General features: G+C 43.7%; 1 pseudogene; it reads right to left on the bottom strand.

Moving 5' to 3' along the window:
- Nucleotides 1-76,370: 76,370 nt before the first annotated feature.
- Nucleotides 76,371-142,886, bottom strand: LOC115311894 (annotated as a pseudogene).
- Nucleotides 142,887-144,179: the final 1,293 nt, after the last annotated feature.

Below are 144,179 nucleotides of genomic sequence, written 5' to 3'. Positions count from 1 at the left end.
AATTTAAATCGCACCGGTTTTGCATGATAATTTATTTAAAACAATTTTCGTGAAAAATAATTAAAAAAAATGTTTTTATATTTGCTGTTCGCGTATAATATCAAGTTTTCTGTGTGCGTTTCTTTTTTTTTTTTCACTGATATAAAAATATTCAAACAAAAAGTACTTATATCAAGCTGCAGATATTCAATGAGCGGTGTTCTCTTGAGCAAATCAGCGTTGAAGTTTCCTTCTACGTTCCTCTTCTCTTGTCAGTTATGTGATATACTGTTGGTAGCAAATGAGAACGGGAAAAAAGAATGAAAGCAAAAAAGGTAACGACACTTCCATGCAAATCACAACGCGAAAGAAAATACAAATAGAGCGTTTTTCTTTAACTTGAAAAAATAAACTTCTTTGTTCTGGTATGGAAGGGTTTGCATCGATAGGTTGTTAATTGAAATGTTATACTTACAGACATTTTTCCGCGTTTTCTGTGATCGAAGAGGTCGACCAATCAGCCTATTTTTAACATGCGTCTCCTAGTAATTAATCACTATTCTCTACCTACCATTATTTAAATCGAATTAATATAATGTAGTTCAAATAAGCTTGATTTAAAATGAGATGAATATGATTTATATACAATCTAGTTGAATTGTCTGTTTTTAATGATTTTTAATTACACTAGATTGAAACCAGGCTCTCGCCGAACCCGGCCGAATGCACTCGTTCTTGATACGAACTAGATCACGCCAAAGAATTGTGAACTCGGATAATTAGCGCAGCAGATGATGCGCGCTTTTGAAAGGGATCTCTGATTGACGCAGTTGTTTATTTATTCGAGTGTTACAAAGCATGTTTTCGATATTATTTTACTGTTGGGTTCTTTTCGCAGGTATTTTTCCTTTTCACCGCTTCCCTTTATGGTGCCCCTGGCCTTGAGAGCGAAGCAAATAAATGCACGAATGAAAATAAATCATCCGATGCACAAGGAGACGAACGTATTTGCTGAGAGGTTGCAGCTTTAGGACCCAGCGTTTGCACCCGTGGGCGGGTAGTATCCGCTGGGAAGAGATACCAGACGCTAACGAAAACCAACGTTGTTCGGAATTAGAAACAACTACAGGTCAAAAATGCATCGAACAAAGTATTCTGGTTGAAGATTGAGTAGACGGGCGAGCTGGTTTATGCTACACATTTTTCAAAAAACCGTGGACGGCGGACCAAAAAGGATGGTTAATCAAGAAAAGACCGCCGCTTCTTTTGAGAACAAGTACGCCGTTCCTTCTCCAGCTGGCGCAGACAAACCTGTTTTTGCTTACTACAATCCAACCAACCGTTTTTGTTTCGGATACATCGACCAAACTATACGATGCATGAATGATAGGCTTTAAAAAAATAGAATAAATATAAGGATGTGGCAGTTTGATTTTTAATTAACAGAGCTCTCCCCTTTGTCGTTCATGCGCGAGATCGTTTCTTACTGTGTTGTCGATTTTGAAAAGACTCGCACGCCACTTGGCGGCAGCCGCCCACGGCAGTGTTTAGAAGTTGGGAGCTACATTAAAACAAAGCGCGTCTGCAGCTTTACGAGAGTTATGTAAAAGGGGGATAAAGTTATTTAATCCCGATCTGCACAACAAAAATAACTAGAAAGTGGACGCCGACGTTATGCCTGCGGTTCCTCGAGCCTCTACGTTTGATCATACCCGTCTAACTAATCATTTCCTTCCTTAATTTTCTCATCTTCACAAACAGACTTTTCTTTCATCTTCCAGCCGCAAGGTATTGCTGTATATAATTTGTTCTTGCGTAATTAACGTTAGTCTTTACGTAACCGAGAGAAATCCTTTTTTTTTTTGTGTCTGCTCTGTTTCTTCTGTGTTTTTATTATTCCGCTTTGAATATTACTCTTTTATTAAACGAGCCAAAGGCGTGTAAATATGAGTAAATTAACAAATTAATGTATACGGAATGGATTAAGTGACCTTAGCCAGGAAAAGAAGCAAAATATTTCAAAAGTGACTTCCTTGTTTTTAATATTGAATCGCGGCTTTGCTCGTGTTTTTTCGTACGAACATTCCTTTATTTTAGAATTGACTGCGACGTTGTAATACTCCTCAGCACCAATATTTCGTCAAAAGTTTATGTTAAGAAAAACAAACCGCATAAAAAATAACAATAACAGGCATCGATGGGCAGTAGGACTGCAATATCGACAACACCGGATAAAGGGTGAACGAAACGTACCCCATAATTGACCACCGTCGTCATTGTCATTTCTATGGCAGCCACGCATTTCCTCGGAGTTTCAAAGAGAGCGGCTCGAAGTAACAAGAATGAAAACAGGGCGGAGCTCTTATAGTGACGCAGCAGACAGAAACGGGCAAAAGGAAAGAAAGGAGCTAGGTGCCTCTAGGCTCTACAGCTGGCAACATAGGACTCGACGGTGATATTAAGTGGCGAATGGCGGAGTCCCCAGTTGTCAGATGTAACGTATGGACGTGACTACGTCTTCTCTGCGCCGTTCTTCTTTTGCCCTTACGTTTCTCTGAACATGCCGGCACGACGGGATGGGTAGTTCGCCGCCGATGCTCCGAACACCCACCTATCTAGTAATAACGTATCGATCGTACCGAGCTCACGCGAACATGTCGGTACAATGGCGACCTCATACGTCTCGCGTTGGAATGGCTCATGCGATACAGGTCTTTAGGAAGGAGAATGAATGTAATGTCATCTTGAATTTTTTTTTAGTTACGCTTGATACATGTATTAAGGACAATATTAAATTGCCCAAGAAACGATTGTTTAACAATCGCTTAAAATTACCGTCAACTTCCCCCCAAAAAATATTTTTGCAGCGAAGATGTACACCTCTACCAGCAAAAATGTTCCCAGGCCGCACTGATGATGTCTCCCGTACAGGAGACGAAACGTCTGATAAATGTTGGTATTGTTATGCAAGTCGGAGGTATTTGTTTTTAACCTCTACCAGCCAAGGTAATTTTCGTGTCCTTGGCGTTCTTAGCCAAAAGCTCCCGGTGAACAATTGAAAGCAAAACAGCATATCTCCTTTGAAATCAGGCACTGTCGCCGTCCACCATTGACTGTTTTCGCATTCGATGACTCCAAGGAATGCAGTCTCTGTACTGGAAACTTGGTTCAGTGCTGCGGAGTTTTGGCATTGGTGGGCGTACAGTACAATTATGCGACATTTGTTACACATCGCCTTTCGTGCCGGACACTATCCTTTCGAATGCTGACACCTGCCACAGCGTGAGCAGTGTCCAGTGGATGCTTGAAACTGAGTAGAGTTGGGTACCGTCTTCTCGCCCACTCTTCCTCCACGATTGGATTTTCTTGAAGGAGCCTTTTTTTATACGTAAAGGCGATCCACGTTGGTGTCACTGGACGTGTGAAGTCTGGTTTGTTGGTCTTCCAAAACCTCACACTGTCGCGGCATGGTTCTTTTTTTTTAAAGCGTCAAGTCTGGATCAAGCTGCAGTCTTTCAAAAAGCTTGGGATCTTTAAGTCCCACCACTATCCTCTCTCGAACCATTTTGTCGTGGAGTGTGCCGAAGTTGCAGAACTTGGCAAGCTTGTGCAGATCTGTTATGAACTCATCGACGTTCTCTCCTTCTCTTTGACATCTCCGATGGAAAGTGGCTCGCTCATAAACAACGTTCCGTCTCACGACAATGTGATTCTCAAAGTCTTGGAGCACGGCGCTGTAGTCTATCATTTGCTCTTCAGGTAAACGGAGAGACAGCAGGATATAATCCGCTTGATCCCCCATGAAGTAGATGAGAACATTTACCCTTTCTGTTCCTGGCTTCGCAGCGAGACCACTGACGACTCGAAATCGTTCGAAGCGGCGTTTTCACGAGGTCCATTCTTCTGGGTTTGCAAGGGTGTACGGTTCGGGGGGCTGACACAAGAAGCAGGACGTGTCCATTGCTTGCGTAGCTCCTCCTCCGGCGATATCGCCTTGGCGCACTTCTGACACCATATGTTGTCAGGGCCTCAGGAACTCAGGACTCAAACCAGCGTCCGTTGAGAATCAGCCATGTAATCATCTGTCTGGAGCGCCCCTCCCTCTTCTTCATCCTCCTCTTTTCCGGTTCACGCCTCGCGATGACTATAGCTCCTAGCATACACGCCTCTACTTTTTCATCTTCAAGCCTGAATTTTACAAGGGAAGACAGCCCAGGTGACCATCTTCATTATCCTGATCTTCGTCTCCATCTTCTTCCGTCCGGCATCTGTTGGGCCTTCCAATAACGATCCCCAAAAAACAGTTCTTTCATTTTGAGTTCCCCTTATAAACTTGTCAAGCATAGAATTGTTTCGTCCCTCCTTTCATCTTCTCGCGCAAAATCTTGGTTTCACTTTGTTCGCTTAAGCAATGTAAAACAACAAGAACGTCATCTCAAAGCTGGATATCCGCAAGAGCGACTGAGTACCGTTCTTGTACAGCTAATTTTAGCTCCGCGAAAGCTCCGTGCTCCAGGTAGTAATGCTTCACCTGCCATATTCATACCATACGTGCAACCCTCTGAACACAAACTGAAGGGAATAGCAGCGTGCTTCAACACTTGAGTTGTCTTTTTGTGCAAGTTCCGCCAAAAACAACTTTGCAGAAGTTTTACCAACAACGAAGCCCCCAAAAGGGGCTTCGTTGTTGGTAAACATACCAATCAGGCTATTTCCTGTGAAGAGTGGGCGGTGTACTCCATCCCTTTTTCATGCGGTGACCGACACATTGGTCAGACAGGGCGTTGCCTGAACACCAACTTAAAAGAGCACATCTTCGAGGTTTCTCGTGCTTCAAGCGAATCTTATCATCCAATTGTGTCGCATAAACGACTATGCACGAACTGTGAAACTCCTTTCAGGACACCAGATAATTGGGAAACACCAGAACAAGCTCGGCCGACAGATTATTGAAGTCTACAGGATAGTTGGTGATGAACAAAACATCGCTGCTTCTTTTCTTGGGTTGTCCAATGTTGAAATGAACTATTTGAAACCACAACTGCATTAGTCAATGGGCTTATCTGTATACGTTTGTCAATGGCTCTTTTCTTCTTCCTTCTTTTTTCCTTTCTGCACTTTTTTCTATACCGTCTAGTGTATCGTTCTTTTATTTTGGGTTTTTTTCTTCTTTTCCGTGTGTTTTTTTATGCATCTTCTTCAGTTTAATAAGCTGGGAGGGAGATTGTACGTATGAAAGGAAACATAAGTAAATGTTCGTTGCTCGTTGAAAGAGCTGTGCTGTCTGTCCTTGTCCCCAAGTGTTTTTGTCTTTCTTTGATCTTTTTATTTCCACCAACCCGCTCTTTGTTCTTTTTATTAAATGCCCCCAACCTCTACCGACTACCGGTAGGTGCTTAACTTGTGTTTCTAGCCAAATCGGTTACCATCTCGGAAAACCCTGCTCAAACGTCACAGGTGGTACGCTCTCGGCAAATGGGCGCTGTTTCAAAAAAAAAAGAACAAAAAAAAAACAGAAGCTGTAAGTGTTTTATTTGCTGTAATAGCGAGCCTCGCTCAGTCTCGGAGCTGATGAAAACCCTTCGGTAGACGACGTGAACCATGCTGCTGATAGCCAGTAGGAGCACATCACGCACGCGAGCGTTACTAGCCAAATGAGGTTCGACCAGAGTCACTCTAAGCTCTTATCCTTGGAGGCAAACCTCGACACCCTCCTGCCTTTACCGTCAAAAGTGGGTCAGTTACTGCTCATAAAACCATTTGCTGAGGAGCTCCGCAGCACGGTCAACAGCCTTCAAGCCACCATTGACTCCTAAAGTGCGAGATATGATTCAGTTCTCACTTTGGCAATTAATAATGAGGAATCTGTCAAACACCCTCAAAAGCAAGTCAACATCTTCTCTACTATGATAGAGGCGCAGTCCCGAGAAATTTTACGCCGAAAACACCAGCTCAATGGCTCACAACAGTACAACCGCCTCTGCAATATGGAACTGCATGGTCTTCCTCTTGCCCACAAAGAACATCTGATTCAGTGGATAAAAGACCTCTTGCAAGCACTGAGCCTCCCTTAATTTAAATCCGTAGATGTCCTTGCAGTCCACGGCTTCCGCGGAAGCGCGACTCAGTTCCGCCGATTCTGATTAATTTGCTTTGGACGTAAGCATAAAGGACGTCTAGATGTCTGCACGCAGCAAGCTACATAAGCTGATCCTGTCTGAGAACTAAACTAGGTTGTTTTTCAATGAAGATCTCACCTAATCAAACAGAGACTTCTTTTGAATAGCCAGATCAAGGAGGAAAGAAAATGGCTATTGCTTCGTGTGGCTTAAGAAGTCCAAAACATAGGCCCCCCACCCCCCCCCCCCCAAAAAAAAAAAGAAAAAAAAAAGTTGCAGGATTTTTGGTGGTGCGCATAAATACGAAAAAAGACACTGAAAAGATATTGTAAAGCATGGCAGGTCGTGTCTCGATTCCAGAGTGAGGTTACTTTAGTCAGGTGTTCGAACCTATCTCCGCTCATTCTTTAACGATCATTCATGTAAATATTAGAAGTTTGAGAAAGCATTGGGGCGAGTTTCAGATTGTTGTTGGCAACTTAGATCATCCAGTAGACATTTTTTTTTCTTACTGAAATTGGTGTCTCAAAGTTAAATTGCAATTCGTTTGTGTTGAATGGTTCCTATGAACTTTTTTACACGCGTTATAATCGTAGGTGTACGTGAAGGTATTCCGGTATATATTAAAAACAAAGCGTCACTGTCAAGTTAAAATATATACTTTTCAGCATGCCAAATCACTCGCCCTCAAAGTATTCCACTCCATGTTCTCGTTATTCCTTCTAGCAGTTTAAAGGCCGCCCTCGGAGAACATTTTACGTTTTCTTACAGGATGGGATGTCGTCCCTAAAGAGTTAAGTTCAAAAGCACAGTTCTGTGCTTTTGAACTTAAGCATGCTGAAGCCTGAAAAATCAACAGTTCGGAACTATTTAGTCCTGCTGTAGGATTATAAAATTGAAAGTATCATTAACCTCCCAACAAGAAAGAAACTTCTATCGAGCAGACCCGTTCTTTCTTGCATTGCCCACGTCAACATTCGAGCCTCAGATGTACTTGTGCGACCCGCAGTAATCACCCAAAAGCTTTTCGATCTCTACTTTGTAAGCTGTCACTCGAAACATCACGATGCTCAAAAGAAAAATTATAGAGGTAACTGCGCATCCGTACCTATTACAGAGACCATTAAATATGACACTTTAGTTGCAGCTTTCAACTGAAAGGACTTCCTGCGCTCCACTGATCCTTGTACAATATACTCTGCCTTCGTTACAACTTTTCCGTTTGTTTATAATGTCATTACTGCCATCTCTGATTGGAGATACTAGGAAAACATATTTATTGCAATGACTTGTTTTGTCGACACCTCTGAGATCTTATCTTGCAGCCAATATGGTTTGGCGGCTGGAAGATACAGTGTGTCTCTTTTCGCGGATTTTTCTGATCTCATACACAGTGCATTCGATAATAATCTATTTGTGCGTGCCCTCTTTTTTACGTAGCAAAAGTGTTCGATACTGTCAGCCATAAGTTGCCTCTCCAAAAACTGTATATACTTTGACTTTCGCGGTTCATTATTTGCATTTCTGAAAAAACCTTCCTTTATAATATTTCGCAAATTGTCTATGTTGGAAATTTAAAAAGTTCACGTATGCTGATAAAAGCTGAAGTTCCTCAAGGTTCTGTTTATCTTTTATCTCTCGCCATCTTAATTATGACAGTGCAGTACAGATGCTAAATCACGATGCGGCACAGGTAATAGTCTGGCTCGATGAAAATCTAATTAAATTAACATGTCCAAAACATAACTAGTCTGCTTCTGAAACCCACTAGCACATTTAATTGCACACTGGTCCATCATTTTAAACATATTAAAATAACCCGACTGTAAACGTTTTCCGCTGGAATGTGTGGATAGGGTGAAATTCTTGGGCCCATATTTCGACTCAGACGTGTCATGGAATACGCATCTGTCACACGTATGTAAAACATTTCGATGCGTTAGTTGTTTACTTTTCAATCAAAAAATGTTTATGCCATTTACCGTTAGAAAGTCGATCAGGCATGCCCTGCGCTACAGTGCAACAAGTTACGGGATTACTTTTTTCGCTAACTTTAGAGAGTTATGGAAAAATATTGATCGTATTCTGAAAAATCTTTTGAAAAGCGTTGAATAACAAATTGATTTTTCAACAGACTTGAATATTTTCAAAACGCGACAACTGCCCGATTTCCATTTACTATATGAGCGAAGTGTCGTGCTTCGTCATTTTTGGTCTGGTGACTACAAAATTTTCTCTGCTTCTCAAAGAACTGTTCATCGTACATCTTGTTATGTAATGCTTCGATGTTTCCCGTATTATGGTAAACGAGTGTGTGCATTTTATGTACATATCTTTTATTTTCAATAAGTTTCCGAAAAATAATCTCATGTCTACAAAAAAAAAAAAACAGTTTAAAAAATTTTCTCTAATCTTATGACTTAATGTAGCCTGGATGTTTTATGCATACATTTTTTTGCGTTCCTATACACTATTTTGGTTGCATTTACTCTTTTCATCCCGTCGCACCTGCTTTATTTTGTGCACATGCGAACAGAGAAACGGACTAAACATACGAATCGACGATTTCTTTCTTTATTTTTATGATAAAGAATTTAGTACGTGTATGGACTTTATTTACCACTGCGCGTGCATACCTGATTTTGACAACCCGTTCGTCTCCGACCAAACTATGACCCAATCTCGAACCCATCCTTTTTTTACTGTGTGTTTACGTGTGTTTATAGTTCTCTTCAAGCTGCCACTACTCTAGCAGCAACTAGTTCAACTTCTCAACGGCACTCTGACGATACATGGTCATCTGCGTGTGTGTGTGTGTGTGTGTGTGTGTTTTTGTGTGTCCGCCCGTGCGTGTTTTGTGGATGCACGAGAGGGTTCACCAAATGTTTCAACATGCCCGTTTCTTTTTTTCGGGGCGGGAGGAGGGGGGGGTGGGGGAGAGGGATCTGGGCGACTAGCTCTTGTGTTCGTGCCGGTTTGCGAACGGCCTCCCCGCGTGGGCGATTTCGGCACTCGGTGGTTTCGGGGACTCGGAGGCCAAGAAATTACCACTCAAAATGAAGAGCAATAAATTGTGTCTACTTCTGTTAACAAAACTGTATTTTTTCTGAATCTTTCTGAAACAAACGGCGCCGAAGTAAACAGGCGTCACCCGACACCTGGGGGGGGGGGGGGGGGGGGGGGGGGGGGCTTTCTTGAACCGATTTGAACCGCGCGTCTGCCCGTCGTAACCGCTGCGGTCGTGGTTGTGGCGGTGGGGGACCCTCGAGGATCATTCGGGGTGTCGTGTTCTTGCGCAAGACGCCGCAAGGCAAGTTCGAGATCCCGTCGCATTTGAACGCCCCGGCTTTCGCTTTGCTTTTTTTTTTTTTATCTGCGTTAGATGACAGGCGACGAAGTTGTACTCCGTCTTCTAACGGTTTCACCTTCCCCTCCTTCTCGGCCAATGTAGCTAGCCCTATTTTTGGTGACGTGTCCGACCCCTGCCTGTTTCTTGCCGTCTTTCGCGTTGATTACTTGAAGAAGGGCGTCCGCCCGAAACGTCGTGTATACCTCCTCGTCCGCGTATTTTTTTCGAGACGCACAACCATATTACCTGCGATTACGTGTTTTAGCTCATTGTGCTTGGCAGCGCGCCCATTCTCTTGGCTACTTACTGTACTACTGTTTGTTCAGCTACATTTGAATGAGTCGTTGCTGGCTTTGACCAGTCCCAAAAATTGAACTTTCTGCATCTACGCTCGCCATTAAAGACTATTATTTTATTTTATTTTGCGTTCTGACATTGCTGCAATAAGACGTTACGTCGCTAGCGAACTAAGTGGAAGGTCGAAATCAAGCTCAACTCTCGCACTTGCTCAAAAGTGCTCTTTGTTTTGCTAGTGTTCAGCCTTATATAGATAGTTCTTTATTGATGATTCTTGTTTATTTTTATTTATTTAGAAATACTCCTGGATCCACTCAAGGAGCCTTAGTAGGAGTGGGTTCACCATACGACAGAAGGGGTACAGTCCGGTATAGTATGCATACAACAGGAAAAGGTATTGATAGAAATCTAATGCAAATAAAAAAGAATCACAGTCCCACAAACGGTAAATACAAATATTTTGGGGATTCTTTTTGCCGGAACTGTTTCATTTAAATCACTACAGTAAAACTAGCTTGATTTAAATCACTATTTGATATTATGATTTATATCGCGATTTAAGTCATATTGATTTTTATTCTTCACCCTGATTCTAAGCCTTCGAACGAGACAAGTAATCTTCTAAAATGCAGAGAACCTATGATGTCAATATCAGAAACCCGAAAGAGCTCATCGCTAGCAGAAAGATGCAATTTGTTGCTCATACGCACACAGTCAACCTGCCGTGAACACTGGACAAGTTGCACTAGCCAAATAATATGACTATTTTTTGTCAATAAAACATTGCTTTTTTTGTGAGTAATTCTCGTCGATTTTACAACAGAAATCTTCTCGACTTTATTGAATATCCTTTGACGCTTTCCTTCATATTTCCGCCCTAATATCTTGAAACCATTTTGGGTTTCCCCATTCCCCGTCCGGTATAGCGACTTGCCCCGTAGTGGAGGGAGGCCCGCGCCTATGCATTTTTTTTTTTCGGACAAAAACGGAACGAGAGAGGCAGAAAACTCGTTTATTATTTGTCGTGGTCACAGGACGGAAGTTTGTGACAAATGCGAATGGCTTAGTCGACAGCCGCGATCCCATTCGCGCGGCTGACATTCTCCCCTTGGCAGTTTTATCTGACGCTGTATACTTTTGCTTGTTTTTGTCTTGCTTCTGCCCTGACCGACGATGGTGTATTGACTGACGATAGGGCTGCGAGCTGTCTCCGTCGATGGCGTGTTTCGAGTGCTTATCGCGTCATCCGTCCCTCTCTCTTTTTTTTTTCCCCACAAGTGACTCACTCGGTAGGGTCGCCTTAAATATAGACGACATCGAGCTTTGCTCTTCGTTGATTGATTACATTTATAACGCGCAAGGGCTACATATTTGACGTGTAGCAGCTCCCAGTGAAGCGCAAAAATGGAAGATGAAAAACCGGCACGAGGCACGCAGCGCGGGTCAATCAAGGTCGGCTTCCAGGATTCCAGCACCCGACATCGCTCCAAACGACTACGGTTTAGTTTGCCCTGTAAATATGCAAATATATAAATAAATTAGTAAAAGGTGGATGCGGCAGCTTCAGACGCGACGTTGGACTGAATATAGTCAGTGAACAGCTTAAGAAAACGCTGGGCCTGGTATATATATGTTCACATTTCTCGCTTTCGCGATTGGTCCTTCGTCAATCTTATCCGCTCACCCCGCTCTCTGATTGGCTTCTGAGCGAGGATAAGAAGCCCGGGACTCGCTATACCCTGCGTTCCTTGAACTCACAGTGAAAACAACACTTAAAAAAAAAAAAGAAGAAAAAAAGAAACAGGAGCAACATTGAAAAGCAGTAAATTGACGCGCATATTGGATGCACATTTTCGACGACTGTCACGTAAATTATTCGGCAGTACGGATCGTCTACTTTTATGACGTTACACGAGCATAAAGCGTACAGTATTACTCCTTAGAGCTAAATGCGTTATAGAACTTTTGAGGTATGTGGGCTGTAGGATTCTGATCGGTGGCTGCTACTCGCCTCGGAGAATGAATGAATAAATTTATTGCATCAGGATGACTCTGGTGGTCGCTATGGGGAGAGGGGAAGGATGGGGGGGGGGGGGGGGGGGGAAGTCTGCAGTTCATGTTCCGCTGACAAGGTGGGCCTCCTTGGCAAAGTTCCACAATACAAGCAGCGTTGCGTTGGCGTAGTCATTGGGATATATCCACTCGTGGAGTGTCTGGACTCCTGGTGGCTTGTGCTTGTCGCTAATGGCTGCTAGAGCCGGGCAGGACCACAGTAGATGAATGACCGTTGGCGGTTCCTGTCGACACTGCTGACAAAGTAGCAGAGCCGAGGGGACCTGCGCGGTTTTGTGTTGATTATAGTATTACCATCTTGTGATGATGAAACGACGCACAGTAGTTTAACAACATGTAGTCATTTACATACACTTATCACCACGCGCCGCGGCTAAAAAAAAGCCCTCGTTCATAAGGCTGGGCCAGCTTTTTCATCAGCGCCGGTGCGCCGCTCGCGTGGCCCATTGCTCTAGGCCACCACGCTGTGGAAAGGTGCACGGACCGTTTAACACGGGGCAACCTGGTTCAACGCAGAGGGTCACCAGGTTGCTCGCAAGGTAAAAAAAATGAAAGACGCTTACATCTCTCTCTAGTGCCGAATTAGAGCGCAGCTCTTGAAGAGGAGGAGGAGGGGAAGGAACGGAGGGGGAGGGTCACGTGTGGCGTCACGTGGGTAAAAGTTTCGCGCTAAATTCCCCCTTAAATTTAGCGGAAAAATTTCCCACCAAATTTAGCCGAAATTTTTTTTATGACGTTAGATGTGGCGTCCCGTGTGACGTCATTATGGGAAACGTCCCATAATGCACCGCGCGGTTACCCCGACGGTGACGGCGACGGCAACTCTGCTCAAACCGGAAGCGGGCGCCTAAGAGCTCCGCTCTAAAACTGAGGGAGATGAGGAGATGAGAAAGCGCTCAGACTCCAGGGCACCGAGCTCTGGTTGGAATGATTAGTGGGCAGGCCTAAAGCCAGCCGCCTCTGCCTCTACTCAGCGTTCGAAAGCGTTCGAACGCGGATGACGAATGCTGGACGCCGGCGATTGGCGCTCCCGTGCAATCCAACAGCGAGTAGAGGCGAGGGAAGCTAGATTTGTGTGCACCCACTAATAATTCCAACCAAAGCTCGCCACTCTGGCGTCTTCTCATTTCCCGCTCTCCCCCAGTTTCGACCCGAATAGACGCAGCTTTCTGACAAGTTTGTTCTTGCCGTTCTGTTATGTATGGCTCTGAGCAAAATGTCTCGGTCAAACCGAGCTAACGTGTCCCGACATCCTACTATCCATCATCGTAATTTCACGACTGTCGATTCTGCGAGTATTTTTTTACAAAATATCGTGAAACATATTTTTATGTCCGGAACACATAAACTACGAGCGAACTATGAATAAGGTGTCGTGTTTTCCAGATATTTTCCCTTAGTATTCGAAAGTGCGACATCGGCAATTCTTCTTTTTTTGTTTTGGGGGGGGGGGGGGGGTCAATTTTCGGTGTTGTACGAAACGTCGACATTTATAGGGGGCTTATTTCATTTCATTTCATTTATTATACTCTCAGGGCCCAAGGGCATTACAGAGAGGAGTGGAATTATACATCGATATAAAGTAAACAATGAAAACAAAATGCAAACAAATAAAAACACAAGGTACAGAATCGCTATGGAACATTATTAAGAGCATCAGTTATGGCGGTTTTAAAACCAGCAGCGTCAGTAAGTGAGACTACGGATGGGGGAAGGCGATTCCAGTCGACGGAGGCCAGGGGTAGGAAGGAGGCATAAAAGGTGGAGGTGATGCAGTAGGGGATTCCTACTTCTAGTGGATGATCGGTGCGCCAAAGGCGCGAGGAAGGCACCAAGCCACGAGCGTGAGTTTTCCCAACCTGTAAGTAACCGCCACGTAACTCGAGTACTTAAAAAACGCCTTGGTAGCGCAAAAAAAAAAAAAAAAAAAAAAAAGAAGAAGCTGTGTTCCGAGTCAGCCCAAAATAACGACGTAAATTGAGATTTTCTTTTTCGACAGTTTCTTTTATCTTATTGCTCAAGAAGAGCTCAAACTCTAAGTTTCTTCGGCTCTCGACATTTTCAATAAAATTCGCGCTGGCGCTTTTTTTTTTTTTTTTTTGGGGGGGGGGGGGGGGGGGAGGAGCTTCTGTCGTTGTATACCAAAAACACGGAGCCCCACTTAAAGATTTTATTTTCAGGCAATATTTCTCTTGAATCGAAACCACAGGAACCTATCCGGAACACAAATAGCACGATGGACGAGGATGCGCAGAAACAAGTAACGGAGTCAGCTTTCTGAACCAATGTTCAGATCAAAGTTTGGCCCGTGATTCATTTTCGGTGGATTTGAAGATGTTGAGTACGCCTTGAGAAACGTGAGAAGGCTTGGATTGGTGCATGGAACTGCTTTAGGATCCTGAAAAATTATAAAAAAAGAATTGTAAGAAAAATAGATGAAGATAAGATATTGTTACAAAAGTAAATATAAAAATGTCCCGAATAAAAAAGAAAATAAAAGAGTCGACATACATTATAAAGGGGATAGAGCTGGAGCGTGTACTGAGGAAGAAGGAACTCAGTGTAACGGCGAGGCGACTGTTGGATAAAAATTTCTAAACAAAACTGGACAGCAGCCCAAGTTTATGGACAGTGCACTCGGGGCAAAAATAGCACTTGCTTCTTTCTTGCTTCTTTCAAGCTTTGGGCCATTAATGCATGGCGTAACATAAGTTGGAGTCATCCTAACTTTTTCTCTCCCGCATGAAACCTAGGTGTGGTCTAATTGACTTTCAGGACAGCATTAAAGTAGGCTATTTACAAAAGCCAGCATGTTTTCCCACAGGGTGTATTGCAGCCGAGCATGCGCACTTGCAACCTTCTTGGTATGACAAAAGAAACCTAAAGTGTTCTGTTAAGCACCACTGTAAATAACGTAAATATTATCCAGGGCATGTTAAAAATATTCCAACAATCATCAGTAAATCTAGGCTGTGGTCCAAAGCTTAAAATGTTTCATCAACGTAGATTTCCACTGGCTCGGTGCCATCAATCTGTCATATAGTTGTGTCAGGACGCCATGCACACTAGAAATGCTTGCACCCTTCATTGTATAACTTACTTGCCTTAGGAAATTCCACTCGTGACAACAACACACTTTCAGTAGCCTATTTTTCAGTGATACGCTCATTTTTATCGTAAATTAGGGTGCCGTTGCCTGGAACACACTTCATATTTTGACTGGAATGGAAAAGCGTACTACAGTAAACTGAGGCGAACACCCTTCAAAAACAGCTGAAGCGGAAGTTGTTTTAGCGATTATGCGGAATACGTTTTGCTTGCATAATTATTTTTAACGTGAAAGGTTCTTTGCCTAGCTTCTCCGGATTTCGTGAAGCCATAGCCTGTGGCGTCCAATAATACAACGGGCGCAGTGTTGCATTATGGGAAGTCACAGACCTACACACCAATTCCGTTTCACCGCTAAATGTAGCTGGGAAGTTGATTTGGTGTGTAGCCCACGTGGCATCAGGTCACGGGACGTCAATTTCCCCGCTAAATTTAACGGGAAAATGGACGTCTCGTGAACTACAGACCAATTTAGTTTCCTCGCTAAATTTAGTGGGGAAATTAACGTCAGATGACCTGATGTCACGTGATGTGATACGTTTCATGAATGCCACACAATCGCCCTGCGATTTGCCATAATTTTTTTTTTATTTCAGGATACATTCTTTTTAGTCAGATAGATATATTAGGGTTTACGTTATATTTTGACAAAAGCAATGCAACGTGCTTGTGACATTCGTAATTGCGAAGATTTCGGAGCACTATTTCCTAGAGCGTGACTTACTGCCTCTATAGGAAGCATTCCGTGACGGCCATTAGCGATATGCGCGACCAAAAGCGTCGCTGTGGTCAGCTTTCCACGATTGGCCAAACCATGGGCATATGAGCATTGACAGATTGTCAACTTTGACGGTTTTAGTTTCGGATCGCGATGGCTCCTACCTTCCTCTGTGATTTTTAAACATACCACCGAACTCGTCGTCACACCTGATGGTAAGTAGCCAGGATAACAACTGGTGACGTCACGGCGAGGCAAATACCAGTCGTGACGTCACGGATGGAAACCATAAGAGGGCGCGACCAAAACATCTCGGCGCTAATAGCTGTGTGCTCGACTGATGAGCGCGTGCTGACGATGAGCTTGCACGGTCCTTTTGCAACGTGCATTTCGCACCGTCAAGACTGCCGTTCTTTGCAGACTGTCAATGTGTGCTCGTCCTCAGCATGCGCTCTAAACATCACCCTCAAATATGGCGTCCACCGAATATTCTCTGTACTGGCCGTTTTGTGCATGTGAGAACTCCGTGTGGTGCTTGTTTCTACTAAACTTGTACGTCAAAAGAAATATCCGTAGAGGCCTTCTAAGATCCGCAGCCTCCTGCTATATTTAAGTTCACCGGCTTTGTAAGGGTGCTCTTGTAAAACTCTTAGAGTATTAACCCTTGGATCAGTTGGTTTACAACCTTAATGGTGTTAATCAGCTCAGACATTTTGTTCCCTTAAGGGTGCAAAAAACTTGAGCGTAAAGGCACCTATTAAGAGGTATTCACACGAGGGAGAAATCCCGGGGATTTCTCCCCGGCACGCGCGCATCACGAGATGAAAACGGGACACTTTTGCACATCGCAAAGCCTCACGTTTTCGTCGCAGGATGCGCGTGCCGAGGAGAAATCCCCAAAATTTCTTCCTCGTGTGAATACCTCTTTAGAGGCGAGATGTTTCGGTGGCGCCCTCATTTGTTTACCTTTCGTGACGTCATTACCTTGCGAAGAACAAGTTCAGTGGTGTCTGTAATGAGCATGGTGAAAGCCTGGAATCATAGCGCTCTCAAAGTAACACTGTCCACACCGTCAAAATTGAAGTTCTAACATTGCTTTTATTTCCGTCGATGAGACATCCTTTGCTGACCTCATAGTCTGCATTCGGCCAATCGTGGAAGGCCGACCACAGCGACGCTTTCGATCGCCCACGTCGCCAATTGGAACTTACTCGGAGATTACCCTCAGCTATTAAAACATAATTGCAAAGAAAGTTCGGGCTGCTATTAAAAACAAAATGGTCTGGAACACTTTAAGGTGGCCAGGCTCACTTTGTAGAGTTTACACAACCATTGCCGTTCATAAATCACATATGGTCCCAATATTGCACCTCCACGGTTCGAGCACAGAGGCCTATAAAAAGAATTACGACAGACTGCTTGTCGGCGCAGAAGCTTGCGCTGCCAACCAGCACACAATGGGCCACGTGTTCTCTATTTATAACTACCGTCCGAGTCCTCGCTTCCACGAAGGCCAAGTGTCCTTTTTTTAAGCTGGCTTTTTATATAGGTTGTTGCCCACCTTTGGTCGGAAACGCTATAGGTAGTGCAAGGAACCGGCGGTATACATTGTGACCGTTAAACATGTTTCGGTCGAAATATGTTTAACGGTCATAAAGACCAGTGCCCTAAATCCTAGCCCCCGTGGTAAAAATGTGAAATAATAACCTCAAACACAGGCTCTTGCGAAGAGAAGGGCTGCGCGCAAAACAAGAGTTTTGGTTTTTGCATCATTGTTGTCATCGGTGTTGTTTTTGTAGCTTCGTGACTATGCATTTCTGACGTTCTTTGACTACGATATGTGCGAAGGTTTCTAAAACAAAACGTAGTGTCGCAAAAAGCGCAGCCACCCATACTGTGTCATGGCATCAGCGTAAACAAACATGGCGGGGCCCATGGAACGGAGCAGACACTGGTCTGTATATAGTAACGATACACTTGCATTTTATGTTAAAACAAAATAGCATTTGAGACGAGGGAAAGCCCCATATTGGATGGAACATAGAAGAAAAACACATCGAAGACACTTAAGACTGCTTAGGTGTAGGAATGCGAAAGCTTTCTAGTCCCGTGGGTGAAATCTTTTCGAGTAATGTTTCTACATGTTTGAAAGCTGTTTCTGCCAGTACTGTATTAGGTGTGCCGCCGTAGATTTAGAGGCTGCTGCCCATGTCGAGGCCGTAGGTGTACACAACGAGCACAGATCAAGACCGAAGCGCAACTAACACGCCGGAGGCAGCGCGCCACGTCTACCTTTTACATGTACAAGTTACTAAAAAAAAGTAATTAAATTAAGTTATTGAGTATTGACCTCAAAAGTAGTTTGAGTTGAGTAGAAATTACTCAAATAGAAAGTAATTGAGTAAATTACCAGTTACCGTAAAAAAGTAGTGAATAACTTTTAAAGTTACTTTCAAGTTACTCTTGAATGTTTTTTTATGGTAAAATGAAAGTACAGAGGTTTTGATTCCTTAGCGAAATCGTGCTAGCCAAATATAAATCGGCTTGTTTTTTTGTTTTTTTTTCACAGAAATGCTTTAATAGCTGGTTCTGCTTCTGCGTGCCGAACTGTTCTGTACTTTCTTGTTTGTTTGGTCATTGATGTACTGCGAATGTGTCATTTCTACATTGAGGTTAAGGATACTGTAATTTTTTTTTTCATATTCGGAAAATGTACATTGAAGTCGGGAGTTTTACTTTCCTCGGAAAATATAAATACATGTTCAGAGAATTTACTTCAAGTAAAGAACAATTTTTCTAAACAGTAGTAATTGAAGTACAATCTACACAGAGTACTTCCCAACACTGCTTGTTTATTATTTTTTATATAAACACGTTGGGCAAATTACCACAGGTTTCTCAACCAATGTTTGAATCTTTGAAGATCTGCATATTTAGAGTTTTGGGAGCAAAGGAAACGCAAAACGGTAATCTTTGCGTTGCCCTTTAGCACGCGATTCTTCGAGTACAGCACACGGGTGCACCAGATGAGTTTAAGAGCAGGTACTGCATTTTGGTGCCTGCTTTGAGTGAGGATGCAATGTGTGCACCTCCTCTAGTGAACGAGAGTTTCTACGTTAAGGAGAAACGGGGACCAGCCCTTTCTTTCAATGGGTCAAGTCTCCTTGAGCTTCGGGTCACAGAGAAACGCCAGTCTTCGGCTCTGCTCCCGCAGTTACTCGGCCTCTCTTCCTCCGTGTCTCTTCGCTCCACGCGCCTCGTAGCAGTGTTGTTGCAGGGGGCAGTGCCCAGATAAAGCCCCTTGATAAAGGCGTTTTTTGCAATTAATGCCAACGAATATTGTGGAAACGCGCAAGACACGTTCCACGGGTGGATGCTCCGCCGCCATTCGCTTCCAAGGGCCGCTCATTTCAGTGCTGCGCCGCCATTTGCTACCAAGGGCCGCTTGAGACACAGGCCTCGTGCACTGGCGGATTTGACGCTGCTTGCAAGACAAACGCAAACACAGCGAGGGGCTTTATGCCCAGAACTTATTTGGACAAGCGCACTGTTTTAACATAGCGACCAATGTGTTCCCTGTCTTTACTAGAAGAGATGTAGAATGCCAGCCTACCGCATAAACTTCAGGAATTCGCATTCGAGCACTTCCTTCCTCTTTTTGTGCTCACCCTTGGGAGATGTCCATTCCTCGAATGTTGTAGGGCGAAGTTGTGGGTCCAGTTGTAAATTCTGCAGGCTCTGACTGTCGCGGCGCGTTCCCAAAGGAGGTGCTTTTCCGCGGCCTGCTCCTGGGCCTTTCAGCAGGTGCATCCTCGCATTCTCCCGTGCTGATGTATTTCGGGTCGTCTGGGTGTCTTGCTACCGTCGCGCAGTCAAATTTGCACTGCAGAGCCGGCTTGTACGTTTTTACAAACACAAAGTTAAGCATGCAGGTCGGTGCCGTTCAGATAAAGTCTTGCGATTAAGGGAGTGAGGATTCCACGTGTATTATTTTTTCTGGTACGATTCTACCTACTTCATGCGAACAACTAGAAAACGAATATTACAGAGTTGTAAGTCAGCGACCTTTCTAGTTTCTTGTGTGTCTTCCCATTACTGGTCCTTTTGCGCTGTTTCTTCCTAGGGTTCCGTTCGCTGGATAGGCCTCGGAATGCCATGGATTCCAAGCGTCAAATCGAAACTCTGCTCTTACCCCATTAGTCCGGCTGGCTTCGAACGGGACTTAGAATTTTTGGCTGCTGCTGGTTCTTCCACAAACAACGACAGACTGAAGGATGACTATGTGTCGTCGCTGTTGCCACGCAGCCTCTTGATCGCAGGGCGCAGCTGATCTAAAACTTTTATTCCACTTTCAGATAGCACATATCTTTCAATTTGACTGTCCTGTAGCAAGAAAACAAGTAGAGCGCAGCTGCCACGCGTTTGAACGCTTTCTAGTGCGGAACGGCGTCCTTGCGGATGGGAGCGGCTGCTTGCTGTACGAAACGCGTGGTCGTGCAGCACTTCGCAGTGCGGCACACGAGAGTAGAACCTGATAGAATTTCCCTCAACTTTCAGAAGCGTCTTGTTGCGGTGGTCAATCAGAATCCTAAGAAGAAAAAAAATGAAGGGTACCGTATTCTTCCTCACCTCTCAACGTCAGCGACGCGCATCCGACTCCCTGTTTCGAGAGAGGATATTGCCTCTGCTTGTTAGGGAGCGGCGGGGACTTTGGACGAGCAGGTTTTTCTATAGTTTCGACGGTTCAAGCTGGACAGAAGTCGAGGAAGCCAGCGGGATCGTTCCGAATATCGGGCGACTCTACGCTGTATCGCCGGGTGCCGCCATGTTGCCGTGGATTTAGCTTACTACTGGTGAGCCGCAAGCGACGATGGCGTACGTACTTATTGGCTCTTGACAGCGGTCGACTGCCAACGCAACTACGTCTGCAAGCTTGGCTCAAACGCTCTTCGCAATGCTCTTTTTCCGCCTGCCGGAACTGAACGCAGCACACTCAAATACAAATGTGCATTCTAAAAAAAAAAAAAGCTGGTCGTCTCGTCAAAGAACTCTTAGCCGTCCTTCGGCTTGTCCATATTTTGCAATTTAAAAAGGCGTTTTAAGCGCCCCCTAAAAGGGTTCCTTATAAAACACCTATAAGATGTTCCTTTAAACTCCTTTTTTGATGCGAAAAAGTTCTTCACCGCCGAATTGTCGTGCGCCAGGGGGCGATGGTACTCGAGGCGCAACCGTTCTTCACGAACTAAAAAAAGTTCTTGGGGCGTCAAAGGTCCATTCAATTACGGATTTTTTTTAGAGTGTGTGCATGTCTCTTTCTCGCTGTATACACTGCGCCAATAATGAACTCTTGATTTTAATTCAGCGTGGTCGTTCTTGCTCTCCGGTCGTAAACTTTATAAATGTGCATTAATGTTTATTACACACTCTAAGAAATGCCTGCGCGTCTACTTACCCGCAAAACACTCGAAGAGCCAATCTCTGCGATCTACGAAATCAGCTCAGCGAGTGATGGGGCGGAATATCCGTTTAGACCTTAAAATGAAGTCTGCGCTGTGGCCTTACGCAATGCAAAGCGTCATGTTTGCATTGCGTAATGCCACAGCGCAGACTTTATTTTTACATCTAAGGAGATGTCCCGCCTCATCATTCGGTGAGCTGATTTCGTAGATCGCAGAGACTGGCTCTTCGAGTGTTTTGCGGGTAAGTAGACACGGAGGAATTTTTTATAGTGCAGGTACTATAGATATTTACATAAGACAAGCCAGTAAATTAGAAAAACCTTTGCTGAAATCCCACCTGAGCCCGTAGTTTCGACTTCGCCGTAAGCTCCCAAGCGAAACTATGAAATCATATACCAACAGAGCTATACACAATACAAAAAAAAAATTATGCCTTAGAACTTAGAGAGGTTAACTTACTACAAAGCTGGCATATGATCGCAAAATAAAACCAAAACCAAATGGAGCGGTGTTACCCTTTACGTGTATTTGTCGCGCGAGCGGGGACACGGCTAGAACTACAGGGTTAAATCGAGGAGATGAAACCCAGTTTTTCGGCCCCCATAAATAAACTGCACATGGCAGTTTATTAACACTCCATGAGAATTTGACGCTGGCGGTGGTGATAAAATGCGAAAGTTTGAGCAGATGACGTTACGTGGATTCAAAGATACGAAAGAAAAACAACTTTTCTTTACGAGCCAACATCCAACTGAACCCAACATTCATCAAACAAATCAAAACATTGCATTGTGGGCTCCTGCAGTATTTACCTCAAGAAAAAAAAGTAGGCTGAAAAGACGATATTGAGTTCTTTCTTGCCGACAAGTTCTTTTTGCTGAAATAAATGCAGCAGGCACCCGCAATATCAAGTTGCAGAAAGCAAAACACAAACATTGTTTGGAGGATATTGGGCCTAGGTGAATTTTGGCTTACGAAGAAATTCTGTGTTACTTTTGTACCTTTGATCCTTAGTAACGCCATATGCTCAAACTTGCGCATTCTGTCACCACCGCTAGCGTCACGTGAAAGCGACGTTTCAGCTTTCTGCGATGCGTATTTCACTCATGCGGGCCGGAAGACACCGGGTTTCATTTTTTTCGATGTAACCCTGTGCACCGACACTGCCCAAGACGGTGGGCGGTATCAAAGTACCCGGATGTTTTCAGGATGTGCGGTTCGGGATTCACGCCTGGACGCGCCTTTCTGGGGCCCGTCACGAGGTGTCGTTGTTGCAGATTGCGCCTCGTCGCTGTTTGTCTTGGCGGGACTATCGGCCTTCTTTCTCCGTCCTTGCGTTTTGCCACTCTTTCCGCGGCGGGGGAAATTGGACACGGAGTTCAACGAAGCCGTCTGGGACAGTCGCTCTTGTTTTTACACCATCTTCCTTCTCCCGCCCTTGGCTGTTACCACCCACGCCCATGCGTGACGTTGTTTCCGGGAAACCGAGGTCGCGAGCGAAGCGACGGTTCCAATTTCCGCTTGAGGTTTCGCGCTGTTCTAATATTTTGACCCGTGATCAATTTGCTTTGTTTATTCGGAAAGAAGTGAGTGGTTGGGGTGGAGTCTCGTACACGCGACCCAGGAAAAAAGAGCAATCAACGACAATCCAAAATCTGTCCAATAAAATGAATTCAACTTTCATCGTGAAAGCGAAACTTAGGTACGTTTTTCTGAGTTGTGTGAAATTCATTTTATTGTGGAGGAAGCATACCAAGGCTATATAAAAATTTTCCTTTGTTTCAATTAAGCGTTGAGATTAAATTTTTCATTTTCCGGTGAAGCTATGATCATGCAGCAGCACAGACTCAGGTTTCAGAAGCATTATTTCTAAAAGTTACTTATCAAGTGGCCATCAAAACCATACTCTTTTTGGTTTCGAATTAACCACGAATTTTTCAAAACTTAACCGGAAGACGTGATTCTTACGACGTCATTTTTTTTTGCCTTCTAGGTTGCTGTAGGAGATCTGCTTTAATTTGTTTAGTCTAGATCTACTTTTCTTTATATACAATGTGCTTAATTTTAATTCGCGCTCATAAAAAAATGCGTGAGAGTAAGACGAATGCCACCTTCACCGTGTATTTATCATGCTCGTGGGGCATTAGTTGATGGGATAAACAACGTGTTAAGTTGGCTAATAGACTGAAATCTGTTGAGTAACTTTCGAATTCCTAACTTTAAGGTTTATGTTGCAGTGACAGTATTGACGGCACCTACTACTAAAGGCCGGACCAATTAAAATAATTTACGAAAGTTGAATACATTTTCAGATATTAACTGATTAATTTTCTACTTCTTTAGTCAGATTAATAAATAGCACGTAAAAATAGCGACGCAAGCCCTGCCCGAAGTGACGCTTGGAAGAATGACGTCATCGTTTCAGTCAGTTCGTCACGTGTCGTCGGCGCACTCACTTTAATGACGCGCTGCTGCCGAAATAGTGACGACATTATTGAAACGACTACTTCACTCTTTCGAGCGTCATTATTGGAAGGACTTGAGGCACTCTTTTTGCGCTAAATTTGTAAACCGGTTTTCAGAAGCGGGAAAATTAATCAATTCATATCTAAAGATCTATTAGGTTTCCGAAAATTCTCGTAATTAGTCTAATAGAAATTGCCGTCAATACTGCAATTGCCAGATAACCCTTAACAAAATATTATAAAGTGAATGAAGGAATTTGAGTTAATTTGCCAGCTTACCATGACGATTATCACCTTATGTAATGTTCGACGAAACCTGATAAATACATCGGGAACACGGCGGTCGTATAACTCTCGCACCTTTTTTTAAAGTATTTTCGAGTTAAAATCAAACACCTCTATATCATGAAATGAATTGTTTCCGAGTAAATAGTCTCAGTTTTGCCGTAGACGCCCGAAACCAAATTTTGAGGTGCGATATTTATAAAAATACACAATATGTCGAAAAAAAAATAGACCATGTAATTCAGGAACACTGGCTGAGCTAAAAACGATCGTAATCCCAAATTTGAAAAACAAAAATATAAATATTTAAATATCGACCTGAATTGTCCTTCAAGGTGTCGGTGAAAAAAGTAATACACACGCGATAGCTTGGTGTTCATCGAGTTGAGGGGCTGAAGTTTAAAATGAATGACTTTTATGATAGCTAACTATGGCTACCAAGTGCGGATATGAAGTAGCATCAGACTGAATATAGTTTCAAGATTTTTTCAATTTCTGTTTATACAGTCGTTCTTTGCAAGGACAAACTGGCTTTTCTTGTACTGAGCTCCGTCACTACACACACTAGTGATATTATGTAACACACAGAACAAAAGATGATGCGCATTATCGCATCTTTCGAAATAGCTTAGGCGTCATCATTTTGCAGTGTATCTTATAGGATTCTATAGACTCTTTATAACGTTCGACTACAGCATAAATTATTATAATTACCGGCTTCAAATAACTGTTTTCACACATTCACTTTTTACGCAGACTTTTAGCATAACCTACGTATATTGAAACTGTGTATGCGGAGCGTGAGTTCGTCTGCTTCTTGCAGAGGGGTTGCGATGATGTTAGAACGCCGAGCTCTTATTGGCTGAATAAAAAAAAAAATAGTGGGTAGACCTCAAGGCATCTAGCATTGAGGTCAACCACTATCCTTCTTATCCAAGCCAATCAGAGCTCGGCGTCCTTCTGACGTCACCACAAGTCCTGCGCATGAAGCAGACGACTTGCTCTCAGCGTAGCTCAAAAACAAAAAACAAAAAATACTATTTTGCTAACCGTGTCAGTTTATTGCATATTTATTTCTTTAAATTGCCCACACTGAAGCTTAGAGGAGTAGCTTAGTCGTTTCAATCACCTCGTCACTGTTGTTTATGCAATGTAGGCTTCTGTATTATGCATCTAGTTTCCCTCATTAATAATTTGGTACACTGTCCTTAGATCGTTATACGCTCTCTCTAAAGAAAAGGGCATCAGTAAATTTTATTGTTTTTGCATTAATATAAAGGTTCAGTAGGATTTACTCAGTACATATAAATGAGTGGGATCCATCAGCAGCGCGATCCCCACTTATCTTGATGATAAAAATGTTGAAATATATCTAAGTTTAAACAATTCTCTTTTAAAGTGCTCATACGCAGTGAGATGACAGAAACAAGTTAAAATTGACAGTTCAGGATTCACGGCGAAATGAAGTGCATAGGCTCAGTTGCAAAAAAAGAAAAAAGGTTGAAACCATTAAAAACTCAGAAGATTAAAAAGCAGGGCGCGAGAATCCTAAGTTGCGCGACACTGCTAACACAAACGCGACATCGACGGTTTTTTTTTTTTTCTTTTTTTTAGAGCACATCGGCGGGAGTTAAATATATACTTTACTGTTACAATTTAGTATTCCTCACAACACTGGTAGCCTTGATAGCAGTTTGTTTATTCTAGGAGAAAACAAAATTGCCCCTTTCGCAGACTGTCGTGGCAAAGGCAGTGGTAACCCACAATGTGATGCGGCACCTAACTGGACGCTCAGCGCTTCATCGCATTCTTATACGCAGCAAAACAGCAGTTGAAAGTCTGTCCCTGGTTTTTCCGGGCTTTGTTCTGCAAAAAAAAACATCGTTGTCGAGTGTTGAACGAAAGAAAAACTCGTCGCGGCAAAGGGAACACGCGTAACCTAGCACGTTGCCTTTTCTCTTCTTTTATGACGATTTCTTTCGCGTTTTTTCTCGCGGGAAGCCCAGAGCAGCTCGCTTTTGTTTAGACTCTGCTAGGACTATGACCTGTTGGTCTTTGTTTACACCCTCGTTGTGACCATCGGGGAGGGAGTTACTCGGAAGTACTCAAGCAAGACGTTCACCTGAAACTCCCGGCCCATCAGAGAGGAGACGAGAGCTGCGGCAGCTTTCGGCTGATCGTCGTTTTTTTTGGTTTGTGACGTACAAACCGGAAACGCTGAGAGGTCAGCCAAACTACACAAGAAGTGTGACCGACGATCGCTTGTTCGCTCTGTGTACAAGCCTGAGGTGGAATACGAGAGGGGAGTTAAAATAAGGACATAAAGGGGGCCTAAATTCCACTTGGGCTTCGTGCATTTCCAGGCAGGGGGCGCTGTCGGGTTGGGGCTCCCCGTGCAGGCGCAGTCGCGCGCATCGCGGCCTTGAAAACGTGTGCGCGAACATGGACGGTTCCTCGAGCTCCTCTCTTTCTGCGCCATCTCACGGTGTTTCTCGGCAATGGGAGCGAACCTTCGACACACTTGCTCCGTGGCGAAGCGGCGGCACTCAGACATTCCCTCTCTTCCTCTTCTTCCAACGTGGGAAGGACGGAAACCGAGGGAACAAAAGCGAGTGGTAAGATATTTCTGACCGTTTCGGGAATCACCGCGCCAAATGAGTCTTTCGTCGAGTGCCGGCAAATGGGCGTTCCGCATTATCCCAAAACTTCCCAGATGGGGGATAAGACATTGATTAGGGAGAAAGAAATGTGTGTTCTACAGGGAACGAGGACGGAAAACGAAAGCAGATTTCTACTAATACTCGGAAAGAAAAAAGCAAAACAAAAACAAAATAAGCGAAATAACCGAAGAAAAAATAAATCACAAGAGAGAATTGTGGAGATAATGCGGAATTAGAAAGTCGAAAACGGGGTACGAAAAAAAAATAATCTAAGCTATAAAAAGCATAGTAAAGGGAAAAAAGGCGCTTTGATAAGAGGAATCGTAAGTGGGAAAACTGAGAAAAAGTCTGCAAAAACAAAAAGGTACACCAGCTGGATAGCGCGAGAAAAACAAAATATATATCCATTGAAATGAATGCTGAATAATTTATAAAATGTGTAGAATTAGAAAACGAGGGATTTGTACCCGCCATATTGGAAGTCAGCGAAAACAAACCGGTATATATTAAAAAAAAAAATCGCCTACAATCGTGTCTTTGGAAGAAGGCTGGGGTAAAATGAAAATCGATGAAAATTAACGCAAATCTCGGCTGGTGATTCGAAGCCATTAGAAACAGAAATATAAACACAAAGAAGCGAAAACGCAAAAGGTTCAAGTTCAACATAAAAAGCAGAATAATCCATTAGAACAAATTATGCGCAGAGGAAGCGTAAAATAATATAAACGTATAAAGAAAACAATATATTTTTTTAAAGTATCTGACGAATTAAAACAATGAAATACATGTGCAGTATGTATAGCTATAATGAGACAGTAAATGGAAAAGGCGCGGAACAAACTGCCCGAGAACGAACTGCGAATAAAGAAGCAAGCATAAATTAAGAAAAGAAAAAGAAAAATAGAAACGCAGGGGCAAACAATGTCATTGAATGAGGTGCTTTGGAAAAAAAAAAGGAAAAGAGGGTATTTGACACGAAAACGTTGAGATAAGAATTGCAGAAAAGAGGTGAACAAACAAAATTAAACAGAACAAAGGTCACGGGAACGCATGCATAAGCAATATTTAAGTCCCAAAGGGCTAAATTCAAACGCAGTTAAAGTAAACCATGAAACGCCAATGACAGGCAGAAAACAAAAACACAGCTCCGCATAGATTCGACAAAGAACGGGACGAGGAAGGATAAAAAAAAAATTAACGAATGAGCGAGCGCAAAAATAAAAAAAAAAAACGAAAAACGAGGCGAAAGAAGAAAAAAAAAGGAAAGACAAGTAGACACATGATCAGACTAAGAAAGCGAAGAGAAAAGAGATGGGTACCATCCGTCAGATTGAGAGCTCTAGCTAGCTGTTGCATTCTGATGCTGACTTTTCTAGATGTCTCGTTTTTATGTTCGTTTGTCTCTCGGGCTTTTTTTTAGGTTAAAAGTGGCCATGTAGGAATGGTCACGTCATGGAGCGTTTTGTTGTTGTTTGTTTGTGGATCGCCTCTCTAATGGAACGGCGTGGATGGAGGTCCGGACAAGTCAGCCTTTGTCCTCCGGTCTTTGGTGGCAAAGGAAAAAGAAAAGGGCGTCGGGTGAAAGAGACGCATTACAGCTTAATCGGGGGTATCTTGGGTCGCTTTCACGAAAAGACTTTTGCCGCTGTCGTCGCTTTCACCAGAACGAGAGGACGTCTGAAGTTGGCAAGAAAAATTGGAGACCACGGGGCAATGGATTCAAGATAGAATGCAGAAGAAAAAAAATGCGGCGTGTCTTTGCGCGATTTTCGAGCCGTCCTTTTCTCTCGTTTATAAGTGTACCGTTGGGAGTGTTTGTGCTTCAATTAAACTAACTGACGTGCTTGTGCAACTATACTATGGGAAGCTAGATTACACGCAACTCGTCTTTATTAAGAAAGGAATCCGACCACCAAAGTCTTTAAAATGCATAATTTGCGAAATAAGGGTTAGCTTGCGCTTAGATGCGTTTTAGTTTTATTTTTTTATACCGTTAGTCCTTTCGGCGTTGTTGGAGAAGTTCAAATACACACATGAAATGAGAAGCAAAGAACGAGGCACTTTTCGACGCATCGCATAATCAGCCAAAAAACAAACAAACAACTGCACCCTACTGAAAAAAACCATTTGGCGCCCATATGAAAATAAACGGGTCCATACCGGTAACCGTTTAACCATACTGGTCACCAGTTTGTCAAAGGGGTCGCCCGTATGGCTCAAAGGGGTCCCCCGTATGAGCCATAACGGTCACCTATTTGGCAAACGGGTCGCTCGTCTGGGCAAATGGGCGACTCGTTTGGGCAAACCGGCGACCATGTTGCAAACTGCACCGGTTTAATCAAACGGCTCTCCGGAGCCCGTTTGATATTGAACGTACAGATCGGCGGCGTGGGCACGCCTAGCGTTTCAGCCGTGGCAGCCAATGTTTTCCGGAAGGCTGGGAGCGCCGGTTCATCGATTTCAGATCGTCCGCGTAATGCAAGTAATTATATTTATATTTCAATTGCGCTGATTTTCGATTATACTGCAACTAAAACTAACACCTTTTTTTTTTTTTTTTTTTTTTTTTTTTACGTAAACGCGCGACGTTGGTGAGCCGACATTTTTGACAGACCTTTAATACTTTGTCCATCTTTGTTGCCTCAATTTACTTATTCAGCTCGAATCTCTCTCGCAGAAGACGCGACCGCGTGAAAGAATGTACGTCTAGACTCCGTTTCACTTTAATTCAAGACGCAGCGAAGGTAGCACGCGTACACGCGGCTGCAAGAACATCGAGCATTGCGAGAGCACGCCCGCCGTTGCAGCACTCAAACTACGAGCTTGCGCTGAGTTCTTTCTTCGCTCGGGCGCAAGCCGAGCTTCTGGCAGCCCCGCCGCCATTTCCAAAGTTCGAGCGCGCGCGCGCGCGCGCGTTTGTTCTTCGGGACTACAAAAACGCATCTCCCTGGAATGCCTGGGAAGAGGGAGAGGGGCTGTCCTGGTGGTCCCAGCGCCTTGACCTCGCCCCCTCCCTCCTCTCTTGTCACCCCTGTCACGTGACCCACAGCAGCGCGCGAGCTACACACTGATAAGCATCGAGATCCGGAAGGGCGCGCCTTGCAGCCGCTTTTTTCTTTGTCTGCTTGTTGTCAGTTGCTGCTCGAAGTTCGCTCGGCCTACCTGCTTCAATCTGTCGCCTAACCTTGCGGTCTTATTGGGATGTCTCTCTACAACGTATTGGATGTGCACCAAAGCTATCAGTGTTCGAAAAGACCCACGTGTATGTCGGCAACGAGCGATTCTTCAAAGAAGTCGCATATTCTCGCGGTTTGGTTGGGTTCGGCAAATGACAGCTTGTGCGCCGCATCGTGTTGAAACTTCCAAGGAGCCGTTCCCTCTCGTTTGTGTTTGTGTGGTTGTCCTGCTTTGACCATGTCGACAAATATCACGGATTACCTCTTTCAAGTCCGCTATTGTTATGGTAAGTGCACTGCAACCTACGTGTTGGCAACGATTGACCGTTATTCTACGCGTACTCTTCTAAATTATCTAAAGAATTACGCAGCGCCTATTCGCGCGGCAGCCAGGAGAATAATTTCCCCGAAAGTCTACCTGTATAGTGTTCACAGATCGCTTGCACGTTTGTACTTGTCTACAGAAGAGGTAATAAACTTCGAGGAGAATTGAAAACAATCTTTTGTGTCGGTTTTCCTGTCCACTTACAAGCACCTACGCGAGTGCATTTGTTCTACGTGTTTTCTCCATGTTATAAATACGTTTATGAGTTTCGGGACGTCTTAAATATGTTTAAGATAACCAACCTCCCAGACGATACCCATTTAGGGCTAGCGTATAATTTGCCATTTCGAAGGGCACGTTCAAACGTGTGGTCACGTGCCATGTCGAACGGGTACTCGTACCATACGGCACCCGTATCAAACGGGCACCTGTATCAAACGGGTACCGTTTCGAACGGGTACCGTTTCCAAACGGGTACCCGTATCCCATAATCACGTTTGATCCAAACGGATCGACAGGTTTGATTCAAACGGGCGACCAGTTTGCCACCCGTTTGAATTTCAAATGGTTTTTTTCAGTAGGGCAGTCACCTTTAACTGTCTGCAAAAGTGTAAATCCCCTGGCCATGAGTACCGTCCAGAACAACAAGTTAGCAGTCCTTGTACAAAATGCAACGCGGTCGGATGTAGAACTTCCTAAATAAAGTTCTAAATGAAGTTAAGATAAAAAAATGACCGACGTTTACAACTCCCTGTAATGCCGAATTAGAGCGCAGCTCTTGAGGAGGAGGAGGGAAGGGTATGCCCTTCTCTTCCTCTTTACCCTCTCCTGTCATGTCCAAATGTAAATGTGAATGTTTGAAAACAAGTATTTGACTATTTCGCCACGGGTCGCGGTGCCGTCGATGCCGAGAAGCGCTCCGATTGCAAACTGAAACTTAAATACCAGTCGAAGTTGTGCTGTTCTTTAGAAAGCTGTAAAATGCAGCACGTGCCTTCTATGCCACCCAAATTCTCTTATTTGGTGTTTTTCAATGATGCCCAGAAATTTCCCAAAACAACCGTGCTTTTAAAATCAATCTTTAAAAATGAAAGAAGCGAAAATACTCAAGAACTTAATTATTCCGAACTTTAATAATTTTCCGAAATAGCCCCCTGGCCTAAACCCAAACGACACAAGCTTTTTTTTTTTTTTGTTGGATGAGTAGTTTTGGAAATATCGGATTTGTCCAATTTTCCTGAAACATCCTATAAACACACACACACGCACACACACACGCACACACACACACACACACACACACACATATATATATATATATATATATATATATATCCCGCTTACTGAATTCCTGCCCAAAGCAGCTCATCAAACAAAGTTTGGTGAGGTGCTTTAGGCACGAATTTTGTAAGCGGGAAGTTTGTTGGAACCTCGGTGGCTTTATGTATATATATGTATAGAACTTCCATAGAAGCCTTTGAGGGGGGAATTATGCAGGTCTGACAAAGAATAGCAAAAATGCGTCTACCAAAATAGTAAGGATTGAAGAAAGAATAAACCTATAAGACAAGGAAAACACAACCACATCATTCCTTGCCTTACATTTTAGTGTTTTTCATTCCTTACCCGCGCCAACACGCTCTTCGTCCATCATTAAATAGGAAAAAGTAAAAATACGCATGTTTAACGTTTTTGATAACTCATAAAAATAAAAAAGAGCTTTGTTGCGAGGCACCTATAAGCTCCATCCTTCGTGAAGTGGAATATTTAAAGCCTGCCTCTTTTCCCCCGAAATATTCTACTACAGGATTTGTGTCCTTAAGCTCGCACCGAAGACAGAGTGCTCATTTTTCCGAGACTCTTGGACATGACAGAAGCTGTTATCTTATGCTATTTTTCTTCTTTCTGAACGAAACATGTCTTGAAAAGGGCTCTTCGAGAACAAACGAGCGATCTTCTTCTATTCGATGAATCTATTCCGATGTGAATTCGGCCGTTGCTTCGTTCCGACAGGAACGTGTGCATGAATGCCTTTAAGGTTCTTTTCGTTTTTGTGTTTTTAATCGTCTATTTTTTTTTTTTGCGGGCCGTGAACAAGGATTTTAGAAGTTGCATCGGGGTCGACGTGAAAGTTGCATTTGTGTAGGATGTTCGCTTTTGTCCTTAGCATATGTTCCATAGTGAATCCTCCCAACAGCTTAACATTGGAATCTGACGCTAAAAACTAGGGATGCCTCGAACTTTTTTCGCACCGAAAGTTTGATGAACGAATCAAGCGTTTCGAAAGGTTTGAAAGATTTCGAAATTTCGAACTTTCCATATCAAGAAATTCGACGGAAGTCGAATTTTCGAACTTTCCATATCAAGAAATTCTACGGAAGTCGAATTTTCGAACTTATTAAACTTTCGACGCTTTTCGAAATTTCTAACTTATTACGCTGCAAAATTCAATGCTTGTCGAACTTTCGACCTTGATAGACTAAAAAATTCGATGATTTTCGAACTTCCGAATTTGTTGCACTAAAAAGGTCTAAGCTTTTCGAACTTTCAAACTTCCTACGCTAAGAAAAATCGATAATTTTCGAACTTTCGAACTTATTAATCTAAAGAATTCGATAATTGTCGAACATTCGATTCCTGAAAAGTCAAAAATTCGACGAACTTCGAACCTTTAGGGTAAAAGGTCGAAGTTCGTCGAGCTTCGAAAGACCGGCGGGCGGTTTCATTTCGATTCAAGCAGTGAAGTACATTGTAATTTTTTTTTCGCAATTTTACATGCGGTGGCGCATTCCTTGCGAAAGACAATGCCGTTTATTTCAATCATCTGGCATGCTTGGTTTTAAAGAAATAGATTCCCGAAGGAGCGAGGAAAGACGACGGGTTTTTGACAATTGTCGTTTGTGCCATATTTGAAGCGCGCTATAGCCGAAGCTATTTATGGTAGAGATGTTAATTTTTTTATGAATGATCTATGCATAGCCTAGGTAAGTGTCGTCTTAAGATGTGATTATTGTTGTTCAAGACAAGTTTCGAAGAAATATCCAAACATGTATCTACGAGCAATTATGCCCTGAACTTGATAACTTTTTTCGTCTAAATTGTTTGAGGTATCGCATTTAGATTAACACCAAGGACAGTACATATCATTACCATCTGCAGAATGCAAAATGATGTATTTATTATTTTTCCACGTTGAGGAATAAATTAACTCATGGGGGAAGAATTCTAAAACTCTTCAAGTGCAGCACGTCGTAAAAAAAACAACAAAAAAATTTCTAATTTTTTTTTCTGCGTGCATAAATAATTTCAGATTAAAATAAGCTCGACCATGCCCTCTTTCCCCGTATTGTTTTCTTTAACAGTCCGAAATATCGGGGGGGGGGGGGGGGGGAAGAGAGACGGGAGCCCCCCCCCCCCCCCCCCCCCCCCCCCCCCCTTCGTTTTTCCTCTTCCGACGCCACTGGTATGGTAGAACGCACCTCGACCTCAAGTTGTGTCAGCTTCGGTGCTTTTTGCTCGGCGTTTCTTCCTTCCCGGAAAATAAACCTCCAAAGCAATTACAAACTAAAAAATTGTCAAGGTGCAGGCGAGCTGGTGTATGTTAAGCACGATGCAAAATCCCGAGACTGGGAATGAAATTCGCAAGAAATAGTGTAAGAAGAAAGAAAAAAGGGGACAGGACAACGTCTCAAACTCAGCTGAGTTGAGTTTGAGACGTTGTACTGAGCTGAGTTTTCAGCTGAGTTGAGTTTGAGACGTTGTTTTGAGCTGAGTTCGAGACGTTGTCCTGTCCCCTTTTTTCTGTCTTCTTACACTTTTTCTTTCGAATTTTATTCCCAGAGCCGAGTTTGAGGCGTTGTGCTGTCTCCTTATTTCTGTCTTCTTACACTTCTTTCAAATTTCATTCTCAGTCTCAGGTTTTTGCATCATGTACAAATTAAACTTACTATATGCAAGCGTCACTCGGGCGGCGTTCGATCGGATTACTACCAGGGTGCAAGGGGGTAGGGAGGCAGTTTGCCAGATCGCTTTAAGGTTTTTCTGAGCCTCAACCACCTGCCTGCCCCTGGCCGTTTCGAACTGGATGAGTATCGTTAAATAGTGCGTTTTTGTGATCACTACTTCGTGATGCGCGTTAATGGCACCCCCGGGCTGGCGGTCACAATTAGTGATCTATGGTCACGCATCCCTCTGCACTGGCAAATATTCCAGCACATCCGGGACACTCGTCGTCTCATTTAATTACCTGGCCAACTTCACGCAGTCTAAAATCACACCCAAACTTTTCTACACCTGATTTCGTGAAAACCAGTGAGGCGTGAAAATGTTATTTGAAACTGAAACTGGGGGTGGCGGAACATGAAAACCGAACTTAGAACTTTGCGAACTTGGACTTGAAAGAAATTCGAAACCTTAGAAGTTATTCTTTTTTAGTTTAGCCCTAAAAGAGAATCGAAACCTTCGAACTTTTCGACCCTTCTGTAGAAATAAATTCGAAATCTTCGAATTTTTCGAACTTAATGTGTATAAGAATTCGAAACGTTCCATTTTTCGAATTTCAGATCCAAAGGAATTCGAGACATTTCAATCTATCGTATTTCAAGTTAAGAATGTTTGAAATCTTCGAATTTCTCAAGCCTCAAGTACAAAAATATTCGAAATAATCGAACGCGAACTTTTAGAAACCGTGAAAGCTTCAAACTTTTCGAATTCGAAACTCCACAATTTTTGAAAGTTGCCAATTTTTCAAATTCGAACCTCCGTACGGTTGAAAATATCTAAACCTTTCGAATTTGAACATCAGTTCGGTTTGAAAGTATCGTAACCTTTCGAATTCGAACCTAGGGTGGTTCGCGGCATCCCTACTAAAAACGAAGACAATATATTCGAAAAAAAAAAGGCTTAGTTTGAGCCGTATTCTTTCATTTGTTTAGATTAAGCGCTCGATAACGGGTTTTCGGTGTCAATTCGGCCCACTTTATTTATTGTACGATAGCTGTATCACTATAAAAAGACTTACTCAAATATGGCTGCAAGAGAAGGAGAGAGGGGGATAGGGCACTGAGATACTATCAAGCAGGAAAACAAAACCGCATTCAAGAAAGTGTTCCATTTTTAAACTAATTTGAGGTGTAATCTTGGCGGCTCTGAATTCGCTTAGTTTTGTTTGAGCTGAATGGGGAACAATCAGAGCTGCAGCCATCAACCTAATATTGAAAACTGTAAACATAGACCAGTTCTATTGTGTAAGAACGTATGGATGTTGCATTAGCAGTAAATTTTGATGAGAGACGATAATGCCTCCTGAACGCTCAATGAGGCAGCGTTGATTAAGTGCCATTTATTTTTCATAAGGCTACCAGTAAAACTGCATTCTTCAGTAGATTACATCCGAGAAAGCTCTCGAAGGAGTATTATCTAAATCGGCCTAACGTGCTTACACAGAGGAACTCCAACAAACAAAGTTTGATAAGCTGCTTTGGGCACGAATTCTGTAACAGGGATTAGTGCGGCTCAGCAGTTAATCATACATAGGAAATCAAGTGAGATGGGCTGCTCCATCTAGATAGATTGATAAGCCGGGAAAAGCGTAGAGTAAATAGAGCTATTCTGTATTGATTGTTCGTCAGTGAAGCTTTCAGTTTCCTTTTCTTTTTAGTTACAAGACACTGCAACGTAACTCCAACTGTTTTTAAACTTGCATTGATTGCGTGGAAACTGTTTCATGAGGACTCGCTAGTCTATTAAGAACAGCAACATTAAAACTTTAATTACAAGTCTCTTACATCTTTGGTGGACATACATTTGACTTTGGTCAGCAGCAAATCGGAACAGTTCGCTTTAAATCTAAAAACAGGCAATGCTTTTGCTGTTATGGGAGGGCGTGGCCATCAACGTGGTTCGAGAACTCGAAAAACTCTCAGATTTACAACTGATTCGAAGCAAAACAAAAACCACAAAAAACCTGCAGTTTCTTCATTTTGGTGAAGAAGGAAGAGTAGCGGAGCTGTACTATGGTGGGAATAAAGTAATAGCTGGCCGCAAGTCAGCAAGCCAGAGTGGAAAGGCTGAAAAATATTGCCGCCATCTTTGAGCGATAGCGATAGCGTCGTTCATAGATGGCGGTAGCTGTCCAGAGTGTTGTGCCGACATTTGTTTGCTGGCACACACGATCCTGGGGAGACGAGCCCTTAACAGCTCCGCTGTAAAATAGGAGCTAGGGAAAAGCTCCCTAATTAATTAAACGCGACATTGACACTAAAGTTTCAGCCATCTAAGATATGCCATGCCCCAGCATAGTTAACGCTTCTCACTTTCTAGTGCCCAGCGATGATAGAGCTTCATCCTAGTCTCTGTAACGCTTCAGATGAGACACCTTAGTCTTAGCTTCCTACATTTTCTGGGTTCCCCTTAAATACGACCTTTAAATTGCATAATTTTAGCGGTTTCTAAGAAATACGTTTAAGGTTCCTCCCTAAATTCAATAGTCATCGAAGCGGATGACGAGATACCTAGCGAAGCGGTCTAAGTTGGTTTCAAAATGTTTACATTTATTTTACACACTACTTATATTACATCAGTGCTGCTCTCCGTCTCTCACTCCCTACTGTCCACCCTATTATTTCTTCCCCACGCGTAAGCCTCGCCCTTACCACGATGCCCACGTCCTATCATTCCTACATAAATCTAATATTTATAAAACTATGCACGGCAAAATCTAGGCGAAATAGACGTCAGTTTATTTGATGTACTCTTTAAACCGAATCTCAGGTAGCCCATGTAAACATGAAACTGATGTTCATTATTCCAGCAGTACTCATTTAATCCTCCTTCACCTGGTTCCCATTTTCCCGTCCAGCTTCCCAGTTTTCGCTCCGCAGTGAGACAGCCGTTAGCTCCCAGTTTTTATCATCCACTATTTTTCTGCTTGGTGGAGTAGCCTTCTCTGTAGTTGCGGATAAACACAAAGCACATGCGACTCCAAGTGTTGCCGACTAGGAATGTCTCCGTTGAACGTACCGGTCTCAATAAGCCCTCGGGTTTATTATGGTCGACTACAGCATCTCCCAGGACCGTGCCTTGATTGGATGCTGATTTGGTTTCCGCCGCGTCGGCAATGCTGCCGTAAACACCACCCTAAAGCCGAGGAACCAATTGACGTCGGGGGCAGCCGGCGGGATGAATGCTAAACTCATCGTCGCAGGCTCGCAGATTGATGAACATAGATTCGGTGGTTGGGACGATGTTGCCCGTAATTGTTTTTTCGCCCTTTTAGTTGGGCCAATGAAATCGTTTTAAACCTAGACCGAAAGCGTAAAATGCCTTCATTAAAGGACGGCTGAGGAGGTTCCGAAGTTAAAAAAAAAAGTATCGTGTGAAAGTTTTAATGTCGCACCTTAAAAATTGTTTTAATTTTGTTTTATCTTATTAGTGGGAGGGTCATAATCGCCAATAAAAACTTCGACGTAGCCCTGCCCCTTTGCGGCGCACTGGGCACCAGAAATTGCGAAAGCACAGAGAAAACCTAGAAAAAGTGACGGCATCGACGGGGTCAGGTGACCCTCGCTCACCACTAAGCTGGCGTGGGGATGCCGATGATGACCTAACAAAGCTTTGGACAGATAACGGGTGGCGGCTAGCCACATGCCATCGGCAATTTCTGCACACACACACACACACCTTTATGTATATATATATATATATATATATATATATATATATATATATATATATATGTATATAGGGTGTTTCAGAGAACTCAGGTCGAATCGCTCCTGCGAAAACTACTTATCACAACGAAAAAATGCTTTTGTCGTTATGATCCTGGGCCAGGGGCCCATTTACGAAGATTATTAAAGTCAGGGATAATTAACATGTTAATTATTTTTGCGTAGTTAACGTTTTTAATGTTATGGTTAAGGGCATAATTTCAATTAGAAAATTGCTCAGCAGTATGAAAAAACATTAAATCACCAAATTGCAGAACGATAGAAGGCACGCGGAGCATTTTACGGCTTTCTGAAAAATCGCACAAATTCGCCGGGTTTTTAAGTTTCGGTTTGCTATCGGAGCGCATATCGGCCCCGGCGGCACCGCGTCCCGTGGAGAGATAGTGCAACTTGCCTATGCTACGCTGTCATCGCGCGACGCAGCAGAGGCTGGTTGCACTATCTCTCCACGGGGCGCGGTGCCGCCCGGGCCGAGATGCGCTCCGATAGTAAACCGAAACTTAAAAACCCGGTGAATTTGTACGGTTTTTCAGAAAGTCCTAAAATGATGCGAGAGCTTTCTATCGTTCTACAATTAGTTGATTTACTGTTTTTCGACGATGCTGAGCAATTTTCTAATTGAAACCGTGCCCTTAAAGACAATATTAATAAATTAATTACGCAAAAGAAATTAACAACTTCATTATCCCGGACTTTCATAATTTTTCTCTATGTGCCTCTGGCCCGGGACCAAAACGACACAAGCCTTTTTTTGTTGCGATGAGTGGTTTTCGCAGGAGCGATTTGGCCTGAGTTCTCTGAAACACCCTGTATATATATTTTTTTTAAATAAATGCGGTTCGTGTTAACATTTGCCAAAGTAAAGTACGAAAACTGAATCAACGAGACAAAGAAATGCCGTAGAAGTCCGCTCCTACTTGAGATTGTTTGAAAAGTACTTCAGCTTCCCTTTAGAGACGTGAGAGCCATGCTGAGCTAAGATGCAAGTATGTCCGACGCTGCGCACGTCAAAACTGGAGTGAGGGATGTATTTACACTTCAAAGCGGAGGCGTCCACGTCGTAGACGCCACAACGACACTGAACGGAGAGGCGACATCCACTTGAGAACTGGGAAGTTCTGCGGCAGCTGCCGTGTTCGGAACGTTTTATCGAGCGCTTTTTCGAAGGCTTCTTCCGATGCCGTAATCACCTTACGGCATCGAAAGAAGCCTTCGAAAAAGCGCTCGATAAAACGTTCCGAACACGGCAGCTGCCGCAGAACTTCCCAGTTCTGCGACTGTACCAAAAAAACATTTAATGCTTAAAAAACAAAAAATTTTTTTCCGCATTTGTTAAATTAACAGAAAAAAGCTCAATATAAAGCTGCGCAAAAATAACAAACCACAGCGGTACATTAAGAGTCTATCCATTTGCAAATGGCATTAGAATACTTAAAGACGCGCGGAGTTCGATTTACACGTACTGAGACCTACGTACGCAATAAAACGAGGTGCGCACCATGGAATCAACCTTTCATTGAGGCCATATTTATGATGTATTTCGTGATGAATAGGTCAGCATTTACAATTTTAGCAAATGAGGACTCATCGCATGTTCTTTACTCAATATATATATTTCCCCCCCCCCCAAAAAAAAAAACAAAAAAAAACAACGTAGGTGGTGTGTGTTCACAATTCACTTATACCGTCCCTGTCGCTACGCAGTACTGCCGGGGCGGACGTCTCGTTCAACACGGCACATTAGGGAAGGTAACATGTACAACACGCGCGCGTATGAGGCGGGGACGCCCGAAAATGTGTTCGCCGTCTTTCGACATTGTTCGCTTCATTCGTTAAAAGAGGTACACGTATCGTCGCGCACTCTCGCGCGCTACGATGAGGCGCGCGTTCTTCTCCAGCGGGGCTTGCACGACGTCGTGACCCGCGCTTTCTCTCTACGTGAAATGGGGGACGGAGGGTGCATTTCCCGCGAAAAACTCAGCGACATCGGGAGGCCAAAAGACGGTCACCACGGCTTCCAAGTTTTTCTCGCAGAGGACGCAAATAAGAAAAACAAGGCGCCTTCCATTTTTTTTTTTTTTTTTTGACACTCGTGAAAGTTTTGTCAGCATTACGCACATGCTGGAAACAGACTTGGGGGATCGAGTATGCTGTGCTTGGGGCCGGGGAGTGACATCCGAAGAGAGCTCTAATCAGGATTAAGGCTGACTGTCGCACGCTGACAGATACACGACCGAACCGTTTTACTGCCACGGAACCAGTCTTGCTTTCTCGTATAAGTATGTTTCTCCACAAAGTGTATTAGGCAATCCTGTATAACGTGCACTCTAGACTGCGTTTCACTTTAAGACCCGACCGAAGCTAACGCTGCAATTTGATGCTGCCAAGCACATTTGGGGCAACTTGATGGGCTCCATGGTATTGTGGCGTCAGGCTGTGGTAGAACTCAAAGCGAAATGAAGTATAGTATGCAGCTGTGGCTCGCGACGTCTTCTTTTAATCCATTTTTAAATGGAGCGCAATGTGAACGGCTCTGCAGCCACCTGAACTCCGCTATGCAGAGTCTATTGTCGTAAAATAAGTGTCGATAGGTCCAAATTGACTTAGAACACCTATTTAGTACACAATTGTATATGGGGAGCGCGGTCAACGTCATACGTGGTCTCTAAAGGAGAACTATTCGAAAATATGAGGATGAATGAACCATACCCGATTGAACGAAACAAATTTCTACGATGCCGCTGAAAAACAGAATCCAAGCTCCGCCAAACATTTTGTCTTTCGGCGACTTCGCAGAATGTTTCTCGCTCAATCGAGTACGTTTCATTCGTTTCCGTATTTTCAATATGTACACAATTGCAGATGCCCATCTGAATCGCTGGTCTTTCTTTTCATCCATATGCTTCAGTGTCGTTATCATAAGGATTTCCCAAAGTACAAGTATGGTGCGAGGAACGCGCCTTAGACTGTTGTGTCTGGAGTTCTATCCCATCCATTCAACAATAGTGACCCAAAAGTGACGACAAATAGCGTCACTGGAGCCGACGTGTCATGCTATCAGATGTCGCGACCGTAGAGGTTGGTGCTTGAAGTACGGGAAAGCAAAACAAAAACGAAAGAATTCAAGCATTGGTTTCCCAAATGGTTGATGCAGAACATTCGTGAAATCTGGAGCTTGGAACGAGCCAGGTTGCAGCGGCAGAAGAGTCCTTTTTTTCGCCTCCGCTGCTGCGATGTCGCCAGGATGACGGCAGGCAACAACAGCATGACCCTTTCGGTGGAAAATTGAAAAATTCAGGGACTGCATTTAAGGACGCGGTAAGTCAGTACCACAGAGAAGGCAAGGACTGCGCATGACGTCCTCAGTAGTGGATTCCCAACTCGTCCTAAAAGGAAAACACGCTGAAGAAGCTCGACCAAAGGCACCGCAAATGGGCTGACACGTCCGGCTTTGAATTTTGGACGGGATGAAAGTTCGCGGTGGATCTACCTCTATGAAAAATACCAAGTTGTTGAAACTCTTTTTCTTATTAAACGCGCAATATTTAAACTGCAATCACAAAAAGATAGAAGAGAAGTTTTCTTCCTGGCGCGTTTTGTAGGCCGATGGTAGGAGCGAGGCAGCTGGCCAATGGAGGGTGGGTGAGGTTCAAAACCTTGTCTATGAACACAAAGCTCGCGCGTTACTTCATCGTTAGTTGATCCTAGACCCGCCCCAAGTGCGCGGGTCTAGGGTCCACTAACCATGAAGTAACGCGCAAGCCTTGCCTTTATGTGGTATTGTTTCAAGCGAGCAAACTTAACAACCAGCGAACGATTGGTAAGCGTCTTCATAGGCACGGTTATGAACCTCACCCACATTCGATTGGCCGGGCGCTTCGCTTCCACCATCGGCCTACAAAACGCGCCAGTATGAAAACTTTTCTTTTTGTTGTTCTTGCGATTGCAGTTTCAATATGCCTCCTAAAATAATGCGCGTTTTTAAGAAAAAGAGTTTCTGCAACTTGGTACTTTTATAGTGTCTTACAATATCAAAGCGTATGCCAACAAGTTTATTGTGGACACAGCCTTTAGCACGGATTGCAGATTGGACCGTTTGACCCTTCTGCGTCGACTATTTCAGGTTGTGCGAAAGAAAACACAAAGAAAAATACGTGGATTGTGTGTCCGGTGTCATTTATAAGATACACTTTTTGTGTGGCCTTCGTTATATCGGACAAACTAAGCGTTGTATCAATAAACGGTTGACGGAATATAAGCGCTGTTTAAAGAAAAAGGACCCGTACTCTGAAGTTTCGAAACATCAGGTCGAATGTAGGAACTGTATAGCGTTGTGGAATTTGACATCAGTGGAAGAAAGGGAAAGAAATGACCACTAACTTTTGAAACGAGAAGCACTCTCAATACTAAGTCACGGAAACTCTCTTAAGAAGTCTTCGTTTGGTTTAGACTACGAACTTCGGCGATTTCTAGGGCTTTGACAAATGCTTTCCTTGAAGTGTCTACAACTTTCCGAGAAGCAAAGTTGTCTTGTTTGGTTTGGGTTGGGGTGACAGGGTTCAAAGATGAGAGCGGAGGAGGATGTCGCGTAGACCGTCATTGTCTCCCTAACTGTTGAAGTCCACATTTGTGGAAAGAGGTGTTCTTGGGGATTTCCCTTTTCTGTTTTCGTTCTTCTTTTTTTTTTCTATTTAGCCAGGTTTTGGAAAATACAATTTCAGCTGTGTTTGAGGCTTCTGAGTGTGTGTGTGTGTCGTTATTTGCAGTATCGGGGTTTTCGAATCATGGCAAATAGGCTTAAGCTCGATGAAAGTCTCGGCGAAAGGCGGTAGACGCGTTCGTCTTGGCGTCGCCGTGAGCTAACGTCGCGCTCGTCGGTACGCGTTGCAAGACGCGCTGTCAACAATGCCCACTCAAGCTAGGTGCCGCTGCGTGGATCAACTAGAGAAACAAAATCGGTAGGACAGGTGGCAAGGCTTTCCCTATAAGGTGGTATTGTGTAAAAACACCAGTCATAGACGTTGTTCTGGCACAATAGTTCGATCTGCTGTAATTGTATCAGTATTTAAAAAAAAATTAAACCCACCAATTAGAATGGCACCTTTTTTTGTCTGACGATTTACCTTGCGGTGACGTCAGAACGGCGCCGAGCTTTGATTGGCTTCATGCTTTAATTTCTACCCACTATTTGTTTTTTCAATCAGCCAATCAGAGCTCGGCATTCTGACGTCATCGCAACACATGTGCAAGAAGCAGACGAACTTCCGCTCCGCATTCCTTTAGGGGTACCGTTTTAGAGAATCCCGGAGGAAAGCTCACTTGGAAAAAAGCTCACCGCAAAATTAGCGGATCCGGAAAAAAGCTCACCGGTCATTGAGCGTATGAGGAAAAAAACCTCACCGATTTGTTTTTCTTTTTTTTTATATGGAGGCTGTTGGATCATGCGTAACATATATCAATTTATTATTATTAAAATTCGTCAGCTTTGTAAAAAGGAAGGTGTTATTTTTGTAATATTTATTAAGCTTATTGGGTATATTTCTCCCAAATTAATAATTGCGGAGAGTTTTCTTTTTTTTTTTTGTGACAGGACATAGTTGTTCTTGCAACTAAATACTTATTAGTGAAAAACGCTAATATAAAAACAGTTCACACACCGCCATTCATATTAGCTCGCAAAAACAAACCACTTTATTTGACAGAGCTACTGACGGCGCACTGTCAAACTGTAATTTTTTTATTTTTTTTTACGGGTGTTCGATGTTTTGATTTTATACTTCCGGCGTCGTAAATATACAGAATGTGTAATTACCAATTCCTCAGGAATTAGTAACTATGCCCAAATAACTTCAAGAATATTACAATAAAAGTTAATTATTTTAACGAGTGACGAATTCTAATTGCGTTAAATTGCACAAACGCACAATTCGCTAAGCCAAGAACAAAAATTTAAAAAAAATCGGTGAGCTTTTTTCGCATTCGCTCAAAGGCTGGTGAGCTTTTCTCCGCATCTGCCGGTTTTTCGGTGAGTTTTCTCCGGTGAACTTTCCTCCGCCGCCCGTCTTAGAACACAACGCTTTCTCATTTGTAATTCGCCAATACCACAGTTCATTCATGTGCTGCCTTCAGTGTGCACAAAGGCATATGTCATTCATTGACTACACTTGCCACAGCTGAATGAGCGCTTGTGACCCACGACTTAGTCTATGATGATTGTTAAGAAAACCACTCAAGCGTTAAAATCGTAGCATTTCAAGATTGAAATTTCAAGCGAAGAACATGGTTATATAGGAAAATCTACTCGCCGAGTACACTCGTCCTAGGCGTTAGAACACAGAACGTTGGCGTCAGGCGTTCGGCTCTCGCCTCCGAACGCGTTCGACAAGTGCAGTTGAGACGAAGGCAGCTAGCTTAAGGTCTACCCCCTAATCCTTCCAACCAGAACTCGTCGTTCTGATGTCCGCTCACGCTCCCGTCTCCTCCTCTTCCTCACTTCCTCGGCTCATAGACCCGAAAGACATATTCGGTCAAAAATATTCTTATAAGTAAGTATACATCAAAAAAAAAAAATCTACTAAAGGCAGTCTATACATTCCGTGATACCGTGTAACGTCACACGTGCAGAGCTCGCTTTCAATGGGCAGTATGCAAAATAGCTGTGCCCCTAGCGGGTCAGGTGCACTCTGGGAGAAGGAGGCTGTCATCGGGTAGTTTCGGTTTCAGTTTCGCCAGGTCGTGCACCTGTCATCTGTTATCACGCCCTTGTGCACGTCGTCGTGGATCGTTTCATACTTATGGGCAATCAGTAAGTACCTTTTTTTTTTGTGTCTCGTTGCGACCTATCAAACTCAGCAAATAACGAAACAATTAAGATTTTGCTGGCACAGGGGGTGAACGAAAACGACGGAACGGCGAAGTTTAGTGACTGCAGATCGACGTACACCGAACGCCGCGCAAGCTCACTGCGCGCATTTGCTTGCAACCTTGAGAACATCCATTGAAACTAGTTCTCCAGTTTTATAACACCCTTGCTTCGCCAATCGCTATTTTCAATCAGGCTAACGCGATACATGACGAACCTCGCTGTACCAGAATACGTTCCAGCTCAAACTTGTACCTCTTACTACGTCGTTGTGAGGAAATTGGCAAAGGAAACGAGGCTGTTATAAAACTGGAGTACTAGTCTCAGTGGCTGTTCTCGAGGTTGCAAACAAGTGCACGCAGTGAGCTGGCACGGCTGTTGGGCGTACGTCGATCTGCGTTCATTTGACTTCGACGCTGCGTTTTTGCTCGCTCCCCGTGCCAGCGAAAACGTAATTGTTTTATTATTCCCTGTGTCTGTTATGTAGCGATGAGAAGAAAACGGCACTTACTAAATCGCGCGTAAGTGTGGAGCAAATTGCAGCCCACGACGACGTGAGCAATGGCGGTGCGGAGTCGATAGCAGACGACAGATGCACAACCCGGCGAAACCGAAACCGAAACTACCTGGTGGCAGTCTCCTGCTCCCAGAGTGCACCTGAGTCGCTAGGGGCGCCGCAATTTTGCATCTTGTCTATATAATGTCTTGGCATATCTTTCAGACAATTGATATCGGAATGTCTGGATTTCTGAAGGTCTGAAATCTGCCTTTGCTCGACAGCTCTCACCCTCCTGAGCCAAGACCCGTGCATCTTATTATCGCTGCGCCACCAATCAGATTGTGCCATCAGTTGATAAGAACGCCGAAGAGCCAATCGCGAAAAGAGAAGTACTGACAAGAACCGCTGGGCCACGGGTTGTATTTTGGTCACGGCGAAAGGGGGAGCGTTCTCGGGTGCTGATTGGACGTGGCGCAGTATATAGCTTGCGCGTAATCAGCCAATGATACATTCTTGACCAGTTCGCGAGGTCACAATCAGGCAAGTTTGGTTAAAATATGTCGGCAACACACAAAATGGCGAGAGAGATGTCTCCTGGCCGTCGATGTATTTGTCCTTAGCATTCCTTCATCCACCTGTCGATGTTACCTTGTGTACGGCAGCAGAACAACTTGAAATTTGCAAACGAAGCGCGGGTTGTGAATGTCTGCCGACGTGAAGTAGCAGACGAACCCAATTTCAGCCCTTGTCTGATCTCACTTCGTCGCGGCGCTCGGCTCGCAGCAGACGAAAAACTTTTGTTCGCGGTTTTGTTAGCAGACGACGCATGGTGTTTTCCATCGTCTTATTTTTGACTGCGAACGACGCTTCGTTGGAGACGAACTGCGTTGTTCGCTCACGTTGGCTGACGACCCGCCTGCGAGCACTATCTTCGATCACTCCTCGAGAGGCAGATTAGACCCCTGTCCTCGCGTGTTGCTCAGTAATTCCTTCATCGACGATGTCGTTAACTCATTCATTGGCTGCGAAGTGTTAATAAGATTCTCCCGACTTGCCACGCCCTTCGTTCCTTAAGCTGCCACGTCCATACTAATGTCCGCATTGTTCTTCACTAATTTATTTCTAATTGAATGTGACCATCACTCTCACGGGTTCCGCTGGGCCTGACATTCTATCTCTTCATCGTTTTCACATTGCAACCCAGCACGCGCGCATTAAACGGCGGCTTAGTCGCCAAAGGTGGACCGAAAAACTCCCGAGAGCCGAAGACAAAGAGCAAGTAACACGACGAGCGAAAGCATAAAAACACCACGCCCGTACTCGACCGGCATTCTTCATCGCATTAATGCCGTCCCGATGCACCGACCGCCGCCAGCGCGGAATAATGCAACAGAGGTCCGCCGTCGCACGCCCCGTACCCGCTGCGACGTCCAGAATGCATCAGCCGGAATTGGAAAAAAAAAAAAAAAAAAGCTAATCTTAAATTTACGAGCCAGTGAATTGTTACATATATATACACACAGAAAAGATAAAACAGGAAGTAGTAATTAGACGACTCGGAACTTCCGGAAGCTCGTTTCGGAGGAAACTCGGTAACTGGAAAAAATTCCTTCGGTTTTGGGGGTGTTCGCAACTTCAAAGAGAGGTTGCGCCACCTAGTGGGAAAGACGTGTATTAAAAACAAAAAAAAAAAAAAACGAGAAACTAGTGTTTATTCATGTGCGGTTAAAATGTTAAACGGGAGAAAGGGGATTTAAAGCACGGATGACTTGAGGGGCTAGCCAAGCAAGGTAACGTTATATTCCTTCGATATGCCTTCCAAGAACGAACAACCTAGGTTTCATTTTTTATTTTAATTTTTTCTTTTGCCGTTTATTACAAGGACGCAATAATTTACACGATGATATAATTAAAATTTCTTCCGAGCTTGGTGGAAATTAAGGCTCATCTGTCTAAATTACGTTAGCTGTTTTAATTTTTTTGCGCAATAACATATTTGTTTACGAACAACCGATGCTCGCTTTGGAGTTTCTACACTCTTGCTAAGTTGAAAAACCAACCTTCATATAATATATATTTTCTTTTACTTTGATTTTGTAAAAGGTTACTCTACATTTAATAATTATTTCGAGCTATAACTTCGAATTATTAACCTTACATTTTAATGTTGTGTTTCTTGGTTGCCTTTGTGTAAATTACACACGCAGTCTTTCCTCGTCTTTTTTTTTTGTATTTTTTTGCCTTAATTCGGTTAGTTTTATGTTCATGATTTTGTCCCGTTCTCCAGTTCCTGTGATAGCGTATTCTAGCTGTGTGTCTTTTTATCATCCCTTCGTCGACAGGGGTTCTGCTATACATCCTGGTATCGGATATGCCTGTGCTACGTCCAACACTTGCCTTAATTTCCCGGGAGTAGGATTCGATCGGTCTCACTTTGAGACTTTTTTGCAATCACTTTTAAGGGAGGAGAGGGGGGCAGTGACTTTTTGCTGCATATTTTATTTCAATTTACGCGGAGTTAGCTGTACAAGGTGTAGGATTACTTGCGTCAAGAATAAGATAGTGAGGTGTAAAATAAAAACAAAAACAAGAAAACAAGGCACATAAAACGGCAAGTGAAATGGCAACTAAACACGAACGAGCCAGTGATACAGAGGATAAGCTTGTAAAGGTTCCAGGAAACAAAACGTACCGTTCATAGCAGAAAAGCAACGGAAAAATTTGATAGACCATGTTTATTTTTATTCTTTGCTGTAGGACACGTGAAAAAAACGGCTCTCATTTGGTGCTTGCTCTCGCTTTTGACCGTTGCATGGCCTCCGTATTTACCAGAAATTGCTATTGCCTTATATTTTTGGCACGGAGTAGAAGCTGTCGGTATCGAATGTTACGAAGAGTTGCACCACAATAAAAAGAACTTCTAAGCCGCGTTCTTATTGCTAAAACATGATTTCTCCCAAAAGCAGTACTTGTTTTTTTTTTTTCTTTTTTAGCTCAAAAATAAGTTTAGCACCACCAAACGCTGATTCTCACACCCAAAATGTGGGACCAGCGGTTCGAACTACATCTCAAACTTTCAGGATTAACCGTTATCTAAATTTAAAAGAAAAAACTTGCTCTGGGTATTGATTAGATTGTTTAACCCGATTCATCACTACCCTTTATTCGATTAATTTATCGATCAATCCGTTTCCTGCATTCCCACGCGTAATATTTAAGAAATTGTAAATATGAAATGTTTTGCCGTTGCCGAATATGTGATGTGATAATGTACACTTTCGGATTTAGAATCTGTGTATAGTTAAGAAGAACCAAAAGACACCCACACTCAGAAATTATTACACCAGCTGCAGAGGCGAAGAGGCTCGTTGATATTTTCCGGCAACAGCGAACTCCTTTGACTGTTTACAATAGTATCTGCTGCAATAAACGGACAAGTCACTTCATTGAAAGGGGCTGCGAAACGTGCAACTTTCTCCACATGCTTGGAGTTGCAAATCTCACACCTACAAATATACTTTGGGTCAGAATTTCACTTAAAGTTTGCCCTCATACAGGTGTACTCGTCCGTATCTCTGTGGGGAAAGCGTTCAAGTTTTATTTGTTCTTCGCTTTCGAAACTTTAACGAATTACAGGTTAACAAAGGTAATCGCGATTGAAACAATAATAGATTAATCGCCAGGTTGAGCGGTCATGTGCCCAGCACTAGTTATAAGTGGCTTTCTAAAAATTTCAATCGGAATACGAAGCCCGTTTTCGGCAACTTGCGTTATTTTAGCCTCATGTGTTTGAGAGCTCTGTCGGCCACCATTTTACCATAAAAATTTCAGAAAATCTCTTTTAATTTTTGAATAAGATGACGCTCAGTTCTGAAACTTTGACATCTCGTTCGGACCGCTAGGGCTGCTACATTTAGGCGGAAAATGAGTTCGGCGACGCGTAGTTTATGTTTGGTGCAAAACAAGCCAGGGAAGTTTCTGGGGAAACCCTGCATATCATCCAAAAGACAGTCTGTCGGCAATGTCTGTGGTGATAGGAGATACGTTGATGACATTTAAATATATCATCAACGTATGCGTTGATGACATATCTATCGCTATAGATGATTAAAGAAGTCATAGTGCAGGCGGTGCCGGCGTTGACCTTTAGCAGTCAGGAGTCTGATGAAGGTGTGCTGGAGTACTTGGATCTAATGTTAAACACGCAAAACGGGTTGTGCTGGGAATACGGTAAGCTCGTGGCAAAACCCTCGTTGTCATACAGAAGTCGTCGTTTGAAATTGGTCAAACGAGGTGTAGTGATGCCTTTGCTTGACAACGCTCTAAAAACGTCTTGCCGGTGCAAACTACAGGAAGCTGTTAGGAGGCAATTGGTGAGCGTAAAGAAGTCGGGGTATAAGAGTAACATCGCGGAGGGTGTCGCAAGTAAGTGTGTGGAGAGATTCGGAGGACTATTGAGGAAAGAAAGGGAGACAGCAGACAAGGTCGTGAGCATTTTATTTTTACATATATTTTCACACAACTTGGTGGCGGTGGCCGGGCGGTTCCGGGTTCGGGTGGTTTTCTCTTCCGGCTTTAAATTGAACAGGCTTACGCCGTTCGTGGGTTGTCCAAAACGGCACAGAGAAGCCGCCGTTAATTGCCAGGTTGGAGAAGTGTATGATGTCCCAATGGTCCGGGGCTGTTTGTACGGTAACCGGACAAAAGCTAACCGGACAAAAGCACACCGGACAGAAAGAAGCTCACCGGACAAAATCTCACCGGACAAAAGCTCACCCCTTTTTTCACAGACCCGGACAAAAGCTCACTCCTTTTTTTTCTACCCCGGGCGGAACACGGGCTGGGATAAAATGCGGACATGATGGGCATTGCAGCATTTTTAGTACAACTGGCATCCCATCCCATGCATAGGTGTCGGCAGATACGCCATAACAAGAATAGAAGCAACGATTTGGGACCAAAATTTAGGTCACTGAAACTGAGTGGAGCTGATAAGATGCTTGCTTGACTCAAGGTGTGCCGGAGCACCCTTGTGCCACACCCAACAAACTTCGTGAGCCGAACTTTTTGAACCCGAAGAGTGACCGAAAAAGCGAAGACACCGTTTAATGACACCCCTTTTTCATTCTGCTTATATCCCGCTAAACACGCACATAAAGGTTAGGCACAACGTCTCTTCATTACATGTGCATAGGTTTTCTTAGGGTTCAGGTTAATATTTGAAGTAAATGTCTAGGAAAATGATATTCATTCCGTTATTGAGCGTCGTTAATGCATTTAAAATCAAGGATTATCGCAGGAATATGTGAAAAGGAAATTGAAGCAAAACTGTAATACACAAGCCATTCAGTTGCGAAGTTTTAAAAATATTTTCGAGGAACGGGAGTGTGGCCTTTTGGACAGAATACATATTCAGAAAGCTATGCGGGATTTTGGATAGGCTCGCGTTCCTTCCACCATGGCTTGTGCCCAAAGGACTAACCTACATCAGGGAGAAGTCTACCGGTGACATCGGCGACTTGCTGGACTACTTTGATTGCACGTGTGTCAACGGCCCCTTCCGTTATGCTTCTGCTCCTTCTGCGGCGGCACCCAGAGCGAATTCTTCCCTTTGACTGACTGTGTGCCGACGGCGACCGGAGTTTCCCCCGAAACGGTGGAATATGAACGACGCCACTCTTCAAGATAAAAAGACCGGACATACATCTGTGAAGGATGGAGTACCGGGTTCCAGAAGTTTGTCGGCCACGCCCATCCAAGCGTCTGGATGCTGATTGAATGCCCACAGGAAAATCAGGCGTTCGTTGCCACGGCATTGAAGCGAGCCCGCAGAGGTAACCCCCGAGAAGCGGCTGCGAAAACCCACTCTGCGCCTGCAGAATCGTGCGAAAATTATTTTCGAGGGATTACAGATACACCCAGATCTACCGAGATTGCTGGAGCTAGTGGGTGACTGCGTTTGCTTCTAACCAATCGATAAATAAACCTTTTTTTACTAATCAACTAATCTAATCAACAAACCATGTGCCTGTCAGATTTAATTTATAGTTGCATTTTAGCGTCGCACGTATGCACCTAAGTTGTCCGCACACGTGTTAAGACCAACATAAAATTGTCTCCTGGTGAGCTTTCGTCCGGGTCTGTAAAAAAATGGGTGAGCTTTTGTTCGGTGAGCTTCTGTCCTGGGGACTTTTGTCCAGGATTCGTTTGTACGCGGGTATAGACGAAAAGGTGCCTAAATGACAGACTTATTGATAACATGAGGATGGTCAAGAACAGATCTCCGAATTCTGAGATCTCTAGACAGGCGAAGCAATAAAACAATTATTTGTCTGATTGGGAGAAAACGTTGAAGCTATGCAAAGAAAAAGATTGCACAAAAAGAGTTTAAAGGAGACAATCAGAATTGCCTCCGTAGGAAATTGTATCAGTGAACTGTCGATAACACTGAATGAAGCGACACAAAAGATTTTTGTTGTTGTAATATTGTTTTTTAGCTTTTAGTGATTGGTAGTTGATTGCCTTAACAGGGGGCAGTGGGGGACCTGTGAACGGATGCATGAGGGTGCGCTTTGAGCCGGTTCCCTTGTTTCGAAGTGTAGCCTCTACCATTGTTTTGTACGAGAGAAGGTCTCTACCGCGTTTCAAAGTCGCAAAGACGCGTGCAAATTCCTGGATACGTCTGTGTGTGAGAGAGATATAAACGGCTGTTTAGCAGCTGCGTTTGAGGTGTCTTTCTTTGTCCATCGTCTGCGGCTTTTGGAAATGTCTGGGGCGTGTTCCTCGTATGACGATCGGCTAACATTCGTCATAAAAAAAAATACCATCTACCGGCATGTTCGAGATTCGTATGAAGCTGCTTTGAACATGCATGAGACGATTCCGCTGATAATTTTGTGATCGTGTCTCTTGTATGATGTATAACCCGCGACATAACTTCTCAACATTTACCTAATGATGACTCCCATAAATTTTACATGTTCATAGATAGAAAAAGTAAGGTTGGAACTTGATATATAAACGTAAATACTCCCACTCGCTCCCAAGCCTCGCAAGCGTCTCTGGCTCGCAACCGAAGGGTCGTGGGTTCGAATCCCGCCTAAAATTGTTCAATCTTTTTTTCTTTAAGTGAACTAATTACTTTATAAAGTGAAATTGTTTTAGACTTGCGACGATTTTTTTATTCGCGATCCACGTCACGTTTTCATACCTTCCATTCCACGCGTGACGTCACGTTTCACGTGAGCGTTATGGGTTATTTGAAATTCCCGCGCGAGGTCGTGTGGCTATGACGTCATGACCTTATCGACCAATTCGGTGTTTCCCGTCACGACTCCACCGATGCCGAAACCGGCTTTTTTTCGACGCAAGCTCATTAATGCTATTGCGTAAAAAAAAAAAAAAAATCGGGTTTCCATTTAGCGTTGTCAGTGCATAAAAAAAAACATAGAAGTCAATTTTTGTTTTCTACGTTTCACCAGCGAAAAAATGGGTCACGTGTTTCGTTACGTTACGCGGAAGAGCAGAAAAGTGATGTTGCGATGGTTTATAATATTTCTGTGAAAAAAAAAAAAAAAATGTTGGCTACCTACGTTTGTGTGCCATTTCTTTTTCCTTCTCTTCGTCAATATCACTTTGGTAAATCTTTTAGCCCTTATCATTTCATGGTTCCTTTAGGCACCCAAAAGCTTAGTCTCGCTAAACTCTCCCCTCCCCCTCACAAAAAAAAAACAACAAAAAAACGTAACAAGAGACAGCCGCGATCTTCAGTCAGTGGCACTTGTCGCTGACAGACACTGCACAAAGGCACACAGACAAACAAAAGTTTTTTTTTTTTTTTTGTAATTAGACTGACGTTATCAACAAAATACGAGAATGAAGCAGCCAGGACAAAAGCGGTCGGCATAGGAAAACGCGATGAAAGTTAATAGAAATCGCCGTAAAAATATAACTTTTATTTTTTTACCTTATTGCCATCATTTCGCATGAACATCAATACTTAGTTGATACACGCCCAGGATTTAATTGTGTTATTTCATGTCATGTAGCAATTTAGGTCCGGGTGTACTCAGTATTGAAACATAAGAAAAGACATAAAACGGCTTCTGATAGAATTATTTATTTATTTATTTATTTACAATACCCTCAGGGCCATAAGGCGTTAGAGAGGGGAGTGGGTGTTAAGTACAATGTTTGATAGTGCTTCTCAGAATCTGATGGGATCCTGAATGGTGACGATGTCTTCGGGAAGGTCATTCCAGTCCACAATTGCATCAGGAAGAGGGGCGTGCTGATGTGCTGTGGAAAAACACTTTGGCCGGGCTATTTTATTGCAATGATCGAGTCTGGAGGAAAAATAAGCCGATGGGGAAAAAAGAGACTGATTTAAAAGTGGTGAATAAAAAACTTTATGCAGAAGGCAGAGACGGGATATTTTTTGACGGGTAAAAAGCAATGGGAGAGAGAGATTTGATTTAATGACGGAAACACTAAAAAAACTGGAGTAATCAGACTGAATAAAACGCTCAGCACGGTTTTGAACAGATTCAATGTAGTCTGTTAATGTAGCTTGATGAGGGTGCCAGATTGAAGATGCGTATTCTAATTTAGACCGGACTAGGGCAAGATAGAGGAGCCGTTTTAGTTGAGAAGGGGGGGATCTGAAATTGCGACGAAGGAAACCCAAGCTTTTGTCAGCGGAACTCACAACTGAATTAATATAGTTTTCCCAGGAGAGGTTTGAAGTTAGAAGAACGTTGAGGTATTTATACGTATCCGTGGGTTGAAGAGGAATGCCATTGAGAAAATGAACAGGAGAGTTTTGAAAAGAGGAACGAGAGAAGCGCATGCATTCACATTTGCTGGCGTTAAGCGTCATCTGCCAGTTAGTACACCAGCTCTGAACTAGGTCGAGGTCATTTTGTAGGGTTAAAGAGTCATGAGGAGATGTTATTTTTCGGTAAAGCACACAGTCGTCGGCAAATAGGCACATGGGTGAAAATACCTGGAGAGGAAGATCGTTGATGTAGATGAGGAAAAGTAACGGACCAAGCACCGTTCCCTGAGGCACGCCAGATGTTACGGGGGCTAAAGTAGAAGAACAATTATTAACATGAGCAAACTGATGACGCTTAGAGAGAAAAGCTCTAATCCAGGAGAGAACGTTATTATCGAGGTTTAACGATGAGTTTTAGAAGCAGTCTGTTATGCGGAACTTTGTCAAGAGCTGTAGCGAAGTCGAGAAATACAGCGTCAGTGGGGTAGCCAGAATCAAGGTTTGCGAAAAGGTCGTCTGTTAAGCAGAGAAGTTGGGTTTCGCAGGAGTAGTTTCGACGGAAGCCGTGCTGCGCTTTGTTAAAGAAGGAGATAGAATCAAGGTGAATAGATAGTTGCTTGTGGATTACGTGCTCCAGTATTTTAGAAGGTACAGAAGTTAGAGACATTGGGCTATAGTTTAAAGGAGAAGATTTATCACCGCTTTTGCGAACCGGGATGACCTTGCCGATTCTCCAATTCTCAGGAACCGCCGCCGCATCTAATGATTGTAGAAAAATGTTTGTTAGAAATAGGCTTCAGGAATATTTAGTGCTTTGTAAAACCTTAGAATTTATGCCGTTGACACCACAAAAAGAGGACATTTTCAGTGAGTTAATAATACTAACAATACCTTCGTAATCAATACAAATTGGATCCATAGGTAAAACATTGCTAGTAATAGGTAAAGCCAGTGTTAAGGGACAGTGGGCGGTGAAATGGGAAGAAAATATATGATTAAGAACTGTGGCACACTGATTAATCTCGCTAATGTTCTCAGAATCATCAATAAGCGCTAGTGGGGAGTATGGTGCATGATTTACAACATTCCAAAATTGGCGCGGGTTGTTTAGTAGCATAGATGGAAGGGTCTCCTGGTATAATATGCACTTCTGCTGCTCTAACATAATTTTATATTCAGTGGCGCATTCATGATATTTAGACCAGGATAAAGCAGTGTCTTGTTTTTTGGCTACTCGAAAACGTCGTTTTATCTTATTGTTAAGGGTTTTCAGTCAGCGCGAATACCAAGGATTAGAAGACCGGGAACTGATGTTAATAGTTGGAACATTAGCTTCAATGAGTTGCAGTAATTTGTTTGTAAAAAAAGGCACCAATTTTCATTTATATTCCTATCGTCAAAACCCTCCAGGAAGACTGAGAAATAGCTTGTGAGGTTCTGGTTAAGCTGCTCATATTTCCCCTTATTATATAGCCTTATTTGCTTGGTCAACCTGACTTGTTCTGGTGCTTGAAATCCTAGGTTATAGAACACTGCTTTGTGGTCACTGATGCCTTCAAAACCGGTAAGAGAGGTAATAGATTTCGGGTGGTTAGTCAAAAGCAAGTTTAATATATTTTAACATGTGGTGGTTACACGGGTACACTCCAAAAAATGTCTGTAAGTCTACTTTCACGCCCAACATTCGAAGAGCTAATCACCGCAACTTACGGAGGCAGGTCAGCGAATGACAATGCGGAAGCATATGTTTAAACCAAAAAACGAGGTCGGAGTTGTGACATTAAGCAATGCAAAACATCGCGCTTGCATTGCTTAATGTCACAACTCAGACCGCGTTTTTCGGTCTAAACATATGTTTCGGCATCGTCATTCGCTGAGCTGCCTCCGTAAGTTTCGGTGATTGGCTCTCAGAGTGGTGTGTGTGAAAGTAGACGCACATACTTTTTTTAGAGTGTAGAGAAAGAAATCACCTGGGAAAGGTTAAAATCCAGGCAGAGACTAATAAAATCGCGACACTCACCAGAACTTCCAATACCAACAAGATCTTATAAATTCCAATTTATCTCACGGAAGTTAAAATCGCCTACTAAGAAAACAGAATGACCAGTATATTGTGTGAACAAAATTGACAACTCTTCACGCAAAGCAGTTATAAAACTAGGTGACGCATCTGGTGGTCGATAACAGACGCCAACCAGGATTGACTTAAAACCACATTTCACGGAGACCCAGATTGCCTCAATCGACATGGAAACGAAAAGAAGTGTGCTTATGATACTTTTATCAATGCATATTAAAACGCCACCACCACGACGATCCTTCCGATCGCGTCGATAAAATGTAAAGTTTGAATGATTCGGCTGTATTTCATTGTCGTTTATATAAGGATGAAGCCAGGTCTCAGTGATCACTACTATCTTAGCATCACATGTTGAAGTATGAGAACACAATTCGTCCCGCTTTGGAATTAAACTGCGCGCATTTAAGTGTAAAACACCGATAAGTGAGTTAGAGTTGGTGGAAGCAACGCGTTTGCTCCCACTCCAAGCGTGTGCCTATGCGGATTAAAATTAATTAATTTAAAGCTCGAGCCTCGAGCTTTGGAGAAAAAGAACACGCGTCTATGTTTTCTGGTGCTCTTCTTCTTATTAAACAAACGCTAACTATACATAAAATTCATCTCGTAAATTTTTTTTTTTTTTAAATCGGGAACCTAAAGACGAGTTCTGCGTCCTCGTTTCATTTTTAATTCTCCAGTCTAAGAAAAAAAATACGGCGTAGTTTCGACGAATATTGAGAAGGCTGTGGAGTCATCGTATCGAAAGAAGAAATAGTTCGTTTGTGAAGCCACTAGAGTCATGAACGGTCATACCCCTTGTTTGTTCCATAATAGACGAGTGCTGGCCTAAAATTCTGAGCGTTGCCATATTTATGCTCATGAAAGAATCATGTGCAATTCGGAGGTTTCCAAAGATGCTTTCGCGTGCATGATGCATAGTTTGCATGCTTACGACGTTGCAGTCACGCCGCAGAGCTTGAGAATAATTAACTGGCTGCAATAGCTAAATGCGTTGGGTATGCTAAAGCGTGTTGGCAGCGAGCCTGCACTAAATAAGTAAGGCCCAAGTAGAAATGTTTGCCGTCGAGATAAGCTGATTGGCGAGGTAGTCCGTGGCAGACAAAAGCAGGATGCTATCCGCAAATCTGTACTTTTTTATGTTTGTTCGTTATGTTTGTCGCCGCCTTGAGACACTAACAGTGTTAGACAACACATTGCGATTTCTTTTTTAATTAAGGTAGCCTTGGTTGAGCCTTGTACTGTCTTACTTCGTCTTGGTCCTTGTTGTTTATGGCGCTTTGTACGTTTAAACTATGAACCCACAAGCCCAATGAATCACTTTGCTGCCGTGGGACACATCCATACACACTGTTTATACAAACAACACAAAGCCTAAAAAGTACACTTTGTGGGACCATTTTCCTTAGCTTATGTGTGATGACATTAACAAAACATGTTTTATTTTAATTCGTGCAAAACAAAATCTTTTGTCTGGCGTCAAGAGCAGTATTTCGTAGTAACCTTTGTTGCCGAACATGTTGTCGTGTGGCCAAATGGTGACCACTGCGTGCAAGCAAAGCTCAACAACGAGGTTGCTTTGATGTGTCTGCATGATTGCAAAGTTAGATGTCTGTCGGCGTAGTGAGATTAGAGCAGCGACAAGCAAGAAACACTTCTCGACCCGATATTGACACACCGGGTGAGAGGACCACGTTAACCGCATATTGCCTTCTGTTTACCTCAGAACTTTCAATGGAGACGTGAAAACTACCCCAAAAAATACCTTTTGGTAGCACCGACCTTGTTTGTCTTTGCATCCGCCTGCGCTCTATCACCCCTGTCAGTGATCCATAACGCGGAGATTTAATATTGATGATTTGTGGAGGCATTGCGTGCTCGGCACGCCTGGGCATCTGTCATAATCGAGGAATAAACGAGGTTGTACGTATTTTAAAAATACAAAAAAAAAATACAGGAGCCGTAGGAGAAAACAGAGAGGTTACCCAAGGCGGCTTGCCTCTGTTGGCTCAAGGTTTTTTTTTTTTTTTAATCTTATTTGTTTTAGACGAAAGAAAGATATAGCTGGCTACGCAACTATTTCTTCGGGTCTCTGCGTCCTCAAGGATATACATGTAGCTTTTCTGGGATGGCGACGACGTTTTGTCGTAAAAGTACTTTCTGTTGGGCTAGTTGGTGATGGATGTTTTGAACCACGGCTAAAAGCGCTAAAAAGAGGAGCACAAGAAAGAAGACAAACACGCGCACTTGTTTTTCTGCTCTCTCGTGTTTGAGCGCCCGTGTTTGTATTTTTTCTTACGTTCAACATTTTAGCGCTTTTAACCATGGTTCAAAGCAGGCTTTTTGTCACTTTGCTACTTGGAAGAAACGCTATTTTTTTAAGCAAAAATGAGAACAATAAGAGTGCACCGAAACCGTTTTTTGTTTTTGTTTACCATCAGTTGTGACATCTGTTGCCAAAGAAAAAAATTTTTTTTTTTTTTATGTAGAATTGATTTAAAACGTGTTCACATTCTGCGCTGTAAGGTGAATTCAGCAAAAGTCATTGGCCATTTTGACTAGTTAAGTGCTCTCAAGCAGTCACCGTAATGGCAACAAAAGTTAGTAATAAAAAAGCATCTAAAATTTAAAAGTGAAAAAACGTGCCCCTACATATGAGTATGCCGGCACGTCTACGTGTTTCTGAAAATTAGCTAGATATTAGTGCGTTATTTTCGAAGAAATACTTTCGAGCACTTGCAATTCGCAAAATGTATTTATATTTTGTTTATACACGTTTTAACCATGCGCGCTTAAGGACTTTGAAATATCTATGACCTTTCTCATAATTTGGTCAAAATAACGTATCCGTAGTCATTTTATACTGTACTACGAAAATCATTCAAAATCGCAATTTCGCACAAATCAAGACTGTATGGTAGGATCGCAGCAAGATAATATTGGTGACAAGATTGGGGAGGAGATTGAACAGACACGCCTCTAGCGGTACGCTTCAGCTGTGGGGGCAACAAACCTAATTTTCTTGTTTGTTTTTGATCAGAGAAATCGAAGATGACGATTCAAAAAATGCTCCTCACGGGACCAAAACACTGGTCAGAACGAAGCGCTCCTGCCCAGACCGTGCTAAGCAAGGTCCAAACTCTTTGTTATGCTGTGTTAGTAATCATCGGGATGTACAGCAAGCTCGATAAAGCGCTCCCTATACTTCAATCTCCTCTCCAATAGCATAACAAATGTTAATTTGCCCTTAAGCATAACTTTGATTAAAACGCTCTCTGTGCACACTTAATCAACGGTGCACTTTTTTATTTTTACAATTGCAGACTACTACAACAACGTCCGGAAAGACGTGAGTCGTGGCCACCATCACCGCCAGCACCACCAGCGCAACCGCCATCGCCAATCTGACGTCATTTCCGGCCTCCTGTCTCTTCCGGTGGATGTGTCCATCTCAGGAACTCATGCCTGAATACCACACTTTCGGATGGTGAGCTCGGTAAAACTGTACTCAAACCATTCCACCTTTGTGTGCTGCGATCGCTAAAAGGCTTTCCGCGGAAAAACTACTCTCACTTAGGAGTACCCATAAACCACGTAGCTCTGGTCAAGCAGTTCAAAACACTCTCACAACTAGGCGCACTAATTATACGCTGGCGGGAAACCACTCCTCTACAAGTCGTTTATTTTTTTGCTCGGGGCACTCTTGCACAGAAAAAAAGGAAAATAAACGACTGGGCGCAGGGTTCTCTTTTACTGCGGGACACCGTTAGCGCCAGCAAGACTTCGGGGCTTTTTCCCCATTTCTCTCAAAGTCGTACCGGCTGCCGTCAAAATGTACCGCTAAGTTTACAACTCCAGACGAGCACTTTCCACACCTATGGTAGTTTCGAGGACAGTGCTTCAATACCGAAAGAAGCGGAAAGAAAACGCTTATGTAAACTCCTATATGTAAACTCTGCGTCGCAGAGTTTACATATAGGACCAAAAATTTGTCTGCGTTTTATGCATGACTTGTAGTTAAAAAAAGAAGAAACTTAGAATTACGATTTCTTCAATTATGAAGCTCTGTAGGTATATAATTTGTCTCTTTCAAGGCATATGACCCGATTAATTCGATTAAGATAAATAGCGAGACGCAAAAACTTGGATTCAGATTTGTTAGTGTTTTTCTCGTCTTTATTGTTCATTTTGATAAACAATGGCTAGCATTCAGCCGAAGTCTCAACATGTGTGATATTTCGAACGTATATCTAACAGGTAATTAAATGGGTCAAGTTGACTCGGAAAGAAATGCGTTTTCATGAGCCGGTGCAGTGTTTTCTACAGTGACCATACTCCGGGTTTAATATTGCAGAAGGAGAAGCCTTCCGTAACTTAGTTTTACACCAAAAAATATGTTGTTGAGAAGCAAACGTGATAAAGCGTGAACACTACTTCGGCAGCAACCAGAAAGCATGCGCGGTTGGGGGACCAGTTGATCATCTAGTAATCTACAAAAACGAAAAGCAGACAACGACCGGCTGCGGTTTAGTGGTATGTTAAGCGCAAAAAGTGACAAATTTTTTTGCCTTTTTAGGTAAGGATAAAGAACCTTTGTTTCTTCTAATCAAAGGAATTAATATTCCGCTGGACTGCACAGTGCATTGCATATAATATGCAAACCGAGAAAGAATGTCTATTCTGCCTGAAGGAAATAACACAATGTATCGTGCTTGAATTCAGATGCAGAGTACGGAAATTCGAAGCATGGGTATGTGCTACATGCACAATTCACAAAAAGGAGACAGTCGGTTGATCTGAGTTGGAACACTGGTGACGCAGGTGCTTCAACTAGTACTGCCTGCGGGGGACGTTGTTTTCTTTTTTTATGTGAAACGCTTTTAGTCTTGTTTTTGAGATTAAGGGAAGCCACAAAAAGTCCTTATCACAACTTTTTCCCGCTAAATTTAGCGGGAAAAATGGCGTCGCATGAAGTCATGTTACGTGACATACAGATAAATTTTGTTTTCCCGCTAAACTTAGCGGGAAAATGACGTCCCGTGGCTTGATGTCCGTGACCTACACGCAAGTTCTGTTTTCTCGCCAAATGTAGTGAAAAATTGACACGTGATCGGCCGCGAACTTCCGCCGCCAACTTTAGTGGGGAAAATGACGTCATATGGCTTAATGTTGAGGGACCTGCACTTAAAATCAGTTTTTCCGCAAAATTTAGCGAATAAATTGACACGTTACCGGCCGCAGCCCGTCATTCTCCATATTCTATGTACAAAGGCCGACCGGCCGGGGAGAGTCAATGGGTCATTGAGTTAATAAGGCAATGTGGCGGAGAGGAGTCAATGGAGCGGCGGGAAGTGGGTGGAGTCAATGGGGTGAAACAAATGCGCTTGAGAGAAGTGGAGGGTTTCCGTGGCAACACAATTGCAGGGATATTTGTGATACATATTTTTGTGTTTGGGTGTGTAAGTGCGCCTGAAATTTTCACTTTGACTATGCACTTTTCCGCTCTCCGAAAAGAAATCATCTGCAATTCGTGTCATGAGAATCATTTTAGGACTATAGGCAATGATCACTTAGTTTTAACTTGGCGTATTATTTGAAACATACTCTAAACTGAGTGAAATTATCATTTGTTTTCTATGGCAAGTAATCAGAAAGAAAAAAGTTTTGCCACCAAACGCCATCAACGACAAAAATCAGGGTGGTCTGCCTTACTTTCCGGTCAAGCTCAAATCTTCACGGACGTTATCACGGTTATGGAAGAAGCATCAAGAATTTCAGCACCCTACAGCCTAAAATTTTATGCATATAGAAATTGGACGGCCACCGAATATGTGCTATTTATTATTGTGTAAAATGTATTCCGTAAAAAAAAAAAAAGGTGGAACGTCTGGCAAGGATGCAAAACACGCACACACTTTTCCTTTAGATATGTTAAAATTGTTGGCCTCTTATGCTCACTTTTCTTTCTATAGCCAGCAGATCTTTAAAGTAAAATGGCACAAGCGCTAATAAACAAGGTTTGTGTGGCTCGAGTCTTCTCATTATAAAAATAAGCCCTATTTTCTGCTCATGTGTTATCCCGACTTTGATCTCGACTAACCTGGATATCACGAGATATAGATACGCAGCCGTACGAGCACAGCGTTTCTTCATCTGTATATAGGAATAACTTAATCTAAAAAAGCTAAAAAAAAAAGCTACAACGCCATATTTTACCTTAAAGAGGTAAGCCCCTGAACACAATTCACGCGACAGCGTAAAACACACACCGCCTGCGTAAACGGCTCCTAAATAGGACAAATGGTACAACACCAGATATGGCCAGAGGACTTTTCTTACAAATTGAAATCGCGTTACCGAGTTCTCTATTCAATCATAAGATGTGTAAATTACATTATAAGTTACAGCAAAAATGGCAATTATTCGAGTTAAAATTACAGCAGGGAAAAATGCATCACTTAAGTTTTTTTTTTAAACAAAAAGGTGCGAATAATAATTTCTCTTCATAAATAATTTTGTCGTCATTAAAATAGTTGGTTTATATCAGCCAGTATCTAAAGTCTGATACATTAAATAGTTGTTTATGCATTTGCACTGATGCATAAACTTCGAGAGCCTGATTGTCAAGGAGTGAAGACGAGAGCTTATGTGGTCCTATTTCGTGATGAACTCATTGAAGTAGCATACGCTAACCTACTAGGGTTTTTGTAGCGTGAGCTACACTGGCCGAGGTTGAGCAGTTTCGTGTGGCTCCCAAAGAGCCGTGCGGCGCATGCGCGAGGAGCAGTGACGTCACACGGCGCACAGCTGGTGCGCCGGAGCCGCCGCCGCCGCGCCCTCTTCGCCGGTCTGCGTTTTCCAGAGAAGTGACGTCACAGCCGCGGCAGACGCACTGGCGCCGCCGCGTGCCCAGCTGTGCGCCTCCGTTGCGCAGTAGCCAAGTCTGACGCTGCACCGGAGCCGCATGATAGCGCCTCCCATTTTATGCGCATAAGCTCACGCTACGTATATCCTGGCATAGCCGAGCTAAGCCACCGCATTTTTTTCTGTTTTGTTTGCATGTCAGGAGCGGCGTCTTTAGAACGGCAGGTGTGAAAAAGCGTTGCCTCCGTTCTACTTCCCGAGTAAAACAGGCACGAGAAGCTGCGAAGTCGTGTTCCTACTTGGTGATTTTTTCACCCGGTGCTCAAGATTTAGAGTGTGGGAAGTTAGGGAAGCGCAGTGGGCGTTTATTGGATTCATTCTCCTTAAAACTATTTAGTCAGTGTAGTAAGACCGCTACTTTGGGATTTTTAATGTGAACCACCTATGACACATGCCCGCACGCCGGCCTCTGCCTTCATAATTGTGAAAATGACAATGTGGAGGCTGTTTTCTTGTGTCAGCTTTCTTCTGTAACGCACTAATCCTATTTTCAACGTTGCATTCCGATCAGTGATTATATTTCACAACGTGTTCGTCTTACGTGGGCATCAAACCCACGACAACGATATTCATGCTACAGCGCATCGCGTTAGCACCGCATGGGGTGCCGGTGCCGAGGTCTACCAGAGTCTCTCGGGTTTCGGGGTGTCTTCAAGAAGTCAACGATGTCATCTTGCTTCGGTGTGTCATGATATTTTACCGGAACTGGTCCGCAACTCGTGCGCACAATGGGCAAGCGGGAAGACTTGAGTCCATGACACTTTTTTGAGAATGAAGCCTAGGCAAACCTGTATAAAGCTACGGATCTGGATACAATGACGTTTGCAGTAGGCGGGATACTGTTTTGGATGCTTTGTTGTGAAAAGCTTCCTCGAGAACAGGTATCTAAAATAATAGCGCGCGGGGACCCCTTAAAGGAGCGATGCAACAATTGTTGTACTTTGCGCAAATACGGCTTAAAACGGATCCCTAACGTTAATGACCCATGAAACACGCGTTCGTTTTTCACCCCACGCAATAGAAGTCCCAGAAAAAAATTAAAGAAAAACGAGCAGCGTTCACCCCCTCAACTCGCAGCCAGAACAAGCGGCCACGTGATCTGGAGCCGATTATATGCCGCCAGTGTTGATCATAGCCGCGCGCTGGGGTTGGCAAAGCGCAGGACACGCGCTGAGTTCCAGACATTGTTATGGCTCGGCTGTTGTCGTCGTTGCAGCGATTGGACACGGGTCACAACCCGAATGCTTCTCGAGCTAGCAATTGTCACGAGCCCAAGTCGAGTGCCCACGCAATGCTCGGGTCCAATCTATGAACCTCATTCAAATATCGTCACTTGGGTGCACAGCGATCCCCGAGTTACGTCATCAAATTTTGCAAAGGAGAGACTGAATGAAAATGATCGCTTTTGTCCTTGAAATTACACCGCAACAAAGGAGTTTTTTGGCCAGTGGCGTTGCGTGTGAGTATCCTTGAGTCTCAGGTGTGCCAGTAAGCTCTTGTCAAGTGAAAAACATTCCAATTGAATATCGTTGCACCGCTCCTTTAAAAAAGAAACGTCAGAGATGATTCAGGAACATCGGTTATACTCCTCTGAATCTTCGCCTCCCCGCGAATTTCCTGATTTTGTCTCTGACCTTTTTTTATGGCAATAGCATTGTTTGAATTTGACAAGAAAAAGCGCGAAACACACACGCAAAATGAAGGTACGAACATATAACATAACAGCACTGTCTGTTTATCTTTTGTCTCTCTTTCCCGTTCTTTTTAATAGTGAGCTACTAGCCCAGTCTTCAACACTAGCAAACATTGTGTGTTTGAGTATTTCTTCTAGACTTGGCCCAAAGTGCTTCTTTTAATTTTTTTGTTGATACACTATTATATATGTCAAACCGAAAAACGAATGATGTAATTAGTTATGAAAATATGATTTTTCTTGTAATTAGTTGACTTACTAATTTACCAAAACTGTCAGCCATTTTTCGGCATCTTTACAAACTTTTGTACATAGAGTATGTAATAGCCTCGTTAACGTCTGTAGGATTGTACTTATACCGAAACTCGAAACCTCACGCCACACCGGGTGACGTGACGTGGTAAGGTTACGCTGTAGGCATCATTTACAGTGTGGCTTTCTTGTCTCGGGTTTTCCTTTTTTTTTCTACATATGCTTTTCATAAAGCATCCCACGTTCAAAATAGTTCATTACCATTACTCATTACTGTAAAAAAAGTAACTTACTGATCATTTTAAAACAGTAATTTGATGACAGCGCGCATAAGACACTATACGGGTCGTGTAAGTGCTCAATACCTAGAGGCACATTATTATATAAAATCGAATAGCAGTAAAATGATCCACTTCAATTTTTTGCTCCCTCGTTAGTTATGTTGTTAATTTACTTTTTCAACAGAGATTGATTGCTGCACGTATAAAAGAAACGGCCTGTTTTCATATATCTTTAAGCGAGTTATTTAAGATCCGTGATGCTACGCTACATTTCACCTTAAGTCAACATGTGGCCGATGCTGCGAGCTGACGGGGTCCAACCAGGCAGCGACAACCCAAACCAATCGAGATTAGTGAATGCGTCTTGACCCTGAGCTTTTAGTTTGCACATCCGTGTGTGTTTAAAGTCTCTACGGCGAGCAACCAGTTCGAAAACGTCTATTTAGCCATAGCCTCCTCTATACTCACAAAGCCTGGCAGTTCGACGACGGAGCCATAGAGTGCCCGGTCGCATATCTAGAACGCGAGGATCTGGTAGCACAGAGCATCAAAGAGACATTTCTCGGGGAACAGGACCGTCACCCCACAGCTTTTGCGGCGGCGAGGACCCAAAACACACTTGTTCGCTCGGAAGAAGTGTGTTTCGGCGTCTCGCCGCAGCGGGGCGCCAGTCACGTAGCTCTCCTCTCATCCGTTGTCTACCGCTCCGCCTTTTTCATTTCGGCTGCCGGTTCTCGTGGCGACCTGCCAGGCTTCGTCAGATATAGACAATATCAAGCATGGCGCCACAAGTGGTGCCCCATGCATGCAAGCGCGTGCAACGCGCGGGTGAACGTAGCTTTGGCAAGCTCGTAATTGCACGGGCGTGCCTGCTCGAGCAGAGACATGGCGGCGGCCAGTCGCCCAGCTTGCAATCGTCTATAGGAGGCTGTGATTTGGCGCATCGGAACGCAAGGAGGGGCACGCAAATCGAAGGTCACCGTAGAAGACGCGCGGAGAAACACGCGATGACGAGGCAGCCAAACGCGCCCCGTCATTGGTCGAGGTCGGAGATAAACAAAAGCACGTGGGCGAGGTTGAGGAGATAAACAAACACACGAGGTGCTCTAGGAGCAGACGGACTTGCGTGCAGTATAGTCACAAACAAACTAAAAAGAAAAAAAATCAGGGCTCGAAAATTATGTTTACGAATTTTTTCCTCATAATCCGTTCTTCCGAGTTTATGTAGGTTGATATCGCAACCTCATTTGCTGCGGAGTGATAATGCGATACTTGACCACGCCTTGCGTTCCTTAAAGAAACACTGACACCCCCCAAAAAATGTTGTTTTTAATTTTTTCCAAGCGATTTATTATGGTGTGAGAAGAGTACCCAATCATAACTTTGCTACAGTGTCACGCATATTTTTAACAAAATAAAAAAGCGCAACTGCTCGCAACTAAAACCGAAACTGGACTGGAGAGGAAGAAGAAATATAGAGGAGAAGAAACACACCGGAAGTCACGTTACTGTGCAACTCTTTTTTTTTTTCTTCAGTCAACGTATTTGGAGCTTTTGAAAAGCCCCAAAAAATGTATATCATATTTTTTGTCCTTTTCTAGTATTGAATGTGTGCCTTCGATGACCCACGACCTTGACTATCCTTGGTGGTTGTGTCTAAACAATAGAAAACGGCACGTGACCATGGAAAAGAGAATGAGCGCGACTCAAACTGGCCAGTTCTCGATTGGCGGTTTTTCGAGCGGAAAGAAAACAAATTTTGAGCCGCAAATTGTGTTCTGGGTAGTTGGGCTCTCATGTGCCATGTTCAAATAAAAACTTTGGCGAGCATAAATACCCTTTCAGTGTCCTTTTAAGCTGTCAGTGGTTGTAGCCACCGATAGCTTAAGAAAGGCTTCGTCGTGGCTGCGCTCGATTTACAGTTAAAACAAGCATACGCCAGTTGCTAAATTGCCGTGTCAACAAACCCATTTCCCCTCGCTCCCCGTGACCATTGAGGTAGCACTGTGCGTTGACGTCGTAACCGATAGTGGGAAACGGTGCAGGGGAAGCAGTTAACGAAAATCTTGACACGCCAATGTAGCGCCCAGAATAGCGCCCCCGGGAGTATTATTAACCTCCTGGCAACGAATCAATATCCCTCACTCAGGCTCGACAAAAGCACGCGAAGGAAGTCTTCGTGACACTGTAATCTCGTCGAGGTATCTGAATATGAATGATTAATGATCGGGAAAAGTTTCCCTCGACCTCACGCGAGCTCAAAGGGTGAAATGGTAATGCGCGGAACTTCATTTCCGAGACACGTTTAGCTGTCGCTGTTTTTGATTTGGTTTTCTTTGCAATGTCTTAAAATAGTTCTATTATTTTATTTTGGTGGAAATGGCACGGATCTTTCTTTATCCAATCGAGATTTTCCACTCTGTTGATACGGGCGCAGCGCTCTGAACTGGTTGCGTATTCAGTCGCTGGAAAATAACATGTCAGAAACAACATAAAAGTTGTCTTCACTTTCCTTGCTGACTTCAAACTGGATAAGAAATAATGATACAGCGAAACATTGATTCTTTTTACCGTGAGCCGAGGAAAAAATTGTTTTTATGCAGCTCGACGAAAGTTTCGAGACATATACAGATATATGTATGCAGTCATGTCTCGTTAATATAGACCTTGTTAATGTGAATACCCCGCTATATTGGCAGAATTTTTAAGGACACACTTGAAAAAAAGAAAAACAAATACATTCATTTTTGCCGCAGAGGCTTCAGGTTCGATTCCAGGGAGCGGAATTCCCTTTTATTTATTCTTTCAACTTGGCGTTCTCGTAAGTTCAAACACCTTGTCGTCTGATTGAGTTCCGAATGCTCTACGCGCCGAACGTTATACGCCAGATGTTCCAGACACAAACGTGGGTACAAAGGATGCTCCACGTGGCGGTCCCGAGTCAGTTTCGCTCTCGCGCTCGACCATGCTACTCTGTCGACCTGCGACGCCCGCGACGCTACCCCTTTGTATATTTTTGTTTTGTTTTCGGCGTAATTCGCCAAATGATACGTTTAGCTTCTGGTCATTCTTCGCCTCATCGCCTGTCGTTCGTGACACTATTCAGTTACGAATCAGTGATGGATGTGCCGAGATCGCTGGACACTGATGAGTTCAGAGAAGCTGGATTAACAAGAAACATGACAAGCGCGGCTTCTCATATATTTTATGGCGCGCTTGTCTGAAAACATGCTAGCTCGTTTCTCTAATTTGTGGTTGTTGAGAGCGGGTTCTTGAGACGGGAATGGCGCTGTGCTCAATGTATTCTTTTTGTAGATTTCAAAGGAGTAAAATATCGTCGATCTTATTGACTGATGTTGAAAGAACCTTGATCGGACGCGCGGGTGTTCTGTGAAAACGTTTACTCACTCTTTTACGTACGAACAAGATTGGACGAACAGAAACGACCGTTACGTTCAAACGCCCTTCACATAACATTCTTGAGCAGCAAGTGGACCCATTTAATAAGTACATCGATTACGCAGTTTTTTGTTCTCAACTCGGTCATTTGGTTCGGTAAACACAGCTAATTACTGCATCTGCGGGATGTACCTGTGCCCAGAGCCGTACATGTAGAGAGTTTGGCCATTCGTTGGGAAGTTTAGGAGACAAATGAGGAGGCGCCATTGGCCGAAAGCGGGCTGGGCGTGTTCCAGGGCGTCTTCAGTAATTCGAATGTGACCAACCAGAAGCCGGAAATAATACCTTGGCGGTGGTCGCGAGAAACAAACCTGATAACTGCATTGGAGTAACTCTCGATGGCTGAAAATACGGTACACGTGATGTTTCAACCACGCTCATCCAAAATGATGGTAGAAGTGTGCGACTAGCGGAACAATCGACATAATCCGTACGCCAAACGCCGAGGGCCGGGAATCTGCCGTCCGAGCGGTCACACTCTGTCCGCCCAAAACAGAGTTGAGCGGCGCATTCGTTTCTTACATCTTTCTGCATGATCATGATCAAAACAACACGTGCACCCTATTTTCAACCACGAAGAGTTACTAGACTTCACTCTTACGCACTTATTAAATTTATATACGAACATAGACCTTTGATCAGAACTGTTTCTCGCTACCACCGCTAGGGGATCCTTTTCGGCTTCTGGTTGGTCAAGAGAGCATGCCAAGCCCTCTTTCCAAGTCTGCCGCACGCCCTGGCTCAGCCCGCACCTCCCCATTGACCAAACTCTCTACATATACGGCTCTGCGTGTGACTACAGTTAAGGTTCACTATTCTGTACTCGCGCTACAACTATAAAACGACACGGAAAAAAAAATCAAATTAGAATTTCGAAATAAAATATTATTGCCTGTAATTTTGGTATATCGGAAAGGCGCTCTAAATGAGGGAATTTATAGGCTCTCCGTGACGCCATAGTAACACTTGCCGCCATGGTGTCATGGTACGTCATGTGACCGTCAGGAAAGGACGTGGTCAGATGACGGCATGACTTGACGCTCATCACGTGACACCATGAGGTCACGTCACGTGAGGTCGTGACGTCACATCATACTACGCGTCAAGGTATCACGTGACCAGATGACGTTACGTCAGGTCACGTGACGCCACAATGTGACATGACGTCGCAGTTTTATCTGACGTCATGACGACACGTCACTCAAAGCACGACAGTTATTTTTTTTTCTTGAGAGTCGTCGCCGTTGCTGCAACATGGTGAGACATTAACTGTTGTGAACACCGTGACGCCATCAGCGCGCCGTCATAGCAAGTGCGAACGATAAAAAAAAAAAAAAGCTGAGATCCGGCTTTTTAAATGTCAGGCCTTAATAAGTAAGTAAATTCGCACGGTCATTTTCGCGACTTCGTTCGAGATATTAAGGATGGGGGTTGGCTTCGTATGCGGTCACGGTTGCGAAACGCAGAGCACGCTTTACAGGGGAAGCGGCCGTGAAATCGCCAGTTTTCCATGCGCACATCCCCGGCGAAATCTCTCCCCCGCAATGTTGAAGGAGCGCCGCCATATCTCAAAGGCTGGAGCCGTCGCTGAACAAACATTAATAACTTTTAAAGCGACGGCTTTATGAGCGACACTTTGGAGAGATTTCGTCCTCGTCGCTTGTCGTTGCCGCGTGCGCGAAAAAATGGAAACAAAAACTTTTTTCTCTCCCCTCTTCCCGCGAGGAGCTGGAAGTCGGGACTCCCCGTCCGTCGTTCATGCATTGCACGAAGCGAGCGAAGAGGGAAGCCCTGGTTTCCAGCAAAGAATCGCACAACGAAGGGTGAATCATCGTGTCGTCTGCTTGAAAGACTGTTTTCAAGCATTACTCGCGTTATGCGAAGTCTCACTTTAGCAGTATCTAGTTGCTACGCGAAAGCTTGGATGGTTTTAGAAACTTTCACCGCCCTTAGCCACTCACTTCGAGGATCACTGGTGGCAGTCGTCAGTCTCATTCACGTCACCAACCGCGACGGCTATGAGAATTAACTACGTGGCACCTCCGTCCTCAGGCACCTGACGGCACCCTTTCATCCGCATTCCGCGACCGTGTTACAGATATCGCTTTTGTTTCTTCGTAAGTTGTGGGAGAAAAATACAACTTTTTTCGTTTGCTTTGTTTATTGCGGCATGGACGGAACGGCACGCTAAATGCGCAATGCGCCTGTCAACACCGTCCGCCCATATCCGACTTCTTTTTGTTATCTTGTGGTTTCGTCTTCCCTATTTAACGCGTTTTGCATTGTTTAGTTTATCAAATCTTCAGATTTTCTTTGTAATTACTTTTTTTCTGGGACTATTTGAACGCGGTCAACAATTCACAGTACGATGGAGGGAAGTCACGGGAAGTCCCGAAGTTCTTTACGGTCTTCCACAAAGGAAGAAATAACAGCTAATTAACAAAGACATTTATGTTTTGTGTGTGGTGACTACACTCGGGGACAACTCTTCTTTACACAAAAACCAAGGTGGGCGGAATTTGTAATAATTTAATGTCGCTACAAAATTAAACCATCAACGGCACTTGTTTTTTAATCAAAATTAGGCTTTTGGTGGTCAGAGTAATCTTGACCGGTGCGGCTCACTTCCAAAAAATATAAATTGATTTCTGGTTGCTAGCGATGTATACACTCTTCGGCAATGCTAGAGCGAACGCGATTTCGGTGTTTTGTTTTTACATTTCACTTCAAGGGGCTCTGGCGGGCATCAAAATTTACCCTTCGGTTAGTACCGAAGTGACATCACTTCGGACGGTAGTTTTTATAAAAATGCTTTGATACAATAAATATTATAAAAATACGTCAACAGCTTTTTTGTGTTAAGAGCATCGAGCTGTCCACTTGCTATGTTTCCGAGAAGTAATTTGTTTGATGCTTTTTCTACTGGGACTAATTCACCACGACGAAACTCTTGAATAAAACGGCGCCTTGGCCTTCAGAACGCGTGCTCCAATAAACATAGGCTTATCAAAACCACGTAAAGACTCGAATGTACCACGAAAATGGCTTCAAACAGTTTTTTTGTGTGTTCACAAAAAGGTTTATAAATTAATTTTTTTTTCGTATATCTTCAAAAGCTATTCACCGTTGTCTGTCACCTTTATAGTGACACAAAAAGTAACACTGCGCATAATTTAATCTGATGCGCGTTATGCAGGATTTGCTATCTGCCCACCCGGGTGTTCACGTGACACTCCAGTGACGTCAGCTCTCTACGTCACGCATATCTGCCGGTGAAGGCCCCGCGACCTTCCCTCTCTTCGCGTTTTGTCGCTTGGTTTTATTTGCCATGCGGAGTTTGGCCACGCATTGGCCGATGGCTGGCGATGGTCTTTTGACCAATAGCCAAACAGTGGCCATTCATCTGCCAATGCTTGACCGATGGCTGATGGCCATTGGCCAGAGAAAGGCCAGTCATCGGCCAGTGGCCGGCTACCTTCTGGCCACTAGCCAAAGGACCACTGCCAGCCATTGGCCAATGATTGGCCAAATCTGTGCTGCTTGGGGAGCTGGTTGCTCCGGTTGCGGGTAGGCTCGGCCGCCACTAAGCGGCGTTTACGGGTGGGCCAAGCGGGTTAACATTATTCTAGTGAGCCGCCGCGAAGAGGCGTGAACGCAGCGGGTTTCGGGGGCGGGGGGGGGGGGGGGGGGGGGAGGGTGTTAACACGCACCCCTTGTTATAACCGACAAAACGCAAAAAAAAAAAAGAGGCACGCGAATAAATCAGCCTGCATTGTGATTTATTCGAGATGTTATATTTCTTTCCTGCGATATATAAGAAGCAGATAACAGCGAGATGAGCATTTGAAGGACTGCTCCAGCCCTCGTGCAACGTCCTTTTCAGGGTATCGGCTCGAAGAGTTCCGTCCGTACGCGCTTCCGCCGCCACAGCTTCGCACGTGAAAGCGCGCAGCAGGCTACTGAACGCGTCTCACTGTTGAACGCCAGCTCCACCGCTAGTGGTGCTACGCACGTTTTTTTTTAAAGCACCCCTCATAGTTCCCGCACGGAACGCATCGTTGCCGAAGTCTGATTCGATGCGCTGATGTAGCATCCACCTAAAAGCAACCTAGGAATATCTACGATTTGCGAACCATTCACTGTTGCTCCGTTCTTTCTCTTAAAGTGGCAATCGGGGGAACTATTCACTTCCCTCGAACATAATGACTTATAAGAACTGGAAAAGTCTAAGAATTTCTTCTTTATCGTCATCGAGCCGGTACAGGGAGGCTCAGCGTGCTCGCGACACTCCGAGCACAATTCGAATCGACCCACTTGCTTCCACGCCGCCATGGCGAGTCTCCTCCCACGTCACTTAAACGCTGCGCGGGCAAGCGTGCCTTTTTTATTGCATTTGGAAGTTAACGATTCATCGGACGACGCTCTCGCAACCAGCGTCGCGTCCCGTTGAGATTTCCGCTTGAGCGCTTAGATGACCGGATTAGGGTTGCGACACCAAGACCGAGGCGCTTTCGTGGGAGGCGGCGGCAGAGAGCCTAGATTTACGAGAGGGAGCGACTCGAACCACGGAGATTGTTAGCCATGTAATGGCGGTCGCACCTTGGGTGGATTGGTAGACAGTGCGCGTACGTGGGGTTGTCGCATGGAGACGACGAAAGCGGGCTCAAAGGCTGAGGCTCTCGCAGACGATCAACGCTTTCGTCACCCCCCCCCCCCCCCTTTTCCCCTCGCAGCTCGTATGGCAATCGGGGACCGTAAACCACGTGACCCTGATTGAGAAGTTGGACACACTATGAAATCTAGGCACACTAGGCGGCAGAAGAGAAGGCAGCATCCCCTTCTCCTGGTTTACTCTCATCGGGACTGCGAGAGCGACCAGCGCGTTTATTGGAACAACACGTCTGGCTGTCCGAAAAGACGGCTATAGTTCCAACTTACTCGTATGATTAGCTTACGACACGACCAGCATGGCGAGAAGAAAGCAAGCGAAAAAGAGCGAGCACGAGGGCTTGTGTGAAAAAAGAAATAGAGAACGATACACCGAAACCAACAAAGAGAATCTATGCACGAGCTAATTTGGTTTTATTGGATCTGACGTAGTTGTTAGCAGACGGCCAGACGGTTGGCGATGACGACACGATGTAGACTTGGGCACACGTAGGCTCGTGTTTTTTATGTGTTTTTTTTGTCTCTGTAACTTTTTTTAGTGTTTTCCCGTCGCGCATTTCTGGGCATGATTGAGCATCCTACGTACGCAAGCCGAGCAGGCGAGACGGCTGATTTTATTAGTGCGTTATGCAGGCCACGCTCCAGGAAAGAGGGCTGATTTTCTTGGTGGCTTTCAAAACAAAAACAAAGTTTACAAAAATGGCACAATAACAACACAGAAAGCAAGAAAGAACACACACACACGCACACGAGAAAGTATCTAAAAATATTTGTAATATTGACAGTGCGGAGGATGAGATAAGATGAAGGAGATTACGTTTTTGAGCCGTCAATTTCTGTCTTACTTCAGATGAATGAGTAGTGCTTTTAAAATATGGGAACTACTTTTCAAGTTCAAACTTTTTTAATATAATGAAAGTTACCACAATGAATTCTAGAGTCGCGAAAAACCCAACGCATCTACCGAATTATTCTTCGCAATTGGGATAGAATGTAAGACCCTAACCCGACGTATTCAAAGAAATGTCGGCTATATTTGAAGATAATTAAGTTCTTTTATTGGTGAAAGACGAGTATAGGCTAACCAATAAGAATCTAAATTTACCCATTGCTTCTTCTCAACAAAAACTCAGTTGCTTATTACTATAGCATTATCATAAAATAATACGTTGTACAAAAAAACAAAAACAAAAAACAAGAATGTTTAAAAGCCAAGCGGAAGGTAGACTGCGGCGGCATAATATTTACAAGCGAATGTCAAGAAACGAATAAAGCGATCACCGCATTTATACCACAGCGTAAGTTTCACAACTACACGATATGAGCACTGAGAGCTTAAGAGCGACAAGCCATGGTCAGACCAAATAAAATATTCTCTATGGTGGCTGAGGTGAACAGAGTATTCATCGATAAGGACGCCCGGCCACCAGCAGAAAAGCCACAAACGCCGTTATAAAGACCGATGTTTTATTTTTTTATTTTAAGGTTGAATAGCGTCCGGCTAAATTCTAAGGGTGGTTTATTCTCCGACGTAACGAAGGCGCCAAGCGAGTTTCATGCTGGCTTGGCGTCTCAGCTTTTCAGCTCGGCTGTCGCGATCTTGAATAGCGCATCCTCCCCCAATACGGTCAAAAACATATATATTTTTGTCTCATCACGGCATTGGAAGGTGTTAACGTTTTTGCGGTAGAAAAGACACTGTAATTTTCTTGGGCCAAACCCCCGTTGAAGAAAACGCAGTTGGGCAAAAGAGCACAACAAAATAAACCAAGCCAAATGTAAAAAAAAAACGAGATTTTTTTTTGGTTTAGCGGTTGTAGTGCAAATCATGACATTGTTCGACTAGATTAAAACTAAGTCACTTAGTGATATTAGCCGACGTAATCATTGTTTCGTAAGTTTCTGTCAAAGCTGCGAAGTTAAAAAACAGACGAAGACTAATATTACGCTGATACGTAAACATTCTCTTATGTTTCATTCGAGCGCACGTTTCTTTTTACCACAATTATGTTTTCGTTTTTTTTTTTTTTGCTGTTAGACGCACTTGGGTAGAGGTCAGGGTCCGCTCAAAGACGCGACCATAGAACAGTGCCCCCACCTACTACATCTTGATTGGCTTCTCTGCTCGAGAGAACACGCTCGCAAGCCTAGTGTCAACTTGTCGCGATGTCCGGGGTCCGACCGGTGCGTCTAGTCTGGCATCTCATACCGTCTCCCAGTCGTGCGAGCGCACGCGGGCAGTCTCCGGCATCGTCCGCTATTCCATCATTTCGACGCCGCCTGTTTTACGGCAACAAGAAGGGATCCAAAAATAGTTTATTGGAGGCAAAATCCTTTACAGGCAGCCAAGCGGCATGTTGTGTAACTACGAATACTTGCATGCAAAAGCAGAGTAAAGCTTGCGCATTTTTACGATATAATTTACGGGTGTCATGATGGGTGCTTGAAAAATTGTTTTCATCAAGATACATAAGAAAGCGGAGTGCCGGCGCCGGGGGCTTGGCTCTCACGTTCTATCGCGTTCGACTTGTGTAGGTGCGAAAAAGGCAGCTAGATCTCGTCTTGTTATCGCCTTCACTTTTTAGATGCATAACGGAGAGCTTTATATCCCCACGAGCGAGCTCCGCTGCAGGTTAACGCACACAGTTCCGCCGTGCTCGCCTAAAGCGTCGTCCTCGCGCCACCCGCGTCTTCTGCTAACGGTACAACGAGTGCCCATCACGTGGATGCAAAGCGCGGCGGAACGCTGGCCGGTCATGGGCGGTGTCAATAGCACGCTTGTCGCAGGCGAAAACTATAGGGTAATGTAAACGTATTCCGTGCTAAAGCTCTAATGTCCGTGTAGCGTTGAAAGTGTGCTGAATAAACTGAGTGCTACCGCGGTGGGCAGAATAAATATGGGGCGGCCATTGCCATTCACTTGCTTTATTCCTCTTTGTCCCCGCCGCTATATACAGTGGTCACTCGCAAACTTAAAATCTACATCACTACATCGCTTCCCCCAAGAAGCAAAAAAAAAAAAAAAAAATGAACAGAGCGAAAGGCTTATTAGGCGCAGACGTAGTCCCTGAGTCTTGCAGGAGGGCACCTTGTAGGGACCGGTTGTGCTGTTCCTGATAAATCAGGGCCAGGGGCTTCAACGAATCCTGGCCTCTTTCGTCCTCCTCCACGTCGAGCTGTTGTTCAGCTTCCGGAGCCGATCGTAGTCCTTCACTGGACCTTTGAGCTTCACTGGGTTGTAGTTCTCGTCTCTCCCCCACGTCGACGTGTTGTTCAGTTTCCTGGTTAAGGTGGCTGTGAGGCGTATTCATGGAGTTTTCTTCCTCAGCATCATCCGTATTAATCATTTCATCATCTTCGCTGAGCTTCGTACTCGTAGGGAGAAGTTTGAAAAGCTTGAGTTTCTTGCAATCATTTTCTTATCTATCTGAGCAGTTACCTGTGTTCCTTTGATTTCGACCACTTTGTATGGCTGTGGGTCATAAGTAGAAGTGAGCTCGTTCGACTGAGGTTTGTCTGCAAAGTACCCGGTCTCCGACTTTGAGGTTGCGAGGTCTCACGTGTTTGCGTTCATCTGCGTAAATCTTGTGTTTCTTCCAATTTTCGTAATTCGCGTGTTGCCATGCCTGTGGCACGTTGTTAGTGTCTGCGGAATCGGGAAGGTCTCCCAAAGAGTAGTTTGAAGGGTGTTTTCCCTGTTGTTGAGTGAGGTGTTGCCCTATAGGCCATTAGACATTTGCTCAATTCGAAGTCCACGTAGAGTTTTCCAACATTGTCGTTTGTATAAATCGCTTAAATGTGCGCATGAATCGTTCAACCTCACCATTTATTTACGGCCAGCAAGCCTTGATCCGCTGATGGCAAAATCTTAGCGAGTCAGCTAAATTGTTAAAAACAAGTCTTTGGAATGGAGGCCCGTTATCAGTTTTGACGACCGTTGGAATTCCAAAAGTACTGAAGATCTTCATAAGGTTGGTGATGACAGTTGGGGCCGCCAACGATGATAATACCGCCACAAGGGGATAGCTAGACGTATCATCCATTGAACCATTATGTATTTGCCGCTAGGGAAAGGTCCCGCGAAGTCAAGCGAGAGTGCCTCCTACGGTTGATTTGGCTTCGATGGAATCACGACGGGGTCAGAGTGTCAATGTTGGATGGTTGCCTGATATGCCATACACTTTTTGAGAGTAGTTTGTACCATGCTGTCTAGGTAAGGACACCATACTTTTCGCTTCATGAGCGCTTTCTTTTTGGAGATGTGTGCCCAATGTGAGCGAGAAATATCGCTTGTTGCTGGAGGGCAGCCGGTAGAACGAGGCAATTTCCTTTCAGTAGTAGGCCGCTGTGCGTCAGAGAGAGCTCGTGCTGTACGGATATAAACTCTGAGTGCTGGGTCGTTCCACCTGGCAGGATTTCTGAGGGCAGCAGTCACCTTTTGTATATGGGGGTCATTTATAGTAGCGGCAGCTACTTCTGCACGAGTGATGGCTTTTGGAATGTTGTGGTGGGGAATGAAGCTGACATATGCATTAGTGCTATGAGCCAGGCGGGCGTCAGCAGGAGAGCTCGGCATGTGGTGGCGAGACAGCTAATCCGAACGGTTGTTGTTTGCACACGTGTGCTCCACTCTGAAGTTGTATTGTTGAATTCTCAATACAAGGCGTTCAATTCGTGCAGACATACAGGCCCCTGGGTTGGTGAAGATGGACACAAGGGGTTTGTGGTCTGTGCGAAAAAGAAAACTGTTGCCGTATAGATGCAGATGAAAATACTATGTTCCCCAGACAACTGAAAGCAATTCACGTTCAATCTGTGAATACCGCGCTTCAGTGGGGGTCAAAGCCCGACTAGCGTACGCGACAATGTCGGTGCTGTTGGTTTCCTTCTGTGCTAGGATGGCACCAAGGCCAACAGGCGACGAGTCGACTGTGAGGATGATTTCTTTTGTACCATAAAAAAAAAACAAGGTTGGGGATTTTGGACAGCTTTTCTTTCAGCACATCCAAAGCAGCTTGCTCTTCTGGCCCCCACACCTACTTGGTGTTCTTTTCTGTGAGAAGCCGAAGAGGGTATGTTATGTCAGTAAGGTTAGGTCGGAAGCATCCACAATAATTTACCGTGCCAAGCAGACCTCGGACTTCACGAGCGGTAGCAGGGGCTGGCATTTGTTTTAGTGCTCCAGTCTTCTGGGCATCTCTTCTGATTCAAGAAACAAAAAAGATGTGACCGAAAAAACAAAGTTATTTTTGTGCATAGAGACATCTTTGGGGATTAACTGTGAGGCCATTCTCTGTCAACCTTTCGAGAGTTGCCTGGAGAGCCTGATCATGTTCATCCTTTGTTTTGCCAAACACGAGTATATCATCACTGATGTTGAGGACGTGAGATATGCCGTTGAGTACTTGACGGATTGTTTACTGGAAAACCTCGGCAGCTGCACTTAATTTTAATCATATGTTGTTTGTAGCGATACAGTTTGTTGTGTGTCAAGTGTTGCGATTGATTCATTATCAAGTTCTAGTTGGTGGTAACCATCTTTTAGGTCTAGTTTGGTTAATAGTGTTGATCCGTTCAGCGCTGCGATCACGTCATCGATGGTAGGGCAGACGTGCCTCTCGCGAAGAATGGACCTATTCGCACATTTCATGTCGATGCATAAGTGAATGCCCTCTGGATTATGCGGCTTTAGCACATTTACGACTGTAGATACCCATGAAGTAGGTCCGGTTGCGTCATTGATGATGTCAAGGGCAGAGAGCTGGGTTATTTTTTCTTCTACCTCGCTTCGGAATGCAAATGGGATTCTGCTATGGGGCTGAGCAACCGGGGCAATAGCTTTGTCAATGTGGAGGTGTACTTGGAGGTTTTTTAGTTTGCCTACACCCGCACACAACTCAAGAATAGTAGCGATTGGGGTCTCGGGCAAGCTTGGAGACACTTCTTCATTGGAGTGTACATCTTTTTGTGAGGGTCCTTAAATGGCGTATGTAATTTTGATGATGTCTACTCTAACAAGGTGTTAAACTGGGCGAGTCGGTAAAAGTTAGAGATGGTGGGTGTAACATCTTCCAAAATCGAGGATGATAAAAGGAATAGACACGACAGAACAACAGCTGTACTCGCAACTGAAATGTTTTATTTGAGAAGGAAAAGACAACACACACGTCAGTACCAGATAACACAGTGTGTAATCAAACAATACGCCCTCCTCAAGGCCTGTGAATTTTTTTCAAGGGACTTTCGCTACTGCTAAAGTTCCTCTATCCTGGAAAAAATGGCGCCATTCACTGTTGTGTAAATGCTCGAGACATGTGCCGCTCGCCACTTCTGGGAAGAACATTGCGTCTGAAATCTAGTTCAGTGCTTCGCTGTGACACCATAATCTTCCCAATGGCTGCACGTTGCACGTGTTTTTGCTCCGACGCAACTTACGCTACTTTTAAATAGGGTTGTAAAAGTTACTTCAAAAATGCACCTAAGATACAGTTACAGTTACTCACACGGAAAGGTACCTAGGTACTCGCTTAGAAATTTATCTAGGTGCAAGGACAGTTACTTCAAAGCTACTTTATTTATTTTCCCCAAATCAGCCCGAATATATTGAAAGTAAAGCTTTTTATACTAAGGATACACACAAAAACGAGTCCGATAAATGTGCTGTATTGGTGTCAATGCGAAAAATAAGAAAAACCGCATTCACACGAGCATTCGAAGACACGTTATCTTTTTCACTTAAGTGCTCTATTTGACTTCAAATCAGGACCTCCTCCAAGTGTTTATCTGACAGCTTCGATCGCAGTTTAGTAGCAACTGTTCCTCCTATGCTAAAAACGCGCTTTACCGCCGCTCTGCTTGGAAGCTCTCAGGGCTGTATTTTAAGAACACGCTTTTCATCAGCGGCATGTGCTTGAGACACTCCAGACTTCTTGCCCGAAAAAGTTCGGTGTACTGTACATATTCCTGCTCTCATTAAGCATATGACGACAATGTTTCGAAGTTAAAGAAGTGCTCGCGGTCTTCGTCGTCACAACTTTGTTCGCTTGACGACGCTTTTTAAGTAGCTGATGTTTGCGTAAATTGATATCACCAGAACGGCATCGCTAATCCACCGCTCACTCAAATGAACACCGCCATTCGCTAAAGGGTCGTCGGATAAAACATCATGGACGGGGCTTCGTTCGCTAAAACGTCGTTCGATCAAGTCAGTGCCTCCCAGGTCGTACCCAACTTAATGTTAATCAGGGCACATGGTAGTGTGTTACTACTTCAAGATTTATAGTTTCTACCATTTTGACGAAGTGCATAAAAAAGTATTTCTTAAAAGTAACTTCACTTAGTTACAAGTGACTGAAAAATGTACCTGAGACACGGGTACTTATACCGAGAAATGAAAGCACCTAGGTTTGTACCTCAGATACAACAAAAGTACCTAGATACCGATTTACAGTTACTTGTACCTAGGTACTTTACCGCCCTGCTTTTAAAACATGATGGGGCTTTAGCTACTGCAGCTTGTTGCCGCCACGCTACGGTAGGTTCTTGCAGCTCTGCAAGAGCGACCTCTTTTGATTACTCACAATAGTCTCTGCTGCGCTGGACTGACACTCAAACGTGTTGAAGTGCTTCGGAACTAGAAACAGCGCGAAAAGACGAGGACCAGACAAAGAAGTGACACGGACGTAGCGCTGTGAGGCGTAGGGAGGTGGCCGCGGCACGTGTAACCTTCAGCATTTGTCAGGAGTTATTAATATTTCCCCAAGACTTTACTGTAGGCTAAAATGTGACCCAAAGCTTGTCCTTTATACATTTCTACTTGTCCACGTCTGCGTGGTGAAAGCGTGAGATTTTTACATTATTTCGGTTCGTCACAATTTTACCGATCAACCGGTTAAAATAAATAATCTCGACGAAAGCATTACTCGAATAATCGGAACATTAAACGATCAATTGTCAGCCTTAATTATTCTGTATTCACATTTACATTTTACACTTAATTTACATTTTGCGAGCGAAGTTTCGTACAAGCCTCTTCGGTTTATGGACTGCTCTACGGATACTCGATTACCTTCAATAAACAAACGGTGTCAGGCGTAGTCATCGCTTAAAGAAAATGATTTGTAATCAATGGCGACTTACGGACGAAAGACCGATGCCACGCTGTAAGAAAGTATTCTGACACCAGCGGTGCTGCCCTAGGCCATTCGAGTAGGTAATCACGTTCTGCGCGCTGCTAGCTTTGACACGTCCGGCGTTCTGAGCACTCCGATGGATATCAGAAACATGCGCACGCGCCCACTGCCCAGTTGTTTTGTTCACCAGAGGCTATAAGCACTAGACAGCTGTATCCTCCTTCAGCCCTAAACTGAAAGGCCAGTGAATGCCACGTGGTCATTGGACCAATCAGTCGATTGATCGACCACTACTTGATGCGCTCCACCACCATCACGTGGTTGATAGGTCTGGCAAACCCGTTAGTACCATCGCCCTATCAGCTTAAGGGTGAACGGAGTACAGTTGTGAGTCGATGGCGTTCGTCTATCTGAGATTTCTTTCTGTTGTTGTTCTCCTGGGTGGTGCTAGAATTCTACAAACATTTGCCTTAAAAAGAAAGTTATACGCGTCCATTTTCCCGTTGAGTTCTTTGGGAGTTAATCACTCGGATCTAGCGAGGAAGCTCGACAAATAACAATGGCGAAAATTTGCTTAGACCTAAAAATGTGGTCAGCGATGGCACGTCCAGTAATGAAAAAACAGTTAGGGCGCAGGCGAGCTGGGGTAGGTTTACCATTTTTTAGACCACCTGAGACTGGGTGGAAGAAACACGTCGTCGTGTTTCTTCCACCCAGTCTCAGGTGGTCTAAAAAATGGTAAACGTCCAGTACGTTGTTTCACATAGCTCCTGCGTCTCATCTCGGATCTCAATTTCGGGTCAACGTACTTGCCGCCTCGTTATTCGACGAGATTCTTTCATAAGCCTCGGTGATTGACTGCTCCGCGGTAAACTCGATGGATGGGCTTTGATTTGATTATCATTGATCACGTGATCGGTTGCGTGGCCGGGTGTTGTCGTGAGAAGCCGACAATGTTCACAAAAGGGCTCATTTTGACGCCCGCGACGCTCTATTCATATCTTAAGAAGGCCACGCGGAGGAGAGGGTCGAAATTGCTTTGTATCTAATCACCATAATCTACCGAGTCTCTGAGCATGGTCTGCATTATCCCGAATGGTCTTTATCCATTTTGCCGATATGTGACCGTTTAGTGCCTACGGGGAGACAAGTATGAAAGCGAGGACAAAGAGGCATGGCACCCCGAAAAGATAAAAATTCGTTCTACGACGTGCGACGGAAGGCGAGATGAGGCAAGAGTTACCAAAAAGAAAGTAAAAAAAGAAAAAAAGGCCACGCCTCGTTCGCGATAAGATGGCGGCCCATAAAAGATGAAGGCCGAACGGGGAACGAGAGAGAGAGAGAGGAGAAGCGATGGTAACTAGGCAGAGAGATGCGTCGCCTCGGGCGCCGTGACGATCTATATTTCAGGACGGTGCCTGGCGGGAAAAGCGCTAACGCGACTGCAGGGGCAGCAGGTGCCGCCTGGCCCCGCCTCGTCAAAGGCACGAGCGATCGGCGGAGCGTTTCCGATGCATTCATTCCGGCTCTGCAACCAGACGCCTCCGAATCCTATACGGGCTTTCGAATTCCAAGTTTGCACGTCTGTTAGTTGCATTTCTTTCTCTCTTTTAAGAAGGGATATCGGTCGAGCGCTTTTCATCAAACTTTGGCAGCGCACAGGCAAGGGATTTTCTCGAAACTCGTTTCATTCTAAATCTATATATATATATATATATATATATATATATATATATATATATATATATATATATATATATATATATATTGAGAAGTTTATTATGGTCACTGACTGCTCAAAGAAACGGAGGGGAGGGGGGGGGGGCTTATTATATTAGCTCTTTTTGCTTCGCGATTCGTTCTTATACGTTCATATTGGCCAATGCCTCAATTTCATCGGCTGCCAAGTGATAAGAGAACGCATGGGAATCGCCACGCCCCTCGTTCCTTAAGTCGTCATTGACTATAGCTGCAGTGTATGCGTGATGCCATTGCTTTGTTTTGTGCCCAATTTAATCCCGTAAGTGATGACATCATTACACGACACCGTGCTCTGAACAAACCTTTGCTGTTGTTGCTGTTGCTGTTGGTATGAACAACCGCAGGCGAGCTCAACGAGACGTTAAAATTTCTTTGAGAAAACGTTAATATTTTTTGTCCGCATTGGGATTTCAAAGCATCTAGTCACGAAGAGTTCTTCCATTGGCTAAATGCAAAATAGCGGTGATAAGGGCCCGTAATAAGGTTTTACAATCGGCTTTGCCTCGCTTGCAGGCGGCACGATAGCTTCGAGGTTCCAGTGGTTCTTACTGATAGAGCAGGCGACTGGGTTAAGTTAAGCTGGTGACAAGCGACAGAACTTTTAGTCTAAGGTTTAAATTGTATTGGGATTTCGGAAACGAAGAGTGCACGGCCCATGTACAGCTTTGATCGAAGTTCGAGGCGCGCGCGAGTGCGGGAACGCCCGCCCGTAGAGACTTCGCTGATATTTAAGAAAAGTAAAATACACTGCGAAACCAAATCACGTAATGATGATTTGTTACGACGACGATGTGAAGTGTAACAACATGGAAGTGCAGGCCGTTACGCGTTTCAAGAAACCATGATGGCACAAACGTTATCTCAGTGATTAGTGTGATCAAAAGGACTGTCTGTAACACACACACACAAACACACATATATATATATATATATATATATATATATATATATATATATATATATATATATATATATATATATATATATATATATATATATATATATATATATATATATATATATTTATATTTATATATATATACAGTGCGCGTCAACTTCAACACGGGCACTTCACACCATCGTAGGTGGTCTCCGAGGAGGATATGAACGAATATGTGCAGATGAATGAACCGTACTTAATCCAATGAATCAGAGAATCAAAGTTTCCAGGAACCCGCCGAAAGCCAAAAACTGGCTCCGCCAATTTTTGGCTTTCGGTGGGTTCCTGGAACCTTTGATTCTCTGATTCATTGGATTAAGTACGGCTCATTCATCTGCACATATTCGTTCATATATATATATATATATATACATTTGTCTGATGTTTTTACCCAGTTCTTTTTCCTCTTTGGGTCTTGCAAAGGCTGAGGAATGAACGGGCTTTTTTCTCGCCTCGCTGCAATACGAATGACTCTCCTATATTGCGAGCCTGCAAATGAAATTGGGGTCTCAAACTGATAACTTTAGTCAAAACATTCGCTCCCATTACAGTGCGCGTCAACTTCAATGTCGAATTGAGATCTTTGTGCTGCTTTGGTATCATGTATTAACAGGAGCTTCTCTCACCGTATTTTTAGCCGAGCTCCATTCGTGTGATGCCTTTCGACAGGCAGTATCCCGTATCGCACGTAAATAATATTCGTTTGAATATACGGTGTTTCAACACGCACCAAACTGAACCGCCATTGCCGACCTTCTCTTATCTGATACCGAAATGCCGAGCCCCTGAAGCGAGCGTTGACGAGCCTCTACAAAGGCCTATGCTAGGGAGAAGGACAGAGTAGCAGCATCTAAAGTGGCAATAACCTATCCTGCTGTGGCAATGATGAAGTAAAACGAACGTAATAAGAGGAAACAAAAACTGAAAGGAGATTATGGCGGTACCCATGCACAGCTGCCTGGAAGCTTCTATAAACCGGATGTGTTTTCTTGCTCTTGCAATGTTCCCAATAAATACGAGATAAAAATGTTTCCATTATGCAAATAATTCAAACTGTTGCAGACGACATGCTTCTGTCTGTCATTCTGCGTGCGATCGTCGTCTGCTTCAGACTTCCAGACCTCGAGATGTCGAGACGTCTCGTGGTTTGAAAGTTGCCGTCTCAAATATTTAAAAAAGATAAACAAAAAAACATCCTATTATCCGCGAAATTCGGTCATGATGGGTCTGAGGTCGACGCTTCTTACTTCTATTCATTTTAGACGTTTAAATCCCGCGCCGAATTTTTGAACGATAGTTCCGTCGCAACCAAGCCCAATCCGATTATTCGTTCGTTGCAACGCCCTTAGAAACTATTTCTTTAGGTTCAGGAGTTTCGGGATCAATATTCGTAATTCACCGCGTAAGACGATGTACAGAGTGCAGAGTGAAAGGTATTTCTTCTTTGTACGGCGGTCGCATTGGCCATAAAATACCTGTCTGCCGACACATTTGAAGCACACATATGCGGGACACAAACACGCTTGAAACATGGGTGAGGCTTGTCTCCAAATGATTCGCTCATCACGTTTACAACGTGTTTTCTCTATGAGGTATTAAGCAGTTTGATTGCGGCTAAAGGACACACAAAAAAGAGCCCTAGTCGACAATCTAGCACGGTGCCACAGCAATGAACGGTCAGGTACCAGAAGCCGGCGGGCGGTCGCCAACGCCCTAAAGGCTCTGTTATGCTCCTACGTCGAACGTAGCAAGCGCGACGTAGCGAAGCACACACCGATACTGCTCGGTCGCAGATATCGAGTTCCTGCTCGCCGCCCAATGAAAGGCTCACGTTCTGCGCTACGCTACACGCGCTGCGCTCAACATCGGAGTACAACAAGGCCTTGACAGGAGGAGAGTTGAAGCAGAACGCTAGCACAGCAGGCTATGACGTCACCACCTGAACGAACAAATTGTGTGCAGCGTAAATGGTTTCGGCCTTGGGCGCGTACAGTCAAGGCCCAAGTTGCGCCGTGCAGCATTCCTCCGTTTGATGTCTGCTCCGGGTCGATGCGACACCTCCTAGAATCATCAAAGCCCGTGCGTTGTAGCATAGTGACGTCATAACGGTAAGACCGAACGCAGTCATGGATTGGATACGAATGCTGCGTGAAAGACCGGCGGAGCCTCGTATCCAATCAACGTGTAGAAGGGCTCTCGGCGTCGGGCTCGGGCTTGATTGCTGAGTTTGCCTCATCCTATAAGGAGACGATGGGACAAGGGGAGGCTGTTCACACTTTCATTCTTCTCGGTCGTGTGGGTCGGCGTGGGCAACGCGGTCGATACTAAGTGTTTGAGCTATAGGTGACATATACCTGTCATCTTATTAAGCCGGGAAGGACGGGTTCGGTTTACACACCGCGGATTTGCTCGTATGCTTAGCACCCCGAGCACGGAGATATATGTTCGCGCGTCTCCTTCTGCTCGATGGGCCGGAGCTCTGTTTGCGCCATTTGTCAACCCGCTGCGTCGGAAGTAAAAAAAAGCAAAGAAAATCGTGTTTGACTGTTCGGATCTCCGACCGCACAACCGAGGCGAAGTAGAAGAAGAAAAATAAGGCGCTCGTGTCGACATGTCGACGGAATAACAGAAAGTAATGGTAGAGATGATTGTGCCCGTGTGGCGAAGGGAAGCAGTGGCAACTTCGATTTGTCTTTGGTCTCTCGCCTAATGCGGGGGAATTTATATCGATCGAAAAACGGCGGCTGCGGCAATTTGCTGATCTCAGACGAAGCTCGCATATGCGCCGTGAACAGCCTTTTTTTGTGTGTGTGGTATAATGTCGACTCTTGGGGACATCAGGGTTTGAGGAATCTTGTGGTACGATGGAGTTTGTTTTATATTTTTATTTTAACAGTTACTTGTTTCATTTATTTGTTCCTATTTTTCAGTCACGAACTTAGCCATTTATATAAACAAATGTTGGCGAAAGATTTAGTAAAATGAAAGAGATGCGGGTGGATGTCGAAAGTACAGTATTATTTCAATTTGTGTGTGTATGTCTGCGCGAGTATATGTGTGCATGTGCGCGTGCGTGTTTGTGTGTGTTTTATATTTTTTACATATTAGGTTTCGGGAGAAAGCACTCACTACTCCTTTAGCCGAGGCGAAGCGAGCTGGTTATTTTAACAGTCCCGCCACTGCACAATTTGGAACGGCAATTTGCAGGCCATTGTAAATTGCGTAAATTACCAGTGCTCGAATTGGTGTAACATCGTTGTACGACCACTTCTTTATTTTATTAAGCAATTTGGCTAGTGTACTATATTCTCCCGTCACGTTTATTTCATCTTACAAATGAACAAACAAGGCCATTATCTTGACTCATATATCTGCTGCTGTAGAAATGTGTAAAAGATATTTAACCTTGCTTTTTTTTTAAGTCGACAGCAGCTATTCTAGAGGTTTCGCAGCTGATCTGGGGGTGTGCATCCTGTAGGGACGTCGCAATCCGCTAAATATTTCGGAGAAAATAGTCTGATGTATCATAGAAAGAAAAGACATCGTGGGTTTTTGGGTGCTAAAGTAGAGAAAACATTTGACTTTTATTTTAACATTACATAAGATAACGTAACACGGTGTAATCATGTGATTCTTGTGTGCTGTACGCGAAGATATTTAAAATAGTAGTGCAGAACGTCACTGTACAGTGTGCAGCGCCTCGGCTGTGAACGCAGTTCATTTCCTGAACACAAGAAATCGGGAAATTTTTAACATACGTTTTATTTTGCTTCGGGCAAATAGAACCTCTTAGACGCGCGGGAGTGTAAGCACGAACATAACACCCGCATCTTGTCAATTTTTATTTTGAAAGGGTCTACATTTTACCGCTTAGTTTAGTGCCTTAAGCATTTTCCAAGACCCTACGTATTACTTGCAATCCAAAACAGAAGAAACAAAAAATACAGTACTTCTCCGGGAGCATTGCAGTGGTATAAAACTATGTATAGCAATGAGGGTTATAGAATTTGTGAATGATTCTTAGATTTCCGATGCACACATACAAAAAAAAAACACATCCTTCTAAAGATTTGTGAAACTCTTGCACTCTTGCACAGAGGGAAGAGCAGCAGAGCTGTACTGTGTGTCGCCGTCCCTTATAGATGGCGGTAGCTGTCCAGAGGGTTGTGTCGAGAAGTATTTGTCCATGGACACGAAGGTTGGGAAACTAGCCTTTAGCAGCCCTGCTGCAAAAACATGAACAGCATTGCATCAAGGTTTTAAAACTTCCGTCATACTCCCTTCAATCAGTGCGATCGATCGGGGTAAGTTTTACGCGCTACGAGACTCACTGACAACTCACAAAGCACACAAATTATACCAAATATTTTTCCGCTAATACAGCAAGCAATAGACATCTCTCGAGAAAAAATAGCACTAGGCCGGCTTCTTCATATGAAATCGGAAGAAGCACCGAACCGATGAAAAGGAACTTAGCCTGGTTGTAGCTGTACTGAAAGTTTTTCTTCCTTTGACTAAAACCGTTCTCCGGCAACAAAAGATGATAACTTGTTTTTCGGCGATTTACTTTAGATTATTTTACATACCCCCCTCCTTCTCCCTCGCCGGTAGCGCATCGAGAAGGAATTATTTTAATCCTCTCGTCGGATTTTTCTTGGGAATAATTTGTGCTCGTACGAGATTATATTTACCTTTCTTCAAACCAGTTCTTTAAACATCTGTTTTTCCGTTCCAACCTACTAGGGAATGAATATTAAATCGACAAGCTTAGATTTCTTCACAACGCTTGAGCAGTCTTGCAAATATTTTTTTTCTTTTTTTTTTTTTTTTTGTGGCGCACCAATATCGATCTTTAGAACATAAAATGACGGAAAAATTAGTACTGAAGTTAGACGTAAAGTTTTCCTATTTGGAATATATTTATTTTATTTGTTTTACTTCAAATATAGTTTAAAGCGATGTCGGTCATACCCTATGACATAAGCTTTTCTTCTCTTTTTTTTAGTGTTATTTATTGTGATCACCTCGAACGACTTCGTGATATCAGGTTAGTTGCTTTCACGCTTTCGAACCTTGAGTACAAAATAATTTTCGCCCTGTATGAAGTTTCTGCTTTATTAATATTATTGGAAGATGGTCTTATAATTACGAAAATAGACTAATTATTTTTGTTTCTGAGCATATCTTTTTTCGTAATTATCGACAAATGCCTTAGAGGTAACACGATTATTTAGCTAACAAATATAAAAGGACAACAAGGATCCCCGATGGACCGCGTTTTGATCTTGTTTTACTTTGAAGGAGCTGGAGTTTTGTGTTGTCCGTACCACTTTTCTCTCTCGCTTCTGGGCTACCACATAAAACAATTCATGAAGAAAAGATAATAAAAAATCTACAGGAACGAAACCCTAACGGGGTTGATTAAAGACAAATATTTTGTCAGGGGAAAAGTTAGTACTAATTTAATTATGTCCTGCGTCATTCTCAACACAGAGCCGTAAAGCGAGACGGCCGGTTAGCGGTTGAAAGAAACAAAAAAATGTAGAAAATTAGGGTGTTTACCTTGAGCGGTCTGCTTCTTTTTTATATGTTGACCTTAACAGATTATATGTCTACACATACACTCAATTTGAAGATCGTCCTGAATTAAAAATTTAACTTACGGACTTCTAGATGGCCGAACATAGTATTTTTGTTTCCCTGAATAAACGCATTAAGGTTTCCCTCTTTTTTTTATTTTTTTATTGTGCAGCTTTACTTTTTTTTTTTACGACGATTCTAGGATAAGACAATCAATTTCCTTTGAACACTAGATTGAGGCGTTTCAAGGGACCATGAAATGAATTTTCGACTGGGATAACTTGGGATTTGACTAATGGAATATCGTTTAGTGAGCCAAATCAAAACTACGAGACGAGCCCACAAAGCCTAAAGCCTTCTTTTCGGTAGGAAAATTTGAAAATATGGCAGACTATTTCGTCCCTTTTTTCCCCCGAAAGATCTTCTTTCCACTGTGATGCACCCGCGGAGCTCAGGCAGGTCAGCCAACCCCAGCTCACGCGTCGGACACGAGCACTGCGTACCTTGGACGTCAGTGCTCGTCAACAATCATTCTCTCGACGAATATTTGAAATCGCGTTCCTTACCAACAAGTGCTGTGACGGCACTTATCACTACTTGAGAATAACAAGCTAAATGGTGTGCTTAAGAAGCACGGTGGAATTTCGGAGTCATCGCCTCCGGAGCCAACGGAAGTCACGACCACGTGATTTCTCGTTTCGTTATTGCGCACGGGCACCGCCGTAATCGACTTTCAGTTTTTGTTTCCTCTTATTAGGTTCGCTTCAATTCATCATTGCTACAGCAGGACAGGTTATAGACACTTTAGGTGCTAGTGCGTCCTTTTCTTCGGGATACGGCTTTGTGAAGGCTCGTCAATGCCGGTTCCAGTGAGTTGGTACCACTGATCTCTATGACAATTTGCTGGATCGCGCTTCCCCGCTTGTTCGCTGCAGCGCAAGTGAAGCCACCGGGCTTCACTCGCTTGGGATACGATTTGCCGTTTTTGCTAGCCTTTGCTGCGGTTTTCCAGCGTGCTGTGGACACGTTTTCTACTCGTTCGTCGTCATTCGCCGAAGAAGTTTTTTGAAGACTCTGTGTATTGTTGAGACTTGCCGTTGTGAACACGTGGAAAATTTTACGAAAGTGCAGTGTCGCGAAAAAGGCACAACGCGTCGAAAGGAAGGGCTGGCGGCGTGTTCAAAGCTACCTTGGCACGCCGAAGTGCCGTGTCTCTGTGCCTTCGCACGCTTGGATACCGACCAAGAACCGACGCCGTGTGTATGTGTTCAGCGAGTGCAATGTGCGTGAAGCTGTTCGTGCCTCTGGATCAGCGCCTTTCCCCTCGCGGTTTAGGAACGAGCTTAATCCAGCGTCCACTAGCGACGGAAGATGGGGAGAAGGTACGTCTTTTTTTCGTCCTTAGACGATTTACACAATACCGTGCACAACAGCTCCTCATCACTGATCAGTGCTGGCTTATTATCAACCTACTTAATTGCACTTGATGTTTGAGCGCGGCTCGCCAAATTGTAATTGGTCAACAGATTGCACACGACCATATCGGCCGCGCTTCAAAGATTTTCATTCTCGCCGTCTTGTACTTTTGCTTTCGAAAACCCCCCTGGCTCCACAACGTTGCCCTATTCGTGCTCCCACGGAATCTATTAGAGTAGATTTGGGACATAGCCATGGTTAATATAGTACATAAGAACATGTACAGATCTCCCCCTTTTATTGATAGCAACTCACCGGAACAGCTGGACGATCCAGAACTCCGTGGCCGATATATATAAATGATCTAAAGGCATCTCCGCGCGACACACGTTCAGAACTTTGGCGCGGCGTCAATTCTTGACCGGTATCCAAGCGTGCGAAGGCACAAAGATGCATCACTCGGCGTGCTAAGGAAGCTTTGATCACGCCGCGACACCGGCGACACGTTTTCGACGAGTTGTACCTTTTGATACGGCTTCACGCACATTGCACTCGCTAAACACATTCACACGGCGTCGGTTCTTGGTCGGTATGCAAGCGCGCGAAGGCACAGAGACACGGCACTTCGGCGTGCCAAGGAAGCTTTGAACACGCCGCCAGCCCTTCCTTTCGACGCGTTGTGCCTTTTTCCTGCGACACTGCACTTTCGTAAAATTTTCCACGTGTTCACAACGGCAAGTCTCAACAATACACAGAGTCTTCAAAAAAACTTCCTCGGCGAATGACGACGAACGAGTAGAAAACGTGTCGTCAGCACGCTGGAAAACCGCAGCAAAGGCCAGCAAAAACGGCAAATCGTATCCCAAGCGAGTGAAGCCCGGTGGCTTCACTTGCGGGAGCGGCAAGCGCGATCCAGCAATTGTCATTGAGATCAGTGGTTGGTACCTAGGTAAGACGAGAGAAGGTCGGCAATGGCGGATCACTCTGGCGAGTGCTTAAGGGCCTGTATATCTAAGGAGGAAGAAGTTGCAAAAATCGTTTCATAGTCCCTTTAATGACAGCATACCTAAAATTATATAAACAATTGCGAGCGTGGCGCCCCGACTGGTGCCCTGTGAGTGCAGGCCCGTACAGCTTGCGCGTGAACCTAGCTTTGCCAAGCTTGAAGTTCCGCGGGCTTGTCCGCACACGAGCAGAGACATGGCGTTCGCCGGCAGCCTTGCCCGCAATCGTCTATACTGTCGAGACAGGCTATAACGAAGTCGGTCATAACGAAATACCGGCTAGAGCGAAGCGATCACGATTTCCCATTCCCTTTTGCACTTCGTTACAACCGGAGTCGATTATAACGAAATAGCGGCTACAGCGAAGCGATCACGATTTTCCATTCCCTTTTGCACTTCGTTAACCGAAGTCCTTTTATAACGAAATAGCGGATATAGCAAAGGGGTTTCCGATTCCCGTTGACTTCGTTATAACTGGTCTCGACAGTACTCCGTTTTACATTTGGTCCTACCACAGCCGATGCCACGACCTGATGGAACGAACGAACACGAGCCAAAAGTGATTGGTAGTACTTGTTATTTTTGTGCGTTTGCTATCTTCGGCTCAAGCAACGACGTGCAGAAGAGACGAACAGTAACAGGGTAAGAATAACAGATCGTGGGGCATTTACTGCGCATGATTGGTTGAGCCGAAAATAGCGAACGCAGAAGAACAACGAGTGTCGTGACAATGCACTTTTGACGCTGCCTGATTGGCTGCAGTTCGTCTGCTCCTTGCGCAGGCGTTGCAGTGACGTCAGAACGCACCGACCTCTGATTAGCTTTGATTGGAAGGGTAGTGGGTAGACCTCGAGGTAAGTCTACCCACTATTTATCAAACAGGGCCAATCGGAGCTCGGCGTTCGTTCAGACGCCACTGCAACACCTGCGCAAGAACCAGACGAACTTGCCGTCCGCATCGCTTTTGGTAGGGCATTTTGCAAGCTGGAATGGACGGGATTGTTAGTTCGATAGCAGGTGCCTAGCGTCAAGCGTCGTACACTTCCGAAGACGCTTTGTTGTCTCGTAATAGAAAGAGGCTCTTATATTTTCTACGCGAAATATGTAACAATGCCCGTACAGGCTCTTCTATTTCCCTTCGTGAACGGTAAAGACGAAGTCAGCAGATAGAAAGACTACTTTTCCAAAGAGCCATAAAAGAGCATCGCAACTACTGGCGCCTTTCCCATTTTGGCGTTTTCTACACACTCGCTTGTAACGTCGTTTTAGTTTTCTTTCTTTATTTCCCCCTTTTTTTTTTGGTTTTCGCCACTTTGCATTTGTTGACTCCGACGGGCTTTCGGGCTTCACCGGTTGCTCGTCAACGAGCTTTCTGGCTCTTTGCTTCACTGGCGTTGCCTGGGCAACGGCGGGATGGCAACGGTCTGCTCTACGGCAGCTTCACCCGGAAAATGCAGCGTCAAGTGCATACGCTCCCCCCCCCCCCCTCCCCGTTCCCCAAACCCTCCCTCACGCCTTCTCCCATTCTCATCTCTACGTCTCTCTGTTGCGAAAGTTTTCTCTTTTCGTCGCTTCCCGTCTGGCGTGGCTCTTATAAACTGACAGACCACTTTTTAGTCCTCTCTTCCACAAACTTTATTTGTTGCTTTTTTTCCCCTCCTATATCTCAGCGTTCTTTGCTGTTTTAAATAAAGTAACGCATCTTTGTAGATCCGTGTTCGCACATTCCCATGAAGGTAGGCTTTCTTTTTCCCTCCGCATACGACCATCCGTTTAATTTTCTTTCAACTGCGAAAATACCTATAGTTATTTCTTGGGCCAAAATAATAGCTGCTTGCTAAGCACTGGCGTTCTCGCTCGAAGCATCCACGAGTGGTCTTTCAAAAAGATTAGCAGCGCCTAGTAATGTAGTCCGCTGTAAAGAATAACTGCATCCTGTTTAGAACTTTATTCAAAGTTCAGCGTCTTGGGTGTGAAAGAATGTGTGGGCCCGTGGTCACTGTACACAAAGAAATGGTATGAAATTGAGTTTCTGTAGAAGCTCGAAAAGAAAACGAAAACGCTTTTATAATCACTGCCAGAATGGAAACGGCAGGGCGTTCCTTTCGAACGCCCAGCCCCCAGCACACGCTCCATGCTTTCCGTCGTGCTCTGACTGCGGGCGCGCGCGCTCGAGGTGTATGATACGTAAAAGCGCTGTCGAAGTTAATAAGTTTCCGTTGGACGCGGGCCAACTGAAGCCGATGCCTTTCTAGCGTTGTCAGTGACTATAGTTTATGTATTTTTCTCACATAAACACGGTCAACAGATTGAATATTGAACATTTTCTGAGCAAGATGAATCCAGCACCATTTCTAAACCACACCTGGTGTCTCGCGGTCGAAGATGCGGGACACCTTATTTTTGAGTATGGACGTTTTCTTGCGAGGGAATACAGCGCCTGGAGCAGCAGATTCGAATGATAAACAATCGACCGTTCACACTTCGGAAGGTGCTGGCACCATGGCCGCCTCCGGCACGTCAATTGCATAAGGGAAATGGGTATCGGAGAGAAATATAGAGTGCCTACGATTAGGGCTGTATACGAAAAACAGGTGTTCTAAATTAAGCATATGGCCCATTCAGACGCGAAAAAGTGGCACGTCAATCCCAGGACAACATCGAGAACGCGTATAGAACGCGCGATGTCGATGCAGCTGAGCTCGCTTTATCCTTGGTTAAGGTCGGGGGAAAACAAATGCACGTGGACGCAAGGAGGTGGCGAACTTGTGCGCTGTATAGATAACCCTATAAAAACGTTTATAAGCATGACTGTGTATCTGCGTTCGATTGGATGTGTTATGTGCGTGGTACATGGGTGGATAACGAGGTTTCTGTTTCATGCCAGTACGTAGGATGCTTTTGTTTTCAGTTACTTATTTATCAATGCGTTAGCGCTAGTACCTACATGATAGCGAAAAGCTGACGCCGTCCATCTGCAGACAAAACGGAGCCAAGGGAAGCGCGCCGCGTACAGAGGACGAGAGGGAGGTGACGTCACGGGGCGGAAGCCAATGCGCGCGCGGGAAACAGGGGAACAGCGAAAGCAATGTCAAGCAGCGGATGCCGCTGCTTAGCTTGGAAGGCGGGCGAGCGAGACAGAGGAGTGGAAGCAGCGAATAGCTCGGCTGGAGGAAACGCCAGCCCAGCTATTCCAAGCTGCTTGGACAGCTTTTTTCCTTAGCCCCCACCATGCTTTTACATAGTAAATAAAGCTATTATTATTATTATTATTATTAGGAAGCGGCAAGCCGACGTAGGTCTGCGTGCGTAAAAAAGGGCGGTCGAAGTGGGCTCGGCGAGCCTGCTGCGCCGGAAACAATGAAAGGAAGATCCATTGGTGAATCCTTAGGAAATGTGTTCGCATGTCCTCTGGGAAGCGCCACACACGTCTCCCTTTGGAAAACGCTAACACTGACCCCATAACGAAGCCAAAAAGAGGCAGCAAAAAACAGCGAAAGCAAAAGAGAAAGACAAAATAGAAAGCCGAAACAGAAAAGTTAATGGGTCAGCTTCAGCGTTCCCTAAAGACGGACGTGTGTGGTGTTTCCCAATGGTAATGCTAACGCGTTCCCTAAGGATCCACCAATGGATCCTCCCTTCATTGTTTTCTATACTGTGTTTTCTGCCTGGTGTTGAGGAAGTTGAGGAAGTTGAGGAAGTTGAATGTGGAGATTGGCAGTCGAGGGCGTTAGCGCACCGTAACTCAGAGCACGTGGCGCGAAAACTAGCACTGCAGGACCCGTGGATCCTGGCTTCAATCCCCAGCTCTGCTCGTTTCCATCTGGATGAGCATCGTACCGGCGCGCGGTCGTCTATCGCTACGGCGAGATGCACGTTAAAATTCCTAGGTTATCTGTGGTACCGCACTGGCTAAACCTCTTACCTAAAGCGTAAACCAGTATCGCAGAACTTCAAAAACAGACCAACCGTAAACGCTCTATAAACATGAACGTCATATTCCGTTTGGTTGAAGGAACTTGATGGGCTTTATTTTTACAAGAACTCGTCCTCATGAGTTTTGTGCAGCGTTTTAAAGGGAACAGGTACCAGTGCACTGATCGAAATCGTTTCTCCTTTCTTTTGCTTTTACGGGTTCGTTTACGAAGCTTTTTTGCAGGGGTACCGCATAAGCGCTATGCAGCGTCAGGTAGAGTGACTATCACGTACACGAACTGTGCAGATGAGATGACAAGGTTTTGACAATATCATTAGGGGTAATTTCATGCATCAATGTTAATCCTTTATTTTCTGTTCCTATAAATGTTTCTAATATTAAAAAAAAAAAGTTCTTAAACGAAATTACCATGCTGCGTAACGTTCAAATACCTAAACTGATTGCTGTAAAGTCTCTGAGAAAAGGATAAATCTTGCCATCCTTTCCTCTGTTGACAGTGATGTGTAAAATCCCGTTTCATTTTTATAAATACCGAAATTAAAAACTACACAAAATATACGCACATGCGTTAGAATTACTGTTATTATTATCATTGTTTGTTTAGCGACACCAAACAAACAATCTTGGACCTTTTGTTTGCTTAATCCTTTGACATTCAGGTACTGTGGAATATTGGTGTGATCCCAAATGAACGACTTGATTTACTTCAGCCTCTTCGTGTGTTGTTCCGAGAGAGAAATGTGGTTTATTGCAAAAACAAAGAGACTCGCACTGTCCTGTTAAGGCTGGTATACAAGAGAATTCCCGAAGAGAGAGACAGAGAGATAGAGAGAAAAAGAGAGAAAGAGGGAGACAAGGCAAGACAAAGCACTAACGTGATCGCGCTTAGGAGCTCTTTGGCGTGGTGTTGTAACGACACTAAGTGGCACAGCAGGGGGCTGCGAAAGATATCTCATTTGTTAATTTGTAACATTCTCAAAACTTCACAGGGTGAAGGGCAAACCATTAGGTTGTACGAGGACAAGTTTGGCACTTAAAATTTTTCCGGAACTTCACCTATATTTTTTTCTTTTATAAAATGAAGAGGGAGCTATATTATTAATATTATTTGGTTACACTCCATGGAAGATGTGTAGGCCATAAGTCAAACAAAGCAGATGTTGATGTGATAATTGTAGAGGCAATAAAAATCAAAAGTTATGCAATTATATACAGTGTAACAGAAGGTGGGGTGGACCGTATAAAATATAAAAAGAAACACAAGAAATTTTACATATAATATAGTGTTCAGATGCTTGTGGTTCGTTGCCAGAAAAAATAAATTTCCTAAAATATTCACTGCAATCATGCTTCAGACGGGATTATACCAATTAGTTTCCTCAAAAGGAGTTAAATGCTAGTCTAGATCCTATTTGTAGTGTGTCTTTAGGACCATTTGACGTATTTCTCAATTATATTCTTTGATTCTCAGCATACGTTAAAATTCTCTATGTTTTCGTTATTGTGCTCGCTGTAGTCCAAATGAAAATGCGAAGCCGGGAATATTTGCTGGACACAAATTTTAGCGACTGGGAATGGAATGAAATCGAAAATAGTCTCTGATATATTCACGGGACCAATGTTTCGCGATATGTTTCCAGTCACATTCGCGAAAATGCGGACCTCGCGAAAAATTAATTGTTTCGAGTACGCGCGGACTATGGCAACGTGATATCAACAATTCTGTGTGAAATATTTAGAAATCGTTTTTAAATTTTCGCATATTGTGTGACAGCCTATGTCTGCAAAATATTCGGCTCAAAAACAGGCAGGAAACAGGAAAAGTGGCAACGGGCGCATTTTTCAAGGTATGTAAACATTGTCGCGACGTAAAAAGGTTTGGCTGCGCGGAATGCATATATACTCTGGTCCAAGTCCCGTGCACCTCTACAATATCACGTGCTTGCGATTTATGTTTGATATGTTGGTCAAGTTTTTTCTTCGTCTTCTTTCAACTAGCTAATGGCGTAGCCAGATCTTTGCTCTAAGGTTGTTTTTGCTTGTTCTTACAAGCCTGTGGCTAAACCAGTGACGTTTGAAAACGTTTTGTCTTGTTACGATTATACGCGGAAGTACCGAGCCGCGCTTGTCGTGCTCACGTGCGAGACGTGCGCCTCATTAATATTTGCGCATTGCAAAGGAACTTGCGTTAATGAGGGCGAGGGACCCTATTAAAAATCCCATTTGTATGAAAAAGGTTTGTGTCCAATGAGCACATATGAATCATACAAGATATATAAGAACATAGAAGAACCATATAAGAACAATATAAGATATACAATAACATATATGAACATATAAGAACCATATAAAAAACTTGTGAGAACTTTGTTATAAGTTTCTTATATGGTTCTTGTTTGTTCTTTTATGTCTTATATAATTCATATATTGCGCTTATACGTTCTTATATATATTGTATAATTCAGATGTGTTTATTGGACACACGGAATTTCAAATACAAATTGCTTTTCATTAGGGGAGGAGCTTCTAGAGAGTTAATTAACTCTATCTAACTGCAGGTGATGGAATACGAATTCAAAAAAAAAAACTTCGCTGGCATTAATAACTAGGAAATGGTTGGGCGCAGGTGCCCACGCTTCTCCAACCACGCGGTAAAATAAATTGATCAGTCAAAGCGGAATCTCTGCTGTAATCTGGGGGTTTTCTTGCTCCCTAACTGTTTCCTTTTATTGTTACGCGAAAGAGGAGTTACTTCTTTTTGTTGTTGTCCCTTTTGAAGTTAAGGTGTATTTTAGTTACGATGTCAAACCTCATTGAAATAATACTTTACGTTCAGTGTTCAAGTTAAAGTTTATTGTCCTCAAAGACATCCGTCGGACGCCTTAAATTTAAGGCAAGCAAGTACAGGGACACACGAATGCTACATATCTAAAATGCTCTGCTCTCGAGGTGGAACGAAAGATGGTTAGTATCAGTTCCTTATAATTTCAGTCACTCAATTTTGGTCATTTATACATAGCAAAGAATGATAGACAAGTGTTCATTAGTTCACGATTGTAACGTTAATTTTGGAGAGCATGATCACACCGTAGAGATATGTAGGAAGGAGGATGACCATAAGTGGATCTTAAATGAGGTAGGTTATAGTATAGGTAATGAAAAAGTGTACACAATTTATAATTTTAAACGTATATAATTTCTGTATGTTTTTGTCTTGAAGATTCTAATTACTGCTTACGTTTTTGTGGAGTAAGCTACTCGGAGCCTTTACTCACCGCAAAGCTTAATTATTTTAACCAACGAGCTGGATGCCGTTACACTCATAGAACTCAGATAGGACCGTAGAGCACAATAAAAAAGGCGCACATAGAGCACTTTTCAAGGGTTGATACGTGTTTTGTAGGTACCAATTTTATTTAGTTTGACGTATATGGTATATACTTATTTCATTTCATTTCATTTATTATACTCTCAGGGCCCGAAGGCATTACAGAGAGGAGTGGAATTATACATCAATATAAAGCGAACAATGAAAACAAAACGCAACAAAAACGCAAGGTACACTATCGCTATGGAACATTATTAAGGACATCAGTTATGGCGGTTTTAAAATCAGCAGCGTCATTAAGTGAGACTACAGATGCGGGAAGGCAATTCCAGTCGACGGAGGTTAGGGGTAGGAAGGAGGCGTAAAAGGTAGAGGTGATGCAGTAGCGGATTCCTACTTTTAGTGGATGATCGGTGCGCGGCGATATGTATGATGGTTCTGAAAATAATGAGGTTCGAAGTGCTGGGTTAGAGTGATAACTTTTGTGAAATAAGCAGAGGCGAGCTATTTTTGTACGAAAGGAGAGTTTGGGCAAAGATAGAGACGCTTTCATGGAGGTGACGCTGGCTGTACGGTGAAAGTTAGAAAGTAAAAAACGTGCGGAGCGATTTTGAATAGATTTAATGGATGATGCTAGGGATACGCCAGTGTTCCAGATGGAGCCTGCGTACTCAAGTTTGGTGCGCACAAAAGTGTAACGCACATTGCCTCGCCTGCACCTGATTTTAAACCGGGCCAATTACTGGCCTACACGATATATTTTCAGGAAAAAGTATGCGCTCCATTCTAAGGTTTTGGCTAGTTACTAGTTGTTTAGGACCAGCGACAAGCAGAATCACGGGACCGTTGCTAAGTCCTTGACACTGGAGCGTCTTAAGGTGCTTTCTCTCACGATTCACCGGGGTGTCTAAAAGGAATAATCTTTGGTTTATGCCTGTTGGACTGGGGTATGTTTATCTTGTATATTGTTTTTGTTGTTATTTGAGTTTTTTTTGTTTTTAGTTGACCGGTTGTTTTGTTTTTCTCACGATATTGTAGAGTGGAATGTACTGCCTGAAGAAGTCATTAATGTTTTCTATGGTGATTGCTTTCCCGCTATATTAGAGAGATGCATTACAAAGTCCCGAAAATCTGCATACCATACATACATCATGGATTATAACGAAGCAAACTATCAGGCAATAAACGAGGGCTTAGAATTGTTTTACTGTTCGTTTATGTTCACCTTTGACCAGAATGCAATTAATGAGAACTGGGGCCGCTTTAAGAATATGATGTCTTTACTTTGCAACCAGTACGTACCACGAGTAAGAATTCGATCAGATAACGTCAATCCATGGTTCACGAAAGCCATTAGTTGTATGAACAGCAAGAAAAAACGACTATTTAAGGAAGCAAAATTTTAGCTTTCTAATAACAGCCTTTGGGATAAATATGCAAGTCATGCAAAGGTATATCAAAGTACCATCGCGCAAGCAAAATTAAAGTTTTTTGAGCATGACTTGAAAAATATTTTTACAAACGAACCAAAACATTTCGGAAAACTATAAACCCGACACGTGCGAACGCATTGGCGTTCGTTGATGACGACGGTGTGAAATTTGAAGATGAAGAGAGCGCACAAAAGCTTAACACATTTTTTATTTCAGTATTTACACAAGAGGATCTTGACACCATACCTAACCTGAATACGCTGGACCATGCGCCAATGAACCCGATCGATATTTCATATCCCGTCATTCTGAAAGCAATTGAAAATCTAAAACTTTCTTCTAGCGCTGGTGATGATTTGATGAACTCAAAGATTTTGAAAAATAAAAGCAAACAGTGGCTGATTACTTGTGCAAGATGTTCAGCCAATAAATAAGTACGGTGAGGCTACCGGATGACTGGAAAGTAGGAAAAATATTGTCCATTCACAAAACGGGGGACCGGAACCAAAAAAGCCAATTATCCACCTCATATCAATCATTAGTGTGCCTTGCAAACTTCTCAAGCACATCATATATTCAAACGTAATTAACTAGTTGGAATCTAATAACTTGCTATGTTAGAACCAGCATGGGTTCCGAAAACCCTCTTCCTGTGAAACCAAGCTTTTACACTTTACACATGACCTCCTTTCTAACCTAGATAACAAACTTCAAACTGACGCCATATTCATCGATTTCTCAAAAACATTTGATAGGGTACCTCATCAACGCTTCATTAAAAACCTATCTTACCTTAAACTTTCTTCAAACACAATAGAGTGGATCAGAGAGTTCCTCGCCAATCGCACGCATTATACAGTCATCAATAACAAAATGTCATGCAGGTCTTCTGTCACCTCAGGCGTCCCACAGGGAACCGTATTAGGCCCATTATTATTCTTAGCAGACATCAATGACTTAACAAAGCTTCTATCATCCCCGTTCGTCTCTTCGCAGACGACTGCGTCATTTACAGAGCCATCAAAACACAAGATGACCACAGAAAACTTCAAAATGACTTCAATATAATTGAACAGTGGTGTAACGATAGGCAGATGAACCTAAACATGGAAAAGTGCAAGTTACTAACATTCAGTCGTCAAACCACCTCGACCAATTTTTCTTACCAACTAGGTATCAATAATATTAGCACTCGACATCATGTAAGTACCTAGGATTACACCTCACCAGCGATCTCGCATGGAACAACCACGTTAACGAGGTTGTCCTAAAAGCTAACCGCACACTTAGATACTTAAAACGTCACCTCAGACTCTGTTCGCCCGAAATCAAAAGGCTAGCCTACGCAACCCTGGTTTGTTCCCAAATGGAATACGCATCATCGATTTGGTCAACATTTCAAAATTATCTCTTTAAGGAACTAGAAAATATTTAAAACGGAGCACTAAGGTACATTCACTCCGACTCCTCCTCCTATACAAGTATCGCTTCACTTCGTAATCGGTCTGATCTCCAAACACTTTCTTTTCGTCGAGGGCTCTCCCGACGTGCCCTTTTTCATAAAATATATTATCACAATCCGCAGATGCGAATGGCCCTTCTCAGTGTCCCATATCAAATTTCCGCTAGGGGCCCGACGTGTCTATTATATTTCTAAAATGAGTTGATTTAATCTTTTTTTCCTTATATTCAGCAAGTTTCTAATAGACCGATCTACCTAAGGGTTCGACGCATGCTTAACGCCGCCGTAAGTTGAGTTCACAGGAGGCAGACGGCCGTGCATGGCGAGGGCTTGTTACGTCTCATGCTCTATACAAGCGCAGAGCTCCGACGAGGTTGTCGCACTTGCAGAAAGACTGAAATTCCCTCGATACATCGCAGCAGCGGTGGCGTAGTCACTCTGGCTGGCCTGATCGGCCTATTGATACCATACCTACGAATGCACTCCTGAAGAAGGTAACTCCGCGAAAGTAGTCAATAAACTAATTATAGCGACCGTTATTAATATTCCCAAAGGGGTCCTTTGGTTCGTATGCGAAATACTGCATTAACCTTTTTTCTGTGCGATGCTTACTTGTCACAGGGGGGATTTGGCTCACGTTTTGTGAAACACCCTGGAAATATATATATATTTATATACATGAATAAATATTAACGCGTTGGCGATCTTTTATATATAAGGAGTGTATGGAACGACAACAGCAGAATCAACTACAGTGACGGCTTTAGTATTAGGATAACATCAAGTCGTGCTTTTAAGCGACCCATGCAAGAAGCGGTGTATTCACCCTGCCGCATAATATGTTATTCCCGACCACGCTTCCAAGTAAATTGGTCGCTCAACGAATATCCGCCATGTCCAATTCTTCCGAACCCACCGCGTCGTTCCGTCGAACATCCTCGCTCGCGTATATCGCGCGGGTCCCCGGCCCTTTCCATTAACGTAATGCATCGGCATCGACCAACGCGTGCGTCGGTCTGAGGCACGCCACAAGATTTGCCGCATGGCTTATCGATGGCCTATTTGTCGGGAGCCTCTTTCCGCCTACCTGGGCTCTTCCTCTCGCGACCGGGAATAGCCAGGTTTGGCAGGGTCGGGAAAACCCTACCTGATCTTTTCCTTTCTTTTTTTTTTTTTTTTAAGGCGAAAGCCTTACTTGTCTCATTGAGGAAAAAAACGTTATATGCCAATAAAAACACGATTGAGCGGCACGCGCCGCTCAATGGGCGACCCTACTTGCCCTTGGCGTCGTCCTTGCGGTCGTCCTAGACCTCTAGGGCTACCTCACTTTTCACATTACGTTGAAAACAAGCGGCGGCGGCGTTGTGCCCGAAAGATGGCCATAAATATACGCCATTGAAGGTCATCAGCATGATGTCACCGCCGAAGCGCCGTGTGCAAAAGGTCCACTTCGGACTTCATCTGTGCTCGTTGTGTGCTTGGTGCGATGGACTGTGAGGCGACCGCGTCTACACCTACGGCCTCGACATCGGCAGCAGCGTCTACATCTACGGCGGCTTCCGCAGGCAAACGCGGCCACCCACGCAAATGCGCCACAGCCCCCTCAAGTGTCCTCCTGACGTCGTCCAAGACGTCATCCTTGAGGTCGTCGTCGGCGACGCCCTAGACGCCGTCCCTAGCGACGTCCCCGACGTCGTCCTAGAGGTCATCCTAGACGCCGTACTTGTCGTCGATCATTAGGAGGTCGTCTTATACGTCGTCCTAGACTTTACTGCTTGTGGAAACATAACTCGAAAACATTTCTCCCACGAGACTATAATGCTTTCGCCTTCCTACACACAAGGAATCTTAAGTGCACTGCAGTAATTTTTTCTTCCTTCGAGCCCAGGCCTGGGCAGAGGGGGTTCCGGAAGAAATGTCCTCGGAAAAAACGTCCCCGGAAAAAATGTCCCCGGAAAAAAAGGCCCCGAAAAAAATGTCCCCGGAAAAAAAGGCCCCAGGTGGAAAGTAGGAAAAAATGTCCCCAAAGGGACATTTTTTCCACTTCAAGTACAATCCGTTTTTGACTTTTGTGTATGAATCAAGAGTTTGTCATTTCATTCCTGATTTTGCAACATTGCATCTCAACTGTTTGTGTTTGTTTTTCATTGTGAATAAAACATTCATAACACTTCTAGCTAAAACCAAATTATTGTGTCGGGAAATTTGAGAGGTACTTGTGTACCCTTTTCCAAAAGGTAAAGAGCGCGACACTTAACACGAACAAGCAATCGCTACTTTTTTTTTGTTTGTTTTTTTTCTTTTTTTTAAGGGGCGAAGCTCCTTAGGGTCTAGCCTTGTCCGTCCGGCGTCCATGCTCACATCGATTGCCATCCCATCTGTCTTCTTAAAAAAAGAAAAAAATGTTTCCGCAGTCGACAGGATTCAAACCTGTGAGGGAGACCCCAATGGATTTCTAGTCCATCGCCTTAACTGCGGGACGAGTAGGGGCTCTGAGATGTGGTAGTAACTCAAGAGCTGGGGATGTCATGGATGAAACGTTGCATGTAGCCGCTCAACGTCTATACAACAGAGGGCGCTGCGGTCAAATGCGTATGTAATCGCGTTAAACTTTGCATGCATTGGCTCAACGTTTATAGAGGAGAGGGCGGAGGGCGCTGCGGTCAAATGCTCAAATACGTATATAACCACGTTCTATACCACACATTCTCTTTCTGACATGGGCGTGGAGATGCTTTCCCACGGCATCCAGCGGATCCAAGCTGATCCGCTAGAAGAACCACTGGCTCTGCATTTCACCGACCATAAAGCAGTAATAATGAAGTCGAAACGCAACCCGGAACTCAGCAATACCTATGAGCAATACAAAACAATCAGCACCATCAGCACTACCTATGAACAATAAAATTAGTATCATCAGCACCACCACAGCTTCGCCCCAATCAACATAATTCACCACGTGGAGATGCGGTCATTTTTTTATAGAAACGAGAGGTTAATTGTCATCAAAGTTATTATAGGTATTGAAGCTGCTTATTTGGGGATATAATGCAAACGGTAAAATTTCGTTCTCACTAATCCTCTTTCGGAGCCGTTTTCCCCTACCTGCCACACGGTGCCTTTTTTCCCAGGACATATGACCGGACCGCCCGAAGCACATGAGGATCAGGGAAACCCAGAGATAGAAAATCCTTTGGGGACATTTTTTCCTACTTTCCATCTGGGGCCTTTTTTTCCGGGGCCTTTTTTTCCGGGGGCATTTATTCCGGGGACATTTATTTCGGGGACATTTTTTCCTACACCCGGGCAGAGGTACTTAGAGAAGTATTCCGGGAGGGAAATACTGAGATATATTAATAAAGTATTCTGGAATGGAAATACTGAGGTACATTTCTTTTCGCTGTATGGGGATATTTCGGAGATACTCTGCAAAAAGAGGAAAAATGTATCCGAGAATACAGATAATGAAACACAGACACTGAAATACTTTTATTCCTTGAATGACGCCATGTTCCATAAAAAATATTTAAGAATGCACTATGAGCTACGCAATGACCCATAAAACGCAAGTCCCAAATGTGGCGTAAGAAACGAACAAACATGAATTTTCGAGCGAAAAAAAAACAACATCTCTTTATTCATGGAAGGTTCTCACAAACAGGGAACAATGAAATCACTTGCACTTTGCACTTGAGTAGGAGAAGCTTCTGAAACAGTTCATCGTCAAGACAGCGACGGCTCGGTTTTAGTACAAGACTCGCGAACGAGAACAGTCTCTCCACTGCTGCAGAGGAGCATAAGTTCGAATTAAAACGAATAAATACCGCCTTCATGGCTGGGAATTCCTGTTCCTCTTGGCAGCTGTAAAAACCCTACCCCCGCAATGGTGCACTAAAACCTCAACGTCACGGCGCACTGTAAAAAATACCCACAAAAAAGGTGATGAGCGCAATGACGTTGCACTTTCGACGCAGTTTCATTGTCTCGTCGGCTCGCAGTGTTGGCCGCGCTCCGACGTTCGCTATCCTAAGGAATGACTTACACGTTCCTCGATGCAGTTGTTCCGCCATTGTGCGGGGGTTCCGACCTTCTAATAATCGGCACGTGACTTTGGAAAGGAGTCTATAATCAGTCAGTTGGGGCAACCTTGTACTGTTCACGAACGCTGTTTTTTTTTTCTTTCGGTATAGGACAAGAAGGATGCAGTTCCTGGTGAATACAAAAGGTGATGGTTGTACCCCTTTGTGTCAGATGGTTCTCCTCTTTCTCTTTGTCTCGAACTCCTATTCCTCCACAATAGCTTTCCCTGATACGGATAAGAAACCATTATGTTCCCCGGTGAACCCCATAGAGGACAAAGGAGGACGATCGTTTCACAAAAGGAGTGAACCCTAGACGTCTCACAGCATTCTCTTTATGAAGGAAACCTGACGATTGCCGTCAAGACAATAAACCGCTGTCCGCTGTAAAATAAAGCGAACACAAAAGGCGAGATCGACATTCTCCGAAAAATAGGGTTTTTAGTTTGGCCCTTTTCATCTTTTGGTGACGTCTTCAAAACGCTGCCCCCCCCCCCCCCCCTCTTCCTTCCTCCCCCCCCCCCCCCCCCCCCCCAAATGCAACGAAATACCTTTGCCTGGCGCCGAGTATCGCGTTACAACCGATATATAGCAAGTGTATTCCACTATCGAAATACAAATACATTTTTGAAATGTAATTCGATACAGAGATACAGATACTCAAAAGTATCTCTGAGATAGTATCGCGATACTGCCCCAGCCCTGCTTCGAGCCCAACGCTACCATTCTGCACGACGACATAAGGCCTAGACGAACGTTAGAACTTGTGGTAAAGTTCGACAACGTTTGACGCAGTTGCCTGACTTCTACACAAAGACTTTGAATTTCGGAAAAAAAAAATGTTGTAAAGTTGTGTATGTTATGTTTAATAAAATTAGTATTAACTAAATAATTAAATAATTAATTATAATCCTCTAAATAATCTCTTTTTACATATGTACCTCCTGCGCAATTAGACATTGTGCATGGGGGTACGTAGCACAAACACAAAAATGCATTCACACAGCAAGTTAAAAAAAAAAAAAACATGTCGCACTCTACGATGTAATATGTCGTAAAAACGAATATCGTTGGCAACATTAATCATTTTTTTCCGTCAGTACCTTCCAATCCCATATACTTTGAAAGAAAACAAAATAAGACGAAAATAAAATTCAGTCCGTATGATGACGATATTCCTTCACTTGTGAAGGAATATCGTTATCGTATAGATACACATATAGTGATCCGACCTTTATTGGGATACTGAACTAAAATTTTGGATTTCGCAAAATAATGCCCTAGAAGTGTTGAACGGGACGCTACGAACTCCAAACATCATTCATGCATCGACATCTCAAACAAATGGCCACGCACTTTTGATGCTTTAGTGAGTTTATCAATGCGAGCAATAAAACTATATACCAAACAAATATTTAACTTTTCTCGCTCCAAGTGGCGCTAGCTTGTTTCTTTTTTTCATTTTTGCGCATGTGCACACAATGGGAACTTCAGTCAAATTTCTGTCCTACTTCGCTTTCCAAGTTTCAGAAAGTCGAATTTGGTCGAACTGGATCCTGGACAGATTCGCGACATCTCTAACCTTCCATTTATCTCCTCTATTTCCCGTTCAATCTCTTTTTCTTTTTCTCCGTTTTTTTTTCTTTTTCTTTTTATGGGGCTTTTTCTTTACCCTTTACTACGGGAGTTTTGTGTAACTGCTTGATCTACTCGAACGTCGTGGCTTCCGTGACTGGCATGCTCGTTCGTTCCGTGCGACGGTGTCGTCTGCCTGGAGTTGATCTCGATATGCGGCGACGTCGCTTTGGCTTCGTCCCCACGTTTTCTGAGTTTGAGCACGTTCCCAATTTTAGGGATCCGATCCATGCTCGCATCACTTTTTTTTCTTATTTCTTTTCGCTTGTATATTTTTTTATTGCATAGGAAAATAAGGCTGTAAAAGCACACAGAACACCGAAAAAAAAATATTTAGGCAGTAAAAAGATCAAGTCGGTAATACAGAGCATTGCCATTCTCGTTTCATTAGCGAAGGCTTAAAAATAGGTACAAAAATAATGAAAGCAAACTTAGAAGGGGTCCCGTAAAAGTATCAATCGTCTAAATGTAAGGGTATTATAAAGGACAATAAACTAGTCTGAGCAGGGTTTACCCTTTAGTTTTGAAAAGAAAAGTTACTTTGATACGTTCTTTTTTTCTTCCCCAGATAGCTTGGCCTATAACGTTGTTACTGTCTTTTGAACCTGTCTCACAAGCTGGCTTCTTCTAGAGTTTTCAGTTTATATTTTTTGTTAAGGGCTTTGTTTCTCTTAGCAGAACAGAACTAAACAGTGAAGTTCAAACCTGCGGTTCTTTTCCTGTTACATGTTACGTTTTAATGGTGTTTAGTTACTGCCCGTTCATTTCACTGCTATCTTCACGGTCACTGAACAAGCACGTCACAAATCTTGCGGAATATACTTGAGAAAATGTCAACTCACTGCTATGAGTACCAAGTGGTCGATATGCTGACACAACGTATACTAATTATATTCAGTTGCAAATCACGCGTATTAGACTCGGTGTTTGTTTTGACATTACCTTATGTACTTTTACATAACCGCATGACGGTTTTCCATGGCCAGCTTTCCAGGACACGGCGGCCTAGTTCCAAGATTTCACACCACTTGGTGTATCAACCTTGAAGGAGATGAGGTCTTTAAAACGAGATAAGGAAAGAACGGGTTTACTGCTATCTTAACCTCATCTCTTACGTATCGTGCCGCTCTCCCATTCTTCAATAGCTGCAATCCGGCCGCCGCCGTTTCCGAGGAAATGCTGCATCACGCGTCAGAAGTAGACAAGCGGGAAGGGCGAAGTTGAGGGAAGTAAGGTCCCTTGATACGTTTAGAAGTAAGGACAACCAATACAACTGACAAAGCACATTCCGTTCAAACAAAATAGCGGCATTCAGTTCAGACCCCTGGTGTGCGCAGCCATTCGCATCCTAAACCCTGCAGCGCCACGCAGTCGGCGCTTCAAAGAATGACGCTGTTGACTGCAGGTTCCAAGAGGAAGCGTAGTTCCTCAATAATATCGCCGGTCCGCTCCCTCGGAGAGGGACTCTGTCAAAGAGGCTAACTTCATCTCATAACTAAACTGCCGGGGCTAGTCCTGCAAAGTGTCCGGGCAAACATGTAATACACCTATTTGAGTGCATACTCCAGTTGTAGGGCGCACAAGTTTACTCCTAAAAATTCCTGGAGAAGACGCACTTTCTAAAAAAAACACTCGTAGGTTTCCTCCCTTTGAACGTAATTCGCCTTTTTTTTAACAACCAGGGCCAACCTCGAAAAGTTCCAGGGGAATCGTATAGTCTGCATCACACAGTAGCTATTCGATGAAATATAAGATGTCTAATTTTTTTTCCGCGGGTTCCCTGCGAAGTCACAGCTGCCCAAAACACGTGTGGTCGGATTCTTCCAGGTGAGATTTAGTCGAAAATGCCAACTTCATCGCCCCCTGTTGCTGCACCCAGGCCTTATCTCGCAAAGTTTCCTAGAAATAGCGTAGTTCACCTTAGGGGTAACGTGAACTACGCTATTCTACGGGTTCCCCTTTCTACGGGTTCCCCATGAAGGCGCAGTTCCACCAAAAAAGCACGATCGAAATGCCCCAGACGACATTCAGTTAGATATATCAACTTTATCGCCTCCTATTTTGGCATCCAGGTCATATCGCATGAAATTCCTCGGGGATCCAGGTAGTTTATCTCAAGGGATAGGTATTTAACGAAATATTAGACATCTAGGTTCTTTAAGCGAGTTCCCCATGAAAGCGCATTTGCACCAAAAACGCGCGGTCGGATTACCCCCGACGAGATTTAGTCAGAGAGGCCAACTTCAGCGCCTCCTAATTCGGCATTAAGGTTTCATTTCGCAAAGTTCCCCGGGAATACCTTAGTACACCTCATGGGGTAGGTATTCTATAAAATATAAAACGTTTAGGTTGTTACTGCAGGTTCCGTGCGAAGGCGCAGTTGTCCAAAAAAAACCAACGTTCAGACCATCGGTAAGATATCCTGCCTCAGTACCCTAAATCAGCGCGAGATAGCTTGACGAAGAGATGGAATTTGGGAAAGTTCCCGGGAAATTACGTAATGCAATTATTGAAGCACGTATTCAATTTATGTCGAGTGGTGAACGTCATTTTTTGCAGGTTCCACGCCATACTTGGGTGGTAATTCAATTACAGTAATTAAATTACTGTAATTTAATTACTTTCCCTGGTAATTTGTAATTCTAATAATTACTTTCGACTAAAAGGAATTGTAATTGTAATTTAATTACTTTCTAGCGTCAGTAATTGCTAAATTTCTGGCACAATTACAATTACTTTTGCAAGATTTTGCGGCGGAGGCGCTTTTCTCCCCTGGCCACGGAGACGACAGCACAGCCAAAGCGACAGGGGAGAGAGTGTCTCCCAACTTGCTAAAAAAAAAAGGGAAAAGAGGGATGGGAAAGAGAGGCTGGGATAGAACGGAATAAAGGATTTTGTAGACTTTAAAACGACTTAATGAAGAATTTGAGAAATAATTTGATAAATGAGGGCTACATTCGCGTCCGTTTTCGTTCCTGTCGTAGTTGAATCTGACTCTTCGTCTCGTTCGCTTCCCGTTGCTCCTGTTTCTAGGGGTCTTTCTTATTTCTCATTCCCACACGGGTGCATCGGGGGTCGAAGTCGAGCTGGTTGGCTCCGATCACATCATCCGGTCGAGGCGGGCAGGTTCGAGGTTCTCCTTACGCGTCTTCGCCGCTGGCATATTCGCTTACATATTTCAGTCAAGTTTGGGGACTTTTTTGTTCATGAAATTATTATATTTTCTTTATGAGTTTTTTTACGTCCTTCTCCTATATCTCGTATGTTGGTACCACTAACAGTAAGTCGTGCTAGTCTAACATCGAGGCGAAGAAGCAAAGAAGCAGCAGGTCTCATTAACACGACTCACCCTGCCTTACTTCCAACTGTTGTTGCTACACTGCTCTTCCTTCTCCCAATCCTCGTCTACCTTTTTGTATAAATCTTCATTATTTAGTGTTCGCTCTACCTAACCCTTTCAACCGTTTGTCAGCCTGATTGGACGAGATTCCAAAACTTACAAACCGCGGCTTTAGACTGTAGGGAGCTTGTTTTTACATTTGTTGTTCGTTGAAGGCTTCTTTTTTCTTTTTATAGAGGGCTTGGCTTGCACTTTGTTTTCACACCTCTATCGTGACCCTCCACGCGTTGTCCTCTCGTCCTGGCCTGTGGGGCCGTCCCAAAGCGCGCAGTGCTGCTTTGCATTGAGAGCCTGGAACAGACTTATCTACAATGGAAAAGGAAAGGCTGTCGGGGCCTTGTTACGAAAAATTCTTTAAACAGATTAGCAGCAATGCAAAAAATATAATCGTGAGGTGCAAACTCTCCGCACCGTCTCTGAAAACAAATTCAACAAACCGAAAGGCGACCTCCAATTTGCGGAAACATTTGCAGGTTAGCAACTTTTTTGTCACTTTCAATAATACTTACAGTTAAAAAAAAATAATAATAATGGCTCGTCTATATCTTCCAGCTGAAACACGCTCAAGTAAATCATGAAATTGAGGCGTCCAAGAGGCCGCAGTTTTGGAATAATTCGCGGATTCTAATTTTCGCGACGCGGTGGGGTCGCACTATAGATTCCAATGTGTTTACATTTTACCGGAATTGCTCGCGGGACTTATTTTTCGCGAATTGTAGGCGAATCGCGAAATTCGCGAAAATAAAGTCGTTCACAGTGTATCATGAATTTTTCGAGGTTGTTCTTGCCATGCTAAAGTCAAATCGGTCTTTTTTATGAGACGCATAACATCGATACGATCATTGCTATCCTAATGATTAGCTATATGGCGATCCTAAATTTATTATCTATCTCAGGAGCTTTTTGGGTGTTACCGTGCACTGAATTACCCAGAATCCCTGGCAATAGAGTTGCTGCTATTGTGACACTAGTTTTGTGGAAGCGACCACAGTTCGCGTGCTACGGTTACCCACATCCGGCATGTTACAATTCCACAGACAGGGAGAGGCTGCGAATCATCATGGCTGAAATGTTTTCGTAAGTTGTCGTATTCTTTAAATGTTTTGACGTCGTTTACAAGTTTCTCTTATTAGCCATTTTTACGCGAGTTTTATGATACCGGTACTGTCGCATATTTGTTTCCTTGTATTATTTTTAAGTTTATTTTTTGTTGGTTTGACTTGGATGACATTTGCATAAGCTCTAAGGAGATTCACCTCGCACCTGTGAATTTTGTCGCCCTTTATTTTTATTTTTTGAGAATATAAGAACGCAGGAGTTCATTACTCCAAAATATTAAGTTCTATAATCCATTTAACGAATTTCATAAAAGGAAAGTACAATGCGTGACATTTATACAGCGGCCATATAACTCGTTTACAGTTATATGGCCCAAGGTGGGTAACTGTCAGAAATAAGTAATTGTAAAGTAATTGCATTACTTTTAAAAAGTAATTTGTAATTGCAATGAACTACTTTCGCGTAGTAGTAATTGTAATTGTAGTTAAACTACTTTGGGAGCTAAGTAATTGTAATTGTAATTAAATTACATTTTGAAAGTAATTTACCCATGTATGTTCCACGCAAAGCCCCCCCCCCCCCCCCCCCCCCCCCCAAACGCCCCATTGAGAGCATCGGAAAGACAATCAGTCGAAACGGTATTCTTCAGGGCCGCTTATCTCGGCAACCAGGTCGCATTTGTGTATTTTTTAAGAACTCATTTAATAAAATTACTAAATTGCATCGTTATTAAGGTGCAAACGATGCAGGTTGTTTTCCGAACGTTCAATCGAACACACTTCGCCAAAATAGGCACTGCTCACTATTGTAGATATCATTTTTGTTAAAGTAGCGAACTTAAGCGCTTCTTATCTTTATAACCGAGTCGCATCTCAAATATTTACCAGGAAATATTCAAATACAGAGACGTAAGTGCATATTATTTCACAAGAACGCTAATCATTTTTTCGGCCTTGGAGAAAACAATGAACACTCCTGCGGCCTAATTAAAGATTGCGACCCTTTCGAAGACGTAAGAGCTTTTTTTTTTTTGTATCTGACCCGTCATAAAATCCTATGCCAGACAAATATTCTAGAGCTGAACCATACGCAGTAATTATTGTTATCCCAAAAAAAAGTTGTTTCCAAAAATGCAAACGGGAAAATGTAAAGTTGTCTCTCCTGCCACCCTTTAAGTACTGCAGGAAAGATACAGATGCAGGCCATAATCCGGAGATGTAATTAATTACCTCGCTGGGAACCTCAGGGAATTAAGTTGTACGTAATCTGTATAATAGTTCTGTTAGCACACACTTTCTACTACATATGCCTCAAGGAACGTTTCAAAATTTGAAATGTATCGGTGATAATTTTACAAGACGCAGCGGATGCTACGAGCGCGAGCATATGGCCCTGAAGAGCGCGCTTGACATGGATGCTGAAAACCCGGAGCTGGCGCTTGTATCATCGGCTGCCTCTGAGCTTGTAAACGTCGTTTACATAAATCGAATTTCGAATTTTTAAAGTGCTCTTTCCTGTAGTAATTGTCGTGCTACAGGAAAAAGTGCACTTGCAGGGCAAAAGATGAAGATTTAATTAATTATCTCTCAGGGAACCTCGGAAAATCAGTTATAGGTTAGATGCATACAAACTTTGAAACCGTGCAGTGCCTATTATGCATACCTCCGAGAACTTTGTGAAATACTTAATGGTTGTTTCATAAATTTGATAGAATCAAAGCCAGAACGAAATTGTTTATGGGAGTGACTGGAGGAAAAATATGATTTTCTTTCCAGGAACCTACAAAAAGAGTCATAAAGTAATACCAATTTTCTTTGGCTAATAAATCTAACTTATCGTTGTTGGCACCAGTCTGAATAATGACGCCGACGAAGAAACCTGCCTGCCTGTGCTCCGACAAAAGATGTGCGCGGCTCGTGCGCCGCGCGCTTCTCTGCGAAGCATTAGTATCTTGCTTGCTCGGCTGATTGTGGCCGCAAATTTCACTGCGAATGCCTACACGCTGGCCTGGAGGTATACAGCGTATACATGAAAAGCGGAAGAAGCAATTTTATGCTTTCCTGCTGCACTCGACGGCACCGCCTTTCCCCGAAATCTGCCGGTGCTTCTGCTTCCACTAAGACAAAAACCTGGACGGCTCGAAGGGTGAGCCGGCCTTAACCCAAAAATGCCTGTTTGTTCCCGCAAGTTTTATGCGTGCCATTGACCATCCGACTAACAAGGTGAAAATTCTGATGGGTGAATTCAAGGGCCTCCGAGCAGAAAACCGAAGTCTTCGCTCGGATGTTTTACAGCTCCGCAAGAACGCCGTTGAACGGATTCTGGTAATGCCATCGTCAGAGCCACTTTGCGCCACTGTTGCGGCCCAGGCCGCGGCTGGTACTAGACATGGGCTTTACGCCTCTCCTGCGCCAGCACGACTAGCCCGTAACGTGAGCTATCGACTATCCACATCTATTCGTCGTGAGTACCAGCCAGACCGTTTGACATCAGGATTGAGCGCAGTCACTGCTGGTGGACGCGACGTTCCGATGCAGAATCCTGTAGTACGAGGGGATCAGTCGAGATCAGCGCGCATAAAAAATAATGGCTATGTTCTTGCCAAGTCTCACCAACTAAGTAAGGGATCGTCAGGTACCGCTACACCGGACAAGAGGAACGCTGTTGCCACGCATGTACGCCGCTCGGCGTTATTTGTGTCGAGATACATGCCTGACACGTCTGTTACAGACATTCAAGCTCTAGTCGAACCATCCCTAGACGGAGAAACCGTTGTATGTTCGAAAATGGTAACTAGATTTGCATTGGTTCTCAACGTTTCAATAGGCTGGTGATGAAACCGTTTTTGCAGCACGAAACAGACCCGAAGTCTGTTTTAAACGCAGTACCTTCACCAGTTTATTAGTCGCCTTGACAATACACGTATTCCAAAGGGGGCGGAAACCAACGAACATGGCAATAACGATTAGTGTGTTTTACCAAAACGTGAGATGCCTGCAAACCAAGGCTGATGAGTACATGTACAATCTAGTTACAAGTAAATTTGATGTTTTGACTTAGAGAAACATGGTTCCGTAACGGAACATGTAATGCAAACTATTTTGCTTCTAATCTTAAGATATGTCGCCGGAGAAGGAATTACCAGTCCACTGGTCAAAACCTGGTGGTGGCTTCTTGATCGCTGCTGAGGCGTTTCTCCTGTCACACCGTCCTTTTAACCTGGAATCTTCCTCTGAATGTTTTTGGATAGAAAATAAAGCAAGCGATGGCTTCAGCTACCTTGTTGGAAACTATTGTTTTCCAAACACTTTTTGACCAATTCATTTCTATAGATAATTTTGAGGTGCTGAAAAATAGTATTGATTTTATGAAGTTCAGATTTATGGAGATTTTAATTTTTCTGACGGGGATTGGTCTTTGGGACTCGTAAATTTCAACAATACAACAAACGCTGTTGGGGGTATTGGGCTGTGGGTATCGTCAGAAGTCGTCATCAAAAGTAGTCATCAAAGATCGTCGTCAACAAGATGACAAAAGACTTAAAAAATGCGAAGACACGTCGCCAAAAATACGACGAAAGACTTCATCAAAAGACTACGACAAGAATTTTTGTCAAAAGTCGCTGTTAAAAGCAGTCGACAAAAGCCGTCGTCAAAAGTGGTCGTCAAATGTCGTCTAAATTCGTCGTCAAATGTCGTCGAAATTCGTCAGCGAAAGTCGTCATCAAAAGCAGTCGTCCAATGCCGTCGTCAAAAGTCGTCGTCGAAAATCGTCGTCAAAAATCGTCGTCAAAAATCGTTGTTGAAAGTCATCGTCGAAACTCGTCGTCAAAAATCGTCTTCGGAAGTCGTCGTCAAAGGTCGTCGTCATATTTCGTCGTAAAAAGTCGCAGTGAAAAGTCGTCGGCCAAAGTCGTCGTCAAAAGTAGCCGTCGAATATCGTCGTCGAAAGTTGTTGGCAAAAGTCGTCGTCGTAAGTCGTCGTCAAAAGTTTTCGTCTCAGGTCGTCGTCATAGATCGTCGCCGTAGGTCATCGTCGTTGTTTGCTGTCTTGGTTCGTCATCATGGTTTGTGATTGTAGACGACAAACCATGAGGTAGATCGTTCTTGCCGTCCCGCAACGCTCCAGGCCTCCCGCTATGACACCCGGAACCAGTCAAGGCCATCGACGACCAGGTGCAGCAGTGGCTTCTTTGTTGCGGGGGGCTTAGAGGAGGGGAAAATACGGTCTACGAAAACTCCCCATTCACTACAGATCGTCATAGCTTGACGTAGCTAGGAGCGGTTGTTGATCATCTTCGGTCATTTTTCTCGTCTTGGTCCACTTGCGTACGTTGTCCTCACCAAAAGTGTTGGTTGCCTTCGTGGGAGCGTTGACCGTGAGTAACGTTACCATGCACCTTCACCAGAACGTCACGAATCAAGATAGAATATGAATGTGAAAGTGAAAATAAACATTTTGTGGAGACGAAGTTGTGCCTACGAACTACGATATAAAATATCAGGCGTCCTGCGTCGGCAACGGAAAGGGGTCCGTTTTGACGCCGCAAGTTACCGCTTTTTATACGCGGGGTCAGATCAAAAATATTATAGACCAGGATAGCTAGGTTCGACATTTGAGAAAAGGTACATGGAAGCGATGTAATGGAAAGGAGGAACGTATCCCAGCAACACTCCCGTGGCGGCTCAGCCCACTTTGACGCCGTTACGTCATCGCAAACTTGACACCTGTCACCGTTTGAGCGACGTCCGTAGCCAACCACCGACGAGCGGAAGGAGTTAACGCATTCCCCGAGGCGTCCCTACGCGCGGGATACGGGGTAGGGTTTACTACGACGCGGGGAGCAGTTTCTGCGTTTAGAGAGGAACGGCAACCAATCCTGTGCGTCGCAGCTGTCGCATTTGTTCTAGTACAGGTAAAAGTATTGAAAAACCATAAAAACTTATTAGGCGTTATTAAAACAAACCGCTTTTTTGTACCCTTTCGCAATACATTTGAGAGTTAATTCGAGATAAAGTTGTTTCATAATTACAAGGAATGCGGGATGCGGGCTTCGCGCCCTCTTTAAAGCAACATGTCGGAGCAAGCCAGAATCGCGCGGCTGATGAATGCACATGAAGAGCTCCCGTTTCCAGCGTTTTGCGGTCCCGGCGCGTAATGAAAACGCGGAAGCAAGCAGACGACCTGGACAAAGACGCCTGCTTACTCTGTTGAACCCGAGAAACATTCGGTTGATATGACTTACCCTCAGACAGCGAAGAAACAAGATTCGTAAGAGGTAGGGTCAATGCACAGCGTATCCAAAAACAGCTGTGTGTTCGGAGACGCCCTTTACTTTTCCTTCTTTGTCTCAGGTCAAGGTATGTACACTTTTCACGAGCTCGCCTGCGCGCTCACTTTTTTTGAGACCTACAGTGTAGTTGTAACTTGCAATAACAACTACTTTCATCTTGTGTGGAATACCTCAGTAGCAAACTTCGCAACGACTTAGTTTTCGCGAATCGCCTCCAATTCGCGAAAAATAGGTCCCGCGAACAATTCCGGTAAGATGTCAACGCATGTGAATCTATGTTAAGATGCCACCGCGTCGCGAAAATTAGAGCCCGAAATTATTAAAAAAACTTCAGCTTTCACCTACATCGCGAAATATTCAGCCCGCGAAAAATAGATCGTTTATAGTATATATATTATTGTCTAGCTGCCTTCAATCTTGTCCCGAATATGGCAGGCCTTCATGTATATTAATAGATATGTTACGAAATGCAACGAAGAGCTACTGTGCTGCAAAACGTGTTCAAATAAAAAATCAATGTTTGAAATAACCTGTGATTTAAGAATGTCTATGTGTTTACGTTGTGCGGTGCTAGTCAGTGTTCATTTTTACTTTCGAGAAGGAAATATTGCAACCCCTGTTTTCATACCATTTTACTTTTTCAAGTTACGGTTTTGCATTTTAAAAAATAAAGCACTTTCAAAATAAACTAGCTGTGCAACATTACATAAACCCCGATACCCTATGTAAAAAACGACACATACACTGAAAGGTCTCAAGCACAGCTGAAATTTTTATTTTCCGAAAAATGCTTAAATAGGCACCTTGACAAAAAGTAAGAAACTGAGAAACTTGGAATGTCTTGAGAGATCCTAACGAACACAAATCCTAACACTACCATCAAGGGGCACATCTGAGCGAACTACAGTCAGAATACAGGAGGTAATAACGGGACGCTTAAAACACAAGGGAAATAAAACGATGCCCAAAATGGCAATATCCCTTCTTTAATCAACACTAAGAAATAGGTCTTTACAAGTCAACAGATGGTCTAAAGTATTTCTCGGCTCTTTGCAGGGGAAAGCCAGGTGACCTTTGTCGGTTTGGCAACCCGCAAGCCTTCTCTGTCATTATCTCACGCATTTCATGCTTTCTGCTCTTAAAATGGAAAGGTCATCGATATCACCACCATGCACTCAACACATATCCGGGGGCAGTACCGTCCGTCTCTAAACACAGCACATGAAATATCTGTGAACAGGTCCATCTTGTTCTTCGACCTCACACTGGAATTTAAAGACACACATATGTCGGAAGTATGAACCAAGGTCGTGCAAAGAATTTTTGTTTTGTTTGCATCTGGACATTTCAAAACTATAAAACACAGTGTTTCCTACATTGCTCTTGTATCGGCATTAAAGAAATATTGCTACCAGAATAATGGGCAAAGTTTTGAAAAGCAATTTTCCTGCCTATGTGATTCTGGGTATCCGATTAGTTTCCTGGTATGCGCATCTGAAAACATCTGCACCAAACTGTAACACAAATCAGCTGACACAGATATGGAAGAAAGAAGACAAGAACTAAGCAAAAAATTGTCGTACCCTACATTCATGGCATAACCCATAAATTAAAAGGAAATAGCTGCGAGGCAGGGCAATAAGGTTGTGTTCTCTGCTCCAAAGAAGGCGTGTTGTATGAAGAAAGGTATAAACCACAGGCGAGCTGGTGAATGACATCCATAGTAACTTTGACACGTAGGAACAATAAAAAAAACGGACAGAACAATGAAGTCTCTAACACAGCCTAAAATTTATTGAACAACAGTCGCTTTATATACGTCCAAAGACATCTTTCGCAATTCAAACGACCTGCTCGCCCACTACGCAGTGTACCCTAACAAGACAAGACAAAGTAAATTGCAACTTCAACCAGAAGAAAATGTGCAACATTTCTTACAAGACACAATATGCCCCGTGTGACACAGGGGTTGTTTATCACGTTCCCTTACCACGAGGCAAATGTCACATCGGTCAAACTGGCAGGTGCGTAAATGATAGGACAAGAGAGCATGTAGCATCTGTCAAGGTGCCGTCAAGAAGCATCTGTCAGGTGCGGGTATGACCGCAGGTCATAGCCGCACCTGTAAACGCAGTGTTGTGTTTAGCAGCATCACCATTCTTGCAAGAAACAAAAGCCTGTATGCACGAGAAATGCGAACACATTTAAAACGATGGCCATCGAGCGAAACAAAGCAGCATATGTCAGCGTGCCTTCTATGAAACTCGACAAGAAAAGCAATGGGCTTTGGAATGTTTGACGTCCCGCTGAAATGCGGGTCGTTTCAAACTAAATTGCATCTATAGTTCTCAGAATTAAGAACAAAAAGAAGCATATAAGTGAGGCACATGAAGAGGAAGAAGTATTAAACCATAGTTGGTAGCCCAGCGATATGTTTTTCTTTCAAGTTCAAGCTGGCCCTAGCCATGGTGGCTATGTGATGAACTGTGCAAGGTGTTGGAGCTGAAGAGACTGCATAGCTTATGGACGGCCATGACTGCAGAGCAGCTTCACTGACGGCAAGGGAACAGACAGGTCCTTGGTGGTCGAGAACTTTGTCGTGGTGGCGAGCGGCTCCCCGTCGCCGGTGGCATCCGTGCTGGGTATCACCGGTGCGAGGGCGGTAGGGGCTCCCTGACCGTTTCCTTTCGGGCGGGACCGCCGTCGTGGCGACAGACTCCTTGATGTCGGCGGCGTCCCTCATGGGTGAGACTGCCATCCTGGCTTGTGCGGCACTACGCAGGGGCACGGCTGCAGCGGATCTCGAACCGGGCGACAAGGCGTTGCCTCAAAGCCCTGTCCGAGAAGCCGACTTGAAGGGTGGCTGGAGCCAGCCTCTCGCCATCAGACGCTGACTCCTCCGAGCTCGGCTCAGACTCCAACTCCCACTGTTCAGGATCGGAACCTGACTGCGGTTTTGGCTCGCTCAATGCAAGGCAGGCGTTGTGCAGCACTGCGCGTGCTGTTATAAAGGTGGTGGTGGCTATTGATGGATAGTAATGCAGAGTCCGGTGCCTTTGCAGACACCAGAATTCGTTTTTCAGCAGCCCACAGCAGCGCCCTACAACGGATCTGACCGAGGAATGTGCCTTGCTAGACCGGCAGCAAGCAATGGAGGTCAGATCGATCTCAAGGACAAGGTTGATGAGCCAAGACTCCAAGCCGGAGCCGTAGTCGCCTGCATATTTAGAGAATGGAACCTATTATAATCTGTTCTTCCTGAAATTTACGGCAAGGAACAGTAAAAAAGCTGATTGCAACTTTGTGTTTTCCTGGCACTACGCTCCTTCGGATAGTATTTAGGAAGACGTGTCAGGGGTATAGACACAGGGCCTGCACAAATGCTAATGTTTGGTACAGCAGATTTTCTGTGGTAGTGTGGTTTTCAAGCGGTACACAGCCACCGTATGCAAGAGGAATGAATCGAGCATGCTCACCGAAGAGGAGCCTGTCGTCGTCTACCAGCCGCCCTTGCTTGATGTTGCCGCAGAGCCAAGAGAAGCATTACACAAAGGAGTCGTGCACCGACCCAGGGCACCGTGGCTCCATGCATCTTACCCGGCATTTAGCGTCACACATCTGGAAGTGTGAGAGAGATACCGACATGGGATTCACCTGAATGTTCCACTCATGGTTCACAAAGCAGTCTCGATTCCAGAACCTTCCAAGTTCTTTTGATAACCATTAGCATAATTGCAACACACCTTCATGGACGCGAGATATGATGACAAGAAACCTCTTCCTTCAAAGAAAAAATAATGTGGCGGGCGGAAAGATGCACGTTTTAAAAGTTACGTCATACTACCTAGAGCACACGCTCGTGCAGTCGGAGCACAGGGGCGGATTCACAGCGGATGGTCCGAATGTCCTGACCTTCCTCTTGAATTCTGCACGCGTAAAGATTTAGGGCGTGGAAACGGGGTGGGGGGGGGGGGGGGGGGGAGGATTGGGTCTTAAACATATGAATACGCTGACCAAAAACCTGACCCTGACCCCTGACCCCTCTTCTAGAAATACCTGCGTCCGCCCCTGGCGGAGCACACAAGCCCCCACCTCTCATTTATAAAATGGCATATCCACACCGTACTACGTTGTACTCTTCTTGACACACATGGAACAGATTTTGAGTACGTAATACGAGCGTACTTACCACCATCACGTTGAGGGCGTAAAAATGCCTGCAGCAGCGGTGGGATCGTTCTTGGACGGGCCGACGATGGCGATCATCGTTTCGTTCACGCAATCGATGACGCCGAATATACTACCGAGCGGTCTGAGGCCCGTCTCCACGTCGTACCTCTCGCTCGGCGTCTCGGGGAAGCGGAGCCAGCCGCACCGGACCCCGACACCACTCACGATATAGACGGACGCGACGCGGACAGAGACGCCGACTGTCTTCAGTCCCACGCTGCGTGCTCGTCGCTCGCCACCAAACTTTGGAGGCACTCCGTGGCATAGAAACGAAGTGTACAACACTTGAAGCTCCACAGTCGTGAACGTCCACGAGCTTCGTTTCGCAGTCTCTTCACCTCCGGTTCCTAACGCCAACGTTGTCTCGCGCTGCCGGCGCTGCGTCGCACGCTTGCAATCCTCCGCGAGCTCCAATGCAGCGCGGTGCTGCCGGTAAGTCTTCGCGGCGAAAACAATACCTAAATTAATTGAAAAGTGGCGTAATCACCCGACACGACGCAGTTTGGGAAAATATGGCCAACGAAAGACTCAGGAGCTAGTACCTTTTAAAACGTACTCAGTACAAAACGAAACGTCAATATGTTGTCACGTCCGGTAGCCGACTCCGCCCAGTTTAGCCGACTCCGCCCACATTTTTCTAGGGAAATTACGTCACTCTTGCTTCCAACCAATCAGACGTGAAGACGTCGCTTCCGTGTACTTTTAAAATTAACATGTACAATGTCGAACCTACCTATCCAGAACACACGATGACAGCCGAGAATAGGCTGGAACTTTTCAAAAGGGTACGGGACTACAAAAGGGACACCCGGGCCCTGCGGGGTTTGAACCCCTTTCCTGAGCGTGGCAGCCGCGTGCGTTGGCAACTCCGCCAGGCACGCGTCAATACTTCTATAATACTTGCAATCATGTTCACACTAGTTCACACAACTTTACCTTTTTCTTTACTGTTTTTTTTTTCTATTTTTAAGCCTTGATATTGAGGGCACACATATAGTCTGTTAGATTAAGTGGACTGAGCCTGATAAGTAAAAATGTATTATGAACAACGTAAGCAAACGCACCCGTAAAAAGTGACACTAAATTTTCCAGTGGTACAGGGTCAGTAGAGGCAAACACGGAAAAGCAAAAAAGTCTTGTTTACGCGTTGGCATAATCTAAAGCCAAGGTCTCTCAGATTATACATCATATAAAAGAGAGTCTTGAAACACGAGTCACCGCAATATCCGTGGTTCGGATGCCGCGCGTCAAGTGTCTCCTTGAACGCATTGCCATGCGGCATTCAAAGCACAGATCTCGCGGTGACTGGCATTTGAATCTGTAGGCAGACTCTCTTTTACATGATGTATAAGCAGTGTGATCCCGGTTTAAAGCCGTCGCCGTGATTTAGAGCGGTGTGATCTGTACAAATATCCAGCGATGGTGCTTTGATTGAAACCTGCTTTCCAACGCCTGCTGGAAGACCGTGCACTCTTCAACGACACAGCCTTCTAAGAACAATGTGACCCTAGAAGGCTGCAGACGCTGCTTCAAAAGAAGCCCTTCCTGAAACAGTGGCGTCATAATGTACGCGACTCGATAAGCTCTCTTTTTTTAATGCCGGTACGCATGAATCTCTTGGAATAGAGCGATCTTTCTACATGTTCCACCGATGCGTCAAACCGCCATGACTGCAGTTCATAGGAGGCAGGCGTCAGTTGACAAGACAGCTCGTGCAACCTCGTGCTCTGCTCACGTGTATGCTCAGTGTCGTTGTCCCGTGTGCAGAAAGATTACCGCTTCCACAATGCATCGCGGCATCGGTGGCGTAGTAAAACTGGCTGCGAGATCGGCCTATTGTGCTTTCATTTCAAACAACGTGTTTCCCAAGCGCAATCAAATGTAAAGAGGTCGTGCTAATAGCCGTTGTGGTAGCACATAGTAAAGTGAGGACAAGCACAGACGAATTCGCGCGCTCGTGCTAGTAGCTTTGGCAGTGCTCTAAGCGCATGCTGAGGAGAGCAGACCCTGCGGGTCGTTCATTTGAAATTGGAAGGTCATTTGAAAGGTAAGTGCGGGGATACTTGCCTTTTGCTCGTTTTTAAGCACGTGCGTAAGTTTACAAAAAAGCTGTCGGAACGTAGGAGCATTTCTTTTTTGAGCGGATACGGATGTCATTTATTATGGATAACGAAATTTATGAAAAACTATAAAAAAGAACATTCTATCTGAGTGCCCGGGCCCGATTTTATTCTTGCGATGGTGTTGGACAATTCACAAAGTACATTGCCTTCTGGAAATCTGCACTGCGCAAAAGCTATGGTTTTTATGGCCCTACGTCGTAAAACATGTCTTAGATTTGTAGCCCAGAACATTTGAAGTGGTTTTTGTTTTAACTTGTATCTTTAGATACGCGCTTTCGCTTAAATTTGACCCTCTACGTGTATTGTTGTGAGGTTTCTATCGAAGCTGTTCAAAACAAAATTAGAGAAGACAAATTTATGGGTCAGGACAGGCTAAAAGTAAAAATAGAGGTACGATTCGGGAAGTGTAAGAGTTTGATTTGAATGTTTCTGGTACCTAGTCGAGAATAAAGTTTAAGATTTTCAGGGATATCCTTACCACAATGCACTTCTCCCTCATGTAATAAAAAAAAAAAAATTGGAGACACGCAATTCGTAAGGTGAAACAGAGCGACTGCTGAGGTGTGACGTGGAGCCGCTAAGGTGACATTTCATAGCAGATTGACTGAATGAACGGTAAAGGCGAAAGTGCGCACCATAGAGTCCGCATAGGCGTTTCGTATGAAACCATGTAAAACACTGGATGAAAATTTTATAACTTTTCGGAACCAATGAGACGTTATTAAGTAGAGAGACTTTCGTGAACTCATTAAACAATTTTACTGGACACATACTATGACTGTCTTGTGGTAATCGAAGAGCACTTCGAAAATCGCGCGCCAAAGTGTCAATTTTTGGGAAACGACGAATTTGCATGTCTACGTACGAACCGTTCCCTGCCGTTGGTGTGGCAGCCTGAACGTCTTATGCTATGTTATTGTACAGCAACCAACAACGCATTCTGGTGACTGAAGAACACTTCCGAAATCGCGTACTCGCCTAATTTCACGCCCGTGGTTTCGCCGTCTTAACACCCACCTAGCTTTATTCGTTTTATCGCCCATATATAATTTGCGAAAGCGCTTTGTTTTTAAGGCAAAAGCCTTAATTATCCCATGGAGCGAAACATTGAAGTAAATGACCATGAAAACGCGATTGCGCGGCACGCGCCGCTCGATGGACGACGCTGCTTGTCCCATTATCTTGAAGTCGTCCTTCCGATTGTCTTAGAAGTCGTCCTAGACCGCTAGAACGACCTCACTTATAACGTTTCGTGAACAATCGGCGTCGGTGTTATTGTGCCCGAAAGGTGACCATAAAAACACGTCATCAGCATCATCAGTGTGATATCACCAAGCGCCATCAGATATCGTTTTTCACGTCGTCCTAAAGGTCGTCCTAGAAGTCGTCCTAGGCGTTGTCGTCGACGTCGCCCTAGACATCGTCCTTGACTGGCTTTCGCCTTCCTACACCTGAGCAGTCTTAAAGGGGCGGTGCAATGATTTTAACACTGAACGAATGTGCAGCTTGTATTTTTTATATTGTTTACTTCGGCATAAGTAAGGGAAAAAGTGCCACCATACACCAAAATACCTCTATTTTGTTGCGTAATCCTAAAATAAAAAACGCATTTTTTCCCACCCTGCGGCCACATGGTGGCCGCAAATGGAACCTGTGGTGTGCCGTCATTCGGAGTGGTTTTTGTAAGTGATAGTGTTAGGCAATTGTAAGCTTGATTTAAGGTTAAGTTTAAAAAATCTTGTTGTTTAGGCATGCAAAAACGCTTCAAAAGCCTAATATTGCCACTAAAAGGGTATGAATTACTTGTGGCGCCATCTACCGCAAGTCAACAAAACCTGCCGTCGCCGTCATCCATCGACGCCCGAGGCGCTTACGGCGGCTACACAAGCAACCCGGACGTTTCGTTTTTCCCTCGCTCGGCGGAGTGCGTTGGTCGTGGTCCGTAGTATCGTGCTATCGTTATTGTTCCTAATGTCGCGACCTCGACTTCGACTTCGACTGCCCGCCGCGTCGCAAGCATCTTGCGCTCGACGTCGCTCAGGCCGTCCGCCCATGCCGCCATGTTGGTCGGGAATCGGCGGGAGAGCGGGAGAGCGGCGAGCCTGGCGAGCCGGCGAGCGCTGGGGAAACGGAAGCCAGAAGAACCCAACCGGAAACCAACGCCACTCCGAATGACGTCACAGGCGAAGCTGGTGCCGCTTCAATGTTGAGTTGAGGGGTGCCAGAGATACCAATTTCTTTTATTTTTTTTAGTGAAACCTAGGGCAAGCAGGAAAGAATAGTTTTCGGTCCTTCGTTTTATATGTGGCCGGGATCAATTCCCGGAATTAATTAGCCAAAGTCCGCAAATTGTTGCACCGCCCCTTTAAGTGTACTTGTGTAATATTCTTACAGCCCACTACAATATATATATATATATATATATATATATATATATATATATATATATATATATATATATATATATATATATATATATATATATTAACTGGCCTTGTTTGTGTGAAATACGTGCCTATCCACTGACTTAGAAAGGACATTTTTTATGGTCTAGTGTTTTTTTGGCGAGCGTATTCTTCCTCACGCCGCGAAAGTTTTAATCACCACACCAATATGCTATAACCTTGGCGTGGCGAAGTGCCCTCATAGGTAAACAGTTCGAAACTTTCAACTCTTAGTAAATAAATATGTATATACATAGCAAACCCCACTCAAAAGGCGCCTCACCACACCTCCACAAAGCATTTCTCCAAACAGTATATTCTTCCAAATGCTAACGTCGGCAGCTGGGAATTTATACAGCTATAGAAAGCCCAACCATCCTTGCATTACGTTTGTTTACGAAGCTTATTTTGGGTGTTCCGACAGAAATCTTCAGGAAATAGATGTGCACGCATATACGTGCATGACGTGAGTCGAAAAACTCATTTTGTTTCTTAGAAGGCTACATTTATTTTCCGGCGGTTCTCTCCGTGTTTTGTATCTGCTTTCCTCTTACGTTCTCCTGAGAGGGTGCTGTGGCGTTTGTATAGCCTCGAGTTTTTTCGCAGCTGCGTGCGCAGCAGAAGTCGCTTGGAAGTTTCGGCTGTGCAGTTTTGAGCATCGGCATTTTCTTCTCGAAGTACACGCGGCGTTGTCAATTGCCCCACGTGCATGGCATATTCTGTCGCTCCCACGAGAACGACTCGATATTTTCTTTGTTCGCTCCAGGAAGTAACTGCTCTGCGGACTTTTGAGTTGCGTTACCAACTCCACTTTGTACCAAACACACGTAAAAAAAAAAAAAAGAGCAGCAAATTTATGAGAGCGAAGTTTCGTTTTAAGAAATTTTCTTTAGCTCTGTTGTTGAATAAAATATGGTGGAAGCAAGCACGTTCCCATTCTTTGTGGTTTTATTTTTCTACTTGTTTGGAAGATATTTCCAGAGTCAAGTGTATTGATGCCGGGCTCAAATCCGACGTCGACGCTTTGACGTCATGAAACTGAAGTCTGAGGTGAGCTGTAATTTGTGCGGAAAAAATCCACGGTCTTCCACGTTGCGCTTTTTACCGAAACCAGCTAGAGTCACTGACTATAACTGATTCACTGTAGTCACTATGGTCGCTGACTACAGTCACTATAGTGAATCTAGTCACTGTGAGTTGAGTCACTTTAGTCAGGCCTAGGGATTGGCTTACCATGTTCGTCCTTCGCGCTTTTTCATTCGTTCTTCGGAGTTCCCGTCATTTCGTGTTAAAATAGGATTCTCTGCAAAGCAATATTAAGATTCACGAAGCTGGCCAAGCCCCGCTGTTCTTATGTTGTCGGTGGTTATAGTCGATCTGTATAGTTCTAAGTTTGCGCATTAAGTCTAGCAGTTTCGGTGTTCGGTAAAGACAGTCATGACTGCAACCATCCGGAGCGACTTCCGTTTCCCCTTGAGCGGACCCTGCGTGGATTCTTGAACTGCTTGAACTTTTTTCTCAAAAACTTGACCTCATGAAACGAACTAACTTTGAGTTATGTCTTGTCGAGTAATTGGGGTTATTTTAGGAGATGTAGGCGAGTCAATATCGCAAAGACAAGCCCCAAGAATGACCGCTCCGCGAAGCATTTTGTAGGCCAATTAAGGGATCGAACCGCACGGCCAACCTGCTGCGGCTTAACTACATGGTCGCGTCAGCGAGGCCGTTTCCGTTTGATTAAAGCTTGCTGCTACGCCTGCATGCTTCGGACAAATAGCACTCCATTGTTTATACCGACAAGCGACGCCATCGTTGGGTTGGGTTAGGTTAGGCTAGGTTAGGTTAGAATAGGTTAGGTTAGGTTAGGTTAAATTGGGTTAGGTTGGGTAAGGTTGGGTTAGGTTGGGCTAGGTTAGGTTGGGTTAGGTTAGGTTAGGTTAGGTTGGATTGGGTTGGGTGTGGTTAGGTTAGGTTGGGTTAGGTTGGGTTAGGTTAGGTTAGGTTAGGTTAGGTTAGGTTGGGTTAGGTTAGGTTAGGTTAGGCATAAGTTAAGTTAAGTTAAGTTATGTTAAGTTAGGTTAGGTTAGGGTAGGGTAGGTTAGGTTAGGTTAGGTTAGGTTAGGTTAGGCATAAGTTAAGTTAAGTTAAGTTATGTTAAGTTAGGTTAGGTTAGGGTAGGGTAGGTTAGGTTAGGTTAGGTTAGGTTAGGTTCCATCCACATGCGGCAAACACGCCGAAGCTCGACGAGTGCCGCCGCAAGGCTGTAGACGAGTCCGTCTGGACCAGGGTGTAAGATAGACAGGTGGGGAAATGGCCCATAGAAGTGTACCGCAGCGATGCGACCGGATTGTGTACTCGTCTGCTTGCGGGTACCCCCGACTTGCGACAGATGGCGCTGCGGCGAGAGGAAAAAAATCGGAATCGGATTTGAATGGAACTCTATGGGAGACTGCGCGAAATAAACCGAGAGCACGACAGTCGTCCACTGAAAATCCTCCAGAAACCATCTCCGTCAGTTTAGCCGGTCGCCATCGGTCGCCTACCTGGAGTGAGAGTTCGCGGTGCTCCACATAGATGGCGCCACAGAAAAAGAGAAAACCGAGGGGGACACAATGCGGTCACTCATTTGGCTCTCGTTTCCCCACCTGTCTATCTTACACCCTGGTCTGGACATCCCCGCGTGCTATAGCATCGTGTTCGTTGTGAGGCACTGTAAGGCGCGCTGGCTGCGACACTGCCTGAAGCTAGAGGCGCCGATACGCGGATCCACTAGTGGTCCCCTCTTGGGAAGGGGGGGGGGGGACGTGCAAGCTTTGTCTTGTAGGTGGTAGTACTTCAAAACTCCTCCTCAGCGGTTGCCTATCGGTGTTTAAAATCCGGATCCTTCAAAGGAGTGCCAAGCTGGGCGTAGTTGTCGTATTCGAAGACTTAGGCGCATGACGACCCAGCAGAAAGCGAACTGACTTGCGTCCTCAAGCTCAGTCTACCGTTCGCTGTCTTTCATTGCTGTCTTCTCTACTGACGGCGTGAACCGAACAGTAGTAGCATGAGCTGTTTTAAAGAATAAAATGCTGTTTAATAAAAGTCCCCTTTCCCTTCCCCCACCTAAGAAAATCCAAAATTACGTCCGTTCGTCCGTGTATTTCCCGCTAAATGTAGCGGGAAAATTAAACGTTACGTCGCGTAAACACCAATTAAATTTCCTTGCTAAATTTAACGGGAAAATTTACGTCTTCATTCGTCACCAGCCCTATGCACAAATCTAGTTTCCCCGCTAAATTTAGCGCAAAAATGTATGTCACGTGATATATACGCCTATTTAGTTTTTCGGCTAAATTTCACGGGAAAATTGACGTCACTTCAGCGAACGTCACGTGACTTGTACACCGATTCAGTTTCTCCCCTGATTTCGGCGGAGACATATATGCCGCGTGACCAGTTTCCCCGCTAAAGTAGGTGGGGAAATTGTTTCACGTGGGCGTATGCGCCAAGTTAGTTTCCCTACTACAAAATTGATTAAGTTCGCGTTTTCACTCCCCGAAACGACTCTATAATGTATTCTAATATTGAAACGATTGCTTCTTAAAGGCGGAATTTCATGCATAATTCAGCGATTAAGGTCGCTGCAAATTGTTTTTCTACTTTTAAAATTTATATCTTTATATTTAACTCTGATACTCAATAAAACAACTTCCTTAGAAATCAGAATGGTTGGCCGAATTATAATTTTTTTTTGCATTTTAAAAATAAATTTCTACGTCACCGACCTATCACAAACTTTACCCGTGCGACGTCACTCGATGCGCGCTTTCATTGCCAGTTGGCGTGACTGTAGACTGAGATTGTTTGCGGGTTTGGCGATTTAAATATAGTGCGCAAATGCATTGCAACTCTGTCTTTGTTCCTTTGCTTTCACGAACCCCTACACACATATAACACACAAATAAAACAAGCTCAAATATCGTTGCAGAGTTATTTTAAGTGGAAACATCGCAGAAGCTCGAGCTCAGGGCTTTCAGCGTCCAGGTCAAACATGCACCCTTATGCGGTGAAAGCCTCTTTTTGGGGAAACATGCTTGTGTTGTCGCTTCAGCTTCGCTTACACTAACGGTGAAACAAACTATAGACCTACCTGTACGTTCTCTTAATTAGAATGTAAGAATGTTCTTACGTGGCTTTCAATTAACAGTTGGCGCGTCTGCAGTGCGTTTCCGAGCACACCATGTTTTTTTCAGCTACGATCGAAACGCGCTGAGGTCCAAACAACGTAACTGTAATTTTGCATCAAATGTAACCGGTCCCACGCTCCGGTGAAATGCGATTTGTAATTACACCGCGGTCTCTTTGTACGCGAGCTCGCTTGAGAACATAATTGCTACCTTGCGTTGCGATCTGCTTTCAAGCATTATCAAAACAAGCTTGGATAATGATACTTGAAGAACAGAAGACGTGAAGCTCTAATTTACATGCTACACGAGCACTTCTAAATAATTGAAAATTTTGAGAGATTAAAGGCAGTGGCAGATTATAATCTGATCACCATCATGGATCTTCAGTCTTCGCCTGACATGCCCTCGTTCGTTTTCCCTTTGGCGAGCTCTGATCCGTAATGCGTGGAACTCTGCATAGTCCAAAGTGGTTAGGTTACTTCGTAATGATCGACAGGCTCGCAGGTCAAAAGCCTCACCACAGAAAGCTCTGTTTGGAGATATATGTTACAAAAATTGCCTCTTATAAATACCTCGGAATATCATAATTATTTTGAAATGTGAGAGCTCGAATTAGATATTCCTAGATGACAATTATACCTAACTAACCCTGACCTGGAAGTTAAGATTCAACGAGTCTATGGTTGACCTACCAACTAAGTGGTTTATGCCTAATCTATAGGACATAATGACTCGCGTACCTTGCTCCAATATTTCTTCTTCCAAAGTAATCTTACGGAACCAATGTTTATTCCATTTTTATTTTGACGAGTCAACCGAGGAGACGAGTTAAAAACAAATCATGCTATCAAGTTTAAGGTGTATGAGCGAGTCTAACCTTAGGTAATTACTATGTTAGAATGTCATCCAACAAAGCCAGTCACACTCGGTGAAAAATTGATCCCAAATCGCATGTAGATTCTGCTGTAAATAAAGATGAATATATTGACCTTATCTTTCTTTTGCAACACAGGCGCAGAGCGTGTGTCAGACATGCAAATGTGGTGCCTGTAGATGGGTCCAACTTATTCTACAAGTGTCGACCGCTATATATTCAGTTATTGTAGATTCCAGCTGCAATTGGTACAACAATTAGTGCCTAACAATTTTACAGTACGGTAAAATAAAGAATAACATAACGTATACCGTCTAGTCTCTATATAATAATTTTTTTTCTGAATTTACCTTTAGGGCACGCGTATTACAAAGAAAGCGTAATAATAAAAAAAAAAAAAAAACAAGATTGAGTATTGTTATTCAACCTTCTCCGCACTGGAAGTCTATGTTATGTAGGCTGCGAAACCACCTACTTTCATCTTCTTTATCCTACGTTTTTAATTGTATAAGCCCTCTACACGTCGATCGAGGGAATGACATTAAAAAAACCATAGCAATCCTACAAGTTGTCCGTTAGGACGCCCAAGGCCTCCTTTTCCCGAAGAGGACCACGAACAACGTGGGTAAAGAAGTTTGAGGTCATCCTCCATTTCTTCGAGACTACTCGCTTTTTAACACGGTTCTAAGCGAAAGTGACAGGCGTCAGCCCTCCTCTCAGCCGGCACCTATGATCTAGTCTTAGTTTCCCTTTTGCTAAAGCGGAACACGGAACATGATAAGATTCCTGGGACGTCAAGTTATCGCCAATATTCTTCGCTTCGCTTTTCCTCCCTTTAGCTCCTTATTTTGCTCGTGGAATAAAATGACAATATATAAACACTCTGAGAAATCCGCTGCGTATATTTACAAACAATTCCAGGGAGCCAATCGTTGCGATTTGCGGAGGGCTCTGGGTAAATGACAGGGCTCAAAGTACGTTTACACCTAAACAAAATATACACGCTGTGACACCGAGCAGCATGATGTTTCACGTGCTTAAGTCACTCTCGGTATCGCTGTGCTGACTAATATTTATTTTTTTAGTCTAAATATATTGTCAGCCTTGCCATTCACCAAACTTCATCCGCAGACTGCAACGATTGGCTACCTGGGGTGCCTTGTGGGAAAATGTAGACACTGACAGCGTCCGAAACGCTGGGGGAGAGTTATTATGCCCACACTTTTTGTTTCGTCATTCGTTCGTCGGTGGCAACTTATCAGCTAATGACGCAATCTTACTGACTGCGGATCAACGCTTAAAACACGCCGCGTCATGCGATCCCTAAGCTGTCAGTGAGCCGGCCTACGAATCACCAGTTGGCGGGTTCGAATCCCGACTGAGGCGCCCGCAATCTGACGGAGGCTCATTGCGGAGAAGGCGTCCTGTAACCGAGCTTTCGGTTGCACGCCAAGAGATTCTCTGGTGGTCCAAATTAATCCTCCGCCCACCGCTGGGTCGTGCCAAGTGTCCCTCTGTTGGTTTGACACGTAAAACTCCCAACTTTGACTTCTTGAAGCGGTCAGTGACTGTAGTTATTTGAAGCCTTGAAAACTATTGCTTCAGACAAGTACGGTAGGTGAAGCAAGTTTTTGGCGCAGTGAGGTAGTTACCGTTAATAGATGCGGAAAAATTAATCTACTGGTAAAACGCCTAGATACGACTGTGAGAAACACAAACCGAATGCGGATAGTCAACTCGTGGCGAACCAAAAATTATGCTTTTATTAAAATGTTGGCGCTGGCCAGGCCAACATCGCATACAGCGTGACAGGTTTTCCAGGGTCACGAGGACCATCAGAACCATTAAAATCATCAGAACGACCAGACCCTCGTGTATACAAGGGTTCTCGTAAGCTAAAAGGGTTGTTGACGTGCAATACACCACATAAAAAAATTGTATTATGCCCAATAGAGCCAGTATTGTTTTTAAAAACGCACGCATAAAAACATAAAAGTGAAAAATTTGAGCTGTCTGATAATTTAAAAACAAACATTTCCCTTCACAACAGTGCCAAATGTTACTTTCATCAAACTTTCACAATATGAAATAAACCAATCGATTTTATACGTCTTCGGTGTTTTCAATTATCGTATGTTCCGGATTATACACGTTTAAAAGCTGAATTTTTACCCGGATTATCTGCACGTGCAGGGATTTATTTTTTTGAAGAATCGTTCATTGTGATAAGGCATGAAGGCATTTTTTATACAAGGATTTATTTTTTTGAAGAATCGTTCATTGTGATAAGGCATGAAGGAGTTCACGAATCGCAGTGTATATGCTGATTTATGTACGATACAAGCTTCTTTGTGAGCAAATACAGCAGGCACTTGTCAAGGTGTGTTGTCTAAGATAATTATTACGTTCGGAATAGGCACAGCCAGCGGACTATGCACAGCTTGCGGACTATACACAGAACTATCTAGGCAAACACGTTTATTTTTTACTCCAAATTATTTATTTTTTGCTGACTATACATCTGGTGCGGAGTACGGCAGCATCCTTGGACCAAGGTCCGATTTAGTCATTATCTATTAATTAATGTTTAAGTGTAAGCGAAACAAAATGTCTTTTGGGTGGGTTAGCATGCAACTTTGGTCTCCGACAGGATAAATGCGGCAGACGGGCTTTTTAGTTCTTTCGTCTGTAACTTGGGGTTCTTAGCTTCGATAATACTGGGGGGGGGGGGGGGGGGGACGGGGGGGGGGGGGTGTCGGGTCGTGAGCTTCGAGCTTATACGAGCTGCCAGTGCTTGGCGGAAGACAATAAGAACGGCATACCAAAAGAGACACACTGCCGTTCTTATCCTGTCAGGAAGAGAGAGTCGAATTGTTTATTTACTAAACCAAGGAACATTCAGAGCTGAACTGATACTTCGCGATAAAAGAAAGACATGACTAGGGTTGCGAACCAGACAAATAGAACAAAGTTGAGCTAAAAAAAGGACAGGTACAGCTTTTCTTGTTAGTGATTAAAGTATTTTTAGTTACATAACATACCTATGCCATTTCCGTCGAAGTTTTGGTGCATTATGTGTTCTGAAATCAATTGTGACGGAGCCTTTAGAAGGGTACTGGGCTTTTGTATGGCCTCCGATTCGTATCAAAACTGTCTGGACGCAACAACAAACATAACTGAACGAGTAGCCCAACTAGGTCAAACAGCTTTTTCGAGACTTCATTGGATTTTCCACTTTGGTCCTCACCGTGTATTTGATACTTTAAGTTTCTACTGGCATCAATACAATAGGTATGACAGATGCAGGTCGGTCTTTGGGCTGTAGTAATTGGTCCCAATTGGTTACAAGAGAGTTTTATGGTGTCAAAAAAGTGCTTTGAAAGCTCGCTAAGTCGTCGGGCCACAGCACGAAAAGAAATGCACGGCATGCTCTGCTTTGTATAGTCGATGACTCGTGAAAAGTTTAGAGGAAGCTCTTCCTACCCTTTTCCACTTTTCCACATTAGCAGAACGAACGCTGGAGAAGAGAAAAGGTTTTCGCCTCTCCTCTCCAACTATTCAGATTTTAGAGATACTAAATATCATGCCGGAAAGGGTAAAGGCCAGGTATTCTGGTAATATACTGGGTGATTCAAGGAGCGGCCAGGCTCTTTAAATCGACCGCAAAAACCGGTTTCTTAAACTACTGCGCTACGACTTTGTGCAGCGTTGCCCACAGATGGTGCATTTTGTTTTTGTAAAATTTGCAAAGAGCAAACTTACCTGAGGAAAAAGTAAAGAAAGAAAAAGGCTTAGCTCCTATGGAAACGCAGCGCAGCCACCGGTCTGTCTTCGAACAATACGGTGCCGCTTCGCACGGGAAACAAGAGATGGCGCAAGCGGTCGCGACGCCAACTGCCGCCGACGAACGAGCATACGGCGCCGAGAGCCGGCGTCTTTAGCCACGGCCGGTCTAGAGCGGAGGGGGACCGGCCGTGCTTTAGCAGACGATCGTTTGGACTCAAAAGCGGCGCGAGCTTTTCTTATATCAGTTGCCGATGGATTATTTTATCATTTTTACTAATAAAACATATTGAATGGACAGATAATCGACTAAAAAAATGGTTTGCCGGAAAATTGTTTACTGTTTTTTTTTTTTTTCTGGGGGGGGGGGGGGGGGTACTGATGTCGTCTGCTTTGCAGTTCCTTGATGTTACTACGCCTGTTTTTGTTTCTGCGACTGTCGCCGCCTGTGGAATGCACCCCACTTTTGAGTCGAAACAATAGTCTGCGAAAGACACCGGCTTCCGGCGACGTATGCTCGTTCGTTGGCGGCTGTTGGCATCGCGACCGCTTGCGCCATCTCTTGTCTCCCGTGCGAAGCGGCGCCGTATTGTTTGAAGACCGGTGGCTTCGCTACGTTTCCATAGGAGCTAAGCCTTTTTCTTTGTTTACTTTTCCCTCAGGTAAGTTCGCTCTTTGAATATTTTACAAAAAAAAAATGCACCATCTGTGGGCAACGCTATACAAATTCGTAGCGCGATAGGTTAAGAAACCGAATTTTGCGGTCAATTTAAAGAGCCTGGCCGCTCCTTGAATCACCCAGTAGTTTGTTTGATTAGCTCAGAATTTCGCCGGAGTACCTTTCAAGTTTAATTAAAAACCGAGCGGGTTGCTACTTTAAATGTCTTATATTTGTTTTTTCTGTGTGTGTAAAGTGCACTTTTACACTTTACACAAAATGAATATCAGCTTTTGAACCTCTGGTTTAAACTGAATGAAATGAGGAGTGTAGACTACTAGTTATGATGTAGGATGTAGTGCAATATTTTAGCTCTCTACATTATGCTATAGGAAGTTTTGATCAATTTATCGTCCAAAAATATTACAGCGTCCAAATTTTTTTTCTGCTAGATACAAAACATAATGTGAAAATTAATTTACTTTTCTTTAATAACATGGTTTTACGAAATCAGTAAAATTTTAGGCCTTCCGTATCATCGGCGGTCTTAAAAGGTAACTGCAAAGAAAAAAAAAGTGTCTTTTTAAACAGCCTACTTGGAACAAGCATGTCACAAAACAAATCTTCCGCGAAAAAACAAATTTTTTTTAGCAATATTTACGCCACAGGACGTAATTTAGTCGGAGTCACAACCTCTCCAAATTTGAAACTCCCGCTCTTTCGACGCGCGCGGAGGGGCTGGAATACGTCACTCCGTGACGTAGAGCAACCACTCCGTGACGTATAATACCAACTTTGTGGCGCGCGATTTAAAACGGACGAAATAGCCGCAAACTAGCATCAGTCGCGGGCGATAAATATTGCTGTAAAAAAAATTGTTTTTGTTGGAAAAATTGTTTTGGGACATGCTTGTTCCAAATTAGGCTGTTTAAATATACACTTTTTTTCTTTGCAGTTACCCTTTAATGGAGGTATTAATAAAGAAAAAAATTCACGGGTGCATTCCCTATTAAATTTCATTGAAGAAAAACAAGAAGTGCGTATTTTATTAGTCACATTATCGAACAAAACTGAATAAAATGAACTTCTTTACTAAAACTAAGTGGAACGGAAAAAATGCATTCAAGGTGTCCTGATCACCTATCATTTAGTTCTAGGCCACAAAAAATAATTGATAAAGTGGTAACTATGTTACAGACGTCTGTGAAAACTTTGTGTAATACTCTTTCGATAATGGCGGATGGACCCCAATACAACACTTCGTAAAATCAACTTTTATGAAACAAAGATAAAGATAGACCACTTTCTAAAAAAGTTATAATTTGGTTTCCTTAGGCAGCCATGTTCACGTGTTTTACGCTTCATAATGCTCGATACCATCAACCATATCTTGTGGCAGTAGCACACCGGGAAGTGAATTTAGGAGAAGTAATTGTATTTTTCATCTCGCTTGAATTAGTAACATTGTGTTATCTGCCAATCAATTATGCAATCTTCAGGAACACCTTAAATAGATGACAATATTTTTGCGAATTAAGAAGAATAAGAGTCTTAACCGTACACGGTGTAACAGCCAACGTTAAAGAAACCACTGTCAAACACAAATCATTGTCAATAACACGTTTATTTACTTTTTTGGATACCCTCAGGGTTAATCGGCATTAAAGAGCGGAATGGGAGTAACAAAATAACACACAAAAAGAATCAAAAGGGCAGAATAGATAAGGTATCATAGCGGCTCAGGAGAGTAAAGAGTGCTTATAGCATTTTTAAACATTTGGGTATCAACAATATAAATTAGGGAAGTCATTCCATTCCAAAGAAGTTTCAGGGACGAATGATTGTGGAAATGCGTTGGTATTACATTTACAAATTCCAACTTTGAGGTTACGATCGATGCGAGGTAATATGTAGAACGGCGGGGTGAAACGACGTTGCTTTAAGTACAGGTAAGCATAATAGATCTTGTGAAAAAGACATAAACGAGCAACTTTACGGCAGAGAAAGAGGTTAGATAGGGACAAGGTGATTTTTACGGAGCTTACACTGGCAGTGCAGTGATAGTTACCTAGAATAAAACAACAAGAACGGTTTTGGACCGCTTCCAGAACATTAATTAGATTAGACTGACTGGGGTCGCAGATGGGAGAAGTATACTCTAATTTGGAGCTAACGAGAGATTTATAGTGTTAATTTTAAGGCTGATGGTGCGAAACCAAAGTTTCTTTTCACATAACCTAGCATGCGGTTAGCGTTATTGATGACATGTTCAACATGCAGTTTTCAGGAGAGGTTACAAGTAATGTGAACGCCCAAATATTTATCAGAAGAAACTGGGGCCAAGGGGACGTTGTTGAGATGGTAGAAAGGCTCATGAGGATTAGTATGCGATATCCTCGTAACTTTACATTTAGTAATGTTAACTTCCCTATATTGAAGTTCACACCAGTCGTAAACAGCATTGATATTTGTCTCGAGCTTTAAAACATCAGAGTCGTTACTAGGTTTATTATATATTACAGAGTCGTCACCGAAAATATTAATTGATGTTGATACTCAATTAGGTAGGTAATTGATGTAAATGAGAAGCAGTAGAGGGCGTAATACGGATCCTTAGGGAACACTGGATGTGACGGAAATGAGGGGAGACGTGTTCTCATTAGCAGTAACAGACTGATACCGGTTAGTTATAAAACAGGATATCCGGGCAACTATGTTTGGATCAATACATAATTTGTTAAGTTTTAATAGAAGCAACTGGTGCGGATCTTTATCAAAAACTTTGCTAAAATCTAGAAAAACACAGTCGACTTGGGGCCCACGATCAAGGACGGAATGAAGATTGTTATTGAATGACAAAAACTGAGTCTCACAGGAGTGAAATGTGGGGAAACCATGCTGACCCTTGTGAAAAAAAAAAGAATTTGATTCCAGAAAATTGACCAGTTGGGAGTATAATATATGCTCCAGTTATTTACATAATATGCTGGTGAGCGAGATTGGACGATAGTTAACGAGGGAATGCTTATCACCTCCTTTGTGCAATGGAATCACCCTGGCTACCGTCCAGTCGTTAGGTAAAATGTCAAGTTCAAGCGACTGGGAAAATAGTTTAGACAATATATTAGATGAATACATAATTGAGTTTTTCACGAACATGGAGTTAATATTATAAGAACCAGACGAAGACGACAGTTTTAGATTTTTCATTAGTGTAACAATACCAGTGGGTCAATTACAATGGGGTACATCGGTATAAAATCGCATTCCTGTAGTATTTAAGGTGGCGGATTAACAAAACTTGAAAATGAGTCAGCAAAAACATTGTTCAAGATCTCCGCACATACATCACAGGGGACCGCACAACCGTCAACACGAAGTTTTGACGGTTGTGCGATTGTGGACACTCTTCACAGGAAAGCACCGCTGTGCTTTATTGTGAACAGTATTCCAAAATTGTTTGGGACTAGTGGCTAGAAACGTGGGCAAAGTTATATTTAAAAAAAAGCATATTCGGCACTTTGAATAGCAGATTTGTACTCCACGAGAGCGTCGTGACAGGCTGACCAGCGATCCGGTTTGTTAGAAAATTTAGCAGTCCTAAGCAAACGTTTTTCTTTTAGTTTCTTTTTTTATTGGGAGGTCGCTTGAGTTGGACATTGAACCAAGAAGAATGAGTGTGGTACGTTATCGATCGAAGCGGAAGATATGTATCCGTGAGTGATTTAACAATATTTAAAAAAAAGGTTTCAATCTTCTTGAACTGATCGTTGTGACAACGAATTGATGTAGCCATTCATAATGAGAGCAAGTTCATTGTTAATGGCATCAAAATCCGCTTTCTTATAATTGCGAATGATATTTAATTCCTTTCGAGGGAGTAACTGCAGGGAAATTTAAGGTTATGTGTAACGTACAATGATCACTGAGCTCAGGAAGATGAGAAATTTTAGAAACAAGATCGGGTGAGGAAGTTAACACTAGGTCAAGGAAAATGGCAGTTGCGGCGTGTTGGCCTTGTGACAAGCTGAGTTAGGTTGAAATCGACAAATACACTTGGAAAATTGAGACATTCTGAAGAATGGACCTTTTCCGAGAAGCGCTCTGCGCATGCGCGAGCGCCCGATGCCAAGCGGCGGAAGTCGGCACGAAAAATCGAGGAAATTCGGAAGAAGGCTGTGTATCATCGAGTCGAACACGTAATTGCAGCATATATATAATTGTGTTACATAAAAAAAGATAGTGGACGGTAAGAAAAACACGGCGTTTGGGTGGACGCCACGGATACCCCTATTTGAAGTCGCGTTGGGCAGGCGTCGCAGCTCAGAGCGCTCAGAGAGCGAAGAAAGTGGTAGCGTAGCTCCCATTATAGATTGGTAGCGCACGTAGGTCCTTCCTCGGTTTTTAGTTCGCGCAGCCACCGCCTGATGCCGTCGGTATGTGGAAAAGGCCCATTGGGGGCAACAAATGGACACACACCAGTCCACACAGTGTTAGGATAGTTAAAATATTGTAATAGTAACAATTATAAAACTTTATTTCCATTACACCTAATGCTGGAGCCAAGAAGAAAAAAAACGCCCTAGGCGGCTTTACGAGTTCCCAACCCCAGTACATTCTGCATAAGCTTCGGAAATATCAACATTCAAACAAAATCGTGCATAATCACATTGAATACGAAAAGAACAAGAAAGTAGAAAACGTCGCTGAGAACCATATTAGTCGACAGTCATACATCAACACAAAACATGCGTTTAAACTAAACAGAAAAATAAAAAGACAATAGAAAAAAAACAGATCTTATCACATTAATTTATATATGCAAAATCAAGCATGACAGAACGCAATTTACCCAGAGTCAATTTATCTATAAACACACCTTTAGAATGCAATACATTTAGAAGCTTTGGGAATCGGTATGCTAACATTTCCTTTCCAGTGTTTAGCCGACACGCTGGTACGTGCCAGTAATCTGGACTACGAATTTGGTATGGTGCGATATATTGTTGCAAACCACACAATTCTACCGGAGCGAAGTGTTATAAATATATTTTGTTCCACGTTTTGTGGATAGCCTATAGTTCTAAAAAGAGTGTGAATGCTGAGTATATTATAAGTTTTAAACAGGTTTTCCGCGTGCGAAAGATAAGGTACGTTTGCAATTACTCACGACATTCTTTTTTGAAGCAGATGAACTTTCTCAAGATTAGTTGCAGTCGAACCCCGAACCAACGAATAATAATTTAAATGGGAATAAATATTTAATTCGTATAATAATATTTTAACAAATGTTGGAGGTACATACAGATGCCGACATACTATACTCACAGTTCTTGGAAATTTTCTATTTAAATATTCAAGGTAATATTCAAATCTCCCAAGACAAAGTCGGGAGAATCAGGAAATCTGGTTAAAATCAAATTAGGAGCGGCGTGTAGCTCTTTGGGGAAGGTAGCAGAATGATTCGGAGGTCTGAAACAAACACAAAAAACCTATACGTTTATGGTTTGCACTAACGCATACACAAAGGAATTTAAGATTAGTTGAAATGCTCACACAAATATGTCATATTTTCAGATACAGCAATTAACACACGTCCACCGTATCTGAATTCTTTATCATAGCGATACGCATTGAAACGCTTACCACACGCAAAACTTTCGCTGTCACGTATTTTAGCAGAGAGCCATGTTTTCATGAGAATAAATAAATCTGCAGGTGATGACTCTAAAGCGGCAGTACGTGTGTCAAGGTTTTTTATGACACTGCGTATATTAGTAAAAATAATCCAAGTTTGTTCGACAAGTACACGATACCTGTCATTGCTGTTAATGGTGAAGATGCTTGTGCAGGGCTAGAAGAGGACCTATTACTCGACGCGCTCGCTACGACCTCCTGATGACCCCCAAGCTCAAAAGGCGGTGTCAGTTTCAAAACAATAAGAAAAGACCTTTTTGTCGACATAAAGCTTGTTATAACGCAAAGTGAAGGGAATATTGGGATACGAACCTTTCGCCAATTCGATTAGCTTACGTCGTGCCGGCGAAAACTCCTCGTTTACAGAAACACAGCTATGTTCTAGTACTGATTTTGAATTTGAAAAAAATTATATCGAGCCTTCATTTTTGCAAATTTGACAATTAGCGGACGACAACGGCTAGCAGAAAAGGCACCAATTCTGTGTGCCCGGGCAATACATTTTGCGTCAATTTGCAAGTTTATGGCTCGAGGCAACGCCGCTCTTATCTTTTCCTCCGACTAAGCCCATGTTTCACGATCGGAATCCTCAATTCCGTGAAAGATTAAGTAAGATTAAGTTATCTCGCCTGCCTCTAGCTTCTAATTTGTCAAGGCGCGAGCGCAGAAGAGCATTTTCTTTCCTAGGCAACGCGCTGCGTGACTTGAAGTTCGCTCTGCCATTCGTCAAGCTTCAACACTTTCGTTTCTACAATGACGAGTCTTTTATTCACGTCACCTAGTTTATTTTCCATCGAATTTTGGCTTTTCCTTGCTTTCTCAATGGAGCTAATTAAACTGGCTTCACCTACCTCAAGCTTGATAGTTCGGGCAATAACATCCTGAAGTAATTCTAGCATTTCATCCATCTGCTTACTCTGGTTGTCCTTAGTCGGGTTTCCAGTTCCGGAAGTCATGCGAGGACCAAGGTTAAGCTCGGCATCTGCGCTCAGAAGTAGCACCAATGTTCACAATGCATCAAATAAATTATCTATACAACAACACAGCACTTCTGGGCGAGGCAGCACTAGAATGCAACGATAATCAGAATGCACTTTTCAAAAAGTTTGTCGGTTACCCACCTGCAACAGAAACACCACGGGGTTAGACTGTGACCGCATATTTTCTCGAAGCTGCCTCGCCCACTGATGATTTCGGTTCCAGGGAGGGTGGCATGTCGTGAAGGTTCCGGCGATGTTTGCAAATAATTAAAAAAAAACTAAGAAAAAGAATGGATTCAAGACACGGTAGAACAAAAGAATAATTGTTTAAAATTTTGTAAAACTTAGTTAAAGGAACTTTTAAAACCTAAACTTTTTTTGTTAGGCGATATATCGTGATGTCAGAAGGCTACAAAATTAATTATTTGCTGCAGCGTTACGTATAATTTCATTAAAGTAAAAAAAAAAAAGTTACTGCTTGAATCCAAAACCGAAACTGTTCTGGGGAGGATGAAGAAATAGAGAGGAGGAGAGTGGTTGCCCGAGGTCACAAAGCTGCGCAAAGAATTTTTTTTTAATAAACGTATTTGTTGTTTTATGGAAGCCGCGAACAAGTATAAGATTTTGTTTGTATTTTTAATATTCAGTGTGCGCCCTCAATAACCCCCGACTTTATAGTTGGTGGTTGTGTCTAGACCATAGAAAACGGCACGTGACCACGGAAATGAGAGTGAGCGCGACTAGAACCGGCCAGTTCTCGATTGTCAGTTTTCTGGCGGAAAGAAAACGAATTTTGAGCAGCAAAATTCGTTTTTGGTAGTTTGGCAAACTTCAACCTGAAAGTTAAAACTAAGGCGCTAAATTAATCCGCTCTAAACATTAGACGAGTTAGAAATACCACTCGAAAATGCTAACATCTTCGTAATTATTATGATGTCTTACGCTTTGATCTAATACCTGCAAGGGTCACTGATTGGGTTAGTCTTGAGAGTAAACTGCTAGAGCTGTTACATCTCCCTGCTATAAATACAGACCTGCTTTCGCGCAGCTATCGCGGAACTTTAACCCAGCAAGAACGCTCTTTTTGTCATTTATTTTTGTCTTTTCTGCTCGACAACTTTATCATAAGCGCAACGTCCTGTGGCACCTCATTGCCTGCAAATCCTTGCAAGCTGCAGTCTGGGGCTCATCGTCGTAACTCGCTCGAGTTCTTCGTTGATCGGGGATTACATGGAGATCGCCTCCAGTTGAGCGCAGCAGACAGATCGGCGCCACCGCCACTCGTTATAAGGAGGTCAGCTCTAATCTCTCCGATGGGGCTCACGGGGCTCAGGCATATTGAGTCGTCGGACCGCGTTCATCCATAAATATCGTATATCGCGCCCGTCCGCGAGTCGTCGAGGCGGAATACAGTGTATTTACCCTGTGTCATTCGAGAGGTCTTCGGTACATTTAATAATTGCGACTAACTCTGATTAACGACTCGCCACTCTGCGAGGCTCGTCTTTGAGGAAGACCGTCCTGGGGA

Source organism: Ixodes scapularis, unplaced genomic scaffold, assembly GCF_016920785.2.
Source record: "Ixodes scapularis isolate PalLabHiFi unplaced genomic scaffold, ASM1692078v2 PGA_scaffold1__304_contigs__length_218370807, whole genome shotgun sequence".
Lineage (NCBI taxonomy): Eukaryota > Metazoa > Arthropoda > Arachnida > Ixodida > Ixodidae > Ixodes > Ixodes scapularis.
This window is presented reverse-complemented; position numbering and strand designations above follow the sequence as displayed.